Source organism: Brienomyrus brachyistius, unplaced genomic scaffold, assembly GCF_023856365.1.
Source record: "Brienomyrus brachyistius isolate T26 unplaced genomic scaffold, BBRACH_0.4 scaffold48, whole genome shotgun sequence".
Taxonomy (NCBI): Eukaryota; Metazoa; Chordata; class Actinopteri; order Osteoglossiformes; family Mormyridae; genus Brienomyrus; species Brienomyrus brachyistius.
In genome coordinates, this window is record NW_026042323.1 from 2,121,075 (window position 1) to 2,265,253 (window position 144,179).

General features: G+C 45.5%; 1 protein-coding gene and 1 long non-coding RNA gene across 23 annotated transcripts; one reads left to right on the forward strand and one right to left on the reverse strand.

The window, feature by feature from the left end:
- Window positions 1–933: 933 nt before the first annotated feature.
- Window positions 934–70,106, reverse strand: LOC125723381 (NACHT, LRR and PYD domains-containing protein 12-like). Of its 21 annotated transcripts, none has more exons than XM_048999915.1 (16): window positions 69,872–70,105; window positions 55,680–55,781; window positions 54,752–54,865; window positions 52,915–53,028; window positions 51,078–51,191; window positions 48,056–48,169; window positions 33,027–33,090; window positions 32,615–32,843; window positions 30,267–31,986; window positions 22,715–22,888; window positions 22,165–22,338; window positions 21,615–21,788; window positions 20,735–20,908; window positions 3,512–3,685; window positions 3,351–3,397; window positions 934–1,719 (listed from the first exon to the last, which is right to left on the reverse strand). In XM_048999915.1, the coding sequence occupies exons 2-16, from the start codon at window positions 55,739–55,741 to the stop codon at window positions 1,202–1,204; spliced, it is 3,966 nt and encodes a 1,321-aa protein (XP_048855872.1). In that variant the 5' UTR covers window positions 55,742–55,781; window positions 69,872–70,105; the 3' UTR covers window positions 934–1,201. The 21 variants fall into 21 exon arrangements, with proteins under 21 accessions (XP_048855872.1, XP_048855873.1, XP_048855880.1 ...); XM_048999916.1 differs by lacking the exon at window positions 48,056–48,169 and adding an exon at window positions 49,680–49,793; XM_048999923.1 differs by lacking the exon at window positions 20,735–20,908 and having other exon boundaries at window positions 69,872–70,106.
- A 31,648-nt stretch (window positions 70,107–101,754) lies between these two features.
- Window positions 101,755–103,105, forward strand: LOC125723444 (uncharacterized). Of its 2 annotated transcripts, none has more exons than XR_007386899.1 (3): window positions 101,755–101,818; window positions 102,688–102,973; window positions 103,072–103,105. It is a non-coding gene; the product is annotated as an uncharacterized LOC125723444 (long non-coding RNA). The 2 variants fall into 2 exon arrangements; XR_007386900.1 differs by lacking the exon at window positions 101,755–101,818 and adding an exon at window positions 102,065–102,128.
- Window positions 103,106–144,179: the final 41,074 nt, after the last annotated feature.

Here is a 144,179-nt window from a genome sequence, read left to right on the forward strand (position 1 = left end):
GACCTTTTATAGTGGGGTGGGGGTGGCAAGGCTGCCTGGGCACCCGCCTGTTCTGTCCAATGGGGGAGCAACCAGATCTATTACTGGGGGGTGGGGTGGCAAGGGTGTTAATTATTTAATAAATCAAATTTCTTTATTTATTTAAATATATGAATAATTATTTTATTTACTTTAATCCACTGAACCAGGACATAATTATATTTTCCAGTTTTTTTCAGTCTGTTATGTCTCTAGTTAAATGATTATTATACACATTGATTGACAGTCATTATGTCAGTTATGTTCAGCTGCAGTAATACAGTGAATTTAACTTAATCCAGCAGACTGTGGTTTCATTATGTTACTCAGTTATGCTTTGGGTGACGCTGAAGCAGGACATTAATAGGACAGAACAGAAAGCCTTTATTGTCACTGTACAGGGAGGAAATACTGTAAATGGACATAAATATATAATATATAAAATGTACATATACAGGAGAAGGGGATAGCCCCCCCCCAATCAGGATTACATTTAATTACATTTTAGTTAGATAAACTATTAAACTATATTTTTCATGTTATTCAGCTGACTGAAGACAGGCATTTATTTTTTGTCAAACACACAGTACTGTGCAAAAGTCTTAGGCCGTCCAAAGAAATGTTTAAAACTGTTTATCTGGGTAGCAAGTGTACTTTGGCTTAGAACAAAAAACACAATTTAATATTAGAACGTGTACAAATTAAGAGTAACACAATAAAAACTAGTAATAATTTCTTCTGTTTTCTAAAAAGTTACTGATATCTAGTTGGATGGCTAGATGAACACCGCTTCAGGTCCCAAACTTCTCCTCAGGGGCACCTCAGCCGTTCCATGATTTTGTTAAATTTCACCAACAGCCCAATTAAATAATTAAATATATTGGTTTAAAAAGTCAGTGAGAGATTGACTGAGGTGTGTTAGTGGCCAAGTCAAAAAATACATGGCTGCACTGGACAGTCGCTGCAAATACTGGGATGATTTTAGCAGAGGTTCTGAAATGGCGAAGCTGACACACTTTGACAGGCATCATATCATAGTTTTACACCAACACGAGGATAATCTAAACGTCATTTTCTTTGTCTGCCTCAGACTTTTGCACAGTTCTGTACATTTCAGAGTAAAAAGGATAATAAAGGTTAAAAAGCAGAGATTTTACCTTTTTGCAGGAGAACCAGCAACACGTCACAGTGACACTGAGCAGTTTACATTAACATAAAACCCTGGATAGAGGGACTCAGTGAATGAGGAGGTGAATCTGTGCAGGGGGGTCAGTCCATCAGAGGAGACTCTGTAGAAGGACAGAGCACCAGCCCCCCAGTCCAGATACACTCCTACTCTGCGGGGGCCTGAGGGCTCTATGGGTATGAGAGTCCGTTTATTATTGTGATAGACAGAGTAACTGTCAGTTTCACAGTACAGACTCCATGACTTGTTATTGTCTCCAAGCCCACAGTCACTCCCTCCTTTCCTCCCGATTCCTTTATAAGTCACTCCTATCAGGACTACATCTCCATCCCACTCAGCCTCCCAGTAACAGCGGCCAGTCAGACTCTCTCTGCACAGAACTTGTTCCCAGCTGTCAAATCTCTCTGGATGATCAGGATATGGCTGCTCTGCCCCCCATGTCACCTTCCTGTTCCCCCCCGACAGAGACAGGAGTCTGTTTGCTGTGTTCGGGTCCAGCGTCAGCTGGCAGGAGTCTGTAGGCAGGAGGAAGAGCCATTAATCCCATCAGGCCGCCTGTACTTTATGTTTCTGTACGATATAAAAACAGCACAGCTTCCCCTAACGAAGCGGGAACTGAAGCTTATGAAACATAAGGAGGGCGCGCGACGGCGGCGGAAAGAGCCGCCAAAATGGGCACGAGTTAAACTAATAGCTTAATTAATTTAATTAAAAAATGACAAAGCAGCAACATTCATCAGACATATTCATCACAAGCATATTTACCACAAAACGGCACCAGAGATCAATACTAAAGTCAGTGTCTTTCCTTCAAACCGCTAATTCCGGCGCATCCGGCTCGAAAATGGCCATCAATAACAGAATATTTAAGTAATATTATTACACGTTTAAAGTGATATTTAATAAACATTTGGATCTGGATTCTGATATAAACGATGATTCCGGCACAGATCGTGCGCGCATCATAAAAAACAGGAAGGTTTTCATTAATTCAGAAAAATATTGCTCTGAAAAACGGGATTATTATCTCATTAATTCGGAAAAACAGAATTAATTTCCCCCAGATGAATGCAATACGCTTCCATAGAGAACCGCTTACCGCGCGCGTGACTGTAGATGCTGCGCCGCTGCCGCGAGGCGTGAGCCCCGCATCTCGCGCACGCACGCGGCCGCTGTAATCTGTTAACATGGGCGCCGAAATGAAATTTGATATTTTCCGCCGCACATCCAGTGTGTCCCGGGCGCTAATTTCTTTTAGCACCGTGGATCAGGAGAACTTTTTAATATTCATGAGTGAAGCCCTACACGATTGGCTGGCTGATTAATATTTATGAGAGGGGCACTACCTCATTGGCCAGTTAACATCGACTTGTGCTGCCTGTTTCTTCTACCTAAAGCAGGGGTGTCCAAATACAGTCCTGCGGGGCCGGTGCCCTGTGTAGCAAAGTTCTTTCCCTGTTCCACCATAAATAATTCAGCTCAAGAGCTGTGTGGTTATTAGCACAAGGAGATGAATCAGGTGTGTTAAATGAGGGGAAACGCAAAAATGTGCAGGACTCTGGCCCTCCAGGACTGGATCTGGGCTCCCCTGGTTTAAGGGATTCAGTGACCAATCAGTAATATTCTCTCATGAATTTTAAGGAATGTTCCAGAACCACCTTGTAAAAATGCAAATTCACATTTTGCACTTGAGGAGAGAGTCCGGTCTCACTGCCTACAGGTGCCTCCTTAGGACAATACTAACGAATCTCACACAGAAAACACATACACTCACGGCATCCGCAAAAAGAACAAATGCAAAGGATTCTTTTTTTGTGAAATTAAATATGTATAACTAATTCAGAATATATTTAACTATCCTACACTCCCACACAAACACGAAGATAATACAAGCAGCTATAAAGCATTTGCAAAAAATATTTTAAAAACCGATTAAATTAATTGATAGTGTTTTGGTGATGATTTTGATTTTTTGTTTCGCGTTTGGATGTTTGTCTAAAATGACATGAAACTCACCTAAACACAAACATGGAAATCCATCTACACACAGTGCAAAAAGCCACTCATCACAACAATTGTGTGAATACAACCATAACATACAGTAGTATTCATGGTATTATTAATAAAAACATGCAAAGACACTTACATTTCTGTAAGCCTGCTCTGGTCCTGCACTCTCCACCGTAATCCACACTACAGGAGAAGCAGAATGACATAGTACTGCTGTATCCATTTATTTATTGGTGCCTCTTCTTCACATACATGCATAAGTATCTGTAGCGTGTCAGACACACACTCTGTACTCACTGCAGCTTCTCCAGTTTACAGCTGGGATCCTCCAGTACAGCAGAAAGCAGCTTCACTCCTGAGTCTCCTGGGTGATTGTAGCTCAGGTCCAGCTCTCTCAGGTGTGAGGGGTTTGACCTCAGAGCTGAAGCCAGGGAAGAACAGCCTTCTTCTGTGACTCTACAGCCTGACAGTCTGCAAAAACATGGAAAAAAAAATCCACAATAAATAAGATCACCTGACCATTACAAGCATTACTTTTAAGCAAAAGTGACTCCTCTAATAAATATTTCAATAATCACACAAAATTAACATCTTTTGAACATTTTATAAGAACCTATACTTCTCAGAACCAGATCCAGTTGATATAGAATCATTTTAAAATAATCTAGACTTACCCATATTAACCAATGAAACAGCAGATGCCCTTGATGCCAGAGGTGGAGATTTCAGGTCCAGAGAGTACAAATCCAGACCAAGATTTTGTTTCAACCAACCAGATGAATATAAAGAGTCACAATCACAGAGACTCAACTGGTTTGTTGAAACAAAATCTTGGTCTGGATTTGTACTCCCTGGACCTGAAATCTCCACCTCTGCTTGATGCACCATTAACATCAGAAGAACTCCATAAGGTCCTCAACCAAATGCGTAACAACCAATCGCCAGACCGGATGGTTACCCTGCAGAAATCTATAGGCCATTACAGTGTTATTGAAACCTGATAAAGACCAAACACAGCCCTCCAGTTACCGGCCATTACAGTGTTATTGAGACCTGATAAAGACCCAACACAACCCTCCAGTTACCCGCCACTCTCATTAATGAATAACTTGAAAATCATTACAAAAGCTCTCACCACTCAGTTACAGTCAGTCATTCCTACTATAATCCATCCTGATCAGACAGATTTCATCAAGACAAGACATGCCTCGGACAACATCTATAGATTATTTAATTTAGTCTAGACTGCTCAGCATACCCATACTAAAACCATGATTACATCATTAGATGCAGAAACGGCATCTGACAGTCAGTTGGACATTCCTCTTTAATACATTGCATAGATTTGGCTTCGGAGAATCGTTCACCCACTGGGTTAAAATACTGTACACCTCAGTCAAAGCTACAGTGTCACAGATGGGATGACATCACCTGCATTCACACTCCGACGGGGAAGACGGCCTGCATGCCCACTCTCTCCTTCACTGTTTGCCATCTTCATAGAAACAATTGTGGCAGCAATATGACAGAACAGTGCACTGTATTAGTATGAATGGAATTCATACTAATAACAACACAAAATTAATCTCTATGCAGATGATATCTTGCTGTTTTTATGAAACCCTCAAAATATGAAATTTTAATTTTATTAATACCTTTTCAAATCTATCAAACTACACAATAAACTGGAAAAAAAAACCCATAATATTCTCACTGTCTGAAGATGCCTGGGATTTAGCCGATCAGGATGGTCCATTTCACACTGGAAATATCCGGTACTTGGGTATCTACATCTCCCACAGGCTGTCAGACTTGGTTACCCTCAACTACACCCCCTTATTCAAAACAATAGATGAGTCTCCCACTTAAATCAATAAAAATAAAATTACTCGTCCAGAATAATTTCAGAAAAATTCTTTCAAACTCATTAATGTCACATTTTTGCTGGAAAAACAAAAACACAAAATCAAACATTCCACATTACAGAAAAGTAAATCTCAAGGTGGATTACAAGCTCATTTTTCTTAATTATTACTTAGCAAATCAACTGCAAGACTTAACTAAATGGTCACACTACAGCAGCTCATGGATACAGAAGGAGCAGCTGTACTGTAAAAATCTCAGACATGCAGACTTACTCAAAATGTCATTAAAGAAACAAAACTGCTTTAACAACACAGTGCTGCCATTTCCAGAGCACTGACAGCCCAGTGGAAAGCCATTAAAATCACTAACTGTACTCTCATACCCTGTAAATACATGCCAATCTGGAATAATCTGGACTTCCTACTTCACAATATCACCATTCACTATCACTCACGGGAACAGAAAGGGATTACACATCTCCACCTCCTACAGAGTAACAGTCATTTCATGACATTCGAAGACTTAATCCATAAATACGAGTTGAGAATATGCAATTTTTCTAATATTTACTAACTGAATCCAGCATCAAAACCAAAATGAACCTCACATATAATACACCGAATCCTCCTCAGATGAGACAACATTCTGCAACTTAAAAATAAAAAGAAACCTCTAGAATATATAATCCTCCATCTGCGACAGACACATTGATATTTGTACCAAAAATTAATTGGAATAAGGAACTTATCTTTTCCCCCAGCACTGATTTCTGGATGGACGTTAAGGTCAGTACAAAGTAATTCACATAAAACATGTGACTCAATATAAAAAGTAGTCAGTACTGATACCTGCTCACAGTGTACAAGGGGTGTCACAGATAATTATCTGCATACTCTGTGGGCCTGTATACCTGCTCACAGTGTACAATGGGTGTCACAGATAATTATCTGCATGCTCTGTTGGCCTGTATACCTGTTCACAGTGCACTATGGGTGTCACAGATAATTATCTGCATGCTCTGTGGGACTGTATACCTGCTCACAGTGCACCATGGGTGTCACAGATAATTATCTGCATGCTCTGTTGGCCTGTATACCTGCTCACAGTGTACAATGGGTGTCACAGATAATTATCTGCATGCTCTGTTGGCCTGTATACCTGCTCACAGTGCACCATGGGTGTCACAGATAATTATCTGCATGCTCTGTTGGCCTGTATACCTGCTCACAGTGTACAATGGGTGTCACAGATAATTATCTGCATGCTCTGTTGGCCTGTATACCTGCTCACAGTGCACCATGGGTGTCACAGATAATTATCTGCATGCTCTGTTGGCCTGTATACCTGCTCACAGTGTACAATGGGTGTCACAGATAATTATCTGCATGCTCTGTTGGCCTGTATACCTGCTCACAGTGCACCATGGGTGTCACAGATAATTATCTGCATGCTCTGTGGGCCTGTATACCTGCTCACAGTGCACCATGCTTGTCACAGATAATTATCTGCATGCTCTGTGGGCCTGTATACCTGCTCACAGTGCACCATGGGTGTCACAGGTAATTACTGTATGTTCTCTATAGGTGAAAGATCTGGACTGCAGACAGGCCAATTCTGCACCCGGGCTCTTCTCCGACGAAGCCATATGCTTGTAATAGCTGCAGTATGTGGTTTTGCATTGTCCTGCTGAAATACACAAAGCCTTCCCTGAAACAGACGTCCTCTGGAGGGGAGCATGTGTTGCTCTAAAACCTTTATATACCTTTAGCATTCATAGTTCCTTCCAAAACATGCAAGCTGCCCATACCGTATGCACTCATGCACCCTCATACCATTAGAGATGCTGGCTTTTGAACTGAATGCTGATAACACACTGGATGGTCTCCCTCCTCTTTAGCCCGGAGGACACCCCGCCCTTCATTACCAACAAGAATGTCACATTTGGACTCGTCTGACCACAGAACACTTTCCCACTTTGAAACAGTCCATTTCAAATGAGTCTTGGCCCACAGGACACGACGGCGCTTCTGGACCATGTTCAGATATGGCTTCCTTTTTGCATGATAGAGCTTTAGCTGGCATCTGCAGATGGCACGGCGGATTGTGTTTACCGACTGTGCTTTCTGGAAGTATTCCTGGGCCCATTTAGTAATGTCACTGACACAATCATGCCGATGCGTGATGCAGAGTCGTCTGAGGGCCCGAAGACCACGGGCATCCAATACAGGTCTTCGGCCTTTGAACATTTGTAATATCATCCATGTTCTGTTGTGAATAAAATATAGGCTCATGTGATTTGAAAGTGTTTTATTTGTTATTTCATTCAAATATAAAGAACTTTTCTAGAATTCTGGTTGTTTGTATGGTTGCTGGGGGAAGACATGGTGGTACAGTGGTTAGCACTGTTGCCTCACACCTCTGGGACCCGGGTTCAAGTCTCCACCTGGGTCACATGTGTGTGGAGTTTGCATGTTCTCCCCATGTCGTCGTGGGATTTTCCCCAGGTACTCCGGTTTCCCCCACAGTCCAAAAACATGCTGAGGCTAATTGGAGTTGCTAAATTGCCCGACTGGTATGTGAATGTGCCCTGCGATGGGTTGGGCCCTCATCCTGGGTTGTTCCCTAGCCTATTGCTTCCGGGATAGGCTCCGGACCCCCAGCGACCCAGTAGGATAAGCGGTTTGGAAAATGGATGGTTGGATGTATGTTTGCAGCAAACTATTTTGTGAATAAAAGCTACCTCAACGCCCACCGCCCCCTTACTTTTTTGCTGTTATTTTTATTAATTATTATTATTACTGTTTGATTCATGTATTGTATGTTTCAATCATTACAGATATGTATGAAAGTGTGTCTGTGTATGTATGGACATTCATATCTATGTATTAATATACACTGCTCAAAAAAATTGAAGGAACACTTTTTAATCAGAGTATAGCATCAAGTCTATTAAACTTCTGGGATATTGATCAGGTCAGTTAAGTAGCGGAGGGGGTTGTTAATCAGTTTCAGCCGCTTTAGTGTTAATGAAATTATCAACAGGTGAACTACAGGGGCAACAATGAGACGACCCCCAAACCAGGAATGGTTTAACAGGTGGGGGCCACTGGCATTTTTCCCTCCTCATCTTTTCTGACAGTTTTTTCACTAGTTTTGCATTTGGTGACGGTTAGTGTCACTACTGGTAGCATGAGGCGATACCTGGACCCTACAGAGGTTGCACAGGTAGTCCAACTCCTCCAGGATGGCGCATCAATACGTGCCATTGGCAGAAGGTTTGCTGTGTCTCCCAGCACAATCTCAAGGGCATGGAGGAGATTCCAGGAGACAGGCAGATACTCAAGGAGAGCTGACAGGGCGGTAGAAGGTCCTTAACCCATCAGCAGGACCGGTATCTGCTCCTTTGTGCAAGGAGGAAGAGGATGAACACTGCTGGAGCCCTACAAAATGACCTCCATCAGGCCACTGGTGTGAATGTCTCTCACCAAACAATCAGAAACAGACATCATAAGGGTGCCCTGAGGACCCAACGTCCTCTAGTGGGCCCTGTGCTCACTGCCCAGCACCATGGAGCTCGATTGGCATTTGCCATAGAATACCAGAATTTGCAGGTCGGCCACTGGCATCCTGTGCGTTTCACTGATGAGAGCAGGTTCACCCTGAGCACATGTGACAGATGTGAAAGGGTCTGGAGAAGCCATGGAGAACGTTATGCTGCCTGCAGCATTGTTCAGCATGACTGGTTTGGTGGTGGGTCAGTGATGGTCTGGGGAGGCATATCCATGGAGGGACGCACAGTCCCCTACAGGCTAGACAACGGCACCTTGACTGCCATTAGGTATCAGGATGACATCCTTGAACCCACTGTCAGACCCTACGCTGGTGCAGTGGGTCCTGGGTTCCTCCTGGTGCACGACAATGCCCGGCCTCATGTGGCAAGAGCATGTAGGCAGTTCCTGGAGGATGAAGGAATTGATACCATTGACTGCCCCCCACGCTCGCCTGACCTAAATCCAATAGAGCACCTCTGGGACATTATGTTTCGTCCATTCGATGCCACCAGGTTGCACCTCAGACTGTCCAGAAGCTCAGTGATACCCTGGTCCAGATCTGAGAGGAGATCCCCCAGGACACCATCCGTGGTCTCATTAGGACCAAGCCCCGACATTGTCAAGCATACATACAACCACATGGGGGCCATACAAACTACTGAGTATGATACTGTTACTGTAATGAAATTTCAGCAAAATGGACTAACCTGCCGCATCATTTTTCACTTTGATTTTCGGGGGTGTCTCTGAATTCAGCCCTCTGTAGGTTTTCATGGAAATTTCATTTCCATTAAACGATGTGGCATCCTTTCATTCCTAACACATTATCCAGTCTACTTCAGTATATATATATATATATATATATATATATTTTCCCCATTGATATCTGATGTGTTTTCAGTGTTCCTTTAATTTTCTTGAGGAATGTATATGTGTGATAATTTTTTATTCACAAATTTTTTTTTGACAATTACGGCTCCAATCATCCACAACCATCATATATAAATACAATCCTGTCTTTGTTTTTTTTCCTTCTTTGCATTTTTCTCCTTTTCTTTTCCTCTCCCCTCTACAACTCCTCACATTAAATACTGACTTCACTCGCCCCCCAGTCCTGCCACTTCCAATAGCCCATATTTTGGGGGAGTGGTTCTTTTCCCCTGTGCCTCTGGGTGGGGCAGGTCACCTAATGCACTGGGGGTGGGGTGTCACAGACACTCTCACACACACATACCCTGCCCCAGACACTCTCACACACGCGTACCCAGCCTCAGACACTCTCATACACACGTACCCTGCCACAGACACTATCATACACAAGTACCCTGTCGCAGACACTCTCACACACACGTACCCTGCCCCAGACACTCTCACACACGCGTACCCAGCCTCAGACACTCTCATACACACGTACCCTGTCGCAGACACTCTCACACACGCGTACCCTGTCACAGACACTCTCACACACGCGTACCCTGCCCCAGACACTCTCACACATGCGTACCATGTCGCAGACACTCTCACACACGCGTACCCTGTCACAGACACTCTCACACATGCATACCCTGCCTCAGACACTCTCATACACACCTACCCTGTCGCAGACACTCTCACACACGCGTACCCTGTCACAGACACTCTCACACATGCGTACCCTGCCTCAGACACTCTCATACACACGTACCCTGACACAGACACTCTCACACACACGTACCCTGACACAGACACTCTCACATACACGTACCCTGCCGAAGACACTCTCACACATGCGTACCCTGCCTCAGACACTCTCATACACACGTACCCTGACACAGACACTCTCACATACACGTACCCTGCCGAAGACACTCTCACACATGCGTACCTTGCCTCAGACACTCTCATACACACGTACCCTGACACAGACACTCTCACACACACGTACCCTGCCGAAGACACTCTCACACATGCGTACCCTGCCTCAGACACTCTCATACACACGTACCCTGACACAGACACTCTCACACACACGTACCCTGCCACAGACACTCTCACACATGCGTACCTTGCCTCAGACACTCTCATACACACGTACCCTGACACAGACACTCTCACACACACGTACCCTGCCGAAGACACTCTCACACATGCGTACCCTGCCTCAGACACTCTCATACACACGTACCCTGTCGCAGACACTCTCACACACACGTACCCTGCCCCAGACACTCTCACACACGCGTACCCTGCCTCAGACACTCTCACACACGCGTACCCTGCCTCAGACACTCTCACACACGCGTACCCTGCCGCAGACACTCTCAAACACGCGTACCCTGCCGCAGACACTCACACACGCGTACCCTGCCACAGACACTCTCACACACGCGTACCCTGCCTCAGACACTGTCACACACGCGTACCCTGCCGCAGACACTCTCACACACGCGTACCCTGCCGCAGACACTCTCACACACGCGTACCCTGCCTCAGACACTGTCACACACGCGTACCCTGCCGCAGACACTCTCACACACGCGTACCCTGCCTCAGACACTGTCACACACGCGTACCCTGCCGCCGACACTGTCACACACGCGTACCCTGCCGCAGACACTCTCACACACGCGTACCCTGCCGCAGACACTCTCACACACGCGTACCCTACCTCAGACACTCTCACACACGCGTACCCTGCCGCAGACACTCTCACACACGCGTACCCTGCCGCAGACACTCTCACACACGCGTACCCTGCCGCAGACACTCTCACACACGCGTACCCTGCCGCAGACACTCTCACACACGCGTACCCTGCCTCAGACACTGTCACACACGCGTACCCTGCCGTAGACACTCTCACACACGCGTACCCTGCCTCAGACACTGTCACACACGCGTACCCTGCCGCAGACACTCTCACACACGCGTACCCTGCCTCAGACACTCTCACACACGCGTACCCTGCCGCAGACACTCTCACACACGCGTACCCTGCCTCAGACACTCTCACACACGCGTACCCTGCCACAGACACTCTCACACACGCGTACCCTGCCTCAGACACTGTCACACACGCGTACCCTGCCGCAGACACTCTCACACACGCGTACCCTGCCGCAGACACTCTCACACACGCGTACCCTGCCTCAGACACTGTCACACACGCGTACCCTGCGGCAGACACTCTCACACACGCGTACCCTGCCGCAGACACTCTCACACACGCGTACCCTGCCGCAGACACTCTCCCACACGCGTACCCTGCCCCAGGCACTGTCACACACGCGTACCCTGCCCCAGACACTCTCACACACGCGTACCCTGCCGCAGACACTCTCACACACGCGTACCCTGCCGCAGACACTCTCACACACGCGTGCCCTGCCGCAGACACTCTCACACACGCGTACCCTGCGGCAGACACTCTCACACACGCGTACCCTGCCGCAGACACTCTCACACACGCGTACCCTGCCCCAGACACTCTCACACACGCGTATCCTGCCGCAGACACTCTCACACACGCGTACCCTGCGGCAGACACTCTCACACACGCGTACCCTGCCGCAGACACTCTCACACACGCGTACCCTGCCTCAGACACTCTCACACACGCGTACCCTGCCGCAGACACTCTCAAACACGCGTACCCTGCCTCAGACACTCTCACATACGCGTACCCTGCCACAGACACTCTCACACACGCGTACCCTGCCTCAGACACTGTCACACACGCGTACCCTGCCGCAGACACTCTCACACACGCGTACCCTGCCGCAGACACTCTCAAACACGCGTACCCTGCCTCAGACACTGTCACACACGCGTACCCTGCCGCAGACACTCTCACACACGCGTACCCTGCCTCAGACACTGTCACACACGCGTACCCTGCCGCCGACACTGTCACACACGCGTACCCTGCCGCAGACACTCTCACACACGCGTACCCTGCCGCAGACACTCTCACACACGCGTACCCTGCCTCAGACACTCTCACACACGCGTACCCTGCCGCAGACACTCTCACACACGGGTACCCTGCCGCAGACACTCTCACACACGGGTACCCTGCCTCAGACACTGTCACACACGCGTACCCTGCCGCAGACACTCTCACACACGCGTACCCTGCCTCAGACACTCTCACACACGCGTACCCTGCCGCAGACACTCTCACACACGCGTACCCTGCCTCAGACACTCTCACACACGCGTACCCTGCCACAGACACTCTCACACACGCGTACCCTGCCTCAGACACTGTCACACACGCGTACCCTGCCTCAGACACTCTCACACACGCGTACCCTGCCGCAGACACTCTCACACACGCGTACCCTGCCCCAGACACTCTCACACACGCGTACCCTGCCTCAGACACTCTCACACACGCGTACCCTGCCTCAGACACTCTCACACACGCGTACCCTGCCGCCGACACTCTCAAACACGCGTACCCTGCCGCAGACACTCACACACGCGTACCCTGCCTCAGACACTGTCACACACGCGTACCCTGCCGCAGACACTCTCACACACGCGTGCCCTGCCGCAGACACTCTCACACACGCGTGCCCTGCCTCAGACACTCTCACACACGCGTACCCTGCCTCAGACACTCTCACACACGCGTACCCTGCCACAGACACTCTCACACACGCGTACCCTGCCTCAGACACTGTCACACACGCGTACCCTGCCGCAGACACTCTCACACACGCGTACCCTGCCGCAGACACTCTCACACACGCGTACCCTGCCTCAGACACTGTCACACACGCGTACCCTGCCGCAGACACTCTCACACACGCGTACCCTGCCTCAGACACTGTCACACACGCGTACCCTGCCGCCGACACTGTCACACACGCGTACCCTGCCGCAGACACTCTCACACACGCGTACCCTGCCGCAGACACTCTCACACACGCGTACCCTGCCTCAGACACTCTCACACACGCGTACCCTGCCGCAGACACTCTCACACACGGGTACCCTGCCGCAGACACTCTCACACACGCGTACCCTGCCTCAGACACTGTCACACACGCGTACCCTGCCGCAGACACTCTCACACACGCGTACCCTGCCTCAGACACTCTCACACACGCGTACCCTGCCGCAGACACTCTCACACACGCGTACCCTGCCTCAGACACTCTCACACACGCGTACCCTGCCACAGACACTCTCACACACGCGTACCCTGCCTCAGACACTCTCACACACGCGTACCCTGCCGCAGACACTCTCACACACGCGTACCCTGCCCCAGACACTCTCACACACGCGTACCCTGCCTCAGACACTCTCACACACGCGTACCCTGCCTCAGACACTCTCACACACGCGTACCCTGCCGCCGACACTCTCAAACACGCGTACCCTGCCGCAGACACTCACACACGCGTACCCTGCCTCAGACACTCTCACACACGCGTACCCTGCCGCAGACACTCTCACACACGCGTACCCTGCCGCAGACACTCTCACACACGCGTACCCTGCCTCAGACACTGTCACACACGCGTACCCTGCCGCAGACACTCTCACACACGCGTACCCTGCCTCAGACACTGTCACACACGCGTACCCTGCCGCCGACACTGTCACACACGCGTACCCTGCCGCAGACACTCTCACACACGCGTACCCTGCCGCAGACACTCTCACACACGCGTACCCTGCCTCAGACACTCTCACACACGCGTACCCTGCCGCAGACACTCTCACACACGCGTACCCTGCCTCAGACACTGTCACACACGCGTACCCTGCCGCAGACACTCTCACACACGCCTACCCTGCCTCAGACACTCTCACACACGCGTACCCTGCCGCAGACACTCTCACACACGCGTACCCTGCCTCAGACACTCTCACACACGCGTACCCTGCCACAGACACTCTCACACACGCGTACCCTGCCGCCGACACTGTCACACACGCGTACCCTGCCGCAGACACTCTCACACACGCGTACCCTGCCGCAGACACTCTCACACACGCGTACCCTGCCTCAGACACTCTCACACACGCGTACCCTGCCGCAGACACTCTCACACACGGGTACCCTGCCGCAGACACTCTCACACACGCGTACCCTGCCTCAGACACTGTCACACACGCGTACCCTGCCGCAGACACTCTCACACATGCGTACCCTGCCTCAGACACTCTCACACAAGCGTACCCTGCCGCAGACACTCTCACACACGCGTACCCTGCCTCAGACACTCTCACACACGCGTACCCTGCCACAGACACTCTCACACACGCGTACCCTGCCTCAGACACTGTCACACACGCGTACCCTGCCTCAGACACTCTCACACACGCGTACCCTGCCGCAGACACTCTCACACACGCGGACCCTGCCCCAGACACTCTCACACACGCGTACCCTGCCTCAGACACTCTCACACACGCGTACCCTGCCTCAGACACTCTCACACACGCGTACCCTGCCGCAGACACTCTCCCACACGCGTACCCTGCCTCAGACACTCTCATACACGCGTACCCTACCTCAGACACTGTCACACACGCGTACCGTGCGGCAGACACTCTCACACACGCGTACCCTGCCGCAGACACTCTCACACACGCGTACCCTGCCTCAGACACTCTCACACACGCGTACCCTGCCGCAGACACTCTCAAACACGCGTACCCTGCCTCAGACACTCTCACACACGCGTACCCTGCCACAGACACTCTCACACACGCGTACCCTGCCTCAGACACTGTCACACACGCGTACCCTGCCGCAGACACTCTCACACACGCGTACCCTGCCGCAGACACTCTCACACACGCGTACCCTGCCTCAGACACTCTCACACACGCGTACCCTGCCGCAGACACTCTCACACACGGGTACCCTGCCGCAGACACTCTCACACACGCGTACCCTGCCTCAGACACTGTCACACACGCGTACCCTGCCGCCGACACTGTCACACACGCGTACCCTGCCGCATACACTCTCACACACGCGTACCCTGCCGCAGACACTCTCACACACGCGTACCCTGCCTCAGACACTCTCACACACGCGTACCCTGCCGCAGACACTCTCACACACGGGTACCCTGCCGCAGACACTCTCACACACGCGTACCCTGCCTCAGACACTGTCACACACGCGTACCCTGCCGCAGACACTCTCACACACGCGTACCCTGCCTCAGACACTCTCACACACGCGTACCCTGCCGCAGACACTCTCACACACGCGTACCCTGCCTCAGACACTCTCACACACGCGTACCCTGCCGCAGACACTCTCACACACGCGTACCCTGCCGCAGACACTCTCACACACGCGTACCCTGCCCCAGACACTCTCACACACGCGTATCCTGCCTCAGACACTCTCACACACGCGTACCCTGCCTCAGACACTCTCACACACGCGTACCCTGCCGCCGACACTCTCAAACACGCGTACCCTGCCGCAGACACTCACACACGCGTACCCTGCCTCAGACACTGTCACACACGCGTACCCTGCCGCAGACACTCTCACACACGCGTACCCTGCCGCAGACACTCTCACACACGCGTACCCTGCCTCAGACACTGTCACACACGCGTACCCTGCCGCAGACACTCTCACACACGCGTACCCTGCCTCAGACACTGTCACACACGCGTACCCTGCCGCCGACACTGTCACACACGCGTACCCTGCCGCAGACACTCTCACACACGCGTACCCTGCCGCAGACACTCTCACACACGCGTACCCTGCCTCAGACACTCTCACACACGCGTACCCTGCCGCAGACACTCTCACACACGCGTACCCTGCCTCAGACACTGTCACACACGCGTACCCTGCCGCAGACACTCTCACACACGCGTACCCTGCCTCAGACACTCTCACACACGCGTACCCTGCCGCAGACACTCTCACACACGCGTACCCTGCCTCAGACACTCTCACACACGCGTACCCTGCCACAGACACTCTCACACACGCGTACCCTGCCTCAGACACTGTCACACACGCGTACCCTGCCGCAGACACTCTCACACACGCGTACCCTGCCGCAGACACTCTCACACACGCGTACCCTGCCTCAGACACTGTCACACACGCGTACCCTGCCGCAGACACTCTCACACACGCGTACCCTGCCCCAGACACTGTCACACACGCGTACCCTGCCCCAGACACTCTCACACACGCGTACCCTGCCGCAGACACTCTCACACACGCGTACCCTGCCTCAGGCACTGTCACACACGCGTACCCTGCCCCAGACACTCTCACACACGCGTACCCTGCCGCAGACACTCTCACACACGCGTACCCTGCCGCAGACACTCTCACACACGCGTGCCCTGCCGCAGACACTCTCACACACGCGTGCCCTGCCGCAGACACTCTCACACACGCGTGCCCTGCCCCAGACACTCTCACACACGCGTACCCTGCCCCAGACACTCTCACACACGCGTACCCTGCGGCAGGCACTGTTACACACGCGTACCCTGTCGCAGACACTCTCACACACGCGTGCCCTGCCGCAGACACTCTCACACACGCGTACCCTGCGGCAGACACTCTCCCACACGCGTACCCTGCCTCAGACACTCTCACACACGCGTACCCTGCGGCAGACACTCTCACACACGCGTACCCTGCGGCAGACACTCTCCCACACGCGTACCCTGCCTCAGACACTCTCACACACGCGTACCCTGCGGCAGACACTCTCACACACGCGTACCCTGCCGCAGACACTCTCACACACGCGTACCCTGCCTCAGACACTCTCACACACGCGTACCCTGCCGCAGACACTCTCACACACGCGTACCCTGCCGCAGACACTCTCACACACGCGTACCCTGCCGCAGACACTCTCGCACACGCGTACCCTGCCGCAGACACTCTCGCACACGCGTACCCTGCCGCAGACACTGTCGCACACGCGTACCCTGCCGCAGACACTCTCCCACACGCGTACCCTGCCTCAGACACTCTCATACACGCGTACCCTGCCTCAGACACTGTCACACACGCGTACCCTGCGGCAGACACTCTCACACACGCGTACCCTGCCGCAGACACTCTCACACACGCGTACCCTGCCTCAGACACTCTCACACACGCGTACCCTGCCGCAGACACTCTCAAACACGCGTACCCTGCCTCAGACACTCTCACACACGCGTACCCTGCCACAGACACTCTCACACACGCGTACCCTGCCTCAGACACTGTCACACACGCGTACCCTGCCGCAGACACTCTCACACACGCGTACCCTGCCGCAGACACTCTCACACACGCGTACCCTGCCTCAGACACTGCCACACACGCGTACCCTGCCGCAGACACTCTCACACACGCGTATCCTGCCTCAGACACTGTCACACACGCGTACCCTGCCGCCGACACTGTCACACACGCGTACCCTGCCGCAGACACTCTCACACACGCGTACCCTGCCGCAGACACTCTCACACACGCGTACCCTGCCTCAGACACTCTCACACACGCGTACCCTGCCGCAGACACTCTCACTCACGCGTACCCTGCCGCAGACACTCTCACACACGCGTACCCTGCCTCAGACACTGTCACACACGCGTACCCTGCCGCAGACACTCTCACACACGCGTACCCTGCCTCAGACACTCTCACACACGCGTACCCTGCCGCAGACACTCTCACACACGCGTACCCTGCCTCAGACACTCTCACACACGCGTACCCTGCCACAGACACTCTCACACACGCGTACCCTGCCTCAGACACTGTCACACACGCGTACCCTGCTGCAGACACTCTCACACACGCGTACCCTGCCGCAGACACTCTCACACACGCGTACCCTGCCTCAGACACTGTCACACACGCGTACCCTGCCGCAGACACTCTCACACATGCGTACCCTGCCCCAGACACTGTCACACACGCGTACCCTGCCCCAGACACTCTCACACACGCGTACCCTGCCGCAGACACTCTCACACACGCGTACCCTGCCGCAGACACTCTCACACACGCGTACCCTGCCCCAGACACTGTCACACACGCGTACCCTGCCCCAGACACTCTCACACACACGTATCCTGCCACAGACACTCTCACACACGCGTACCCTGCCGCAGACACTCTCACACACGCGTACCCTGCCTCAGACACTCTCACACACGCGTACCCTGCCCCAGACACTCTCACACACGCGTACCCTGCGGCAGACACTCTTACACACGCCTACCCTGCCGCAGACACTCTCACACACGCATACCCTGCGGCAGACACTCTCACACACGCGTACCCTGCGGCAGACACTCTCCCACACGCGTACCCTGCCTCAGACACTCTCACACACGCGTACCCTGCGGCAGACACTCTCACACACGCGTACCCTGCCGCAGACACTCTCACACACGCGTACCCTGCCTCAGACACTCTCATACACACGTACCCTGCCGCAGACATTCTCACACACACGTACCCTGCCTCAGACACTCTCATACACACGTACCCTGCCGCAGACACTCTCACACACGCGTACCCTGTCGCAGACACTCTCACACACGCATGCCCTGCCACAGACACTCTCACACACGCATGCCTTGCCACAGACACTCTCACACACACTCCATTATATGCGAGTCCGCTATATCCGATGCTTTTTCTGCAAGTAATTAAAGGTGCACAACCGGCAGTCCTCGTCTGTTATAGACGATATTCCATTATAAGCGAGTCCATTATAACAGGATTATACTGCACCTTCGACTCCACCTAGCAGACATACTTATGAGGGGATTGAGGTATGGACATTTTGAAAGGTATGACAGAAAGAAGCTTTTTCTGTCACTTACTTAAAATGTTAGTGTGAGTTTTCAAAACATTATACAACTTTGACTGGAATCAAATTCAACTATCTGATGAAACAAAAATGCTTTTTGGCAATAAACATTCATGGTGGGTTTAGCGTAAAAAGAAGGATGGCTATAATGAAATGAACCTCATCCCAACTGTAAGATATGGTGGAGGTTCTGTGATGTTGTGGAGCTGATTTTCCTCTAAAAACCCTGGAAACCTCGTTAGGGTACATGGCACTATGGGGTCCATGAAATACCAGGACATTTTATATCAAAATTTGGCTGCTGCTGCCAGGAAACAAAAACTGGGCCTTCATTGGATCTTCCAGCAGGACGGTGATCCTAAGCACATGTCCATATCAGCATTAAAATGGTCAGCTGACCGCAGAATCAAGCTTCTGCCATGGCCACCTCAGTCCCCTGACCTGAACCCCACTGAAAACCTGTGGGCTGAGCTGAAGAGGAGAGTGCACAAGAGAGGGCCGAGGACCCTGGGTGATCTGGAGAGATTCTGTAAAGAGGAATGGTCTCAGATGCCCTGCTCTGTATTCTCCAACCTTATAAAATGTCATAGGAGACTCAGTGCTGTTATACTGGCAAAGGGAGGTTGTACAGAGTATTAAAAGCAGGGCTGCCAATAATCGTGGCACATGTGTTTTTCTTGAAAATAATTATTTCTTGATGAAGGATTTGTTTTTCTTTGAATAAATTTATTTCAATGAAAGGTTGGATTTTTCTCATTGTTTCAGTGTGAGATGAAGCTGCTTCACCAAAAGGTGGATTTTTTTCTAATCCTTTTTACAAATCTTTACAAGGGGCCAATAATTGTGGAGGGACTGTATATTTGTTTATATACGACACTGTATTTGTTCAAAATGGTGGTAAGTTAATCATGTCCTCTACTGTGAACACCCGTGTAAAATAATCATTAAACTCATTTACTATATCAGTTTTCATTTTCAATTATAAGGCCCTTACTATCCTGCAGATTAGTGATTTCAGCTTTTAGAGCTCTTTTGGAGTTAAAATATTGGAAGAAACTTTTAATGTCATCCTTCAATGCAGTCTTACTTTCGACATTCCACTTACTGTAGCGAGTCTAATGTTATTTTTTAAGTCAACCCCTAGACTTAGATACTCCTGCTTTATTTTGAAATCATTAGTTATTTTCTACCTTAGTATTTCCACTGTACAGTGTGAAATACCCAGTAATACTCACCTCACTACCCCCAGTTTACAGTGTGGAATACCCAGTCAGACTGACCTCAGTATCTCCAGTTTACAGTGTATGTCCCCCAGTCCAGCAGAGAGCAGCTTCACTCCTGAGTCCTGCAGGTCATTGTCACTCAGGTCCAGCTCTCTCAGGGGTGAGGAGTTAGATCTGAGAGCTGATGCCAGTGCCTCACAGCATTTCACTGTGAGTTCACACCGGCCCACCCTTAAAAAGATTAAACACTTTCAAATCCAGTTTTTACACTGCAGCACTGTATTCAAATGAGGAGAATGAGGGTCATGACATAATGGATTTTCAGAAAACAATTAAATTAATAAAAATAATTTTAACAATCATTCCGATTCTGTTTGGTGTCCATTATTTTTTTGTCCATAACACGTTAAAGTCAGCATGTTTATCTGTAACAGTGCTGTTAACTTTGCTAACCAACACAAATGTTTTGCATGGATTATATGTGTCACGCCCAGCTTGTGTGATCCTCGTGTGCCACGCCCCCTCATTAACCACGTCTGCTGCCCTAATTGTGCCCAGTTGTTTCCTGTTATTTCGCTTGTCTTGTGTATTTCAGTCCGTGTTCAAGTCTGTTTCCCTAGATCTGTCATTGATGTTGTGAGCCGTGTTTCCTCGTCTGCCCTTAATAAACCCCGTTTGCTCGTCTTCATGGCTCCACTGCCCTGTCTGCCTGCTCCTCCGCTCAGCGGACGTCACAATATGGTAGAATGAATGTTTCCTGCTTCCCTGCTTAATTATTTCTAGCATGGATCGAGGGCTGATAAGTTTGTGGGATATAAGGAAGTAGGAGAAGAAAACAGAAGCTGTTTGTGTTTGTTTATTATGTAACTGCTGAAAGGCATCGTGGGTTTTCTTGCTGTCCAGTTACTTTTGTGTAAAATGCATATTCTGTACTCACTGCAGCTTCTCCAGTTTACAGCTGGGATCCTCCAGTAGAGCAGAGAGCAGCTTCACTCCTGAATCTCCTGGGTGATTGTAGCTCAGGTCCAGCTCTCTCAGGTGTGAGGGGTTTGACCTCAGAGCTGAAGCCAGGGAAGAACAGCCTTCTTCTGTGACTCTACAGCCTGACAGCCTGCAGAGAAAGACAGAAACCCCCCAGTAAATAATATCACCTCACCATTATAATTATTAAATATATGTGATGCTCTAATAAATAATTCCAGTATTACAGTTTAGTGTCTAAGACAAGGCAGGACCCCTCCTCCCTTTCCCTTAGCTAATTACTCACTATCTCCTCTTTATAGTGTGGAATACACAGTAATACTGACCTCAGTATCTAAAGCGCACAGTGTGGAATACCCAATATTACTGACCTCAGTATCTCCAGTTTGTGGTTTGGAATACCAAGCAATACTGGCCTCAGTATCCCCAGTTTACAGTGTGGAATATCCAGTAATACTGGCCTCAGTATCTCCAGTTTGCGGTGTGGAATACCCAGTAATACTGACCTCAGTATCTCCAGTTTACAGTGTAAATCCCCCAGTGCAGCAGAGAGCAGCTTCACTCCTGAATCCTTCAGGTTATTGTCACTCAGGTCCAGCTCTCTCAGGTGTGAGGGGTTTAACTTCAGAGCTGAAGCCAGGGAAGAACAGCCTTCTTCTGTGACTCTACAGCCTGATAGCCTGCAGAGAAAGACAGAAACTCCCCAATAAATAATATCACCTCACCATTATAATTATTAAAGAAATGTGATGCTCTAATAAATAATTCAAGAATTACAGTTTAGTGTCTAAGACAAGGCAGGACCCCTCCTCTCTTTCCCTTAGCTAATTGCTCACTATCTCCTCTTTATAGTGTGGAATACACAGTAATACTGACCTCAGTATCTCCAGTTTACAGTGTGGAATACCCAGTAATACTGACCTCACTATCCCCAGTTTACAGTGTGGAATACCCAGTAATACTGACCTCACTATCCCCAGTTTACAGTGTGGAATACCCAGTAATACTTACCTCACTATCCCCAGTTTACAGTGTGGAATACCCAGTAATACTGACCTCAGTATCTCCAGTTTACAGTGTAAATCCCCCAGTGCAGCAGAGAGCAGCTTCACTCCTGAATCCTTCAGGTTATTGTCACTCAGGTCCAGCTCTCTCAGGGGGGAAGAGTTTGATCTTAGAGCTGAAGACAGCACTTCACAGTGTTTATCTATGAGATCACAGCTGTTCAGCCTGAAACAGAAAACACTTTAAGACACAGACATACACACATCCTACACATTAGTAAAATACAAAGCATTACAATAAGCATTTGTTTTCAGTATAATTAGCAGCACAGCTTACATTTCAAAATGAATTATAGTCTGCAGAGTGTTCTGTGCGTCCTGACAATCTGCTGCAGTCACATGATCATTAATTGTGAGTCAGTGCATCTTTGCTCAAAACTAGAGGTAAAAACATTAAGTACAAGCTATAGGAATACATAGGAACACATCAACAGCAAGATGGACGTGAACCTCCCATAACAGTCAGACCAGTGCTTCCAGTGCAGTCCTTAGCTATCTTTCTGCCAGGTGTCCCTACACTCGACACATATCACTGAAAGGAGGAGATGTGAACATTCCCAGCAGCTAATACAGCAGCAACAGGCACTTGGATTCCTGATCCCATGAGTAAAGTATCCCAGTGTCGTTATCTGACAGTGACTAACCGGCGATTATCGTCTTTGCTGAGGAAACGCGCTTAGGCTACATACAAAGCAAGATGTATGAAAAGATTCATGATTTGCTTTCAGTTCAGCTTTCTAGCCAAAGATTCTGAAGCAGTTAAAAAGAAACATTGCACAGAATTTCACAAGCATTGTCCCTTGCAGTAACCATGCGTTCGCCATTCTTGTAAGTTCAGTATTGTCACATCACCAACTTCTATCTCTGAGTCAGCAGCCAGAATGTCAGCCATTCAAGTTCAGCTTTCTGGTGGGAATTCTGAGCTTCCCAACTCAGTTTTTCGTATCTTAGTCTCAGGCACAACTTTAAGTGTGTCCCTGACCCCGCCAGGGCTGTGATTAGGATTGGTTGCTAACTGTTTAATAAAGGTGGTTAAAAGTAAACTCTCTCTCTCATCTATCTATCTGAATCAATCAATCATTATTTATATAGCGCATTTTAGCCACAGCGTTTATAAAGAATTTTGCAAACATTTAAAAAGAAGAAAAAGAAATTCAAATAAGCTCAGAATAAATAACAATAAGCGCAAAAGAAATAAAAATAGAGTAAAAATGTTTTAAAAAAATAAAATTAAAAACCATCATAAAGGACTTTAAATACCCATGTCCTCTTTAAGGGCCCCTCCTCAAAGGGGCCTCTAGCCCCTATGTCTTCTGGGGGAAGCGACCGCCCCCCCACAATTACTGATATTAATAAAAGCATAAAATAATAAAACTGATTATCATAGATTATTATATGCGGTGGTGAAAAGATGCGTTTTCAGCCTAGTTTTGTAAGTACTGAGACATTCAGTAGCTCTCAGGTTTTCTGGGAGAGAGTTCCAGAGTTTGGGCCCATAGTGACTAAAAGCTGCCCCCTCCCTCCCCAGCCGGGTTTTAGGAATAATCAGTAAATTACTGCCGGATGGTCTGACTGATCTGCCTGGGACATACCTTACAGTCATGTTACTGAGGCAGGACAGAGCTAAACAACGTAAATATTTACAAATTAGCAAATAAACTTTAAAATCAATCCTAGAAGCCAGAGGAAGCCAGTGCAGGGATGTGAGAGCAGGTGTGATGTGATCCCTGTGACCGGTGCGTGTTAACACTCCGCCAGCGGCATTCTGGGCCCGTTGTAGATGTGATCCCTGTGACTGGTGCGTGTTAACACTCCGCCAGCGGCACTCTGGGCCCGTTGTAGATGTGATCCCTGTGACTGGTGCGTGTTAACACTCCGCCGGCGGCATTCTGGGCCCGTTGTAGATGTGATCCCTGTGACTGGTGCGTGTTAACACTCCGCCGGCGGCATTCTGGGCCCGTTGTAGATGTGATCCCTGTGACCGGTGCGTGTTAACACTCCGTCAGCGGCATTCTGGGCCCGTTGTAGATGTGATCCCTGTGACTGGTGCGTGTTAACACTCCGGCAGCGGCATTTTGGGCCCGTTGTAGATGTGATCCCTGTGCCTGGTGCGTGTTAACACTCCGCCAGCGGCATCTTGGGGCCGTTGTAGATGTGATCCCTGTGACTGGTGCGTGTTAACACTCCGCCAGTGGCATTCTGGGCCCGTTGTAGATGTGATCCCTGTGACTGGTGCGTGTTAACACTCCGCCAGCGGCATTCTGGGCCGGTTGTAGATGTGATCCCTGTGACTGGTGCGTGTTAACACTCCGCCAGCGGCATTCTGGGCCGGTTGTAGATGTGATCCCTGTGACTGGTGCGTGTTAACACTCCGCCAGCGGCACACTGGGCCCGTTGTAGATGTGATCCCTGTGACTGGTGCGTGTTAACACTCCGCCAGCGGCATTATGGGCCCGTTGTAGATGTGATCCCTGTGACTGGTGCGTGTTAACACTCCGCCAGCGGCATTCTGGGCCCGTTGTAGATGTGATCCGTCTGACTGGTGCGTGTTAACACTCCGCCAGCGGCATTCTGGGCCCGTTGTAGATGTGATCCGTCTGACTGGTGCGTGTTAACACTCCGCCAGCGGCATTCTGGGCCCGTTGTAGATGTGGTCCCTGTGACTGGTGCGTGTTAACACTCCGCCAGCGGCATTCTGGGCCCGTTGTAGATGTGATCCCTGTGACCGGTGCGTGTTAACACTCCGCCAGCGGCATTCTGGGCCCGTTGTAGATGTGATCCCTGTGACCGGTGCGTGTTAACACTCCGCCAGCGGCATTCTGGGGGCGTTGTAGATGTGATCCCTGTGACTGGTGCGTGTTAACACTCCGCCAGCGGCATTCTGGGCCCGTTGTAGATGTGATCCCTGTGACCGGTGCGTGTTAACACTCCGCCAGCGGCATTCTGGGGGCGTTGTAGATGTGATCCCTGTGACTGGTGCGTGTTAACACTCCGCCAGCGGCATTCTGGGCCCGTTGTAGATGTGATCCCTGTGACCGGTGCGTGTTAACACTCCGCCAGCGGCATTCTGGGCCCGTTGTAGATGTGATCCCTGTGACTGGTGCGTGTTAACACTCCGCCAGCGGCATTCTAGGCCCATTGTAGATGTGAAACAGTAGATGTGAAACAGACAAGAGGGCATTAAAGTAATTTATTCTACTAGAAAGAAAAGTAGGTATTATTTAATACTGCCAAGACCCCCTCCACTCTGCAAACAAGTAAACCAACTTCCTTTCTTTTTAACAACCTAAGCAGTTCTGTTAGCCTGCTTTATGACTTTATGGTCGTGTTTCCACAAACTGTGCTTGCTTTGCAGAACAGTATTTCCCTTTTAAGGTTACCCATTTTAAATCTGGTGTAGGATCACACATGCACATATCACAAAGCTTAAATTCCAGATGGCCTGAGACAAGGCCTACCCTGGTACGAGAGGCACACATTGGCCTAGGCCTCAAAGAGGGGTTCGTGACCCCACACACACAGACACATTTAAACACACACAGATAACAAGGGGGGCAGCACTCCAACTTTTATTGCTCAAAGTTTTAACGACCTACAGACAGCAGAGTGGACCCCAAGGACAGGGGTCCCTCGACTTGGCACACAACCCCCTCCCCAGACATCCTGCCTTACATACCACTCACCCAACAGACCAACACCCTAAAGAAAGTTTCTTTTAAGTTTGGCTGTTGTATATCTGTATATTTATTTATCCATGACTACTAGTCTCAATATACAGATAAGTTATGTTTGTAATGTGTCCTAACTTTCAAAGATTCTTTTTCTTTGACTGACTAACCTTCCCCCCGTTTTGTTTTCCACATTCCTCAGCAGCCCTTATCTGATCTTTGTATTCTACCATGCCTACCTAAGGGTAAGATGTGCTGTTGAAATGAGAATATGTCATATAATGTCCGTATAAAGGGTAACCTCTGATTGAGGTGCAACCTAGACCACTTAGTCCAGGGACTGGTGTGAGTAATATAACATAATGACATAATATAAGTAATCATTAATTAATCATTACAGATGGTATTCGGTGTGAACCGCTAGGCTGGTATGGCATGTTTGGTATCAAACCGATGGAAAATCACTCCAGTTTTACACCACTTCAGCCTCTGTTCACTGAGTGCTCACAATAGTCCCTGCCTCTGTGCGATTTGGCTACTGAGCTCTAAAACCTCAAACTCGCCTGAAATATCGTGAGACTCCCTTTCATCGGCCGTAAGGGGAGCTTCGCTACGGATCGTTTACATTACCTGGTGATGCAGCTCGCTGGATGAGCCTTCTAACCCAGGTTACTAAGCGATACTGGTAACTAGTGAATCCCATTTAAGTCTCACATTAACCGGCTCACAGGGGTTCGCAATTGAGTTTGAAGCAACCAACCATTCGGCATAACAATTAGTTAGTAAACATCATTAAATAATAATGAATTAAAATGCAATTAATTTCAAAACATATTGGTGGAGATATTAAAATTTACATGAGTTAAATATTCCTACAATGGTGTCCCACAGGAACCAGTGCTGGGCCCACTACTGTACACTGTATATATTGCTCATATTATCAGAAATCATGGTGTTGGGTTTCATTGTTTTGCTGATGATACACAGTTATATATATCTGTTACGCCGGATGATGCATCACAGCTCTCGGTTAGAAGACTGTCGACTAGATATCCGGTGCTGGATGGCAAATAATTTATTTATGTTAAAGACAGAAAAACAGAAGTACTGTTAACTGGTCCGAAGGCGGCTCGAAATAAGTTTGACAACCTCAACCTTGGTGGTCTTCCTACCCAACCTAACACAGTGGTCAGAGATCTCGGTGTTCTGGTTGATTCAGATTTCTGTTTCGATGCTCATATAAAAAGCATCACTAAAGCTGTGTTCTATCATGTACGGAACCTAGCCAAGCTTCGGAAGATGCTCTCCTGTCATGAAGCGGAAACACTAACACCTTTATAACTTCCAGGCTGGATACTGTAATGCCTTCCTTTCTGGGTGCCCATCTGCATCCTTACATAAACTTCAGCTGGAACAAAATGCAGCAGCCAGACTTCTTACAAACACTAATAAATGTGATTATATTAGCCCTGTTCAATGCTCCCTTCATTGGCTTCCAGTTAAGTCTCAAATTAACTACAAAATACTGCTACTGACTTATAAATCACTGAATGGCCTTGCACCAGAATACCTTAGTAACCTGTTGGCCTTATACAACCCTCCTGGCTTTCTTACATTATAAAGAGCAGGATATCTGTTAGTACCCAGGGCAGAAAGAGCTACGGCAGGCTGCAGAGCTTTCTCTTATAGAGCTCTTCAGCTGTGGAATAGTCTTCCAGCGGATCTGCAGGATTCAGGCTGACTTTCAATATTCAAGTCTAGACTAAAAACACGCCTGTTTAGTTTAGCTTGTAGGGACTCTAGTTCTAGCTCTAGCTAACTGCTCACTCCCAGTCAGACCTATGTGTGAGGTGTAGAGCTGGGTGGGGATCGGTGCCATTGGCTTTGGATAAACTGAATTGTCAGTCTGTCACTTTAGCTTCACACCCCCTTGTGGAATTGGAGTGCTGACATTCAGGGACTCCCCATGCCTGCGTTCCCACCTGCCTCTCCCTCCTACTTATGCTGCCATTGCCATATCTGCTGGAGCTTACATACTGCACTCACCTAACTGTTTGCACTGCCTCTAGTCTCCCCTACTTTGGCTAACTGCACATTATATTTCCCCTACTCCCCCTGGGCTGTGCTGCCTGGAGACCCTACATTTTCAAGATATCCTGCCTACCCTGCTGCCTGCGACGTCTCCACTACCTGTGACGTCCTTCTGGCCTGCTGCTGCCCCCTGGAGGATGGGTTCCCCCTTTGAGTCTGGTTAGGGTTAGGGCTTCCCCTGCTGCCCCCTGGAGGATGGGCTCCCCCTCTGAGTCTGGTTAGGGTTAGGGCTTCCCCTGCTGCCCCCTGGAGGATGGGCTCCCCCTTTCAGTCTGGTTAGGGTTAGGGCTTCCTCTGCTGCCCCCTGGAGGATGGGCTCCCCCTTTCAGTCTGGTTAGGGTTAGGGCTTCCTCTGCTGCCCCCTGGAGGATGGGCTCCCCCTTTGAGTCTGGTTAGGGTTAGGGCTTCCTCTGCTGCCCCCTGTAGGATGGGCTCCTCCTCTGAGTCTGGTCCCTCCCAAGGATTCTTCTTTCTATGGAGCTTTTCCTTGCCACTGTCCCCTCTGACTTGCTCACTGGGGGCTTTGGGCAGGGATGCTGTAAAGTGCTTTGAGATTAAATAATGTTGTGAAAATACACTATACAAATAAATCTGAACTGAACTGAAATTGCATTCAGTGTTTGGTGGGGGGTAGACTCAAAATGATTGTTTATTGCGATATTTTTATACCAAAAGACACATACACATTTTTTAACTTATCACCCAGCCCTAACCAACTATTCACTAATCGGAGAGCTATCAGTCCTGTGAAATAGGCTTTTAGAAAAAATGTTTGTTTGAATGATTTATGAATAATGATACTTCATTCACCCCCATGGGGAAATTGTCTTTTCGCCCCTCCCATCTTGCTCTCCAAGAGACACGCCGACACATATACAGGTGAGAGGAAGTTTGGGGGTCGCAGCGCAGGATCAGCCAGCATCCAGCACCCCTGGAGCTCAAGGACCCAGCGATGACATCACTCTGCCGGCCAAGAGATCTGAACCAGCGACCTTCCGCTTATGAACACAAAGTCTGAACCCAGAGAGTCAGGCACCACACCCAGTATTTACAGAAATGCTTCCTACAGCATCCAGAACTGAAACGAATATGAGTGGTTTTCCCACTATTAATGAAAACTGGACCATTCTGTATGATGATGATCTTTGGTTATTTGTTACACAAAGGATGGTCGTGGAAATCTTATCTTTTTTGTTTTTACTACATCACTACCTTCAGTTAATATAAAGTAGATTAAAAAGGAACCTTGTTAAAAGAGGGGAAATAAATTATATATATACATATTCATTTTATATTTTAAACAATGTTTATCTATTTCTGCCGGACTATTTGTGTCGTCACATCCTAAGCCAGGTGCAGCTGAGGCCAGCAGAGGGCGCCAGTGAGCAGCCAGAGACAGCAGTCATACGGAAGCTCCCAGCTCTGGGCTCCATCACATGAACATGCCTGCTGACAATAACACTCACATACCACTTATACACCCTGTGGATAAAGAGCCCTCACTGTTTCTATAGCAGGTTAGGATGCTGTGCTGTGATCAGAAGGCAGACTGGATGGGAATGGAAACGTAGTAACAAACAAAAAGTGACATCACTACCTTCAGTCATTATAAAGTCTGTGGTCAAGATTAGCTACTGCTATACAAACAGCTATAGCTGTGATTATCAAAATAAAACCCACTTATTAATCCATGAGGAGAAATATATAATATATATTACACATTTCAAACAATATTCATGTATTACTGCCAGACCAGACATGATTTCCCATCCCCACGTCACTTACAGAGCCGTCCTGGAGTTCTTGACCACAGGCAGCAGCCTGCAGTGCTCTTCATCTGATCTGATGTATTTCTTCAGATCAAACACATCCAGCTCCTCATCTGACATCAGCATCACAAAGGCCAGAGCTGAGTACTGTGCAGGTGAGAGGTCATCTGCTGAAATGTTTCCTGAATTCAGGTATCTTTGTACTTCCTCTACTAGAGAATTGTCACCCAGTTCAGTCAGACAGTGGAACAGGTTGATGGTCCTTTCTGGAGATAAATTCTCCTGTATTTTCTCCTTGATGTATTGGGCTGTTTCCTTAATGGTTTGTGAGCAGGTTTCTGTTGGCCCCAGTAGCCTTTGTAACAGAGTCTTACTGGAGTCTGTTGAGAGGCCCAGGAGGAAGCGGAGGTAGAGGTCCAAGTGTCCATTCTTGCTCTCTAATGCCTGATCCACTGCAGTCTTCAGCAGGTCAGCTGATGAGTTTGACAGAAACACATATAAAGCAGCGAGATACTCCTGGATGGTGAGATGCACAAAGCAGTACACCTTCTCCTGGTACAACCCATACTCCTCTTTAAAGACTTCTGTGCACACTCCAGAGTAAACTGAAGTTTCAGTGACATCAATGCCATTCCCTGTCAGATCTTGCTCATAAAATATGAGATTGCCTTTCTCAAGGTTGTCAATAGCAAGTTTACCAAGTTTTAAAAGGAATTCCTTGCTGTATTCTTTAAGCTTAGTTTCTTGGTTTTTCATATACTTGTCATTTTTTAAACTTGTCTGAAAGATCAGGAAGTGTGTGTACATTTCAGTCAGAGTCCTTGGAATTTCTCCCCTGTCAGTCTCACTAAAAAACCTCTTAAGCACAGAGGCTGAAATCCAGCAGAACACAGGAATGTGGCACATGATGAAGAGGCTCCTTGATGATTTCACATGTGTGATAATCCTGTTGGCCAGGCTCTGATCATTAAATCTCTTCTTGAAATACTCCTCCTTCTGGGCATCACTGAACCCTCGTATCTCTGTCACCTGGTGGACACACTCAGGAGGTATCTGATTGGCTGCTGCTGGCCGGGAGGTTATCCAGAGGAGAGCGGATGGGAGCAGATTCCCCTTAATGAGGTTAGTCAACAGCACATCCAGTGACGTTTTCTTTGTTACATCAAACCAGCTCTCATTGTTCTGAAAATCGAGAGGAAGGCGACACTCATCCAGACCGTCAAAGATGAACAAGACTTTGTACCTAAACAGCTCAGTGGACTCAAATGACTTCAGTTCTGGGACAAAGTGGTGAAGCAGTTCAATCAGACTGTATTCACCCTTAATCAAATTCAGGTCCCGGAAAGGAAGAGCAAATATGAAGTGAACATCCTGGTTTGCTTTTCCTTCTGCCCAGTCGAGAATAAATTTCTGCACAGAGACTGTTTTCCCGATACCTGCCACCCCTTTAGTGAGTACAGTTCTGATAGGTGTCACACGCCCACATAAGGGTTTAAATATATCATTGCACTTGACTGTAGTATCTTTTGTTCGACTTTTCTTGGATGCTGTTTCAATCTGTCTCACTTCATGTTCATCATTGACTGCTCCAGTCCCACCTTCAGTTATGTAGAGTTCTGTGTAAATCTCACTGAGAAGTGTTGGCTGTCCTTCCTTAGCTTTCCCTTCAAATACACACTCAAATTGCTTCTTAAGTTTACATTTAATTTCCTGTTGATGTTGCAGCATGAGCAGTCCTGAAAAGAAATGAGAGGAAAATGCAGTAATTCTCACCGTGATCCTGACCAGTATGAGGAAGAATATTTTCCAAAAACAAACTTTTTCACACATACATATCCAGATATTTCCCTGTGACTGTGAATGTGAAACTGAAAGTTTTATCATGCGTATTTTACTGGAACACCGCATACAGGACCGTGAATAAGCCTTAGGCAGCCAAAGGAAATGTTTAAAGCCATTTATCTGGGTAGTAAGTGTATATCTGCTCAGAACCAAAAAAAACTACAAAACCCCTTTTCATTTCCAAAACCTCTCCTCAGGGGCACCACAGCCAGTCCATGTATTTGTTAAATTTCACCACCAGCTCACTTCTTTCATTAATTAAATAAGTTTAAAACTCAATGAGATATTGATCAGCCACATGAGGTGTGTTAGTGGTCAAGTAAAAAAATACAGGGATATACTGCACAATATCAGCAAATATTAAGGTGATGTTGGGAGAGGTTCTGAAATGGCAAACACACTTTGACATACATATTATAGTAGTTCTACACCAACATAAAGACCATTTAAACATCCTTTTCTTTGACTGCCTAAGACGTTTACACAATATTGTACATGTACATAATATTATAAAGTTCTTACTCTTGTCCAGCAGGTCAGCAAGATCATTATGTTTCATGATCCTCAGGATGTACACTGTGATCTTCAGAGCCTCCTCTCTAACACTGGTCTTCTGCATCTGACCATCACAGTCCAGGTCATTGTCCTCCTCCAGCTGAGGCTCAGAGCATTCTGGGTATTTCTGATCTAGGAGCCTCACAAACGTCTTCAGTTCCTCCTTTAGGAACTTCATGGCTTTTTCCTCTAGCGACTAAAATAAACAGTCAGAGTTAATTATTGCTACTTACACCAAACCTTTTCAGAGTTTCACTTGTGAATCATAGTTTAAAACATATTTTCTTTAAGATGATGAATTCATTATTATGCAGCTGTATAAAATATAAGCTAATTCACATAACAGCCAAGAAAATATATATCAGCAATAAATACAAACCTTCAATATGGATGATAAACCCGATTTATCATGTAGATCTGAACTGCAATCTTCCATTTGGTCTCTGTGAATTAGGCAGAAACATAAAGACCTCAATTCATCTACACAAATGTAACAGAAAGGCTGAAAAGTTCCCCATTAAAATTGCTGTTACTGCAGATAAAGAATAACACTGTGGTATATTACAACACCAATTCCAAAAAGTTGGACATTGTGCAAATTGTAAATAAAAACAGAATGTAATGATATGGAAATCTCATAAACCTGTATTATATTCATAACAAAGTATAAAAAACATATCAGATGTTTAAACTGAGACATTTTGCTATTTCATGAAAAATTTTGGCTGATTTTGAATTTCATGACAGCAACACGTCTCAAAAAAGTTGGGACAGGGGCAATAGGAGGCTGGAAAAGTTAGTGGTACAAAATCCCAATGTTAAGATCGCCGGTGAACGGGGAAGGCGCACGGACAGGCAGGCAGGCAAGGATCAGGCAGGCCGGTAGAATAAGGGGGAAACGGGGTTTAATCACAGGACTAAGGGCAGGAAACATCAGACGCCAACTAACATCAGTGACAGACCAGGAACCAGGGCAAGACATGGACTCAAATAGACAGGACTGATTGAAAATAATCGGACACAGATGGGTACGATCCGGGAAGCACACATGGATAATCAGGGGGGCGTGGCACACACGAGGATCGTACGAGCCGGGTATGACAGACCCCCCCCCCCCCTCAGAGGAGGCGACGGACGAGACGAGGGAAACGGGACCTGGAAAAGAAGAACAAAACCATTCAAGGGACACCGGAAACATGACCGAGACACAGAACAGGCACAGAGACAAGAAGTAGGACAAAACCTGATAAAGGACAGGGAGGGCAGACAGACTAGGAAAGGAGACACAGCGGGAACAGGCTGGACAAAAGGACCAGGAGTGAACGGAGGAGGAACAAAGGGACGAGGAATGGAGACAGGAGAGACAAAGCTGGGAGGAGGAACAAACGAAGGAGGGAGATAAGCAGAGGAGTAGGGAGAGAAGGACAGGGAACCAAGGGGAGTCCGAGGGAGCCCCAGCGGGCGACGGGTGGCCGTCAGAGGGGCCGCAGGCGGCCGGGAGGCCGGAACAGGAGGGGACCTCAGAGCAGCAGAGGAGGCAGGGCGAGGGACTGACGGAGGGGCCGAGGAGGGAGGTGGAGGGAGACCCAGGGAAGGGGACGAAGGAGCTGGAGGGGACCTAGGTGAGGGCAAGGAGAGGGGGGGAGCCGCAGCAGGCGGCGACGTCCTCCGACGTGCTGGAGCGGAGGGAACCGCAGGCAACTGAGGAGCTGCAGCAGGGGAGTCCGCAGGCGACTGACCGGGCACCAGAGTGGGGAGCAAGACAGGGCGACGAGGCTGCGGAGGGGGACCCGCAGGCAACAGCCAACCCGGAGGGCGAGGACCCGCAGGCGCCGACCAAGCCCCAGCGCAGGCAAGGGAGGGACTCGTGGGTGAGCAGGGAGCGTCAGACGGGGGGGGGGGGGGAGGGGGGGGGCGCCTATCAGCTTGTTTACCACATCCCTGCCCCCCCGCTTCTGTACCAGCTGGTCCCCGGGTCCCCACTAGCTGGGGCGATACTGCTGCCTAAATATGACGAAACATTAAACATGTCATCATCCTGCACCTGTTCTCCATCCCAGTAGACATAATGTGCATGATGTCATCAGCGTGCGCCACTCCCTCTGGAATGTCCTACTTTATTACAGAATACTAACCGCTTCAGGGATCACAGCAGTGAAGGAAGTTACGCATGCAGTCTCCGCCTGGGTCACATGTGTGTGGAGTTTGCATGTTCTCCCCATGTCGTCGTGGGGTTTCCTCCGGGTACTCCAGTTTCCCCCCACAGTCCAAAAACATGCTGAGGCTAATTAGACTTGCTAAATTGCCTGTAGGTGTGCGTGTGAGAGTCAATGGTGTGTGAGCGTGCCCTGCGATGGGGTGGCCCCCCATCCTGGGTTGTTCCCTGCCTCGTGCCCATTGTTTCCGGGACAGGCTCCGGACCCCCCACCACCCAGTAGGATAAGCGGTTTGGAAAATGGATGGATGGATGGATGGATGGCCAGACCTTTAAGTTTGACTACAAAGCACCTATGACAGACATCAGCCTTCACATGATGTCACAACACCATCCCTCACTGATGTGTCTTACCTGGCTCAAGCTATTCAGAACAGCAAAGCCATTAACAGGCTCCCAATGCCAGAGCCTGCTGTGTTTAACGGGGATCCAATTCATTTTATTGAATGAAAGGCATTCTTTATGTACTCATTCAGAGAACAGGTATCTCTTCAGCAGATAAGCTGTATTACCTTAAGAAATATATCAGTGGTCCTGCTCATAAATGTCTTGAGGGCACGTTCTACCGAAGTGATGATGAAGCATGCAAAGATGCTTGGAATGAGCTTGGTCAGCGATACGGTCAGTGATACGGTCAGCGATATGGTCAGTGATACGGTCAGTGATATGGTCAGCGATATGGTCAGTGATACGGTCAGCCAAACGGTCAGTGATACGATCAGCGATACGGTCAGTGATACGGTCAGTGATAAGGTCAGCGATACGGTCAGCCATACGGTCAGTGATACGGTCAGCGATACGATCAGTGATACGATCAGTGATACGGTCAGCGATATGGTCAGTGATACAGTCAGCCATACGGTCAGCGATATGGTCAGTGATACGGTCAGCGATACGATCAGTGATACGGTCAGTGATACGGTCAGCGATATGGTCAGTGATACAGTCAGCCATACGGTCAGCGATACAGTCAGCCATACGGTCAGCCATACGGTCAGCGATATGGTCAGTGATACGGTCAGCGATACGATCAGTGATACGGTCAGTGATACGGTCAGCGATATGGTCAGTGATACGGTCAGCGATACGATCAGTGATACGGTCAGCCATACGGTCAGCCATACGGTCAGCGATACGGTCAGCGATACGGTCAGCCATACGGTCAGTGATACGGTCAGCCATACGGTCAGGAATACGGTAAGTGATATGGTCAGCGATACGGTCAGCCATGCAGTCAGCCATACGGTCATCCATACGGTCAGTGATACGGTCAGCCATACGGTCAGTGATACGGTCAGCCATACGGTCAGGAATACGGTAAGTGATATGGTCAGCGATACGGTCAGCCATGCGGTCAGCCATATGGTCATCCATACGGTCAGTGATACGGTCAGCCATACGGTCAGTGATACGGTCAGTGATACGGTCAGCCATACGGTCATCCATACGGTCAGTGATACGGTCAGCCATACGGTCAGTGATACGGTCAGTGATATGGTCAGCCATACGGTAAGTGATACGGTCAGCAATACGGTCAGCCATGCGGTCAGCCATACGGTCAGTGATACGGTCAGCCATACGGTCATCCATACGGCCAGTGATACGGTCAGCCATACGGTCAGTGATACGGTCAGTGATATGGTCAGCCATACGGTAAGTGATACGGTCAGCAATACAGTCAGCCATGCGGTCAGCGATACGGTCAGCCATGCGGTCAGCCATACGGTCAGCCATACGGTCAGTGATACGGTCAGCCATACGGTCAGGAATACGGTAAGTGATATGGTCAGCGATACGGTCAGCCATGCGGTCAGCCATACGGTCATCCATACGGTCAGTGATACGGTCAGCCATACGGTCAGTGATACGGTCAGCCATACGATCATCCATACGGTCAGTGATACGGTCAGCCATACGGTCAGTGATACGGTCAGTGATATGGTCAGCCATACGGTAAGTGATACGGTCAGCAATACGGTCAGCCATGCGGTCAGCCATACGGTCAGTGATACGGTCAGCCATACGGTCATCCATACGGCCAGTGATACGGTCAGCCATACGGTCAGTGATACGGTCAGTGATATGGTCAGCCATACGGTAAGTGATACGGTCAGCAATACGGTCAGCCATGCGGTCAGCGATACGGTCAGCCATGCGGTCAGCCATACGGTCAGCCATACGGTCAGCGATACGGTCAGCCATACGGTCAGGAATACGGTAAGTGATATGGTCAGCGATACGGTCAGCCATGCGGTCAGCCATACGGTCATCCATACGGTCAGTGATACGGTCAGCCATACGGTCAGTGATACGGTCAGTGATATGGTCAGCCATACGGTAAGTGATACGGTCAGCAATACGGTCAGCCATGCGGTCAGCGATACGGTCAGCCATACGGTCAGCCATACGGTCAGCGATACGGTCAGTGATATGGTCAGCCATACGGTAAGTGATACGGTCAGCCATACGGTCATCCATACGGTCAGTGATACGGTCAGCCATACGGTCAGTGATACGGTCAGCCATACGGTCAGTGATATGGTCAGCCATATGGTCAGCCATGCGGTCAGCCATACAGTCAGCCATACGGTCAGCGTTACGGTCAGCCATACGGTCAGCCATACGGTCAGCGATACGGTCAGCCATGCGGTCAGCCATACAGTCAGCCATACGGTAGGCGTTACGGTCAGCCATACGGTCAGCCATACGGTCAGGGATACGGTCAACGATACGGTCAACGATACGGTCAGTGATATAGTCAGCCATACGGTCAGCCATACGGTCAGCCATACGGTCAGCGATACGGTCAGTGATACGGTCAGTGATACGGTCAGCCATACGGTCAGAGATACGGTCAGCGATACGGTCAGCCATACGGTCAGCGATACGGTCAGTGATGCGGTCAGCAATACGGTCAGCCATGCGGTCAGCCATACGGTCAGTGATACGGTCAGCCATACGGTCATCCATACGGCCAGTGATACGGTCAGCCATACGGTCAGTGATACGGTCAGTGATATGGTCAGCCATACGGTAAGTGATACGGTCAGCAATACGGTCAGCCATGCGGTCAGCGATACGGTCAGCGATACGGTCAGCCATGCGGTCAGCCATACGGTCAGCCATACGGTCAGCGATACGGTCAGCCATACGGTCAGGAATACGGTAAGTGATATGGTCAGCGATACAGTCAGCCATGCGGTCAGCCATACGGTCATCCATACGGTCAGTGATACGGTCAGCCATACGGTCAGTGATACGGTCAGTGATATGGTCAGCCATACGGTAAGTGATACGGTCAGCAATACGGTCAGCCATGCGGTCAGCGATACGGTCAGCGATACGGTCAGCCATACGGTCAGCGATACGGTCAGTGATACGGTCAGCCATACGGTCATCCATACGGTCAGTGATACGGTCAGCCATACGGTCAGTGATACGGTCAGCCATACGGTCAGCCATGCGGTCAGCCATACAGTCAGCCATACGGTCAGCCATACGGTCAGCCATACGGTCAGCCATGCGGTCAGCCATACAGTCAGCCATACGGTAGGCGTTACGGTCAGCCATACGGTCAGCCATACGGTCAGGGATACGGTCAACGATACGGTCAGTGATATAGTCAGCGATACAGTCAGCCATACGGTCAGCCATACGGTCAGCGATACGGTCAGTGATACGGTCAGCCATACGGTCAGCCATACGGTCAGCGATACGGTCAGCCATACGGTCATCCATACGGTCAGTGATACGGTCAGCCATATGGTCAGTGATACAGTCAGTGATATGGTCAGCCATACGGTCAGCGATACGGTCAGCGATACGGTCAGTGATACAGTCAGCGATACGGTCAGCCATACAGTCAGCCATACGGTCAGCAATACGGTCAGCGATACGGTCAGCCATACGGTCAGCCATACGGTCAGCGATACGGTCAGTGATACGGTCAGCCATACGGTCAGCGATACGGTCAGCGATACAGTCAGCGATACTGTCAGCGATACAGTCAGCCATACGGTCAGCCATATGGTCAGCGATACGGTCAGCCATACGGTCAGCGATACGGTCAGCGATACGGTCAGTGATACGGTCAGCCATACGGTCAGTGATACGGTCAGTGATATGGTCAGCCATACGGTCAGCGATACGGTCAGCGTTACGGTCAGCCATACGGTCAGCCATACGGTCAGTGATACGGTCAGCCATACGGTCAGTGATACGGTCAGTGATATGGTCAGCCATACGGTCAGCGATACGGTCAGCCATACGGTCATCCATACGGTCAGTGATACGGTCAGCCATACGGTCAGTGATACGGTCAGTGATATGGTCAGCCATACGGTCAGCCATACGGTCATCCATACGGTCAGTGATACGGTCAGCCATACGGTCAGTGATATGGTCAGTGATATGGTCAGCCATACGGTAAGTGATATGGTCAGCAATACGGTCAGCCATGCGGTCAGCCATATGGTCAGCCATATGGTCAGCGAGATGGTCAGCGATGCGGTCAGCCATACGGTCAGCGATACGGTCAGCGATACAGTCAGCCATAGGGTCAGCCATACAGTCAGCCATACGGTCAGCCATACAGTCAGCCATACGGTCAGCAATACGGTCAGCGATACAGTCAGCCATACGGTCAGCGATACGATCAGTGATACGGTCAGCCATACGGTCAGCCATACGGTCAGCGATATGGTCAGTGATACGGTCAGCCATACGGTCAGTGATACGGTCAGTGATACGGTCAGCAATACGGTCAGCCATACGGTCAGTGATACGGTCAGCCATACGGTCAGCGATACGGTCAGTCATACGGTCAGTGATACGGTCAGTGATATGGTCAGCCATACGGTCAGCGATACGGTCAGCCATACGGTCATCCATACGGTCAGTGATACGGTCAGCCATACGGTCAGTGATACGGTCAGCCATACGGTCAGCCATACGGTCAGCGATACGGTCAGTGATACGGTCAGTGATATGGTCAGCCATACGGTCAGCGATACGGTCAGCCATACGGTCATCCATACGGTCAGTGATACGGTCAGCCATATGGTCAGTGATACAGTCAGTGATATGGTCAGCCATACGGTCAGCGATACGGTCAGCGATCCGGTCAGTGATACAGTCAGCGATACGGTCAGCCATACAGTCAGCCATACGGTCAGCGATACGGTCAGCGATACGGTCAGCCATACGGTCAGCCATACGGTCAGCGATACGGTCAGTGATACGGTCAGCCATACGGTCAGCGATACGGTCAGCGATACAGTCAGCGATACTGTCAGCGATACGGTCAGCCATACGGTCAGCCATATGGTCAGCGATACGGTCAGCCATACGGTCAGCGATACGGTCAGCGATACGGTCAGTGATACGGTCAGCCATACGGTCAGTGATACGGTCAGTGATATGGTCAGCCATACGGTCAGCGATACGGTCAGCGTTACGGTCAGCCATACGGTCAGCCATACGGTCAGTGATACGGTCAGCCATACGGTCAGTGATACGGTCAGTGATATGGTCAGCCATACGGTCAGCGATACGGTCAGCCATACGGTCATCCATACGGTCAGTGATACGGTCAGCCATACGGTCAGTGATACGGTCAGTGATATGGTCAGCCATACGGTCAGCGATACGGTCAGCCATACGGTCATCCATACGGTCAGTGATACGGTCAGCCATACGGTCAGTGATACGGTCAGTGATATGGTCAGCCATACGGTAAGTGATACGGTCAGCAATACGGTCAGCCATGCGGTCAGCCATATGGTCAGCCATATGGTCAGCGAGATGGTCAGCGATGCGGTCAGCCATACGGTCAGCGATACGGTCAGCGATACAGTCAGCCATAGGGTCAGCCATACAGTCAGCCATACGGTCAGCCATACAGTCAGCCATACGGTCAGCAATACGGTCAGCGATACAGTCAGCCATACGGTCAGCGATACGATCAGTGATACGGTCAGCCATACGGTCAGCGATATGGTCAGTGATACGGTCAGCCATACGGTCAGTGATACGGTCAGTGATACGGTCAGCAATACGGTCAGCCATACGGTCAGTGATACGGTCAGCCATACGGTCAGCGATACGGTCAGCCATACGGTCAGTGATACGGTCAGTGATATGGTCAGCCATACGGTCAGCGATACGGTCAGCCATACGGTCATCCATACGGTCAGTGATACGGTCAGCCATACGGTCAGTGATACGGTCAGTGATATGGTCAGCCATACGGTAAGTGATACGGTCAGCCATACGGTCATCCATACAGTCAGTGATACGGTCAGCCATACGGTCAGTGATACGGTCAGTGATATGGTCAGCCATACGGTCAGCGATACGGTCAGCCATACGGTCATCCATACGGTCAGTGATACGGTCAGCCATATGGTCAGCCATACGGTCAGCGATACGGTCAGCCATACGGTCAGTGATACGGTCAGCCATACGGTCAGTGATACGGTCAGTGATATGGTCAGCCATACGGTAAGTGATACGGTCAGCAATACGGTCAGCCATGCGGTCAGCCATATGGTCATCCATACGGTCAGTGATATGGTCAGCCATACGGTCAGTGATACGGTCAGCGATACAGTCAGCCATATGGTCAGCCACACGGTCAGCCATTCATCATCCAAAGTGCATTTCCGGAGAGGCTCTCAAAATGGCCACAAATACGGTCCAAAGATGCCGAAGGGTTACAGACATTTTCTGATTTTTAAATGCCTGTTTGCAAACTATGCCTCATGCAAAGAGTCTAGACATACTGAGTGACTGTGAGGAAAATCAAACATTAATTCAGAAGCTACCTGACTAGTTAGCATTGCGCTGGAATCGTCGGGTTACTGTAGCCCTCATGGAAGGTGGCGAATTCCCATCTTTCCAAGACTTTGCCAAATTCATATCAATTGAGGCAGAAATTGCATGCAATCCTGTCACCTGCCTACATGCACTTCACTCAGTGGATTCACACCAGGATAAAATAATTACAAGGGAACCTAAAAGAAACAGGGCTAATGTTCTCAGCACTCAAGCCACTGTTGGCAGGGATAAAGAGACATCAACTAACGACAGAGTATGGGCTCCATGCATCTGATGCCAGTGTAACAAGCATCAACTCCACAGATGTCCTGATCTTATGAAAACGTCTCCTGAGAACCGAAGTTCATATGTAAAGGACAATAAGCTGAGCTATGCTTGTTTAAAACCAGGTCACTGTGCAAAGGAATGCCGTCGTCGCCATAGCTGTGAGGTATGCAGGAGAAGGCACCCCACTAGTCTTCATGATTACAGCTATGAGAAGAATGGAAGTAGAGACCAACCTGTGCCTGATATAAGCACAGCTACAAGCAATGTAAGGAAACTACAGCTGCTATGTCACTTAATGCCACCAGTCAAGAACAGTCACATAGCACCTCCATGATTGTACCTGTGTGGGTATCCTGTATCAAAGATCCAGCAAAGGAACAACTTGCACATGCTTTATCAGACACGCACAGTGACAGCACTTTCACTGATAAAGAGGTGAGCAATGAATTACAAATGGACACTTACCCAGTGCAGCTGAAACTCACCACCATGTTGGGAGAGAATATGGTGATGAAGAGTGAGAGAGTATCAGGACTCTGTGTAAGGGGTTACAACTCATCGGTGCGCAATGCTCTCCCTCCTGCATACACCAAAGACTGCATACCTCTCAATCGTGATCACATTCCAATGCACGAAACTGCTAAACGCTGGACTCACCTTGCTGCAATAACTGATAAGATACCCCCCCTCCTCAGCTGTGATGTTTGACTCTTAATTGGGTACAACTGTTCAGGATCACTGGCGCATAGACAGGTGATACTAGGTGGAGACAATGAACCATATGCTGTGCTAACAGACTTAGGATGGAGTATCGTTGGCTGCCCAACACCTTAGCTTGATACAACAGCAGAATTCGCCTTAGTCACCGAGCTGCGGTACAGGAGCTGCGTCTAATAACACCAACAGATATACTTCAAGTCCTGGAGTTGGATTTCAAGGATGTCAGAGGAGAGTTTAAGGCAAACTCTCAAGAGGATCTAATTATCCTGGACAGGCTCAAGGAAGGTATAAAGAAAAACTACCAAGGACGTTATGAAATGCCACTTCCTTTTATACAACGGCCACATTTACCTGATAACAGGCAGCTTGCTGAAGTCAGGCTCAGACATTTAGGGCGTAAATTCTGAAAGGATGAGAAATATAAACAAGATTACACTGCAAACATGAAGGATATCATTGAGAGAGGTGATGCTGAAGAGGTCCATGATTTTGGCACTCATGGTGAATGATGGTTCATTCCCCACCCTGGTGTCTACCATCCAAAAAAGCCAGATAAGTTGTGTGTTGTGTTCGACTGCTCTGCAAAGGACAATGGTACCAGCCTAAACGAACATCTACTTCCAGGTTCAGACATGATTAATAATCTAACTGGCGTTCTCATAAGGTTCCGGCAGCATCACATTGCTCTGACATGTGACATAGAGAAAATGTTTCATCAGTTCCATGTCAAGGAGAACGACCGCAACTATCTGCGCTTCCTGTGGTGGAAAGATGGAGACATGAGTCCACAGCCAAAAGAATACCGAATAAAGCAACATCTTTTTGGATCAGTATCGTCTCCTGGCTGTGCAAACTATGGACTTAAACGTTTAGCTAATGAGAGCAGACACTCATCCATTAGGGTCCCACTTTATTGATAGAGACTTCTGCGTGGATGATGGAGTCACAAGCATGGAAACTGTGGAGAAGCCATTCAGTTAGCACAGGAGGCAAGAGAGGTATGTGCAAAGGCTGGCCTTCGTCTTCACAAGTTTGTGTGAAACACCCATGGTGTTTCACAGAGCACACCCTCATCAGAGCGTGCTACAGATGGTAAGGCAAAGGAAATCACTTTCAATGACAGCCCCCTGGAACGAGCGCTGGGGATTCAGTGGAAGACAGAAAGTGATTGCTTTAAGTTTAAGATCACTCTAAAGGAACCACCAATGACACGGCGGGAAGTACTGTCTACCATTGCTTCTATATTCGATCCTCTTGGGTTCCTTGTTCCATATTTCCTTAAAGGGAAAAGGATCCTCCAGGAAATGTGTCACCAAGGTACTGGCTGGGACGACCCACTGCCAGAGGAGCTGGAGAGCTGGCAAAGGGACCTTGTCAAGTTAAAGACTATGAACATAGATAGATACTGCTTACCTCTCAATTTTGGAAGGGTTATGAGGAGAGGTTTACACCACTTCTCTGATGCAAGCACCTTAGGGTATGGTCAGTGCTCCTATCCGAGAGTCAAGTATGAGAAAGGAAAGGTCCATTGTGGTCTCATCAAAGGAAAGTCCCGTGTAGCTCCCACAAAGGTGACCACCATACCAAGGCTAGAATTATCAGCGGCAGTAGTCTCAATTACAGTCAGCAATATGCTTAGAGAAGAGCTTAGCTATTTGAATGTGGAGGAGTTCTTCTGGACTGACTCCAAAGTAGTTCTGGGCTACATAGATAATGATGCATGATGCTTTCACATGTTCGCAGCCAATAGGGTTCAGACATTTCGCCACAATACAAATCCTCAACAATGGCTTTATGTGCCACGCCCAGTTCATCCGATCCTCGTGTGTTGCCACACCCCCTCATCATCCACGTGTGCTTCCCCGATCGTACCCAGCTGTTTCCTGTTATTTTCGGCTTGTCTTGTGTATTTAGTCCGCGTCTGAGTCCTTCTTCCCCAAACTTGTCATTAATGTTAGTTAATGTTAGTTACTCTGAGTTTGTTGCCATCTGCCCTGTCTCTCCCATTCCCTAATAAACCCTGAATTCCCTGCCTGCCTCGTCTTTCCCCGCTTCCTGCTCGCCTGTCCAACTGCGCAACTTGACCTCATATCTCAACGGAAAAGAATCTAGAGGGAAAACCATAAATGAGTTGTTTTCCTCAAATTGATTTAGTGCTTCTGTGTTCCTCTGGAAACAGGAAATACCGATAACAACAGATGTAGTATTGGAACCTCTAATAGGTGATCCAGAGGTGAGAAGAACTGGAACACTGCATACAGCGGTGTAGTGCTGCTGACCGCTTGTCCGAGTTCTCATCATGGTTGCAGGCTACTAAGGCCATTTCATGCCTTTTGCGAGGAGTTAAAGGAAAAATAAATGGCCCCGCTAATGTAAGTGCATTGGAAAGTGCAGGGCGTGTCATGGTCAAACACCTCCGAAAGCAGGTATACAAGCAAGAAATACAGTTACTGAAGAAGGGAGGTCGGCTGCCAGATCATCCCAAGGTGCAGCACCTACAGTAGATGCCTTTTTAGATGCAGATGGCAGAATCAGGGTGGGAGGAAGGCTCAGTCGATCATCCTTCTCCAACTTACTCAGACACCCAGTGATCTTATCAAAAAACCATCATCTGACTAAGCTGATAATTAGTCATTATCATGAAAGAGTAAAACATCAAGGCGAGGGCTTTACCATCAATGAAGTCAGATCCAATGGCTATTGGACTCCTGGAATAAGCAGAGCAGTTGCATCTTTTATCCGGCAGTGTGTCACTTGCCAGAGACTCAGAGGACCTCCAGAAGGTCAAAGGATGAGTGACCTTCCAAAGGAAGGTGTAGAGCCCTCCGCACCTTTCTCATAGTGTGGCATGGACTGTTTGGTCCCTTTACCACTAGAGAGGGAAGAAAGCAGCATAAAAGATATGGTTTGCTTTTCACTTGCTTCTGCTCACGAGCGATCCATAGTGAAATGTTAGAGGTTATGTCCACTGGTGCCTTTATAAATGGTCTGAGATATTTCATTGCAATTCGTGGTGCTGTTAGACAAATCCAATGTGATCAAGGCACCAACTTTGTGGGGGCAAAGAACGAATTGAACAAAGCTTTACAAGAACTTGACACTCCCAGACTCACCACCTTTCTATCCGAAAACCATGGTGATTTTGTTCTCAACGCACCTCACTCCTGTCACGCCGGAGGTGTGTGGGAGTGCCAGATAAGGACCATAAGGAGTGTGTTGGACTCCACATTATCATTGGCCTCTTGCAGACTCAACAGTACTTCTCTGCGAACGTTGTTTTATGAAGTCATGGTTATAGTCAACAGTCTCCCACTTACTGTGGACAACCTGTGCAACCCTGATAGTATGGAACCACTCACAGCCAATCATCTACTTACAATGAAGTCCAACATGGCTCTACCTCCACCAGGGAAGTTTGTTAGGGAGGACCTTTATGGACAAAGGAGATGGTGCAGAGTACAGTAACTGGCGGAACAATTTTGGAGTCACTGGAAAGGGAGCATCTCCACATTCTTATTGCAAGACAGCGTTGGCACACGCCGAAGAGAAATGTACAAGCGGGAGATACAGTGATCCTTTTGGATGACTTGTTACCCAGCTGTGAATGGAAACTGGGACGGATTTTAGAGACTGTCACTGATGAAGATGGACTGGTAAGAAAGGGTAAAATATGTATAGGAGATAGGAGACTTAAGGAGAAAGGGGAACGCCTTGGTAAGCTGTCAGTGCTAGAACGTCCAGTGCAGAGGTTAGTCTTGTTATGAGAAGCTACTTAAGTACATTTCACTGATGTTTATGCTTTATTTTCCAAATGATACAGATTTGAAAATTATTTGTGTTTGTGGGTATTGCTTGGAACACACGTAATTTTGGTGGGAGTGTAAATAACCCCAAGGTTTGACACGAGACTAATTAATGTTACAAAACATATTGAGTTGCGTATTGCATATTTTTTAATATACGTTTGTATTCTGTATTCATTTGTATACATTCATTTATGCTTATGTAGTTTTATTTAGTGGGACCCCTTTTTTTGAGGGACTTCCGTTTTTTTCGGTTACCAGAACATCGTTAAGCTAAGCTAAGCGGAGAACGTGTTTGTCTTTGCTTTATGATATTTTGTAAATGGTTTAAGCACCCCCCCCCCTGGTAAAGGCACAAGCTCTTACGTTGGCTACGTAACCATCGTGAACCATCAGTCAAGTCTTTCGGCCATCAATCCGAGGGGAATGCTACAGAGGAGTATGATGAATTCAAAGATTTAGTATCTACTAAAGGAAACACATCAAAAGCGACCCAAACCAGAAAAGACGGCTGGCAAAAAGTGTCCGACAAATTAAATGTGTAAGTAGTTTTTAGTTATTGTATTTATCACTTGAATGTATTATTACGGTTCCAGTGTTTCATCATTCTTTTATTGTCATTATTACAGATAAAATACAATCAAGTTAAAGTACAAACATGACATTTCATTCATATATATATATATATATATATATATATATATATATATATATATATATTTGTATTTATGAGTTTGTGTATGTATGTATGTGTTTGTTGATTTTACGTATATAAATGGTGAGGCCATGATTGAACCCATTTCCATGCACGGACACTATTAAGTCTGTGAGCTAATCCTAGTTTACGCAGAACAAACCTGCTCTGAGCAGGTTTGAGGATTTGGATGTGCTGCTACGACAACACATCCAGCAAGAGTTTCGAAAAACCGTGCCAAGTGTGCCAGGTAGCTAGCATGTGCCAAGCGCCCTATGGTCTGACTATAGACCCAGAGAGACATGCATGCTAGTGGGCTGTAACACTGTTACCTCTCAGGGCTCTTTCTGTTACTCTTTCTCTTTTTTTGTCTGATGATAGTAGTTTATTGTTTAAGCCACACAGTTTGACTAAACATGTTAAACTAAAGCCTTCGTCTGAGTATGATCTAATGAATTCATGAGAGTGAAATTATTTCTTATCAAAACAGAAACATCCGTCTCACAAGACGACAATCTATTGTCGAGTCATTCTTTAATGGACATGCAGGGGGGAAACAGGCAAACCAGTTGTTTTCCAGCTCTGTGCTGAGGACTGAAATTTAAAATCTACTTTGCGATTAAATAACTTCCAATTCCAGCTCACAGAAAGTCAGGTTTTACAGTAATCCTCATCCATTTACCTCAGATGTTATTTATATAGAATACAGACAAAACTTTTGTTTCAATTCTCAAGGTGATGGAATCTGTTAAAGGTAAAAATTGGTGCATTCATTATAAATATGTTTTTTCCTCATAGCTTGTATGTGTCTCTGTGCCATTTGACTGAGAGTCTGAATGTCATTAACAGTGTTTGTTTAAATGCACATTTACCTTTGATCTGTAGGAAAAGGTCCCTCTCTGAAGTTGAGTCGCTTTTCTATTGACGCGTCACTCTTCAGGGAAACACAGCTGGGTACAGGGGAGTCTGCTCTCTTCATCAGGACACTGTGGGCAGCGAGAGGAAACAAACCCTCGTGGTATAAATATAATTCATACATTGGGGACGGCATCACACTGCTGTTTAGCCTTCTGCTCTGCCTTCATGTACTTTGATATGCTGTGAAGCTCTTGATGTAAACAGACTTATTTACAGTCGGCTGTTAAGGAAATTGTCTCATCTAAAATTTAGATATCATATGAAACTTTTAGCATCACTGTTAAAAACCTCCACAACTAGACTTGGCTGATGTTCCTTTTTACCTGTTTATATATGCTTTTGTTTGTTTGTTTAGTTTTGTTATGGGGCCATTTTGTATAGGAGGGATGGTCTGTTACTCGCCTCTAGTATAAAAGAACTGGCTGATTGTGGAAGAAGACGGCGAAGACAGAAGATGGCGAGGTCTTTTTATTAAGCTACACATATTAAAGTGCTGCCCACTGACCAGCCTCAGCTAGGAGTCCAGTTTACTTTTATGTTATGGCCTGACTATAGACCCAGAGAGACATGCATGCTAGTGGGCTGTAGCACTGTTACCTCTCAGGGCTCTTTCTGTTACACCCCACAGGGGGGCGCATTTCATGGCTTGAACTATAAATGTTGTGACTCACAGCTTCTAATGTCCTGAGGCCCCAGGGCACTGGCCCCACTGGCCCGGTCCATAACCCAGCCGAGGCTCCAGGGGGCGCTATCTTGGGGCACCTTCAGCCACCAGCTCATTCCCCCACCGTGAGCTAAGAAGCGCTACTGGGGATCTTTCCTGCCTGCTGCCGTTAGACACCACAATGCCTGCTGTCGATGTGCAGCCCCCACAGCCAGCCTTAACGTCCCATATTTAATGTGGTAAAAGCTGCTCTCTGTTTTTAATCATATAAATAACATGCATTTCTATTTATATATTGAACAATATTGTATTTTCAGGATTTTTTCATTATGCACTGTGTACTTCTTAAACTTGTTAACTTACAGAAATTTTGTTTACTTCTATAAATGTTTACTTACTTGCACTATATCTACTGTCTTTGCACGTTGTCTTTGTTTTACATTGTATGTTTGTATCTGTGCACTTTGATGCTGAACGCAAGAGAATTTAACCCTGGAATCAACAAATCATCTTATTTTATACTCAGGGGTTGAGAACCACTGCAGTGTCACATTAATTATGATCTGAATCAGCAAGTATTTAAACGTCACCTTTGGCAAAGAAACCAATAGTCTTTCTCTTAGTTTGTCTGATGATAGTAGTTTATTGTTTAAGCCACACAGTTCGATTAAACATGTTAAACTGAAGCCTTCGTCTGACTATGATCTAATGAATTCATGAGAGTGAAATTATTTGTTATCAAAACAGAAACATCTGTCTCACAAGACGACAATCTATTGTCGAGTCATTCTTTAATGGACATGCAGGGGGGAAACAGGCAAACCAGTTTTTTCCTCATAGCTTGTATGTGTCTCTGTGCCATTTGACTGAGAGTCTGAATGTCATTAACAGTGTTTGTTTAAATGCACATTTACCTTTGGTCTGTAGGAAAAGGTCCCTCTCTGAAGGCGGGTGGGGGCTCCATTGACCTGTCACTCTTCAGGGAAACACAGCTGGGTACAGGGGAGTCTGCTCTCTTCATCAGGACACTGTGGGCAGCGAGAGGAAACAAACCCTCCTTCATACTATAGACCCAGAGAGACATGCATGCTAGTGGGCTGTAACACTGTTACCTCTCAGGGCTCTTTCTGTTACACCCCACAGGGGGGCGCATTTCATGGCTTGCACTATAAATGTTGTGACTCACAGCCTCTAATGTCCTGAGGCCCCAGGGCACTGGCCCCACTGGCCCGGTCCATAACCCAGCCGAGGCTCCAGGGGGCGCTATCTTGGGGCACCTTCAGCCACCGGCTCATTCCCCCACCGTGAGCTAAGAAGCGCTACTGGGGATCGTTCCTGCCTGCTGCCGTTAGACACCACAATGCCTGCTGTCGATGTGCAGCCCCCACAGCCAGCCTTAACGTCCCATTTTTAATGTGGTAAAACCTGCTCTCTGTTTTTAATCATATAAATAACATATATTTCTATTTATATTTATTTATTGAACAATATTGTATTTTCAGGATTTTTTCATTATGCACTGTGTACTTCTTAAACTTGTTAACTTACAGAAATTTTGTTTACTTCTATAAATGTTTACTCACTTGCACTATATCTGCTGTCTTTGCACGTCGTCTTTGTTTTACATTGTATGTTTGTATCTGTGCACTTTGTTGCTGAACGCAAGAGAATTTAACCCTGGAATCAACAAATCATCTTATTTTATACTCAGGGGATGAGAACCACTACAGTGTCACATTAATTATGATCTGAATCAGCAAGTATTTAAATGTCACCTTTGGCAAAGAAACCAATAGTCTTTCTCTTTTTTTGTCTGATGATAGTAGTTTATTGTTCAAGCCACACAGTTCGATTAAACATGTTAAACTAAAGCCTTCATCTGAGTATAATCTAATGAATTCATGAGAGTGAAATTATTTATTATCAAAACAGAAACATCCGTCTCACGAGACGACAATCTATTGTTGAGTTATTCTTTAATGGACATGCAGGAGGAAAGAGGTAAACCAGTTTATTTCCAGCTCTGTGCTGAGGACTGAAATTTAAAATCTACTTTGCGATTAAATAACTTCCAATTCCAGCTCTCAGAAAGTCAGGTTTTACAGTAATCCTCATCCATTTACCTCAGATGTTATTTATATAGAATACAGACAAAACTTTTGTTTAAATTCTCAAGGTGATGGAATCTGTTAAAGGTAAAAATTGGTGCATTCATTATAAATATGTTTTTCCTCATAGCTTGTATGTGTCTCTGTGCCATTTGACTGAGAGTCTGAATGTCATTAACAGTGTTTGTTTAAATGCACATTTACCTTTGATCTGTAGGAAGAGATCCCTCAAAGATTCTGATTCGTTGCTTCACTGACCAGTCACTCTTCAGAGAAACACAGCTGGGTACAGGGGAGTCTGCTCTCTTCATCAGGACACTGTGGGCAGCGAGAGGAAACAAACCCTCGTGGTATAAATATAATTCATACATTGGGGACGGCATCACACTGCTGTTTAGCCTTCTGCTCTGCCTTCATGTACTTTGATATGCTGTGAAGCTCTTGATGTAAACAGACTTATTTACAGTCGGCTGTTAAGGAAATTGTCTCATCTAAAATTTAGATATCATATGAAACTTTTAGCATCACTGTTAAAAACCTCCACAACTAGACTTGGCTGATGTTCCTTTTTACCTGTTTATATATGCTTTTGTTTGTTTGTTTAGTTTTGTTATGGGGTCATTTTGTATAGGAGGGATGGTCTGTTACTCGCCTCTAGTATAAAAGAACTGGCTGATTGTGGAAGAAGACGGTGAAGACAGAAGATGGCGAGGTCTTTTTATGAAGCTACACATATTAAAGTGCTGCCCACTGACCAGCCCTAGCTAGGAGTCCAGTTTACTTTTATGTTATGGCCTGACTATAGACCCAGAGAGACATGCATGCTAGTGGGCTGTAGCACTGTTACCTCTCAGGGCTCTTTCTGTTACACCCCACAGGGGGGCGCATTTCATGGCTTCCACTATAAATGTTGTGACTCACAGCTTCTAATGTCCTGAGGCCCCAGGGCACCGGTCCCACTGGCCCGGTCCATAACCCAGCCGAGGCTCCAGGGGGCGCTATCTTGGGGCACCTTCAGCCACCGGCTCATTCCCCCACCGTGAGCTAAGAAGCGCTACTGGGGATCTTTCCTGCCTGCTGCCGTTAGACACCACAATGCCTGCTGTCGATGTGCAGCCCCCACAGCCAGCCTTAACGTCCCATATTTAATGTGGTAAAAGCTGCTCTCTGTTTTTAACCATATAAATAACATGCATTTCTATTTATATATTGAACAATAATGTATTTTCAGGACTTTTTCATAATGCACTGTGTACTTCTTAAACTTGTTAACTTACAGAAATTTTGTTTACTTCTATAAATGTTTACTTACTTGCACTATATCTACTGTCTTTGCACGTTGTCTTTGTTTTACATTGTATGTTTGTATCTGTGCACTTTGATGCTGAACGCAAGAGAATTTAACCCTGGAATCAACAAATCATCTTATTTTATACTCAGGGGTTGAGAACCACTGCAGTGTCACATTAATTATGATCTGAATCAGCAAGTATTTAAACGTCACCTTTGGCAAAGAAACCAATAGTCTTTCTCTTAGTTTGTTTGATGATAGTAGTTTATTGTTCAAGCCACACAGTTCGATTAAACATGTTAAACTAAAGCCTTCATCTGAGTATAATCTAATGAATTCATGAGAGTGAAATTATTTATTATCAAAACAGAAACATCCGTCTCACGAGACGACAATCTATTGTTGAGTTATTCTTTAATGGACATGCAGGAGGAAAGAGGCAAACCAGTTTATTTCCAGCTCTGTGCTGAGGACTGAAATTTAAAATCTACTTTGCGATTAAATAACTTCCAATTCCAGCTCTCAGAAAGTCAGGTTTTACAGTAATCCTCATCCATTTACCTCAGATGTTATTTATATAGAATACAGACAAAACTTTTGTTTAAATTCTCAAGGTGATGGAATCTGTTAAAGGTAAAAATTGGTGCATTCATTATAAATATGTTTTTCCTCATAGCTTGTATGTGTCTCTGTGCCATTTGACTGAGAGTCTGAATGTCATTAACAGTGTTTGTTTAAATGCACATTTACCTTTGATCTGTAGGAAGAGATCCCTCAAAGATTCTGATTCGTTGCTTCACTGACCAGTCACTCTTCAGAGAAACACAGCTGGGTACAGGGGAGTCTGCTCTCTTCATCAGGACACTGTGGGCAGCGAGAGGAAACAAACCCTCGTGGTATAAATATAATTCATACATTGGGGACGGCATCACACTGCTGTTTAGCCTTCTGCTCTGCCTTCATGTACTTTGATATGCTGTGAAGCTCTTGATGTAAACAGACTTATTTACAGTCGGCTGTTAAGGAAATTGTCTCATCTAAAATTTAGATATCATATGAAACTTTTAGCATCACTGTTAAAAACCTCCACAACTAGACTTGGCTGATGTTCCTTTTTACCTGTTTATATATGCTTTTGTTTGTTTGTTTAGTTTTGTTATGGGGTCATTTTGTATAGGAGGGATGGTCTGTTACTCGCCTCTAGTATAAAAGAACTGGCTGATTGTGGAAGAAGACGGTGAAGACAGAAGATGGCGAGGTCTTTTTATGAAGCTACACATATTAAAGTGCTGCCCACTGACCAGCCCTAGCTAGGAGTCCAGTTTACTTTTATGTTATGGCCTGACTATAGACCCAGAGAGACATGCATGCTAGTGGGCTGTAGCACTGTTACCTCTCAGGGCTCTTTCTGTTACACCCCACAGGGGGGCGCATTTCATGGCTTCCACTATAAATGTTGTGACTCACAGCTTCTAATGTCCTGAGGCCCCAGGGCACCGGTCCCACTGGCCCGGTCCATAACCCAGCCGAGGCTCCAGGGGGCGCTATCTTGGGGCACCTTCAGCCACCGGCTCATTCCCCCACCGTGAGCTAAGAAGCGCTACTGGGGATCTTTCCTGCCTGCTGCCGTTAGACACCACAATGCCTGCTGTCGATGTGCAGCCCCCACAGCCAGCCTTAACGTCCCATATTTAATGTGGTAAAAGCTGCTCTCTGTTTTTAACCATATAAATAACATGCATTTCTATTTATATATTGAACAATAATGTATTTTCAGGACTTTTTCATAATGCACTGTGTACTTCTTAAACTTGTTAACTTACAGAAATTTTGTTTACTTCTATAAATGTTTACTTACTTGCACTATATCTACTGTCTTTGCACGTTGTCTTTGTTTTACATTGTATGTTTGTATCTGTGCACTTTGATGCTGAACGCAAGAGAATTTAACCCTGGAATCAACAAATCATCTTATTTTATACTCAGGGGTTGAGAACCACTGCAGTGTCACATTAATTATGATCTGAATCAGCAAGTATTTAAACGTCACCTTTGGCAAAGAAACCAATAGTCTTTCTCTTAGTTTGTTTGATGATAGTAGTTTATTGTTCAAGCCACACAGTTCGATTAAACATGTTAAACTAAAGCCTTCATCTGAGTATAATCTAATGAATTCATGAGAGTGAAATTATTTATTATCAAAACAGAAACATCCGTCTCACGAGACGACAATCTATTGTTGAGTTATTCTTTAATGGACATGCAGGAGGAAAGAGGCAAACCAGTTTATTTCCAGCTCTGTGCTGAGGACTGAAATTTAAAATCTACTTTGCGATTAAATAACTTCCAATTCCAGCTCTCAGAAAGTCAGGTTTTACAGTAATCCTCATCCATTTACCTCAGATGTTATTTATATAGAATACAGACAAAACTTTTGTTTAAATTCTCAAGGTGATGGAATCTGTTAAAGGTAAAAATTGGTGCATTCATTATAAATATGTTTTTCCTCATAGCTTGTATGTGTCTCTGTGCCATTTGACTGAGAGTCTGAATGTCATTAACAGTGTTTGTTTAAATGCACATTTACCTTTGATCTGTAGGAAGAGATCCCTCAAAGATTCTGATTCGTTGCTTCACTGACCAGTCACTCTTCAGAGAAACACAGCTGGGTACAGGGGAGTCTGCTCTCTTCATCAGGACACTGTGGGCAGCGAGAGGAAACAAACCCTCGTGGTATAAATATAATTCATACATTGGGGACGGCATCACACTGCTGTTTAGCCTTCTGCTCTGCCTTCATGTACTTTGATATGCTGTGAAGCTCTTGATGTAAACAGACTTATTTACAGTCGGCTGTTAAGGAAATTGTCTCATCTAAAATTTAGATATCATATGAAACTTTTAGCAATCACTGTTAAAAACCTCCACAACTAGACTTGGCTGATGTTCCTTTTTACCTGTTTATATATGTTTTTGTTTGTTTGTTTAGTTTTGTTATGTGGCCATTTTGTATAGGAGGGATGGTCTGTTACTCGCCTCTAGTATAAAAGAACTGGCTGATTGTGGAAGAAGACGGTGAAGACAGAAGATGGCGAGGTCTTTTTATTAAGCTACACATATTAAAGTGCTGCCCACTGACCAGCCCTAGCTAGGAGCCCAGTTTACTTTTATGTTATGGCCTGACTATAGACCCAGAGAGACATGCATGCTAGTGGGCTGTAACACTGTTACCTCTCAGGGCTCTTTCTGTTACACCCCACAGGGGGGCGCATTTCATGGCTTGGACTATAAATGCTGCCACTCACAGCCACTAATGTCCTGAGGCCCCAGGGCACTGGCCCCACTGGCCCGGTCCATAACCCAGCCGAGGCTCCAGGGGGCGCTATCTTGGAGCACCTTCAGCCACCGGCTCATTCCCCCACCGTGAGCTAAGAAGCGCTACTGGGGATCTTTCCTGCCTGCTGACGTTAAACACCACAATGCGCTACTGGTTACACTGTGACTCAGACTGTTACCTCTCAGGGCTCTTTCTGTTACACCCCACAGGGGGGCGCATTTCAGAAGCAGATCCATCCATTTCTATGCTGATCTAGACCAGATGATTCCTGCTGGGGCCTCTGTGAACATGAAGGGTAAGTAGATACATAGATAAATACACAATATCGAGTACTCAGCATTTTTACATCAAACTGATGAACTGGACTCATGTAACTATAATTACACATAGTAAAGAGCTTTAGTGCAAAATTTCAATGCCACATTTTTTTATAAATATATGTATAAACCTCCTCTCCTGGAGCCGACACCTTATCGTGGTGGAGGGGTTTGCGTGTTCCAGTGATCCCAGGAGCTAAGCTGCCCGGGGCTTTATGCCCCTGGTAGGGTCACCCAAGGCAAACAGGTCCTGGGTGAGGAACCAGACGAACTGCGGCTCATTAGACCCCTTATGATGAGTAAAAACATGGATTCACGTTCTCCTTCCCCTGGACGCGGGTCACTAGACTTTTATGGATGGAATTTCTATGCACAGCCGGGGCGTTGAGGGTGTCTGGTTTGGTGACCTCAGGATTAGGTCTCTGCTTTTTGCAGATGATGTGGTTCTGTTGGGCTCATCAGACCGTGACTTTCGGCTCTCACTGGAGCAGTTCGCAGCCAAGTGTGAGGCGGCTGGGATGAGAATCAGCACCTCCAAATCCGAGACCATGGTCCTCAGCCGGAAAAGGGTGGAGTGCTCTCTCCGGGTCGGGGAGGGGGTCTTTCCCCAAGTGGAGGAGTTTAAATATCTCAAGGTCTTGTTCACGAGTGAGGGAAGGATGGAGCGGGAGGTCGGCAGGCGGATCGGTGACTGCAGTGGGTGCATGTATACAGCAGTGATATTCCAGCAGACCAGGGGAGGGTAGATGTACTTAAACAAAGTACATCTACACAGTACAGTACAAAAACAATGACCTCCATCACACCTATCACCCCCCCCCCCCCCCGGAACTCAGAATACACAAAGCGGATGTGAGCCGGCTGTTCCAGAAACAGAAATCCAAGAAGCCCCCAGACCAGACGTTGTCTCCCCCTCCTGCCTCAGAACCTGTGCTCATCAGCTGGCTCCCATCTTCACCCGCATCTTCAATAGATCCCTGGAGCTGTGTGAAGTTCCCTCCTGCTTCAAACGCTCCACCATTATCCCATCCCCAATAAACCCACCATCACAGGACTGAATGACTACAGACCTGTCGCCTTGACGTCTGTGGTCATGAAACACCTGGTTTTAGCCCATCTGAAGGACATTACAGGACACCAGCTGGACCCCCTGCAGTTTGCCTACCGGGAAAACAGGTCAGTGGATGATGCAGTGAATATGGGGCTGCATTATATACTGCAACATCTCGACTGTCCAGGAACTTTTGCCAGGATCCTGTTTGTGGACTTTAGTTCGGCTTTCAACACCATTGTGCCTAATCTCCGCTCCTCCAAACTCCGAACAGAGACCATCTGCCTCCTAAACAGCTGATCTGTCACACTGCTAAACACCTACAGCACTGCAACTGCACTCTATGTACAGTCTGTGGGATATATTTCTGTAATCTTTGTATTTTCTGTATACAAGATTTATGTTGCTTACTATATCGTATTGTTCATTTACACACTTTATGTGCATATATGTACATATGTGTGTATATATATCCATAAATATATTTACATTTATAAATAGTATAAACATATTATATGTACAAATAACACTTTTATACATTTTTTTAACATTTACCTTTATATTTATAAATATAAATCCATATTACATATTCAGATTGTTGTTGTTTTTACACTGTTGTGCTTGAGAGACCATCGACTGGAATCTAATTCCTTGTATGTGTTTGCTCACATACTTGGCCAATAACCACGATTCTGATTACGATTCTAATTCTGATTCTGACAAAGGCTGATTTCCAAGGGACCTAAAAGTATGACAAGTTCGGGGATAGAATTTAATACTTTATTTCCAGTAGGTTATGTATGGTTGTAACATTACAAAGTGTTTTTATAAAAATAAATGTTATTATAATTTGAAAATGTTGGAATACAGTTTGTATTTAGTGCAACAACTACGTATCTATGTACATAGTATTGTTAATAGAGTTTAAATGTATACCGGGTCGTATGTAGATGGCGATGTTAATTGTAGGGAAGGTTAAGTGCGGTGAAAAATACTCTCTTGCTGTAATTAAAAGAGGAAAACTTGAATAAGAACTAAAAGGACTGTGTGCGTTTTATTTCTGTATGGTTTTATGAAGCTTTTTCCAATAGGTTATGGGCCCATGCAAAAATCTGATACAGTAAATAAGTGCATAATACAGCGACAGATGCAGACTACGGCAGAAAGACGATCAAATGGCTAATAACGCAGCTTCAACAAAATTCGCAATAGCTAACCTGACCAACCAGAATTACCAGTCTTGGAAATTCAAGATGAAGATGCTGCTAATGAGAGAAGGTACGTGGAAATGTATAAATGTAGACAGACCCCCACAACCCACGAATGAGTGGATAGAAAATGATCAGAAAGGGCAAAGCACGATGTCCCTTTGCATTGACGATGATCAAATTGTGAACATTTCCCAACTGTAAAACTGCTAAAGAAATGTGGGATGAACTGCAAATAGTACATGAAAGAGCTAACCTGTGCAACAAACTGTACTTGATTAGAAAGCTATACCAGACAAAGCTAATGAAAGGCCAGGATATGCAGGGTTATATAAGGCATACCTTAGAAATGGCTGAACGGCTGAGAGGTATAGGCGAGGAAAAGGACTTTCATGTTGCTGCACTGTTACTTAGTGGTCTGCCTGAAAGTTATGAAGCGCTAGTCACGGCGCTTGATGCGCGTCCGGATGATGAACTGACGCTGGAATACTGTACGTTAAAGGCAAACTGGTGGACGAGTACAAGCACAAAACAGAAAGCAGAAACAGTGAACGTGCTTCCAGTGCAGAGTCTGCTTTAAAAACGAAAAATAGAAATTAAATTAGCAATGTTCAGCTAGAGACACGTGAATGTTTTGTATGCAAGAAACCAGGTCACTTAAAGGCAGATTGCAGAATCTGGAAAGCTAGAATGCAAAAGCAAGGTAAACCACACCATTGTTAAAGAAGAATCAGATGTCACTTCTGATACTGAGTACGCTTTTTGGGTGAACGGTGGCGCCTCATCTTAGCAGGCATGGTGTGTTGATTCAGGAGCTACAAGTCACATGACCAATGACAGAAGCTTCTTTACTCAGCTTGATGAAAGCAAATCGGAGAACATCACGACAGCTAATGGGCAGTTAATGACATCACAAGGAATAGGAGATGGATTTCCTTACTGTCCTATCTCCCAGAATGTCACCAGAAAGATACCTGTGAAAACTGTGCTGTATGTGCCTAGTCTTGAAAGTAATCTTTTGTCAGTGAAGAAGCTCACTAAACAAGGTAATGCAGTGACATTCCAAGGCGACAGTTGTGTCATCACAAAAGGGGACTGCCTACTTGCAAAGGCTAAAATCACAGATGACCTGTATCAACTGAACAGCAGTGAAGCAGTGAATACGGCCAAGGAAGAGAAACATTTAAACTGCATCCACACTTGGCACAGACGTCTTGGGCACAGAAGTCCTGACACGATAAAGAAGATGGTTGAAGATAAACATGCAGGTGGTATAAAAATCAATTTGTGTGATCAAACAATGAAATGTATCAGTTATATTAAGGGAAAAATGACAAGGAAAACTTTTCCAAAGGAGAGCAGCAGCAGAGCTCGAAAAACTCTTGACTTAATTCATTCAGATCTTTGTGGTCCAATGAAAACCTTGACTCCAGGAAAGAAGAGGTATTTCCTCACCTTCATCGATGATTGCTCCAGGTATACTACACTGTACAGGGGGTTCACTTGAAGCCGGCACCCGGCGATATTTCGCCGCCTGTGGGTAAGTACATCGCCGGCTACTTTCAGTTGCTGAAAAAAAAACTGCCTCTGTTCCCAGAATCAAACGATCAGCACTCGGTGCCACAATAAAAGATTTATTTTGCAGAAATTTCCGTGTTCTGTCTAGGCGCAGCCATCTTCGTCTTAGCTTGGCTTTCTTAATTCTTATCTTCGTTTTGATTGGCTATTTTTGGCAAGCTTTTATTCTGCCCTTTCTGATTGGCTGATTGAGGCAAGTGGACAAAATAGCGTCTAGAAAGCGAAGCAGCCTTCTTGACCAGTGGCTGCAACCGAGCGCGAAATTGCCCAGGACTGAAGGAACTGAAGGTGAGTTTAATACTTAATGAAGTGAGACCAGCATGGCGTAACACTATACTATTTCATCCCGGTGTCGTCGCTTCGGTTGCCGCATGCATTGCATTGACATACGACTCGACTTGTCGACTTATTCACACAGTACAGATGCACATGGATCAGACCAGCAGCAGACGATCGATATCTTCGTTCGTTCGAGCCAACATCGGCGTAAAATTGGTGAAAAATATGGGGAGATATTGCATGACACTGATTTTGTTTGAAAGCTAAGGCCGACACCTTATTTCCAAAGTGAAATATTCTGACAAAAAAACGACAAACCGCTGGAGCATCTGAACTCGCTGATCTAGTTGTGTGTGTAGGCTACTAACCCTAACCCTAACCCTACTCATATAATGTACAGCGATGACGTCCCGATCAGCCGAGCCTGTTTACAAAATTAACACTTGTTCCAAGTTAACCCATTCTGACAGTTTTTATACCATGCGTGAAAATTCAGTCTTTCTTAGTAAATTCAGTCTTTCTTATTTGACACAAAATGCTTCTGTCTAAAAACTTTGAGATATCACTATTTCATAGTGTCTAAGGATTGGGAACCACTGTTTATGAACCTACATCAGTTTGGCTCAGAGGCATTGTATTTTGAAAGAGACTTTTAGTTGGTAACTTGGAGTGGTTGTTTTTTTCATGAGTACTAGTATTTCATGGGCATGACGTGAGTGTACCTGGTAGGATTATGGAATTATTTTGATTTAGGAGACCACTGAATTTACTAAATGAAGAAGCTACATTCAGACAGTTGTAGGTTCCTTTAACATGTCTAATAGGGTGTGAAATAAATAAATGAAGTCATAGACATAATTTCCTTTATGTTAACCAATCATTTAAAAAAATATAATTAATGGTTAAAAGTCTTATTTCAGACACTGGTAAGCTGACCTCTTGCTGATGAAACCATTACTTGTTTTGCAAAGCCTAGCTAAGCTCAAAATAAATAAATCACAGGGCCCTGATGGCATCTTACCTATAGTGTTAAAAGAGATGAGGGATATTATTTGCCGACCCTTAACTTTACTGTTTCAAAAATCCTTATCTGAAGGTGTGGTACCTTCTGATTGGAAGCACGCCTTCATAACGCCTATTTTCAAAAAAGGGGATAGAAGTAATTTGTCTAACTATAGGCCAATCAGTCTAACTTGTATAACTGGTAAAGTTATGGAGGCTATAATCAAAGAGAAAATGGTAGATTACCTGGACTCCAATAACATTTTGCGGGATAGCCAGCATGGATTTAGGAGAGGTAGATCCTGTTTAACAAATCTGTTGGAGTTTTTTGAGGAAGCTACTCAGGAAGTTCATGATAAGAAGGCCTATGATGTCATCTACTTAGATTTCCAAAAGGCTTTTGATGTTGTCCCCCACAAGAGGCTCCTACTTAAACTCAAAGCGACAGGTATTTTAGGTACCGTAGCGACCTGGATTGATAACTGGTTAACAGATAGGAAACAGCGAGTAGTTATAAGAGGCACAATGTCACAGTGGGCTTGCGTTCATAGTGGGGTACCGCAGGGTTCGATTTTAGGACCACTATTGTTCCTAATTTACATAAATGATATGGATACCAATATATACAGTAAACTGGTGAAATTTGCAGATGACACCAAGGTGGGTGGTGTAGCAGATACTGAATTAGTGGCTCAGCAGCTACAGCGGGATCTTGATTTAATTAGTGACTGGGCCGATACCTGGCAGATGAAATTTAACGTCGATAAATGTAAGGTACTCCATCTAGGGAGCAGAAATATAAAGTACAGGTATTTCATGGGTGTCACTGAAATAAAGGTAGCTGATCATGAGAAAGACCTTGGTGTGTATGTTGATGCTTCCATGTCCCATTCTCGCCAGTGTGGGGAAGCAATAAAAAAGGCCAATAGGATGTTGGGGTATATCTCCAGGTGTGTGGAGTTTAAGTCAAGGGAGGTAATGCTAAGATTATACAATTCCTTGGTGAGACCTCACCTAGAATATTGTGTGCAGGTTTGGTCACCATATCTTAAAAAGGACATTGTGGCCTTAGAAAAGGTGCAGCGTAGGGCCACAAAAATGATTCCTGGTCTTAGAGGAATGTCATACGAGGAACGGTTACTTGAGCTAAATCTGTTCAGTCTCAAGCAAAGGAGACTGAGGGGGGACATGATCCAGGTATATAAGATTCTAACAGGTTTGGATGCTGTTCAACCAAATAGTTACTTCAGCATTAGTTCAAATACACGAACTCGTGGCCATAGGTGGAAATTAGCGGGAGAACATTTCAAGCTGGATTTAAGGAAGCACTTCTTTACACAGCGTGTAGTCAGAGTATGGAATAGCCTTCCTGATAATGTAGTGCAAGCTGAATCCTTGGGTTCCTTTAAATCAGAGCTAGATAAGATTTTAACGACTCTGAGCTATTAGTTTAGTTCTCCCCAAGCGAGCTTGATGGGCCGAATGGCCTCCTCTCGTTTGTATAGTTCTTATGTTCTTATGTTCTTGATAATTGAGCACTGCAACTGACCAGTACATCAATCATTAATCAACATAATCTGAGAATGAGATACATTTGGTGTCCTCAGTAACAGACTGCTACTACTACTTAGTACTACTACTGTATGATGAAAAATAACCCAGAGTTTGTGTCAGTAATATTTGGTGGAATGAGGCCTCTAAGATGCCTGAAAAAGGGACTATTAAAGGGTCTACATTTCAAAATTTCCTCAGAAGGACCCCTACAACCCCCTGAAATTGGTTTATGTCTCATGTCTCGGAGTTTGCGTGTCGAGTTTCCCTGAACAATGGTAGCCACCTACTTACAAGGTGGTAGCCTCCTTCTCTTGAAACTAATGAACCCCCTGCAATAGTGTATTTTCTGCCTCATTTCTGCTACAGAATTGTCTGAAACGTTATGTGTACATGTGGCAGGTCTAGTAGAATAAGACAAAGATGAAATGGGAGACATATTATGCATTATCTGTGATGGGCTGCCCCCCCATCCTGGGTTGTTCCCTGCTTCGTGCCCATTGCTTCCAGGATAGGCTCCGGACCCCCCCCCCCCCGCGACCCAGTAGGATAAGCGGTTTGGAAAATGGATGGATGGATTGATTATGCATTATTATACAGATATTGGCTCAGTGGTATGTACAGGTAGTTAATTATCATGCACAAAATATAGGTTTTATTGACTATAACCACGTCTTTCCACCATGGAACTGAATGCAACTTTGTGTGGCTACTTGCAGGGGAGTTTCTAGCTACTGAAAAGATCAGGGGCTAAGTCAAGTTTACCTGGGGCTTGAGTGTTTTTGTTTTTGAAGGAATATCGACATTGAGGCTAAAATACTCTGTGTTCAGCTTAAAATACTATTAAATACTATAGGCCAGAGTGATTGGACCTAACAACGCCCACGGCACATTGTCAGATATGGAAGAACGTTTTCAAGTTTGAATATAACATATATTATGCTTTATTACAGGTTATATAGAGATTTGAGCAAATAAATTTATTACTGCAAAACCCTAGTATTCACACACATGCAAACTCATTCCGACAGCATCTTACGGAGCCCTGTGCCACAGACCCTGCACCACAGACCCTGTACCACAGACGGTCACAGACAGGGTTTGTTTTTCATGCACACGATGTACTACATCATACACTCAATTTAATTTATCATGCCCAGGAAATACTAAATCATGCTCAGGAAATCCCTAAAACGTGTGCATGGTTTACTTTTCCTCACTGTTCATGGCCCCTACAGGCTCTGTAACATCTAGTTATCTGAACTGCTACTATGTAAATGACTGATTAAATACAGAGCCCAGCCTGGGATTTAAAACGGCGATCTTTCGGTCACAGGTACTGACCTGCTACTCCGTAAATGACTGATTAAATACAGAGCCCAACCTGGGATTTAAAACGGCGATCTTTCGGTCACAGGTACTGACCTGCTACTCCGTAAATGACTGATTAAATACAGAGCCCACCCTGGGATTTAAAATGGCGATCTTTCGGTCACAGGTACTGACCTGCTACTCCGTAAATGACTGATTAAATACAGAGACCAGCCTGGGATTTAAAACGGCGATCTTTCGGTCACAGGTACTGACCTGCTACTACCTAAATGACTGATTAAATACAGAGACCCGCCTGGGATTTAAAACGGCGATCTTACGGTCACAGGTACTGACCTGCTACTACGTAAATGACTGATTAAATACAGAGCCCAGCCTGGGATTTAAAACGGCGATCTTTCGGTCACAGGTACTGACCTGCTACTACGTAAATGACTGATTAAATACAGAGCCCAGCCTGGGATTTAAAACGGCGATCTTACGGTCACAGGTACTGACCTGTTGAGTCACACATCACACACAAACCAGCTACACTAAAGATCTCCAGCTCCAGTCGCAGAGAGCTACTATCCGATAGGTTTCTGTCTTACTTGGCTTCTGGTGAGCCAAGTTCTCAGGTACATTCCAGGAACAGGTATTTCAGGTATAACAAGTTTGGTGGAATTTACCTGAGAACAGTGACAGCAAGGCATTACATGGTCATGTCATGTACTGAACGTAATAAAATAACCAGGGGAACGGTGTTATTTGCAACAGTGGGGAATGTTGTGGGGGAGACACAGGATGTGAGGAAAGTAAAGAAGCGAGGAGTTAAAACGTGTCTACGTGTGATTGATTTAATTCAGACAGATTAAATTCGAACATAAAATATAACATTGGCGACGAGTATTGGGCGAATGCACGTGAGGAAAGTCACTACTATTAAGATGGATAAAGTCAGTATCCCGATGTTTGAGTGCTTCAAAGACCCAGTCAAGCTAGGACGGCGGTGGACGAGATGGCTAACGTCTTTCGAACTGTTTGCGGATGGAAAGGGACTCATAATCGGTGAGGATACACCTGCTACAACATTACGACGGAGGAGAGCATTACTTTTGCACCACGCAGGGCCAGATGTCCAAGATATATTCTCGACTTTGCCGGACACAGACGAACAGGCCGACTATGCAGGTGCAGTGCGGGCTCTGAATGACTATTTTGTGCCGAGGATAAATGTGACGTTCGCGCGGCAAGAATTTCATGCACTTTCGCAAAAAGAAGGGGAGACTGTACAACAGTTCGCGACGAGACTACGACAAGCGGCGAGGGATTGTTCATTTGCTGGGGACATGGCAAATCAAATCCGCGATGCAGTGATGGCAAGATGTTCATCAAGTTACGTGAGACGAAAACTCCTGGAGGAAGGACACGATCTCACTCTCACTCGTGCACTGGATATCGCAGCACTCTGTGAGAGGATCGAGGAACAGATGTCTCTCTCGCGGGAGGAGTCTGCATGTGCAAAGACAGAAAGTGTGAATCACATAAGCCAAAAGCACAGCAGAACAAAATATAAGAAAAAGCAAAATCTGCAAACAAGTAAGTCTGAGCAGCAACGTTGCTATAGATGTGGAAATAAAGATCACTTTGGCAAAGACCCAAGGTGTCCCGCTAAGGGACAGAAATGCCATAAATGTAATGGCAAAGACCATTTTTCAAAAATGTGCAAAACTAAAAGCGCTAAAAAACAGACTGTCAACAATATTGAAGAACAAGCTGAATATGCATTTGTGATAAAGGACAGTTCAGTACAGAACAGACTGAATGTGTGCCTAGGAGGAGTAAATTTGAACATGCTCATAGACTCTGGTGCTACATGTAACATAGTTGACGAGAACACCTGGGAAAAACTAAAAAAGCAAAATATAAAATGCCAGTCATATGTTGTGGGTGTAGAAAGAAAGTTGTATTCATACTCGTCTAACCAGCCACTACCTGTAAAAGGAGCATTCAAATGTGAGACAATAATTGGGAGTGCTAGTGAATACTCAGAGTTTATTGTCATCAAAGGACATGGGGAGCCACTACTAGGGAAAGATACAGCCATAAAACTGGGGGTTCTAAAAATTGGCACAGACATTGCAGCAATACAGGACCTGAGGCAGGCGATGATATCACAGTACCCAAATGTCTTTCAGGGTGTAGGAAAGTTAAAAACTAAACAAATAAGCCTTTATATAAATCCTGCCATTCAGCCAGTAGCTCAGCCTTTAAGGCGGATACCATTCAATTTAAGGGGACCTGTAGAGAGAAAGGTAAAAGAGCTGTTAGACATGGACATAATTGAAGCAGTCAGGGGACCTACTCCATGGGTTAACCCAGTAGTCATTGTGCCTAAAGCAAACTCTGAAATAAGGCTGTGCCTTGACATGCGTCAAGCAAACCGAGCCATAGTAAGAGAGAGATACCCCATTCCAACTGTGGACGAAATTCTGCAGAGCATGAACGGATCTAAAGTCTTCAGCAAACTGGATCTGAAGTGGGGCTATCACCAATTGGAATTGACCCCAGCATCACGTGAAATCACGACATTTGCCATACACAATGGAGTCTACAGATATAAGCGCCTGATCTTTGGAGTATCTTCAGCAAGTGAGCAGTACCAGCATGAAATTGCCTCTGCACTAGCTGGAATAGAGGGCGTCGAAAACATCTCAGATGACATTGTTGTTCATGCGGCGGACCCAGAGACACATCACCAGCGTCTGCAAGCCGTTATGGAGCGTTTACAACAGAGTGGACTCACTTTGAATCCTGACAAATGTGAGTTCAATATGGATCGCTTAGTGTTCATGGGAATACTGCTAACAGACAAAGGCATTGGACCTACATCAGAGAGGGTCAGAGCAATAGCAGAAGCCAGAGAGCCTGAAAATGCATCTGAAGTGAGAAGCTTTCTAGGTCTCGTGAGCTACAGCAGTCGATTCATTCCAGGATTTGCAACGGTGGCAGAACCGTTGAGACGTCTGATCAGAAATGGAACAAGGTTTGTGTTTAGCTCAGAGCAAAGAAAAGCTTTCAATAAGCTGAAAGAAGCCTTAGCGAAAGCTGGAACTCTAGCATACTTTGATAAAGAGGCACCAACAAGAGTGATTGTAGATGCAAGCCCAGTAGGCCTCGGCGCTGTGCTTGTTCAGCGTCAGCAGAGCGAGATGGTTCCTATATGCTACGTGAGTAGAAGCTTGAGTGACTGTGAGAGAAGATATTCTCAAACTGAGAAAGAGGCCTTAGCTCTTGTGTGGGCTTGTGAGCGACTACATCCTTATGTGTACGGCCGACAATTTGAACTGGTCACTGATCACAAACCCTTGGAGTCAATATATGGGCCGCGGTCAAAACCCTGTGCCCGGGTGGAGAGATGGGTGTTGCGACTACAGCCATACAACTTCAAAGTTATATATGTGCCTGGAAGTCAAAACATTGCTGACTCACTGTCAAGGCTGATGGGGGAGACAGCCATGAAAGAAAAACACACACAAGAATCGGAGGAATATGTGCGGTTTGTCACGGTGAATGCCATCCCCAGTGCTCTGACAGCTAGAGAGGTGGAAGAAGCCTCAAGAACTGACTCGGAACTGATAGAGGTGAGAGAGGCCATAAAGACAGGACATTTTGAAAAATGTATGTCATATGCACCTGTTGCAGGTGAACTTTGTGTAATGGGCTATATTGTGCTGAGAGGGACACGCATTGTGCTGCCAAGTGCTTTACGTGCAAGAGCACTTATGCTGGCACATGAAGGACATTTAGGGATTGTAGGCACGAAGCAACACCTCAGAAGCAAGGTTTGGTGGCCCGGAATCGACAAAGCTGCAGAGAAATACTGTAAAGCATGTCACGGGTGTCAGATTACATCACGTCCCGATGCACCCGAGCCACTAAGGCCAACGCCACTTCCAGAAGGTCCGTGGCAAGCGTTAGCCATTGATCTGTTAGGACCCCTGCCGTCGAAACACTCAATACTGGTTGTGGTGGATTATTACAGTAGATATTATGAGTATGATGTGCTCACTTCTACAAAACCTGAAACAGTGATTGACAGTCTTGAAAACATGTTTAGCAGACATGGACTTCCAGTGACACTGAAGTCTGACAATGGGCCACAGTTTAAGTCAAATGAGTTCAGAGACTATTGTGCAGAAAAAGGAATTGTGCACCTCAGAACGACACCAAAATGGGCTCAGGCAAATGGTGAAGTGGAACACCAAAATAGCTCGCTCATGAAACGAATCAGAATTGCGCAATCTGCCGGATTGGATTGGCAGAAAGAACTCAGGCGATATGTCACAGTGTACCGAGGGATTGCACACAACACAACAGGAAAAAGTCCTGCTGAACTTTTGTTCAACAGAAAGATGAGAGGCAAGCTGCCTGAGATCACACCAGATTTCATGGATTTAGAAGTGAGAGACAGGGATGGAGAACAAAAAGGGCTATATAAGCTCTATGCAGATGAACGGAGGAATGCAGAATACTCCAACGTGAATGTAGGAGACAAAGTGGTGCTGCGACAACAAAAGGTGGACAAGTTCACTACAACTTTCAACAAAAGACCACATACAGTAGTCAAAAAGAAAGGAAACCAAGTGACTGTGGAATCGCCTGATGGAGCTCAGTACAGTCGGAATACAACCTTTGTGAAGAGATACATCACAGACCAGCACGGGGCAGGAGAATTGGAAGATACCAAGGCTGCAATCTACCCAGAACAGCAACAGGCCATGAACTCTTCCAAATGTCTGGCAGGGCCAGCCGAGACAGACGAGCCTTCCACACCTACCTGTAGGCCTCAGAGGCAGAGAAAGCCTCCTGAGAGACTGAAAGACTTTGTCCTTAGCTAAGTTTTGGGTATTGTTTGATAAGGTTGATTGTTCTTGTCAACAGACGTGTTTACAGTATGTTGCTGAATGAGTTCAGACGAAAGTAATACAGTTAAGGATAAGATTGAGAAGTTACGTTTTTAAACCATTAGTTCAATGCAGTATTGGTTTACATAGGAACAATGATAAAAGGTTTAGGTGAAAATAAGGAGTTGCCATTTGAAGAAGGAAGGTCATTTGAGTTCATGTTAAATGGAGTGTTTAGACTACTTATGACAGGAAATATTGATTTGAATAGAAGTAAAGTTCTGGGTGACATCAAGTTCATGTCCAAGTGAAGGGGGGATGTCATGTACTGAACGTAATAAAATAACCAGGGGAACGGTGTTATTGGCAACAGTGGGGAATGTTGTGGATGAAACACAGGATGTGAGGAAAGTAAAGAAGCGAGGAGTTAAAACGTGTCTACGTGTGATTGATTTAATTCAGACAGATTAAATTCGAACATAAAATATAACAGGTCACGTCATTAAATAATGCTTTTGTGGCACAAAATGTATTTTGTTCATGAAAATGAGCGCTTGACACTTGGTGCCCCATAGAAGAGAGGCAAGAATTTAACTGCATGAACATTACATTCCAATGCGAAAATAAGACTCAATTAGATGAATTCTGCCCATTATATGGTGTCTGTGTGTATCTGAAGTCCTTACAGATGCATACAAATTTATAGTAAATGATCTTATTCCAGGAAGGTAAATAGGCGTAACTTGTGTGGGAAAAAGTCACCCTATGGGACTTTAGTGCTTCTTACCGTAAAGTTTCAAAATACTGTCTAGTTTATTCTCGTAGGGTCTCGCGCTCCATGTTCAGGCACCATTGTATTTAAGGCGAACTCATTTACTCCATGCAATCAGTTACAGTGTATCGAATTATAATAAACGTCTAATTCTGCTGTTAAATCCCAGTATGTGTGTTAAACAGGGGCGGATTTAAGGGGCCACCACCCCGCATCAAAATAATAAAAAACAGTATTTTATTTTCAAAGTGGAAGCAAAGAACAGACACGGTGAGGCGCAGCCGCCCCCATAAATATAACTGGCCCCTGATGGCCACCCAATCAAAATTTTCCGCAGACGCCGCAGGTTAAACATACTTATTTTATTAGTTGAATCTGATGATTATATTCTTACCTTGCAATGCAAATGCCTTTGTATTATTCCAGAATCTTATTCGTGCTTCTTGGTGAAACTGGCTTTAAATCCCTTTCACTTTCATTTACAGAAAAAGAATTATCAGCATCGTCCTGTGGTGGGGGGTGTGGAGAGTACCTGCCCTCCGGTAACTGACTAGCTGCACTTGGAGGGGGCGGGGGAATGTCTACTCAGTATCTCAGGGACGGGGTGCCGGACCGGCGCGCAGTAAGAAGTGCGGCTGTTTAACACAGCGACCCCTTTTTCACTGGCTGCCGATTGGGCGTAAGTGTGTAGGGAAGATGGGGCTCCGTGTTGTCGATTGTACTGGCAGCGGGGCGGGTCGAGCTTGGAAGCCGGGGCTTGTGGTCGGTGTGTCACAGCGGGGCGGATCCTCTCCCGGGGACGCTGGTGTTACTTCATTCCAGGGCAAGTTAAAGTTCCTTTAAAAAACCGAATTTCATGTGAATGTGTATGTGGCTGTGCGTTGATGAGGTTTTTAGGCTGCGGCAGTACGTGTGTTGAGGGCGAGGAAGGATAGTTACGGGGGGTAACTTTTTACGGAAGTCTGTAGAGGACATGCATAAACTTTTTTTTTCACGAGAAAAATAAGTGACCTCGAGATAACGAAAAGAAAAAAATATGTATGTCCTCTAAAAGACTTCCGTAACTTTTAGCAGTGTGCAGTGCCTATTTCCTTGACTAGAGTTTGCAGTGTTAAGAAGGTGATACCTTGTTAGGATTTTCCGGTCCACCTTAAATGCTGCGCAGCAGAATGCAATGACGTGATGGCGCCTGACTCATTTACCGAGACTTACCTTCAGAACTTCATTTGGCTGTCGATTAATAATAATTGAAATGGTCTGTTACCACTTTGAGGAAAGTACATATCTGGGCATTTTCAGTAATAGTTTGTGTGTACTTTATTAAAAGAGAGAGAGAGAGAGAGAGACAGAGAAACGCAAACTCTGAGAAACACAATTCTGAATTATCTGTCCGTCTCTGTAGCTTATAATTCTACTAATGAACAAAAATGTTTATCCTTAGACACAATATACCATTGTACTGAAATGTTTTATTATATACATTTTATGTTCATTTCTGTATTACATATAAAACTGCTGTGATTTCTTTTGATGCATGGCCCAAAATTCATGGAGCAAAGGCCTTAAATGCTGTAATGCAAACACTTGCAGGCAGAAGCCAGTATGAACAAAATACTGTGATTAAATGGAAATTTACTTAAGCATGATAAAAAATGACTTCTGAAAACAATAACGTCTATTTATTATTAACCATTAAAAGGTCTGATGTGTCTTTATATCTGTACTGGTTTTCATTACTTTACCATATTCAAGCAAAAGACCAAGAGCCTAAACATTTTCATGACAGAATATGGCATCTAAACAAAAATATCACTTCTTATAAGGTTAATATTATCCAATATTTTCCAAGTAGAATCTCTGGAGTTTAAAGGGTTTTTTGACACTAAAAACATCACTTCAGTATGATGTCTGAAAGTGTTTTTTTCTTGTAAACAGACAGGTCCAAAGTTGTTTTCACCATTACATCATTCTTCATGTTCACGTTTGGTGACATTTTTTGACAAATTACAGACAGGAACTAAAGGGATTTTCACCTTGATATCCAGCTGGATCATAGCTAACACAGACATTGGTTGTCATCATGCGATGATTCCCAGACAGGAGTTCAAGGGGTTAAATGCTTAGCATGTGCACTAACACAACACAAGTAGTACTTAGTTAAGTATTAGCAGATAACAAGCCAGCATTCATATTTATTGGCATTACTTTGTTTTATAGTATTCTTGGGACACTAACCTGTCTACATCTTCAAATTTATCATGACGGGAAATACCAGAGAGCTGTCTAATGGTATCAGAGACAAGATTGTTTACCTTCACAAAGGTGGAATGGGCTACATGACCATCAGCAAGCAGCTTGGGGAGAAAGTGACAAGTGTTGGTGCAATTATTTGCAAATGCAAGAAAGACAAAATAACTGTCAATCCCCCTCAGTCTGGGGCCCCAAGGAAGATTTCATCTTGAATAGCATCAATGATCTTAAGAACGGTGAAGGATAACCTCAGAGCAACACAGGAGGAACTCGTTAATTATCTCAAAGCAGCAGGGACCACAGTCACCAAGAAAACCATCAGTAACACATTATGCCGTTACGGTTTGAAATCCTGCAGTGCTCACAAGGTACCCCTGCTCAAGAGGGCCCATGTTCAGGCCCGTATGAAATATGCCAGTTGTTACGATCCTCAGTCTAGGGTTGAGGACCGTCAGAAAGGTAAAGGGAAAGGAGAGGGGAAAACGAGACAACCAGAGGTTGGGGAAAGGGAACACGGGACACAAAGGGATCTTTTTTTGTATATTTATTCACAAAGACTTTCACAAACAATAGGGTAACAGACTTCGGGAGTGACACAGCCAAAACAATAAACAAAACAGTGCTAACGGACGAATCCCAAACTAAGCTAATTCTAAACGAAAAGAAAAGACAAGAAAACGAAATGACACAGACTAAGCCTAACTCCCTAACCGAAACACACAGTAAGCCACACGTACGCAAAACAAAACAGCAGTCACTCCCTACGCGCTTAACAGAAACGAACATACAGGAAACACCAAAGCCGAAACACAGTATCTGAGGGCGAGGCACAGAGAGTAGTCAGGAGGAAGGCAAGAGATCCAAAACCAGGAGTCAATCAAACCGAAGGCAAAGGTACAGAAAGGGCAAAGCAAAAGTCGAAAACCAGGAAACCAAAAACTGTCATAATCAATCAATCAATCCAAAAGAACGCAAGCAAACCAAACACAGCAACAATGAGCAGAGCTGCCGCCACTTTCCCGCCACGGCTTTTTCAATCATAGAAGCGGAAGCGAAGCTCGGGGCGTGGCCAGGTCCGGGAGGCGGAGTCGAAGGGAGCTGGGCGGCGATCAGGATCGGCAGGGCAACCCCTCCCCTAAACCTTACGGCACGTAACACCCCCCCACACAAGAGGGAACCTGGCCGGTGTTCGCAATCCTCCGCAATTGAGGGCATACAAAGTAATAAGCGGAGATTCAAGAAAAACCGATAGTCATGAGGAACCGGGCGTCGGCTTCGGGAGAGGGAGTCAGCCACGAGGTTAGTGACCCCCTTTTTATGTACGATCTCTAAGTTAAATGACTGGATGATGAGAGCCCAACGCATTAACCGCTGGTTAGCGTTACACATCCGAACGAGGAAAACCAAAGGATTGTGGTCTGTATACACCACCACCGGACGAGCACTGTCCCCTACATATACCTCAAAATGCTAAAAGAAGGGCTAGGGCTTCCTTCTCGATCGCGTTATACGCTAACTGGTGTTTTAAAAACGTCTTGGAGAAATTGTATATAGGATGGTTCAACCCGTGACTGTCTTCCTGCAGGAGGACGGCACCAGCACCCAATCCACTGGCATCCACTTCTAACTTGAATGGTTTGGCGAAGTCGGGGGCAGCTAGGACGGGGGAACTACTCCTGAATAATTGCAGTGGGGCTTAGAAAAATGTGGTCAAATGAGACCAAAATCAAGCTTTTTGGCTTTAACTCTACTCACCGTGATTGGAGGGAAAAGAATGCTGACTATTACCCCAGGAACAGCATCCCTGCTGCCAAACATGGAGGTGGAAGCATTATGCTTCGGGGGTGTTTTTCTGCCACAGATACAGGATGGCTGTACCACATCGAAGGAAAGATGGACAGGGCCATGTACCATAAAATCTTGGATGAGTACATCCTTCCTTCAGCCAGGGCCTTGAAAATGCAGGAGGGTCTTCCAGCAAGACAATAACCCTAAACATACGGCTAAGATAACAAAGGAGCGGTTCAAGAAGAAGCACATTAAGGTCACGGAGTAGCCAGTCTCTGGACCTTAATCCCATAGAAACCAGAGAGCGGCAACCTAACATCCTTAAAGATTTCAGAGATCTGCAAAGAGCAGTGGATGAATATTCCTGCTGAGCTGTGTGCAAACCTGGTGACCAACTACAAGAGACTCTGACAGCTGTGCTTGCCGACAATAGTTACTCTGCCAAGTACTAAAGCCTGTGTTACAAGGGATCAAATACTTATTTCCCTAGATAAATGACAAATTGCTTTGTAACTCATACATGATGATTATCTTCTTGCTTGTTTTGTTGATTATTTATCTTTTGCTGTTAAAAACTACCCGTGAAATTACAGACTTCTCATTTCCTCATTCATGGGTCAACTTACTGTAAGAATTCAGCAGGGGGTAAAATAATTAGTTCCCTCACTGTACATAATTTTTTTATTCTGTGGAAGATGTAAGATCAATCTGCAGCCCAGATGAAATGATGAATTAACAGAGCCCTGAATGGGACAAGCAAATACAGAAAATGTATGACGGGGTTTAAAACTTGTTTTAACATCAGCCGGTAATATTAGCCTGACTGACATACCCGACCGATGCTGATATCTTGATTTGTAATGACTATCAGCCAATACTGATATGTTAACTGATATATACACTGATGACCAAAATTGTGGAAACACTTGCAATTTTTAAAGATTTTATGAACTGTTACACCAGTTATTTATTTAATTGTCTAATGTATAATATGTGTAACATTCTTTCATTGTTTTGAAACATTACTGCCAATATTTGTGTAATAATTTTTAAAACACAATGCCAGAAATGCTACATAATATCCACATTTTTGGCCACTAGTGTATATTGTCCATCTTTAACTATTCCATGATGTGCTAATAATCCATCTATCCATCCATCCATTTTCCAAACCGTTTATCCTACTGGGTCGCGGGGGGTCCAGAGCCTATCCCGGAAACAATGGGCACGAGGCAGGGAACAACCCAGGATGGGGGGCCAGCCTATCGCAGGGCACACTCACACACCATTCACTCACACATACACACCTATGGGCAATTTAGCAACTCCAATTAGCCTCAGCATGTTTTTGGACTGTGGGGGGGGAAACCGGAGTACCCAGAGGAAACCCCACGACGACATGGGGAGAACATGCAAACTCCACACACGTGACCCAGGCAGAGACTCAAACCCGGGTCCCAGAGGTGTGAGGCAACAATGCTAACCACTGCACCACCATGCTGCCCCCTGTGCTAATAATAATTATAATAATTATTCCCTGTGAGTAAATTCTGTTCACACCTCCCCCAACTTGCCCTATCTTATGGGGAAGATGATGGTGCAGGAGGTAGTGCTATCGTTTAGTAACCAGAGAGTTGCAGGTTCAAGGCCTGGTTCCTCCTGACCCCATCAAAGTGTCCTTGAGCAAGACACTGAACCCCAAATTGCTCCCGGCGTGCAGGTTGGCGCCTTGCATGGCAGCCTCTGCCTCCGGAGTATGAATGTGTTGTGTGTGGATGGGTGAATGTGAGCCACCTGTAGCAGCACCTAGGGAGCTGGGGGTGAATGGCCTTGCTGAAGAACCTGCAAACATAACTGAGCCCAGGCTTGAACCAGTGACCTTCTGGTCACAGGTTGAAAGGTTGAGCCCACGAAGCCACTTGCTCCCCCCTAAGGTTGCCGGCTTCTTGAGTTCATGTAGGAAGAAAAGTCTTTTCTGGACTTTGTTGGTGATGGAGGCATGTCCCACCATGATGGTGCTCGTGGTCCCCTGGAATTGGCATAACTCCACCACAGATATGGCCTGGCCAGTGCTTTCCTAAAGAAGGCAGGCGGGGTTGCTGATTTTAAATTTAGCCTGTTGGTGTTAATGCATTTATGTAGTGCTGCCCAGCATTTAATGTAATAGCAGAACTCACTGTAGCACAGTGCTTTCAGGTGACAGCTCAGTCACACTTCTTTTTAATGAATGAACTTAATGCATTAAGTAAGTATTAAACAAATTATCACATGGTCATGTAGGAGAGAGTTTGATATTGGGGGGGGGGGCACAACTTAATAGTATAAAGGCAAAGGCATATTTATATGAGGGGCGAATGTAGCCAAATTAAATATTGGGGGTACACTTCGGCAATAATCTGCTTGCTGTTCCTTTTGTTGAGGGCAGAGCTAATCAATTAAGTTAAGGGAGCTGGTTGTGAAATCTAACAAACACATGGAATGGCTGAGCTGAGGAGAGGTTTGAAAACCAAAGCCGTGTTCTTATAACCATCCAACAAGGTATCAGTAACTTTTTGGAAAACAGGAGAAATTCAAGTTGCTTTTTATTGGGTTACTGTTTCAGTTCTGACTTTTTTTGACTGCTAATACATGCTTTCTACTCAGACAAATAGCTGTAAACATTATCATTGGCTGCCTAAGACTTTTGCACAGCACTGTACTTGTGCCTCCAGGAATGGACACCAGGCTGAACACTGGATACACGCCATAGAAAATGTTATTATTGTTAGGTAGCATCATTATATTCATTTTATTGTTTCCTGTTATCATATTCACATAATTAATGGTATCAAAAGTGAATCCATTCATTGTCCTATTCAGGATTGCAGGGGGTCTGGAGTCTATTCCAGAGGCTATGGGTGCTAGTCAGGGAACAACCCAGTATGGGACGCTGGCCCATCGCAGGGCACCCTCATGCACTATTCACACACACATGCACACCTGTGGGCAGTTCGGTAACTCCAAGCCTCAGCATGTTTTTGGACTGTGGGGGGAAACCGGAGTACTCAGAGGAAACCCCACAGCGACATGGGGGGAAACCGGAGTACTCAGAGGAAACCCCACGACGACATGGGGGGAAACCGGAGTACTCAGAGGAAACCCCACGACGACATGGGGGGAAACCGGAGTACTCAGAGGAAACCCCACGACGACATGGGGGGAACGTGCAAACTCCGCACACATGGAGCCATGAAGACTGTGAGGCAGCAGTGATAACCACAGCACCACCATGCAGGCCCTCAAAAGTGAATCGCTTCAGGAAATGTTTAAACAGACTCTCTAACAGCAGTCATACACATGAGGTCGCACCGCTGACAGGTGGTCAGGGGAGGAAGCATAATGCCTCAGCATGCAGTGCAGGGGGGCTGCAGAGCAGCTACATAAATAAATCATCCATTCTTATAATTGTTAAAAACAATCCACTGCCAGTTCTGACAGTTAAAATGTGTCAAGGTTTCTAATGATTTGACTCCCTTAATAGAAATATTTTGTTACCCACCTCCATATAATAGTAATAGAATTTCTCTGATGTAGTTCGTAGTGTATTGCTAGAAGACACTGCAAATAATTTAATCTCAAACTTTTTTCTTTTTTATTCCCTCATATTAACTGGGGAGTCAGAGTGCAGAAATACTAGCATTCAGATCTTTGGAATGGTTCCTGTAACATTCCTTTTATTTCATAAAACTGTTCAATTCATCAGACTTTATGAAAACTGCTATAGACAGACACGTTTGTAGTATTCTTTGAACATATATATTTAACCCCAACAGGATAACCATTCCTCAGACACAGCTGGACCTCTTATTTCACGTCTGCCTTGGGGGGTGAGTTTCAGTTTGCCGAGATAATCACACAGAGACACATTCTGCAGGTAAGTAGTGTTTTAAGAAGCGTTTAAATAAAAATTGTACCAAGCTGATACATAGTTAAAGGTTTTGCAAAAATTGTGGTGGTCGTGATAAGGATCGGCAACTATTACACTGCAAAAAAGACCCATTTTACAGTAACTGTAAATGTAATGTTTTTAAGATAGATGTTTTTATTTACAAATAAATCTTCAGTTGTTTTTATATCTCCTACACACAGACACCTGCTGTACTTTGTCCCAACAAAAGTCAAGGGGGAATAAAATTTATACTATTGCATAAACACCTTTTTAAGAGCAAATTTTTGATCTTCCATTTAATGTCATTGGAGTGCAATAATGTGCAAACTTGTTTATATATATATATCAACATTTAGAAAAGCACAAATGCCTTAGTATTAACTATTTGTACTGAATTGTGCGGGAGTGTATTGGGTGGGACTGAGCTTTTTTTAAAGCGTATATTTTCAAGTTTTTGGTGAAATATAAAGTTATGTGGAGCCATGTGCACACACAGTTTTATAAATATGGACTTGTTTTCTTAAGTGCAGTTTCATTCAGCCTTTAGAATCACTTATTTAAAGGCCTCAGGTGAGCTGTGATGTATAAAGCTTTGCTTTGAATAAATATGTCTATATACCTAAATTTGTTCTACACACCATGAAACAAGCAGCAGCTGTAGCAGCCGAAGTGCAGACAGGGGCAGCAGCCCAAATGGCCTTTGACTGACTGCATAGATGTGACTGATTCAGTCAGACAACGGCTTTCATGTTTTCATTCATTTGTAAATGTGTGGTGTAAAACTGATTACAGTAACCAGAAAAGGCTTCATTTATTTCAAATTGGGAGAAGGTAGGGGCGGCATGGTGGTGCAGTGGTTAGCATTGTTGCCTCACACCTCTGGGATGCGGGTTCGAGTCTCCGCCTGCATTACATGTGTGTGGAGTTTGCATGTTCTCCCCGTGTCGTCGTGGGGTTTCCCCCCACAGTCCAAAAACATGCTGAGGCTAACTGGAGTTACTAAATTGCCCGTAGGTGTGCGTGTGAACGTGAATGGTGTGTGAGTGTGCCCTGCTATGGGCTGGCCCCCCATCCTGGGTTGTTCCCTGCCTCGTGCCCATTGCTTCCGGGATAGGCTCCGGACCCCCGTGACCCAGAAGGATAAGCAGTTTGGAAAATGGATGGATTTTCTACAGATATACCTTAAGCCTTTGTGAGGGTGTAGAGCAGCTTTGATGTGTTAGTACAGGAAGATACTTGGTACTCAGCCCTTAATGGTTCCACATCAGCTACATGGAAAGGCACAAAAACAAAGGTCTTGGAGCAGTTCTGTACAGAAACGTCTGCTTTAAGTCAAACTATAGTGAACTGCCACCAACACAAAAAACAGGCAATTTTGGCTTCTCATTCACATGCCCATGATCTAGATTGCTACATTCTCTGTTACACATATTTTACTTTTAATTACATACTTACTTCATCAATTAGTTAATAATGATGTGCCCCATCAAGTAAAGTCATGAAATTATCATTAATTAACAAACTATCAATTATTATTGGTACGGGTCATTAAGTAACTGGAAATAGGCAAACTTTTATTAAGCATACTTAGTTCACTCAAGGATAAATTCATAATAAAATGTCTTACCAAAAAATTAAATGACGCAAACATACATGCATGTCATTAACCAACATGTAGAGATCACATTCCCTTACCACTGTACATTGTACATTTTACACGTCAATAAAAACTTTCACAAAGATTTTTTTTCTTTATTGGAGGGTAGAAATTACATTAACGTTTTGCTGAAAACAAACAAGCAAAATGAATGAAATTGTCCATATTACACTCTAGAAATTACCTTAAGTTTTCTGCTGCAAAGAACCAGCAAAAAAAAGACAGGGATCAAACAAAGAACATCAAGTGTCTTGAAAAAGCATTTTTTTTTCTTAAAATAGACTCAAAATGAGAAGAGACACTTTTTGGTTAAAGTCAGGGCGGCCCGTGGCAAAGGCAATATAGGCAAATGCTAAGGGCGACATCCATCCAGGGGGCGCCACAAACGGAAGAAAAAAAGTGTAACATTCCACTATTCTTAAAACTAGTTGGTATTAATGTCTTAACATGAAAAGAACAAGTCCACATGAATTTACCTGCTTAGCAAAGCCTATTATATAGTAGTAGTAATAATAATAATAATAATAATGATGATGATGGGGCGGCATGGTGGTGAGGTGGTTAGCACTGTTGCCTCACACCTCTGGGACCTGGGTTCGAGTCTCCACCTGGGTCACATGTCTGTGGAGTTTGCATGTTCTCCCCATGTCATCGTGGGGTTTCCGCCGGGTACTCCGGTTTCCTCCCACCCCCCAAATTTGATGATGATTTTATCAACAGCCTAGGTTTCTAAAAAAGTTTTTTTTATGGCTTTAAACACACCAAAGATATTACAAAATATAATACTATATAAGATATAAGATATTACAAAACCTCATGAATAATACACTGACATTAGGTCTATATATTTGTGTGTTTTTTTCCCATTAGCCTAGCCTACTTTTTGTCTCTGGGGAAAAGGATACGAATGAACTCGCATGTACGCTAAACATGACTTTATACACAAACACGGAATGTAGTGTCCAGTGTTCAAACTCATTGATTTCAGGTCATTTTCACCTGTTGAAATGATTGAAGACAACAAAAAGATCATTTAAAGCATAAATGCATTTATTGTCTAATTAGATGTCAGCAACACATTAAACATTTGTATGTAGTAATTGCAAGAAAACAAAAAGAAAACAAAATGTACCATTTTAAGTTTCTGGTACTGTGACATAACACTGATATCAGCGCATTTAACAACGTTACACATGACAGGCTAAACTATTCCTTCTAAGCTAGGTATCCTAAACTCAGTACGTCCAAACAAAAGCAAAAACATAAATACTGTCACAGGTCCAGGGCGGATTGAGAGCGACAGCGTGTCATGGAGCAAGCAGAAACAGAGAGTGGACGACTCACTCAGGGATTCAAAGGAGGAAAGGGGATAAACACTAGAGACACTAATAAAAACAAAAGCAGACCACGAGGGGTCAAAAACAAGACAAGGAACAACAGTAATCAAATAAGAAATCGGTCGGTGGGTCACAAGCTTTTTTTTTTTTTTTTCCCTCCACCACCCCCCCTCTGCGGAGGACCACTTTATTGTGCCCGAGATGTTATTTCAGGTGGAGTCTAGGACCCAACCTGACACGTGTGTATAGACAAACAGGCACACACATATACAAGCATACGTTCCCACCCTCATGCAGACATAAACAAATATTTACACATTCACCCAACATTTAGACACACAGAAATGAACGCTGTACACATACTCTCACTCCCCATGTATACTCTATGTGGACCCCTATTTTTCCTCTGGCGAGGAGACCAGAAGATCACCCCGGACCCCGCAGTAGCCGAGAAGCCCACCAGCCCAGACCCCAACCAGCTGTTCCTCTCAGCCCCAAATGGCGAACAGGGAACGGGGGTGTGAAAAGACCCCATGCCCCCCTTCGCCCGCTCAGATGTGGTGTTGGTGTGTGTTGTTCTAAAGTGCTTTTAAAACAGGTGAAGGGCATGGCACTAACCACCCCCTGCCGACCAACAGCTGGTGTTAGCTCGGCCTCTCCCCAGAGCCCTCAATGTCTATGTGTGATTAAAATTGAGATGTGGGCCCTGGCACCAGAGGTAAGGCTGAATGAACAGACCGCCCTCTGGATGCCATTCTGTGTGCCCATCCCCAACGCCCTAAATGTATGTGTCATGAGAGAGTAAGTAATGAGAGTGTCTACGTTGTAGTGTATGAATGAGGTACAGGTGGTCGCGAGGGGACAGAGGAGGAATACCTACCCTGCATCCCAGCAACGCACCTACACCTCAAAGCCCTACATGTGTGGTGGTGTGATGGAGCGGGAGGAGGGAAGCATTTAGGGATGGGGAGGAAAGGAATGGGGGGGGCAAACAACCTCCCCCCCCGGAGCCAGCTCCCCCGCTGACCCCCATAGGCACTCCCCGTTCCCCGAAATCCATCCAGGGAGGGGGGCCCAGGCCCATCCAGACCGGGGCCCAAGGCAGCAGCACCACCGGGCCCCACAGAGCCCAAGGCGCCCCACCGGACCCCACTACAAAGGAAAAGCTACCCCCGCCCCAGCATTCAGTCAACTCCCAGACTGCACAAGACAAAAGACATCCAAAGACATTGTACCTCTCTGAAAGGTAGAAACGTTTCACCGCTCGTCCAAGCAGCTTTGCATGTGCAAATGCACAACCCCTCACTCAACAGAGGTAGAGGCATTAGGCACAACCTGTCTCCAATTTAACCTGCGGCCCTCTCATCATTTGCCAAAACAAAAATAATTCCCAGGAAAAAAACAGACCCAATTCACACCTCCACCAGGTGGACCACCCTTAACGACCCACTCTACTGGAGTAGGAGGGACTGGTTACATCTACCCACAACTCCCCCCCCCCCCACTTTGTTTCACTCAACGAGCCCCCTTATACTACTTACCCAGGAGGATAAATATGTGGACACTTACTACCTCCCTCAGGCTGAAGAAGCTGCTTGGATGAGCTGCGAAACATTTCTAACTTTCAGAGACAAGTCCAGTTGCCACGAGTCAACCACCAGAGAGTATGGTCTAAGGTTGCCTGGTCCTTCTGTTCCTCTGTGGTGAAGGGTACCTTAAGGGTACCTTCACCACATTGCCATTTGATACTGACACCTTCACATTGCCTGCTTCTAAATCGCCAACGATCAGTTCTTCCAATAATAATTTGTCCACCTTAGTTTCAACAATATCCAAATTTATAGCATTCAGCTGGAATTCACTGTTTACAACTTCTACTGCCACATCCACAATTTCCAGTTCAAATGCTTTTTCAAAAGACTTTTCTCTAGTCTCCTCCACTTCAACTTCTCCAATTTGTATTTGTACAATTTCGAAATTAAATTTACTTTGATCTAAATATTCGAGATCAAACTGGCAGAGGTCTACCAGCACAGCTCCTATCTCCAGACTGTCTCGATGGTTGTCTACAGGCTTTATGGAGATTGTCCTGTTATTCATCACAAAAGCCTCCAACCCATGTACATCTATCCCCTTATCCCTCCCAAGCTGGCTAGTGGGTGGAGTTACTTGGGAGCACTCCTCTTCATCACCCCAGCAGATGATCTCTTCCCACTTGTCCCAGGCTGCCCAATAAGCATCATCCGTCCAGCTAACTGCCTTGGCAATTCGCCTTCGGGAATGTGACTCAGTGGAACTGTCAGCCTGGTCAGAAGGTGATTCTGCTGGGGAGCACAGCTCTTTCTCATCTCCCCAGTCAATCACCTCTCCCCACTTGTCCCAAGTTGCCCAGTATCTGTCGTCGCTCCAGCAAACAGCTTTCTCCATTCGTCTGATTCTGAATGAGGAAAAACAACATACAGGCAATGCAATGGAGCTGTCAGTCACTCCTGACATGTGGACTACACTTCTGCACTGACCCACACCTTCCCAATCAACAACCGCATTACTGCACAGGCAGAGCTGCTATCTTTGGTCAGCTGGCTGGCGTGAGATTCTCAATTCCAGACAAGTCTGCACATTCATCTCCATATGTGTAACAGTCTTACTACCTTGTAAATAGTCTGGAGGGTTTGCAGACTACCCCAACACTTTTGATGGAGCTAATTTTAGGTTTATAATGGAATAAAACAGATTGACTACAAGACATCTTGAGTGAGGGTTGGCAACCCTGCATGTGACACTAACTAACCTGCACATAAAATTTAAATATTGTAGCATTTTCTGGGTTTTCGCCACCAGGGAGTAATGGAGACAGTCGAGGAACTTTGCTTAACAGGAGAGAAGTCTCCGAGCTTTATTCCATCAGCAAAGAACAGAACAAAAGCACAGCCAAGGCAAGCAAAGGGCCATAAGCTTACTTGCTCGCACTCCTCTTACACACAAAAACCCTGCCCAGATACACAGTACTACCGAGGATCCCGTCCACGGTAGCCTGTGTGCGTTTACACAAAAACCACCCAAACACATTTCCAAACATGCCAGAACCCAATTACATTAACAAATACTAACAACTTCCCCCCCCAAACAACACAAACAACAACAACAGGAATCACAGGTAAACAGATTCTCCCCCTCGGTGGGAGCAATGCATTATGGGTGCCGCCGCCCCCTACAGTCCAACTCCGTTACACTGCCCCCACCTCAGCTGCGGATGTCCCCATACGCAAAGTCCGTAACAAAGTCTGCAAGGCGCCGGGGCCGGCGGCGACGCCTCCGCGGCCGGTCCCCAGCACCACGCTCAAAAGGAGTTGGAGAGACAGGGGACGGGGGCTCGTCCTCAACCTGCCCCACCCCTTGAGTCTCTACCGGCGGAACCGATGGTTGGTAGGGAGCGAGACGGTCCCGGTGGAGGACAACCACCCGCGGCCTTCTCTTCAAACGGACCCGATAGGTTACGTCAGACAGCCTCTCCAACACAACGCACGGGCCCTCCCAATGGGACATGAGCTTGGGTGACAGCCCCCTCTTCCTCATCGGGCTATATACCCAAACTCTTTCCCCGGCAACGAAGTCGCGGCCGCGGGAGCGCACATCGTACGCCCGCCGTTGCTTGGAGCCAGCGTCTGCCAAGGCCCGTCGGGTCAACCCATGGACCACCCTCAATCGCTCCCTTAACTCATAAAAATAGTCCAGCCCTGGCCTACCTGGAAGTTCCGGTTCGGGCGGAGGGCCGAACACCAAATCCACCGGCGTCCTAAGCTCCCTACCAAACAGTAGCGCCGCGGGGGTAGACTGCGTAGACTCCTGCACCGCGGTGCGGTACGACCACAGGACCAGCGGCAGGTGCACGTCCCAGTCTCTCTGGTGCTCGCTCGTGAGGATGGCGAGCTGTGTGGCCAGGGTCCGGTTGAACCGCTCAACCAGACCATCGCTCTGTGGGTGGAGGGGAGTGGTGCGGGTTTTCCTCACCCCCAACCGCGAACAAACCTCGCTGAAAACCTCAGCCTCAAAGTTGCGGCCCTGGTCACTGTGGAGCTCCTCCGGCACCCCGAAACGGGAGAACATCTCGTCCACAAGGACGGCCGCTGTAGTCGCCGCGCTCTGGTCGGGGACCGCATAGGCCTCCGGCCACTTTGTGAAATAGTCCATGGCCACGAGCACGTAGCGGTTCCCCCGGTCTGTCACAGGGAACGGGCCCAGCACGTCCACGGCGACCCCTTCCATAGGAGCCCCCACCCGATAATCCTGCAAGGGGGCCCGGGAGCGCTGTGACGGCCCCTTCTGGGCGGTACAAGTGTCACACTTGTGGACATACAGGGCCACGTCCACGTGACAGCCCGGCCAGTAAAACCGCGCGCGCAGACGGTTTAAAGTTTTGGCCGTCCCGTAATGGCCCGCTCCCACCGCTCCATGGACTAGGGGAAGGACCACAGACCGCAGGGACCTGGGGACGATGAGCTGGAGCACTGCCCTCGCGCCATCTGCCTGTGTCCAGCGGCGGTAGATCAAGCCGTCCCTCTCGACCAAGCTGCCCCACTGCGACACGAATGCCTTAAGTTCCAGGTCCCCGTCCGAGACCTCAGCCCACTGCGGATGATGACCGGTCCGTAGCCACTCTGCGACCCGGCCCAAGGTGCTGTCACGGCTCTGCTCCACCCGCAACCGCTGCTCGTCCACCTCCTCAAGGACCTGAGGGCGCGCCGTGCACACCGCGGCCAGCTGCTCCCCCGCGCTGTCCTTCACCTCCGTCCGCTCGCAGAAACGGCACTCCCCCTCTGAGCACGGCCGCCGGGACAGGGCATCAGCGTTGCCGTGCAGGCGGCCCGCTCGGTGCTGAATCTCGAAATCGAAGGTCTGTAAGACCTCCAACCAACGCGCCAGCTGACCCTCCGGTTCCTTGAAACTCAGTAGCCAGGTGAGTGACGCATGATCCGTCCGGAGCTGGAACCTCTGCCCATACAGGTACGGGCGGAAGTGCTTGAGGGCCGCCACCACAGCCAACAGCTCCCGTCGCGTGACACAGTAATTCCGCTCTGCCCGAGAAAGCGCACGGCTAAAGTATCCAACAACGTGCCCCCCCTCCTGAGACAACACGGCCCCCAGCCCCACATCGCTGGCATCGGTGTCCAGCACAAATGTCCCTTTGGGATCCGGGTAATCCAGCACAGGGGCGGAAATCAGTGCGGCTCTCAAAGTCAAGAAAGCACGCTCACAATCACTGTCCCACACGAAAGCTTGCCCCTTTTGTGTGAGACGATGTAAGGGGCTTGCAATCGTGGCAAAGTCCCGCACGAACCGCCTGTAGTAGGAGGCCAAACCCAGGAAGCTCCGGAGCTGGCGGATGTTAGCCGGCACAGGCCAGTCCTTGACAGCGGTAATTTTGGCCGGGTCTGTAGCCACCCCCTTTTCACTGATCACATGCCCCAAGAACGCAGTTTCTCGGCGGAACAAATGACACTTGCGCGGGTGCAGGCGCAGGTTGGCGTGCCGTATGGCGGTGAACACCCCCCGTAGGTTCCCCAGTGCCGTTTCGAAGTCCTTAGCGTGCACTAAAAGATCGTCCAGATAAACCACACAGCACGAATGTGGAATGCCCCTTAAAACCCTGTCCATGAGTCGCTCGAATGTGGCCGGAGCGTTGCATAACCCGAACGGCATCACTCTAAACTGCATTAGTCCGTGCCCAGTGGTGAACGCCGTCTTTGCCCGCGCCTCCGGAGCTAGTTCCACCTGCCAGTAACCGTTCCGCAGATCCAGTGAACTGAACCAGGTAGAGCCGGCAATCCAGTCTAGGGCCTCGTCAATGCGGGGGAGTGGATATGAGTCTTTGTGTGTCACCGCGTTTAGTCTCCGGTAATCCACACAAAATCGCCACGAACCGTCCTTTTTCCTCACCATCACCACCGGTGCTGACCAGGGACTGGAAGACGGCTCGATCACCCCCACCTCCAACATCTCCTGCACCTTTTGCTCGGCAGGGCCACGCTTGGCCAGCGGTAGTCGGCGCGGCCGAAGGCGGATTGGCTGCGCGTCACCAGTGTCGATGTGGTGCTGGACTAGATTGGTGTGGGTGCAGTCCTTCTCGTCAACTGCGAAAATGTCCATGAAACTGTCCAACAGCCGGCGCAGCTCGAGCTTCTGGGCTGGATTCAGTCCCTCGCAACTGTGTTTAAACAGCTGATCCACTGCTTGCCGATCTGGCGACAGTCCCGTACGCGTGGCACCCTCGGCCGACTCCGAGGGCCGTTCGCAAGTCCGCACCGGCAGAAGAGCCCCGGAAGTATTCCACCCTGGCTTGCGTAAGGGTATTCCCCCAGTTTGTTTCCCGAGCCGTACAACCCCCCGAGCAGTGTCCACCACCGCGCCCATCCGTCGCAACAAGTCCAACCCCAAAATGCACTGGTCCTGAATTCCCCCGATAAGGAACGAGTGTCCAAGAGTGAGTGGGCCCACCATGACCTGCACTGTCCTCCTGACTGGCATAGTCACTCTCTGTCCCGTAACCGTAGTGATTCCCCACCCATCTGTCCCCTCGTCCGCAACAGAGTCAGTATCCGCTAAAAGTCCGGTACGGATCAGCGACACGGTGGAACCGGTGTCCACCAAGGCACGACATGGCACGCCGTTCAGTTTACAGTCCACATAGAATCCGTCCTGACCAGTACGCGCACTAAATCCACAGAGCGGGGAAAAGGGAGCTGAGGCGGGTGGCGGCTCCCCCTCGACGCCACCCCGTCTTAGTTTAACTGCTGCTGGGGCACGTGGTCCAAAGGCGTAGGAGCAGGGCAATAGCGAGCGATGTGCCCCAGCTCTCCGCAGCGGAAACACCGACGTCCTGACCCCGGCGTGACGTTCGGAACTCCAGTCCGCTTGGGCGGCTCCGTTGCTCTGCAGACCCTTGCATTGTCGCCGCTCGCCTCGTAGGACACCTGCCGGACCCGTTCCGCCGTGGTGGATGCTGTGCGCTTGTCCGCCAGGATGTGCTCGGCCCGCTCAGCCACGTCCACGGCCTGCTCTAGGGTGCAGGGTGCGGAGAGCCGCACATATTCCCGCAGCCGCTCCGGCCGAAGACCGCGTAGGAAGGCCTGTAACGCTAGCTCTTCCTGGATGGCCACCGGGAAGTCTGGATGGCCCCGCTGTGCCAGCTGTCGAAGGTCGGAGGAGAAGGCGCCTAGTGTCTCACCGTCGCGGCGTTGCTTGGCAACTAGCTGGGCACGGGCGTCCTCCAGGCAAACCCGCTGGCCAAACCGGCGCTGTAGGGCACTCTTGATGGCGGGCCACGAGCTCTGTTCGTGCGGCAGGAGATCGTCCAGGACCCGCAGCGCCTTCCCCTCCAGGGTTAACGCGACCCGGACCGCTGTCTCTGCCGAAGTCCAGCCGTTGAACTCCGACGCCAGCCGCACTTGGGTCAGGAAGGAGTCCGGCGGCTCATCACCCTTGTACGGCGGAAGTTTCACCGTCGAGCCGCCGGGCTGTCGGGGCCGCTCAGTGGCGTCATCTTCTGCCGGCCCTCGGCGCGCGCTCAGCTGCCGGAAGGCTGGGCCAGCCGCGCTAGACCCCACCGGAGGACCCTCAGCTGTCCTTTGATGCTCTGTGCCCCTTGGAGTCTTCTTCTTTGGTCTGGCTCCTTCTAGCCGCCGGATGAGCTCTTCGATTTCCTCGAGCGTCGAAATCTCCATGATCCCACTTCTGACACCAATGTAGCGTTTTCTGGGTTTTCGCCACCAGGGAGTAATGGAGACAGTCGAGGAACTTTGCTTAACAGGAGAGAAGTCTCCGAGCTTTATTCCATCAGCAAAGAACAGAACAAAAGCACAGCCAAGGCAAGCAAAGGGCCATAAGCTTACTTGCTCGCACTCCTCTTACACACAAAAACCCTGCCCAGATACACAGTACTACCGAGGATCCCGTCCACGGTAGCCTGTGTGCGTTTACACAAAAACCACCCAAACACATTTCCAAACATGCCAGAACCCAATTACATTAACAAATACTAACAACTTCCCCCCCCCAAACAACACAAACAACAACAACAGGAATCACAGGTAAACAGATTCTCCCCCTCGGTGGGAGCAATGCATTATGGGTGCCGCCGCCCCCTACAGTCCAACTCCGTTACAATATAATCCAAACAATATACTGAATTTTACACAAACATATTTCAATATACAGTCATACCTCGGCTCACGAACTTAGTTCCTGACCTGAAAAGTGCGTGACCTCAATCAATTTTCCCATTTCAAATAATGTAAATACGTATTATGTTCAATATGTTTAAACTTCAGAAACGCATTTTCTTCAATTTTTTATATTTTTCTGTGACCAAGAATCCATCCATCCATTCATTTTCCAAACCGCTTATCCTACTGGGTTGCCTATCCCGGAAGCAATGGGCACGAGGCAGGGAAAAATCGAGGATGGGGGGGCCAGCCCATTGCAGGGCACACTCACACACCATTCACTCACACATGCACTCCTACGGGCAATTTAACAAGTACCCGGAGGAAAGCCCACGACGACATGGGGAGAACGCGACCAAGAATATAGACTTAAATTAAAATAACCTTACTTGTAACAAATAATGCTGTTGGCACGTCAAACTGTCGGTGCAGCGGTAAGAAAATCGGGAGAAGACTAACAATAATAGAGGATTTATAAATGGAAAAATAAGTTCACACAACACGTTATTCACCATGAACTATGACATATCGCCGTCTTTCTCTTTAGGTCACTCTATACATACATATAAACACTTCGAGCACGCGCAGTACAACTCAACACCCCCTACCGTACAATCAAATTATGACAGACTGTGCACATATAACTGAGAGCATACATTTACATTTACATGCTAACAAATGCTAAATTAAATAAAACATTAAAACTGAGCATACGCTGGTCGCTTGAAAGACGCCAAAACACGGAAAAGAACCACAAAACATCCCCCCAAAAAACTAAACAATCAACATTAAAAGACTGAATAACAGTCAAATGCAGTAATTTCGAAAATATTATTGTTTTTTTATTATACTGGACATTTCTTCGCGTTTCGGGTGGTTCTTTGGGGAGCTTTCATCGGACCCTTTTGGGGACGTTTGTTTGTTCGCGGCCCGAAACACGGTTCGACAACCGGTACAAAACAAAACACGATTTATTCGTGAACAGGACTGTTCGTGGGTCGAGGTACCACTGTACATACAAAGACAGATACTAAATAATAATATAAGTTATACGATAAAATGGGAGCAGAAATGCAACGTACCTTGCCATCTTGGTGCAGAAAAGCAAGTGAAGCCGCGTCTTTCAAACCGGTAGCTTCCCACGTGCGGAGGCATCAAATGTAACCAAGCAACAACATAACTAAATAATAACATCATAATACGTATAGTTCTTATATAATAATGACAGTTTTATAAGTTTTTTATTTACTTGTAGAAGTAAATAAGAAAAAAAAATGTGTAAGAACTGCAAAGCAAGAATATAGTAGTAAGCATGAATCACACATTCAGCTCTGGATAATATCAGACAATGACTTAAAGACACGTGAAATGAACTGCACTCTTGGAGTCTGTCTCTCCCCAAAGCACTATGCAAGGTAACTTGTTTAATATGGGAATTATAAAATGACACTTTGGTAACATTTCAAACTGTTGTATCGCGAAACGTAGCGATCAGTATGTCGAACTGTCACGCCCAGCTCGTACGATCCTCATGTGTGCCATGCCCCCCTGATTATCCACGTGTGTTTCCCCGATTGTACCCAGCTGTGTCCGATTATTTTCACCCAGTCCTGTCTATTTAAGTCCATGTCTTGCTTTCGTTCCTGGTCCGTCATTGATGTTAGTTAGTCGATGTTCGTGCTTCGTCCCGTTTTAGTGCTAATAAATCCCAGTTTCCCCGTGTTCTGCCTGCCTGTTTCCTGCCCGTGCGATAGCGCTCGCAACCAGCCCAAAACCTGACATGAACAAGGTTATATATCACACAAGCTTCCCACAAGAACCTGTAATTAGACTAAGCGCGTACCACACTGGGCCCGGCTGCCTTATACGGCAACCGAGCACGATCGCATCCCGCCCCCCTCCCCAGTTCTGCCCCCCTGTTGCACTTACTGGTCCGGACGCGAGCACGTTTTGTCATAAACCTGCAACTTTTTGTGTGGAAGAAACATAAGAAGAAAAGCTGTGTACCACAGTATGGTAGGATTCATGGTTAATTTCGTGGCTTATTTGGGGCGGTTTTGAGTATGATGACGCACACAGATTTCTCAAGTACACAAAGCAGAGATTTTTATTTATTCGTGCTGCACGTATAGGAAGATCCACACTTTATGAAATTTCTCAGGCAGACTGATGCTGCGCGGGATACCGGTGCCAAAAAGGTATTGCGGTACCGCATTTTTGAAAGCTGTTCGGTATTACATTACATTACTTTTCGTTAGAACTTGTACTAATTACACTATTTTCGCTTCCGCTAACTATGGGATCATGACGATGGACTCTATATATCAAAACCATTGCCGAAACTAAGTTATACACTAAGTTAGACCTGCACCCATCATGCTATATAAAATACTAAAACGTCAGCTAGTTAAGTATGATGTCCATAGCTTCACGTCAGTGATTTATGTCAGGGATATACATTGACGTCATCAAAGTTTGATGTTTGAATAATAAATAGATAATAAAGCATAATGTGCTGCGTGAGAAGTGTTTTATATATGCATACCTGTCAAGTTTTGGATTTGAAAATAAGGGAAATTTTCCGGCGCCCGCCGCGAGCAGTCCCACCACCCCAACCAAGCTCCAGTATCCCTTACATTTTAAAGCAGGTGACAAGAAAGCTAATCACCACTTGTCAACCGCTTATAAACTACAATTGGCTTTATGCACAGCTGCACTACTTCCTGAACTTCAGGCAGCTCCTTTGTTTCCTGTCTGCCATTATTGGACAAACTAATTAATCCAGGTGATCAGTTTGTCCAATAATGGCAGACAGGAAACAAAGGAGCTGCCTGAAGTTCACGAAGTAGTGCAGCTGTGCATTAAGCCAATGATAGGCCTACCTTTGCTGACACTGACATGCTGTGAACATTCATAGCCTAAATGAAAACACAAAAGGGTATATATGAAGAGCATTTATTTAAAGGCTTATTTGCATATTTTCTGTTCATTTAACATTGCTTGTCTTTACATTTACATTTCATTTTCATTCCACATTCTTTTCACATTCACACACTCATTCATTTCATATTGCTTTTTTGTAGTTTTTCTTTTCATTTCACATAACTTTTCTTTACTCTTTTAGTGACTTATTGTACTCATTTGTTGCTGACTTTGCATTCTTTAAGACTGTTTTGGAAGGAGTGTATTTGTGGGCTGAGCCAGAGTGGTTAATTTTACATGAGAGTAGAGCGCAAACAGTTCTGTTGTCTAACGACATCCTATTCTCTGTAACAATTTTTCGTACCATGCTAAACACCCTTTCTGAACTTGCATTGCTATGGGGAATGCATAGTAAAGACTTCATAAGTTTTGGCAGCTCACTGAACCTCATGTCCTTTCCTACCAGGCCCCAAAATTTGTCAATTCTGTCTTCTTGGGGGAGTTGCTTGCTATCTGTCACCTGATAGTCTGTGAATTCCTCCCTCATCTTATCCTCTTTCAGCCTCAACTGGGGGAACAGGGCCCCTAGCCTTTCCACTGTAAAGTAAAACAAGTGTTTGACTGAACATTGCAAATCTAAACAAGTATCAAGTATACTGTGCCAATTATTTCTTTGGTTATTAATGGGGAACTGTCCCCAGAGGATGTTATGATGCGATGTAAAGCCCTTGAGACAAATTGTTTGTAAAAATGGGCTGTACAAAGAAAATTGCCTTGCCTTGCCTAACATCAATAGGCTTTATGCCCAGCTCCACCACTTCCTGAACTTAAGCCAGATCCTTTATTTCCTGTCAATTTCTGCACTACAATGGTACTGTTACCACACTGCACATAGCTGTACATACTGTACATATCTGTTTATATGGTTCATACTAAATATCCATATTTTTTCAGTTTTTCTGTAATATATTCTGTTAATACACTGCATATATTGTTCTTACTACTACTATAATGATACTGCCACTACATTGCACATACATGTACCTATTGTTCATACATTGTTCATATTACATAGCCATATTTATTCTGCTCTTATAAGGTTACTGCTAATACACTACACATCCAGGTGTGTCTGACCATTGCTAGGGTGGTTGCTAGGGTAAGTAGTGGAGCTGGGCATAAAGCCTATTGGAAACTCTTTCTATTATCTACCTGTCCCTGGAGTTATGTTAAGGCAAGCTGCAGGGTCCAGCACTTTCAGGTCCCTCAGGAGTGGATGGTCGAGGGGAAAGGTGGAGAACATCTTCTTAAGCACTGCCTCATAGAAGCTTCTCACAGTTCTACAACAGCATAAGAGTGAAAAAAATGCATTAGTGGTAATATTTTTAGGCACACTACAGCCCATACTCTCATACTGTCAAAAGATGATATCATAATATAACTACTGGGTAATACACTCACTGAAAGATTTTCTTCTCGGCTGACACAGGGAGCTCAGCGCTTCTCATGAATGCCTTTGTGTCTGCTCCGATAAAGAGATCTTCATCAGCCAACTGATGTCCATCTCCATACTCCACCTCCCTGAGAGGTACACCCACGATTGCCCTGGCTGGTATGAGGTAGCCCAGGATCCTCTTTATCAGCCTGCACATCTCCTCTTCAAGTCCGTGAATTTGTACTCCCTCTGACTGCAAATAATATCAATGGTCACAACAAAATAACAGTGAAATAAGAATGCTACAATAAACACAAACATTTAATTATATATTATTATTCACTAATTCATTCAATATCATTGACACCCACCTGGAAGGCAATGTTAAATTCAGATAAAGGCTGAATTTAGCACTCAGGAACAGGAAATAGGTCTTCATGATTGGATCACGCAGATGGCTTGCCAGATCACGCACTTTAACACTCCTCTCTACTTCCTCATGACTGTTAAAGTAGACCTAAAGTACATAGAGATACAGCGTATAGTAAACTGCATAGTAAACTGTGTAGATATCTGCTGAGTGGAGTTACCATCCTACCTGTAGTGCATCCCACTGGTTCAGCACCCTCTGGATGCAGGTTAACAGACTTAGCCATCTTGTGCTGCAGTACCTGAGGAGCTTCAGGTGGTCTGAATCAGTGAAGTCTACAAACTCTTTGTAGACTTAACATCTTTTTGCACTGAGAGATAGAAAATTACTCTGTTAGTGGTTGGAATTGTGAGTGAGTGAGTGAGTGAGTGAGTGAGTGAGTGACTGAGTGAGTGTGTGTAAAGAATATGAACTGCAGGTCTACTAGGCTACCTTGTTCATGAGCTAGCCACATGCAATGTTGTTACATTGTAACACACACATTAGGCGAGATAAATATCAGGCCTATATGTATGCATTTACCTTTTATCAAAGTGGGTGTATATCCCCACCAGGATGTCTTCCACCGGTACCTGGGCTGCTCTGATGCCACAGCCAGTGGCCAGCTGTACCAGGTGGCAGATGCAGCCAAGGTCCTGGATGTGGGGCTGGCTGGTCTTCAGTCTGCTGATGACCGAGATATGTTGGCCTTTCATAACACTTGCATTATCAGAGTTAAAGGCAATCAGGTTTTCCCATGGGATGCCTCTTTTTCTATTGGAAACAGGAAGCAATGCCACAAAACGTCTCAGACAAAATGTAAGGTTGTAATTAAATCCAAACTACTAAACATGTCAACAACACAGTGCAGTTCCCCTTACCTTAATGCCTCACTCAGCTTTCCATACAGATTTTCTGCATTTCCTACATTGTATGTAGGCATCTCCAGGAATCTTGTAGCGACCTGCAGAGTGGCCTCATCGTAGAGTCTAGTCAGGATGATGAATTCTTTGTCTGTTGTTGGATTCGTCACACATCAGTGAAAAGGGCTGAGATCGGCATGTTTTGGCCAACTCATCCTGTAGTTCTGCTGCTATGGCACCTGTTGAGTGTCCAGTAATTAGCTAGTAGCCTACAACATGCATGCCATGGGTTGATGCTCAAATGTTAGAATATTCAAACACATTTCAAACCCATTTTATACCGTTTCAGCAAACGTACAGTAGCCCAGCAGTAAGATAGGTAGCTAACGTTATATAGCTAACTTACCTTTGATGAGTTGAGTAGCCTTCGTTTTTCCCGTTGAGTATTTTCGTGCAATAGCAGAGTCCGGGAACATGTCAGCTACACACTTGTTGAAGTCATCATGGAAGGAGAAAGGAATGTTGTTTTTGGCACACAGCATTGCTATTTTTACCTCTGCACTTGTGACCTGGTCTGCCTCAGTGGCATTTCTCGTCACGAATGCTGACATCGCCTGGGCATGTTTTTGTGCCATTAGCCCGCGCTTGTGCTTGGCGGATTTGTCATGCTGGCAACATCATTCCTTCCCCGTGTGCGATGCTAAAGTCGCAGTTACAAATTTTACAAAACGCCTGACTGTCCCCCACCCTGCTCTTCTTCAGAGAAATAAATTTGTTGTCCCATTGATCGCGGTATTTACACGAGGGTTTTGGTTTTTTGGCAGGAGTGCCTTCCTTCTCTGTCCTGGCGTCCATCATCTGTCTGTTTTTTTCTTCTTTTTTTCCTGTGTTTTTTTCCCCCGTGTAGTAGGCTACTGCAGGTGGTAGTTATCGCGAAGCTAGTGACAGAGCTCAGATTTTTTTTGGGGGGACATTTTTTTTTAATAACGCAGGTTAAAATACGGGAGATTTACAGGAAAATACTAATACGGGAGGACGGCGGGAAAGAAGGGTAAATTACGGGACTTTCCCGGCCAAAACGGGATACTTGACAGGTATGTTAGGTGGATGGCAGCTTACTTCTGTGATCAGGGCATTTGGGTGGATGTGAGCTTACCTGAGGGGCCTGCGTGTTTGGGTAGACCGCAGCTTGCCTCTGGGATCAGGATATTTGTGTGAATGTCAGCTTACCCCAAAGAACAAGACAGTTAGATGGAAGGTAGTTTACCTCTGGGATCAGCATGGTTGGGTGAATGACAGATTGCTTCTAGGAACAATGTGTTTGCGTGGATGGCAGCCTACATCTGGGATCAGGGTGTTTGGGCGGACAGTGGTTTGCCTCTGTGATCAGGGTGCTTGGATGGACAGCAGCTTACCTCTGTGGTTGGGCCGGTTGCATGTTTGGGAGCTTATCTCTAGGGCCAGGGTGTTTCGGTGGATGACAGTTTACGTCTGGGATCAAGGAGTCAGAGTGGATGAAAATGTACCTCTTTTATCAGTGTTTGGGTTTATGTCATCTTAACTCTGGGGTCAAGGCGCTTGGTTGGATGCAGTTGGTTGGATAAGAGCTTTACCTTTGGAATTAGGGCATCTGAGTAGATGACAGCATAACTTTGCGATCAGGGTGTTTGGGTACATGTCAGCTTAGCTCTGGGGTCACGGTCTTCGGTTGGATGTGAGCCTTCCTGTGGAGTCAGGGCGTTTGGGTGAACAGCAGCTCACCTCTGGGGTCACAGCGTTTGTGTGTAGGGCAGCTTACTACAGCTAACTCTCAATTAGTTTAACTGAATTCATCCAAAAAAAATTATATTTCTCTCTATACCTGACACACAAAATACTGTGACTTATATATAATGTGGCATGTTGTAAATGCACCAGTAATCAGAAGACAGTGTGACATGTGCTGCACACCAGGGCAATTTCAGAATCCCAAATCAGATCTGTAGTTAACACCAAGCTATGGTAAACCAAGTGGCAACTATATACATGTATGGAAATCACACAACCCGAAAAACATATTAATACACAGGTATGTCTGACTCACTATCAAAAACGATGTAAACTTCCCTGTAGTAGTTAATAGATTAACAGACACAAAAAACCCAGAGGTACACCAACGAAAACACAGTGCAATGCTAGTACCAACTAGCAAGAACTAGCTAACCAGCTAAAAAGTCGCAATTAACTTCTAAATTATCGAAACCCAGCTACCCCCAGCTATTACCACGAAACATACATGTATTAGTTTAATAAAGTTTAAGCAGTAATTATCAAAATAAATCCGGCTTTGTTTGCCGGAGCTCGAACGTCGGACATCTCTTAGTCAAAGGGCGCGAACTTCGGCCGGTTTGTGGCAAAGTAACCATGACAACCACCTGCGGCTGGCGCCACACGACGTCATTGACCGCAGTCAGACTCTCGCGTGTTTATGTCTGACTGACGTGCGCCGCCATAATGAGATTTAGCAGTACTAACGTTAAAAAAGCTCTTACCAACCTCATTTCACTATATCCTATGCACGGCGATTTATCTAGCTTTCTTAGAATGGCCAAATAATTTTTGTGCTCGTGCTCTGAGTCCATGAATTATGTCCTGCATATAAATGTATAGTGGCAGTACATTTAAACAACTGGATCGCATTGTAATCATATGTAGACATCACACCTCTCCGGGAAGTTCCGTGAGTCTCCTGCAAATGGACCACAGCTCCCTCACATCCCCCGAATGATGTACAGCATCCCGGAAATCTTCTCTCGTCAACGCACTGAATTACGACGGCCAATATTATGTATTATTTTGACAATAATATAAGTAGATTATTCTTTTACTATATGTAAATTCCTTAATTATATTCCATTGCTACTTTACAAAAGCCTTCAGGGAGTTTGGTCTTTTCATGACAACTAAACAAGTGTTTAACCAGTGTTTACCTGATTTTCTGATACAGAAAATGAAATGACACTTGTTAAACTCACCTGAACGTACTTTTTACAGCCGTTTAAACCGCCATGAGCAATGCTAAAATCACTGTTGCAAATAGTTCAGCGCGTAACATTGTCATTATTTTCAACCATATTAAACAAGGATACGCTTTTGTGTAGTCTGAGGTGAAATGCATTTTATATTTTCGCTTTTTGGGACACTCTCCCTCTGTCATGACGCTCCACGGAACAGATCCCTTCGGTTCTCTAGGAGTTAAATAAAAGCCCGCCCGCACTGAAATCTGATTGGCTTATTTTGCTAAGTAAACCAATCAGGATGCTGTCTCTCTAGCATGGGCTTACATGAACAGTCACACACTCAGGGATCCACACGTGCCTACGTTCTCTCTTTCTCTCTATCTCTCTCTCTCTCTCTCTCTCTCTCTCTCTCTCTCTCTCTCTCTCTCTCTCGCTCATTCCGTCGTGCGCGCTACTGTCTCACGTGCATGCTCTTGTTTGCTTGCGCTAGTTTCCGGGATATTTCATTCAATATAGGGGCATCAGGGAGCCACTGTCAATATGCGGGAGACTTGGGACGTCTTATTTGTACTATAATGATAACTGATAATTTTCAGGGAGCTGTGATGATATTCTAAATTGTGCAGGGTTATATAAGTACTGTGAAGCTGTCGTTATCTAGTTAAATGTTTACAAATATTTATTATTTTATAATATTTCATGTATATTTTCAAGTTATTCACACCTTATTGTACCATCCGTCCATGCATACTTTACTGTAAAATCAGAAAGATAAACCTTTAGAAAAATAATCGATTCTACAACTTAACTTGCCGCTGTCCAATTACACATCCATATTTTATTGCTGCAGATAACTGAGGTAGGTGTGGTATATAACGCTGAAGGTTAGATGTAAACATATGTACAACATGTGGTCATTTCAGTCAGACAAACGTTTAAAATGGAAAACGAGCTTTATATTTTTATATTTATATTTAATTTCCATAGCACGTCTTAGTCGAAGTACTACACTGCCATCTATTGGACAAGTCGGGTTACTGAATCGTGAAATTTGTCTTAAATCATGTTTTTTTAGGACCACTAAAAGAGGATTATCAGTATGAAGGTTTATCAATAAAAATAATGTATTAAAATAAATATTACAGGACTCTCCCTGAAAATAAGATGTTCTTAGCTTCCAAAGCCAATGACACATTCTAGTGATTTTCCAGGAGACTGGACCTAACTAACCTGAGGCCTTATGAAAAACAATCAATCAGCTCATGTTGAAGCTCACAAGGTGTGGAGAACAAGAAAGACAAGTAAGGGAGAAAGGCAAGGTGCAGAGCATACACAAGCAGTGTAGCGGCACATCAGTTATAGTGTATGATTAAAAATACATCATTTCTCACAGTATCAATAGTGGCCCATTACTCCTACTGTAGCCTCACACCTCCAGGGTTGTGGGTTCAATCTGCACCCCTGCTGTAATAAACAGTGAAATTATCACAGTAACACTGTTTATCAGTAAAATAGTACAATACTGTAGAAAATAGGGCAATATTTATGAGAACCTTGCCGATAAAATGCAGCAATGCACTGTAATTCAGTACGTAAACTGCAAATAAATAAACTGTAGAATTAGCTCAAATTAAATGATGTAACAATTTGCACTCGCTTTTTTGGGTTGAATTTAAACCCTTCTTAAGTAAAGTATACGCCTATTCTAGGAAACATTTTAAATAAATCAAGTTAAAGTCTGGGGCGGCATGGTGATGCAGTGGTAGGCACTGTTGCCTCACACCTCTGGGACCCGGGTTCGAGTCTCCGCCTGGGTCACATGTGTGCGGAGTTTGCATGTTCTCCCCATGTCATCGTGGGGTTTCCTCCGGGTACTCCGGTTTCCCCCCACAGTCCATAAACATGCTGAGGCTAATTGGAGTTGCTAAATTGCCCGTAGGAGTGCATGTTTGAGTGAATGCTGTGTGAGTGTGCCCTGCGATGGGCTGGCCCCCCATCCAGGGTTGTTCCCTGCCTCGTGCCCATTGCTTCTGGGATAGGCCCCGGACCCCCCGCAACCCAGTAGGATAAGTGGTTTGGAAAATGGATGGATGGAAGTTAAAGTCTACCTACTGTCACAGTACCATCCTATGATATTTACTCAAATCAGTTAAGGCAGCATATTTATACTCACTCGTTTGGGTAAATTGGGTTATTATTTTTTATGAGTAAAGTAAACCCAAGTTTAGCAAATAACACGCCTAATGTATTTAAAGGGCCCTCTTCAGCATCCAACACAAAGTGGTACCAGGTTTGATGCAAGGGTCTTTGCCAGCATGGCCTGATACAGTTTTCTGTCCCTTTGGGAGTAAAGGTCTTAGCTCAGGAGCTCATTAACATGTGGCTATTCTGCCAAGGCTGGGCTGCTCTGCAGCTGTGGTATATTTCACCCACCGTTATGAAGGAAATTCTGCCAAATACTGACCTTGCAAGATGTTCTCTGTTGAGATTTTAAAAATAAAACAACTGTGTTGCTCATGTAATGCTTTTCTGGGGTGATGTCTTTGTTAATGTAAGGCCATTTTGATTACCTGCACTTGGCCTTCTAGCCTTGTATTTGCAGAAATGAGCTAAGGCAGTGATATTCTTTGCTATGTGGATTCTGGAACTGCCCACTATCCTGTAGACCAATAGTGCTGGATTTATATTTGCATAGCATAGATTTTTAATTCACTTTCATGATGTTGAATAGGACAAGTGCATAAAACCTAATTAAAATTGAAATATTAAAAGAGCAAAACGATTTGATTTGCCACTAGGGGAGCTCTCACCTTCTCTCAGCCCTGCTAAATTTTGTTGCGTAGTCAAACAAGCTTTATAATCTGTGTCAATGAGCACTGCCTTACCGGAAATGCTTTCCCTGGAAATTATTCTAAATTTGTATTACGTATTTCAGGCGAAATACTTGAAAGTGAATTAGATTTATTAACTCCTAGATTTATGACTCCTGAGATTAGGCATTTTAAATGAACTGAGCTTATTGAGTATTAATTAAATTAATTCAGGGACATTGCAGTTCATTTCCTATGAAAAGTTACTTAAGCTAAATCCACTTACATCGTTTAGAGTGTTTAATAACATATTCAAGTTCAAGCAACTTGAAAAACTGAGCTTTTCAACTTAAATCATTTGAGGCAAGCAATTTCCTCTGATTTGAGTAAACTCGACCTAGCAAGGTTTACAGCGTGAGTGAGCTTCAGCTTCATTTATTCAAAATATTTAATTTCCTAAATTTGGGTATACTTTTCTTTAAAAAAAAATCTGTTTAAATATACCCCAAAATAAATGAGTGCAAAAATGCTGCCTTATTTAATTAGTGCAAATCCCACAAGTCTTTCTAGTGTTATTATAATAGTAACATACTGTAAAATTAATAGTAAAATAATATCTCTCCTGCCTGTAGTTTGCTGTAAATTTACATGACAATTTTTTGCTTTTATTTTAAGGGGCCAGGCTTGTAGCTGAGTAGCTCCATGTCTTTGGGCTCTTGAGCAAATCCCTTGATTCCCAACGGGGCAGAAGATGTGCATCAGGCTTGTGTGAGCAAAGACACTTGCATGGTACTGCTTTGTATCAGACACTGATTATGGACCTTTAATTGGCATTGGGGAAATTACTTGTTAAACTTGGGTTTATTATACTGGTAAAAAAGATGCACCCAAATTTCCCAAAATAAGTGAGTGTCATTGAAAGAATTAAAAGAAGAATTAAAAGTGGAAATAAACTATTATTTAAGAAATATTCCTTGGAACAACAAACTGCAGAAAACTGTGAATTTACAATGTTTTTGGAAGGAAGAGTCTGTTAACGGAAAATGTGCCGGTAATTTTCTTCCAGTACATTTTCCATTTTTTGACAGATTCTTTTTTTTTTTTTACAGTGCAGGTGATAAAATCCTTTCAGAACCTTTCAGATGCCTTAGTTTAAGATATATATACTTTTTTCAGTAATTTAATTTGACATTATTTTATTTATTTTGGCATTTAAAAGTCTTTTCTTCAAAAAAAAAAATATATGTACATAAATGCACTAAAGGGTTTTGTCAGTAGTTGTATGTGTGATGCCTGGTTACGACAGAAGAGACAGACCCCGTAATGCAGTGTCCAACTGGTTTAATGATCAAACCAGAAACAAGCAGGGTCAAAGGGAGAATGCAAAGTCGTGGTCGTGGGGCAGGTAAGAGGTCGGTGTCCAGGAAGGTCAGTCCTACTTGGAGTGACGGGACAAGACGACGATGGGAAGGGGGACACGAAGCAGATGGAGGAGCAGGGCAGGATGGAGCAGGCAGGTAGGGCAGGCAGGCGGATGGAACAGGCGAGACAGACAGGGCAGGCGGAACAGCAGGGCAGGATGGAGCAGGCAAGTAGGGCAGGCAGGGGAAGGCAGGCGGATGGAACAGGCGAGACAGGCAGGGCAGGTGGAACAACAGGGCAGGATGGAGCAGGCAGGTAGGGCAGGCAGGCGGATGGAACAGGCGAGACAGACAGGGCAGGTGGAACAACAGGGCAGGATGGAGCAGGCAGGTAGGGCAGGCAGGCGGATGGAACAGGCGAGACAGACAGGGCAGGCGGAACAGCAGGGGAGGATGGAGCAGGCAGGTAGGGCAGGCAGGCGGATGGAACAGGCGAGACAGACAGGGCAGGCGGAACAGCAGGGCAGGATGGAGCAGGCAAGTAGGGCAGGCAGGGGAAGGCAGGCGGATGGAACAGGCGAGACAGGCAGGGCAGGTGGAACAACAGGGCAGGATGGAGCAGGCAGGTAGGGCAGGCAGGCGGATGGAACAGGCGAGACAGACAGGGCAGGTGGAACAACAGGGCAGGATGGAGCAGGCAGGTAGGGCAGGCAGGCGGATGGAACAGGCGAGACAGACAGGGCAGGCGGAACAGCAGGGCAGGATGGAGCAGGCAAGTAGGGCAGGCAGGGGAAGGCAGGTGGATGGAACAGGCGAGACAGGCAGGGCAGGCGGAACAGCAGGGCAGGATGGAGCAGGCAGGGGAAGGCAGGCGGATGGAACAGGCGAGACAGACAGGGCAGGCGGAACAGCAGGGCAGGATGGAGCAGGCAGGGGAAGGCAGGCGGATGGAACAGGCGAGACAGACAGGGCAGGCGGAACAGCAGGGCAGGATGGAGCAGGCAAGTAGGGCAGGCAGGGGAAGGCAGGCGGATGGAACAGGCGAGACAGACAGGGCAGGCGGAACAGCAGGGCAGGATGGAGCAGGCAAGTAGGGCAGGCAGGGGAAGGCAGGCGGATGGAACAGGCGAGACAGACAGGGCAGGCGGAACAGCAGGGCAGGATGGAGCAGGCAAGTAGGGCAGGCAGGGGAAGGCAGGCGGATGGAACAGGCGAGACAGACAGGACAGGCGGAACAGCAGGGCAGGATGGAGCAGGCAGGTAGGGCAGGCAGGGGAAGGCAGGCGGATGGAACAGGCGAGACAGACAGGGCAGGCGGAACAGCAGGGCAGGATGGAGCAGGCAAGTAGGGCAGGCAGGGGAAGGCAGGCGGATGGAACAGGCGAGACAGACAGGGCAGGCGGAACAGCAGGGCAGGATGGAGCAGGCAAGTAGGGCAGGCAGGGGAAGGCAGGCGGATGGAACAGGCGAGACAGACAGGGCAGGCGGAACAGCAGGGCAGGATGGAGCAGGCAGGTAGAGCAGGCAGGGGAAGGCAGGCGGATGGAACAGGCGAGACAGACAGGGCAGGCGGAACAGCAGGGCAGGATGGAGCAGGCAAGTAGGGCAGGCAGGGGAAGGCAGGCGGATGGAACAGGCGAGACAGACAGGACAGGCGGAATAGCAGGGAGGGACACAGCAGGCAGGGCGATCAGAGAAAACAAGAGACAGAGAATTGCTCGCTATGGCACATTAGAAGCATGGCAACAATACGTCACAATGAGCCTAGAACTTCAACAGCTTTATGACCCAGAGCGATTAGCTGACGATTGTCTGCCGGTGCTCGGTCCTGCCCTTGTGGGCGTGACAGTATGAAGTTCAATCATTAAAAATGTTCCTAAAAAGGAAACCTATGAGTTTTAAGAGACCTGTCTATGTTTTCTGTTTTGAATAGTTACTATTGCTCTTTAATAAGACAAAAGTATTTCTTATCCGATTACTCGATCAATCGATAGAATAATCGATAGATTACTCGATTACTAAAATAATCGATAGCTGCAGCCCTATCAAGTTAAATTAACCCTGTCAGCAGAATTATGACGACCTGGACACACTTTCTGTACCACCTTCTTGGTTTTATCCGTCTGTGGCTACCAAAAGAAGCCATATAAGCTCAATTACCACCAGAGTTTTCTCCATATGCAAACACACAGGTGGTGCTGCACTGTACAGAAATCTTTTGTCAAACACCATCATTGGTTCTATGAGCAACAGGGACATTTTCAAAAGGTCAGGTATTACATACCTCACAGCTGACATGGGGTTTCTTGTGGACACTCTTGTACCCTGCAAGGTTCTCTGGCCTGCTTTCCTGTCAAAGAAAACTCAGACGAGTAAACAGGATGTTGAACAAACACAGTCCATCGCCTGTTTGCGGATTAATGTTGAAAGGCTTTCACTACCTGAGGGTGGTAAGGAGTGGTTCTGATTCTCTTGATTCCCAACAGCTGATTAGAGAGAGAGCTGATTAAAACCTGTTTAAGTATTCTACCCATAAAGTTAACACTCCGTTAACACTTCTCGGGGAAGACCTACCCTAGAAAAATGTTGCAATAAGGCTGTAGCAACTTGTTTAGCTGTAACATATGGGGCGCTGTTTGTAAAGGTACTAATCATTTTTGTACTTGCCACTTTTTCAACATTTAGTGCAATTTTCTGACATTTAGCTAGAAGTCAATGGTGTTGTGGATCATCAGGTTTTTTTGCTGTGTAGATTATGTTCAAAATTGTTTATGTTATGTAAATATAAATAGTATGTCTATATATAAATATTAAATGTAAATGTTAAATATAAATGTTAAATGTAAAACTTAAATCTAAATGTAAATATAAATGTCAAATCCATCCATCCATTTTCCAAACTGCTTATCCTACTGGGTCACGGGGAGTCCAGAGCCTATCCCGGAAGCAATGGGCACGAGGCATGGAACAACCCAGGATGGGGGGGCAGCCCATCGCAGGGTACACTCACACACCAGTCACTCACACATGTACACCTATGGGCAATTTAGCAAGTCCAATTAGCCTCTGCATGTTTTTGGACTGTGGGGGAAAACCGGAGTACCTGGAGGAAACCCCACGATGACATGGTGGAGAACATGCAAACTCCACACACATGTAACCCAGGCGGAGACTCGAACTCGGGTACCAGAAGTGTGAAGCAACAGTGCTAACCACTGCACCACCATGCCGCCAGTTAAATATAAATGCTAAATGTTAAATATAAATGTTAAATGTAGACTCTAAATGTTGAGAACATATGCAAATTAGCCACGCCCATCTGCGTAGAAATGGGCGGTACCAATGAGAGTGCTAAGTGGTTGCAGGTTAGGGCTGATAGAGAACAATATGGCGAATTCCGCTGTATTGGAGGCTATTGAACGTGCCATTTTGGCAGGTGTTCGCGTTACATTACATGGTATTGCTACAGAACTGGGAGCAACATCATCTCTGTCTTCTACAGTGACATCGGTAGGTTATGAATGTATTTTGGGGCAGGAGGTGGATTAGTAGTATCGTATAAATTTGCCTTAAATATTTCCCACCAAGTTTTCGTTGGTGGCGGCAGTTCGTAAGATGCTGCCGCTGAACGTTTTGTTCGGAAATGGCAAGAAAAATCGCTTGCAAAACGGCAGGTCCAATCACAGGAACTATGTGGACCATAATCAATTGCGGTTATCGGTCACTGCTACGCGTCGCTCGTTCGCAAATTGGTCAATACTGACACGCGAACGTGCGATTTTTCATGTAATGTGTTTAGTGATTTTCATTTGACAAAAAAAAAGGAAGCAAGCAGCAAGGACATATACTGTTTTTTGTTCTACCCATTCAGTTAATAACCCAACAGGCTATACTACTACATGCATTACAATAGTATAACATGCGCAGTAGATTACTAAATAGATTACTAAAACTCAAGGTACAATACTATCTCTTTTTGTCTCTTATTGTATATTTACACCGTTTCCAAATTTTACTCTATAATTGTAGGATGGCAGCCTAAACCAGATTTCCAAAGAGGACATTGAGAATTTGCTGTCACAAAGTTTGACATTAACTGAGGTAGCATCAGTCATAGGGATTTCCAGACCCACATTATACAAATATATGCAAGAGTACAACATTCCACAATCCAAGTTTTGCAATATTCCAGATGAGGAATAGGATGCTATGATTAACCAAATAAAGTCAGAACATCCACATGTTGGAGAAGTAATGCTGAATGGACATCTACGTTCCAGAGGCATCATTGTGCAGAGAAGGCATCTACGAGAGTCAGTGAAAAGGGTTGACGGTGCTGGTCACAAATCAAGAAGAACAGCAGTTCATCAACGTGTTTATGCTGTACCCTGTCCAAATTATATCTGGCACGTGGATGGAAACAATAAATTGATTAGGTGGAAACTGGTTGTACATGGTGCAATGGATAGATACAGTCGGATGTTGGTGTTTCTTAGGTGTTCCAACAACAATCGAGCTGAAACTGTCAAGGACCTTTTCAGGACAGCTGTCAGTGAATTTGGCAGGCCTCTCCATGTTAGAACTGACCACGGAGGGGAAAATGTCCAGATTTGGCAGGACATGAGACTACACCACAGTGAAACATCTGTACTAACTGGAAACTCAGTACATAACCAAAGAATAGAACGGTTCAATCGGGATTTAAACAGGAACTGCAGTCATGTTTACGCTCCCAGTTTTTATGAGCTGGAGTCAATGGAGGCTTTGAATGTAGAAAATGAAACTGATTTATTTTCTCTGCATTTTGTATATATTCCAAGGTTAAATCGTACACTGGATGAGTTTAAAGATGCATTTAACAATCATTCAATCTCGTCTGAAGGGAACAGAACACCAGTTCAGCTTTATACAGTGGATAGACATCTTTTGTTTCTTAACAATCCAGATATTGCTAGTGAAGAAAGAACAGTAAACTCCACATCCACCATGAACCCAACATCAACACCTTTGCATATGAACTATTCATTTTCAATAACCAGATTTAAAAGGAGTAACCTAAAAAGGGAAAAACTGTTCTGCAAAGCAAGCAGTTTGTGGAAATATGAACCTAAAGGAATATAGCAGGTGAATAGGACAGTTTAGGTTATTAGAAATGAAAGGAAGTTGGTTTACTTGGATGCAGGAAAGAGGGAGGTCTTTGCAGTTGGTTGTGGATGATGAGCTGATGGGTGATGGCTCTCAGGGAGGCGCGGTGTTTGCAGCGGTTGTTGGAGTGGAGCCCCTCTGATTCTCTCTCCTGGTGAAGCTTGGGCTGAGTTTCAGTTCTTTGTCCAGCTGGGTCTTCACTGATAGGCTTCAGGAGGGCTGCTTGTGGGCTTCTCTTCTCCTGGGCTGATGGTCTTTGTTTCCTCTCTTCCGCTCTCCTCTGCTCCTGCCCTCCTCCGCTCTGCTGATGTTCTACACCTTTCTCTCTCCTGGCTTTGTTCTGAGGTGCCAGGTTTTATAGTGTAAGGTTCGTGATTAGGAGTGACCAGGAATTCGAGTCCTGGACCAATGGCTGACCATCCATTTGACGGGCTTCGGAAGGGGGTCGGTATCAGTCTTTTTGGGATTTATGACCAGACTGACTTCTCTGGTAATGGTGATTTTCATTAGGCTGGTGTAACTTTTGATACGTCCACTTTTGTGGTAACCACTGACCAGATTTGGAAACTGGAGTGATTTTCCTTCGGTTTGATACCAAACATGCCGTACCAGCCTAGCGGTTCACACCAAATACCATCCGTGATGATTAATTAATGATTACTTATATTATGCTATTATGTTATGTTCTATTACTCACACCAGTATATGGTATATATGGTAGACAGTATAGGTTACACCTCAACAGATGTATACCCTTTATACAGACATTATATGACATATTCTCTTGTCATAAGCACATCTTACCCTTAGATAGACATGGTAGAATACAAAGATCAGATAAGGGCTGCTGAGGAATGTGGGAAAGAAAAGGGGGGGAAGGTTTGTCAGACAAAGAAAAAGAATCTTTAAAAGTTAAGACACACTAAGATCCCTGGTTAGACTATTCAATTTCCAAGATTATTCTGGTATAACATATATGCAGTGGTAGCTATACCTATTTATTTATTCAAATTTATACAAGTGTTTAGGTGTGAGGGGTAAAATAATAGACACGCTGTGAACATGGTTATAAGGGTGGCACACAAGACTAAGACTGTCTAAGGACACACACACAAACATGACTTGCATATTGAGACATAAGCAACATACTACACAGGTATACAAAACCAAACTTAAAAGAAACTTTCTGTGGGGTGCTGGGTGAGTGGTATGTAAGGCAGGATGTCTGGGGAGGGGGTTGTGTGCCAAGTCGAGGGACCCCTGTCCCTGGGGATCCACTCTGCTGTCTGTAGGTCGTTAAAACTTTGAGCAATAAAGTTGGAGTGCTGCCTCCCTTGATATCTGTGTGTGTGGGGTCACAAACCCCCCTTTGAGGCCTAGGCCGATGTGTACCTTCTCGTACCAGGCTAGGCCTTGTCTCAGTGATATGTGCATGTGTGATCCTACACAACTCTCTCTCTGTGAACTTTCACAATTCCTGTAATTTCTTCTCTGCTCAAAGTTATTCTGGCAAAACAAACACACAGAGTTAACATTACAATTATTACCAAACAGTATACACACATATGGCAAAATAGTTAATAATTACATACAGTAACAATTAGATTAACAGATAATGTATATTCTACCTGCATGAAATATTAACACACTATTACAGTCTACTGTGACAAGCAAATATGAATCATACCTTGAGTCATATAAGGGCTGCACCGCCTCCTCTAAAAGACTGAGTCTTATGGCCTCTTCAACAGCTTCATCTTCTTCGAGATTAACAGGGCTACAATTAAGGTAAATGGTAATGAGCTGAAATCTACATTTCTGTTGACCGATTATGCAGATCAACATACAATATAATCTGAAATGTAATGAAAATGCAGTTGTTTGGAGACATTCAGTTTTAATGGCTTAAAAATGTCTAAAAACACATTTTTGCTATTGACGGTATTCACACATACAGTAATATCTTCACAAAATCTGCAAAGTGAACATTTGCTCGCAGCAAATTCAACCCTTCATCTGCTGGAGCATTTGCTGCTACACCTTCATGCCTCTCAGAGGCTTCCCTCTGTGATGGAGATTGTGGGGCTTCTTGCTGAATCACTAAACAGACATATTCAGCTCAACATTTCTGTATAATAATGACCATATCATCCATGACATACATTTATACATATATAACCAGTAGTAGTTTACTCACCTCTCCTTCTCTGTAGTGTTGGACTCTCAAAATTACAATCATCAGACAGTTCTACTGCTGCAAAAAATATTTTAAATGTTAATTCCTAATCAAACCTGAAAGGACAAATATTTAGTCATGATGGGATAACACTCAAATTACATTTAACCCCAGCACAATGTTGTTATGCTTACCTGTACTGGAATGTGCATTAATGCCATTATGTAAAGACATGTGATAGAGCAGATGGAGGCCACTTCCTTACCACCCCATGGGAAATTGTCAGTCAGGACATTTGGCTTCATTAGTTTTTTGCATCCTTTGATGGTGCTCAAATACTGAAAGGGCAGTGTTTGGTTCTCTGACAATCCAAATGTGGATCTGAAGATGGAGGATATTTCATCTCTCAGTTGGTCTTCAGGCCACTCACTGGAAAATGAAATTTTTCCAACAAGACCATCCTGAGCCAATTTGACTCGATTGTCTCCTCTGGGTATAACTAATGTTGTTGCCTCAGATGAGAAAGGCAAACATATAATGTCCTTTGTATAGGTTTTGCTAGATCTTCATTTGAAATGTGACCGAGCCCCATTACGTCGAGGTAAGCATGGCAGAGTTGCCTAATAATAGAATGAAGGGAAACATTAATACAACAGTCTTCATGTGCAAATGGAGGGTCACATTATGAGGGAAGGTATCCCCTGAGGTCAGTGACACATGCTGTTTAACACAGTGGGGGGGGAACGCACCACCTGTACTGCGCAGAGGGTGGGCGGGAGCGCACGTCAGGAAAGTGTTTCGGGCGCGAGCCGCACGTTCCCCGTCCGCTGATTATCGATGGTCGTCACGTGAGGAACCATAGATCTCGGAGCGCGAGGCAGCTTCTAAGCGCTCACGGTGCTTTAATGTCACCGTTACCCGCGTGCTCTGCTCGAGAGCAAAAGGAACACAGCTCTTTTTGTGTGACCCTCCAGCACAAAACTGTACATTTGGGTCAAAAATTAGATATTAGGATTATGGTATCAAATGAAAGAGCACAAAAAATCCTCAAGAAATATCTAAAAATTCGCAACTTCCGTATGCAACTTCCTTACAGTTTTGTGCTGGAGGATCACATATTTGTAGATTGTTTTTTAAAGGACAAACAGGGCTTTTATGGCCCTGAGTACCACAGTTAAAACAGATTAAAGGGGCTTTATGCTCGAACTTCCTCCCCATATCACGTTTGCTTGCATTATACTGGCTATAGCTGTTTTCAGAGCCCACTCCTTTACCCAAACCCTCAGACTTACCCCTTATGGACTTGTTCAGTACTCCAGCAAAACGGGCCAACTTCAGACCTTTGTGCGCAGTCAGATAGATGTCCACCAATTCAGCTGCTTCTGCTGCAGTTGCTGGGCTCCGTTCTTTTACCCATGTTCTCACCTCCGGGTAAAGGACACGCAGGTACTGCTCCAGAACCATAGCCTCCATGATATCTTCTTTGGAGCTTTCATCAAACTTTACCCACTTCCAATAGAGCTCTTTCCGGCGCACATACAACTCTATGGGTGTTTCCTCCATGCTTGTCTCCTTAGATCTAGATTGCTGTCTGTACGTCTCTGGGCTTATTTCATATTTCATAAGAGTTCTGCTTCTTTTAGCACATCATAGTTAAAGGTGCTCTCTGGAACCATAGCCACAAAAGCAGACCTGGTGTCACGCCCAGCTCGTACGATCCTCGTGTGTGTCACGCCCCCCTGATTATCCACGTGTGCTTCCCTGATCGTACCCAGCTGTGTCTAGTTATTTTGCTCCGTCTTGTGTATTTCAGTCCATGTCTTGTCCTGGTTCCTTGTCTATCATTGATGTTAGTCTGCGTATGATGTTTCCTGCTCCCCTGCTTCCTGCCCGACTTTGCCTGCCTCCTGCCTGCTTACCTGCTCGTTCACCTTACCTGTGTTCAACGGATCGTAACACCTGGCCTTACCAGTTAAAAGTGGAATTAACCGGACAGACCATTCCTGCTTGGGCCATTTGTAGACTTTTTCCATTCTTTCAAATGTTGTTAAATAATGTTCAATATCATCGGATTCTTCCAGCTTGGCCATCTTGGATTCACCATTCATAATGGTGTTCCTGCAGAGGACTACTACGCTGATTTTGGTTTGATGCTGCTGCTCGATCCTGGGTCTGTTCCACGTCCAGCTGTAGTTGATGGACTTGGTGTGTGAGAACTTCAAACTGTTGCGCTTGCTTAGCAGACTCCTTCTCCACCCGGTCATCTCTTACCTTCTGGAAGTCCATAAAACTCTCAAACATTTTTGCAAGCTGAACAATTGCAGCTTCCCCTGCAGCCTGGGATCTAATCTGCTCTGGAACATCCTCCGGTTGGCCTCCCTCTTCTCGACCTCGCTTCTCTCTTCCTCTGGTTTCCATAATTACTCAGCTGGTTATATCTGACACCATTCGTTAGGAATGGCTGTGATGCCAGAGGCTTCAGGAACCAGAGCAGGCCATGAAGTTCCAAAAGGTGCAAAACTTTATTGTCCTCTCTCACAGGAGTGCACAAATATAAATTTAGTAACAACTGTTGCCATTGGTGAGCTGTATAATGTCTGCACCCAATGAAAAAATGACTCTACAAAATTAAATTTGTGTAGTGTTGCAAATAAAATATTCCAGTTTACTTTAACAAATGCCCTTTCCACATCCATTAATAATATTACTGTTTCTTTTTGGATTTTCTAGATACATTAATTAGGTTAAATAATTGCATGTTATTTGCAGAATGCCTTCCTTTGATAAATCCGGTTGGAGTGATGGAGTTACGGTTTTTAACCGGGAGGCTAGTGCTTTGCTGATGATTTTCAGATCTGTATTAAGTAGTGATATGGGACGATAACTAGAGCAGAGAGATGGGTCATTATTGGGTTTCAGCAGTACGAAGATGAGAGCAGTATTCCTGTGTAAAGCAACTGTTGAAGTGTATTTAATGTGTTCCACCATTCTGAGAAACAGTGGTGAGATTATGTTCCAAAAATGTTTGAAGAATTCAACAGGGAAGCCATCAGGTGCGGGAGCTTGATTGTTGGTCATGTTATTAAGGGCTGTATTAAATTCATCTAATGTTAATGGAATGTCCAACTGAGCTGTTTGTTTTTTGTTGAGTTTGGGTAATTCTATATTATCGAAAAAGGAGTTAATGTCTGTTAAATTCAGTTCATTATCTGGGGTATACAATATCTTGTAAAAGTGTTTTAAAATGTCATTTATTTTTTTCAGGAGATTGAATGATTTTACCAGTTGCATTTTTAATGGCTGGAATAATGATTTTTCTTTATTCCGTTTAAGTTGATTTACCAGATAATTCCCAGCTTTGTTATTATATTAAAAAGTCTCTCAATCATAAATTGAGTTTGTCTGTTTATTATACTGTTAAGTTGTAGGTGAGTTTTGGACAGTTCCCATTGAAGTTGCTCAGTGGGTTCTCTTATAAGTGCATCGTTTAGCTCTTTGATTTTCAGTTCGAGTTTTTTTTCCGAGTTCCTTTTTCTTTTTTTTTCTAGGGTGAGTTTGGTATAATTTTACCTCTTATTACTGCTTTGGCTGTTTCCCATAGTATTATAGAAGAAGATTCTGAAGAATCATTTATTTCCATGAAGGATCCCCACTCTTTGGTGAAAAATATGTTAAAGTCAGGATCTTGCAGCAAAGAAGTGTTGAGTCTAGCTGTGGGTTGTTTAAAGTGTTTAATGCTTAAATCGAGTGTCATTGATGTGCGCATTCGTCAACTGCCATCCAGCCTGTTCAGTTGCTCCTGCCCTTTTCCCAAATCTTTATACTTTTAAACTTTTTCATCTTTTACTTATTTACTTTGTTTGCTTAAACAGTGTTTTTCTCAAATGTGTGCTTTTTTTTAACATAATTTTTTCAGGGATCAGTAAAGTATTCTGAATGGTCACTGATTATGATGGGATGGATGGGAGAAAAGTGTGAGTATTCTCTGTTTACTTCACAGTATTTTAGTTCTTTAGGTGCCAGTGGTCGGTAAGACCAAATTCATCCATATATCGTTTCAATGTTTCAGTGGAGTGACAATTTCTGGAATTACCGGCAGTAGATGGTCTATCGAAAGTGGGATTAATGACTGTGTTAAAGTCGCCTCAAATAATAATTTTAGAGTCTGATAAGTCTGATAATACGTGGAAAAATGTACGGAAAAAGACAGAGTTGTCAGTATTATCCATATATATTTGCAATAGTTAAGTTAGTATTCTTAATGGTTATGTTAATAATGACATATCGTCCCTCAGGGTCTGTGATAGGTGTATTATGCATGAACTGAATTTTTTGTTTTATTAAAATGGAGACACCTCTTTTTTTGGAGTTATATGTTGATTTGTATACTTGATTAAATTGTGGGTTTTTTTATTCTGACTTGTGGCTTCTGTCACGTGAGTTTCTTGTAGCAGGTATATGTTAGTCAAGTGATTGAGAATTTTGATACACTTTGCCTCTGTAACATGGAACATTCGCGAAGCAAGTACAAACTTAAGAGTACTTATTGTGAAGTGTATGTGTATGAATTTAGATATGGTATGAATATGGTGATGGTATGGATGATATGACAGGACACACAAGAGCATAGCAGCAATAATGATAATAATAACTTTAAATCTATATGTATATATATACTCTTGTGAGGCAGCTTCACCATCATTATTCCCATTATAACATACAAATTTCCCTTAGCAGAGTTTGACAGATACACATAGATGAAAAAGGAGTTAAAACAAAAAACACCGAAAATAAAAAGAGGTGTTCGCAATAAGGTGGAGTACCTCTCCCAGACTTGATGTGGAGGGTGATCCGGTAATGATCAAAGCTGAGATCGGGATCTGTGAAAAAGGTAATATAAGCACTGAAGTGCACTGAAAAAAAGGAAATCTGGGCTCTGTGAATATAAATTAATCAGGTTTATTTTACATGTTTAGAAAGAATAATGCTGGTGCTAGATTTCATTACGTTCACTGAAATGGAAAAACTGAATGCAATGTAATTGAGTTTGTTCACCACCAGAAGTTGAATGTTTGTAAAAATGCCAGACTACTTGGTTAGCGACCGGTGGCAATGAGGCAGTGGTGGACCTAGACCTGTCTGCGCCATTCAAAAACACAAATGAAGAAGAAATATTGCGCCTTTTTGGAGTTAAAAGCCACCAAAATCTTGGGACGTTCAGTTACGAAAAAGTTCTTTGAGGCTGTTTTACGAAACAAGTAAACCAAACTAATCTCTTGTTTGCTAGGTCATTGATATGTTTAGCATTAAGCTGTTCTGCACATTTATTTTACATTTTCAACATTTTATTCATGTGCCGTGTCGAGCTAGCTAGTGAGAACCCTGTCTGAAAACCGTTAAAAAGAGTTTTTTGTATTTTTCTAAGAGAACATAACAGATATTTTGAAAGTTTTAATGAAGTTTTATTTGTGAATAACATATTTGGAGACGAGGTGCTGGCTTTTCACACGAGCTGGTTGGGAGTGACGAGAGAGAGAGACGAGGAAATACTTAGACTGGCGCCCCTCCTGCTATTGCTTCTCATGAATGGTAGAGTGTAATGAGCCAGTTGAGATGGATAGCTTACCCTTTAGATGATCTAGCTAAGTTTTCCAAACATTCATATCAGGGCTGCATGATATTGGAAAATAATCACATCGTGATATTTATTCTTTCTGCAATATGTATTGGGATATTAAAATGATTTATAAAAAAAAATCTAATTACTTGAATAGCTGTATTTGAATAATTAATCGTTCTAGAAAGATTGAGCTGATTTTGCTCCAAATTAATGGTAAATACAAACCTGCAGGAAATCACAATGCAGCCTTTGGTTGTGAAAAAGGCCAAGAGAGAAGAGGTGAATTTTTGTCCTGCATACCTATTGGCAGAAAGTGTGGAGAGTCTGGAGGCCATGCAAAAAGCTCTTCTCTTGGATGTTAAGAAGAAGAATAACTGAGAGGTTGTGAAAGTCAAGATGGAAAAGACATTCGCTCAGAGAAGACACGAAGTTGTTCGAGATGCACCAATGGTGGGAGATTTCATGGAAAGGTGGCCTGCTCTGTTTGAAGTCAGTCAGGTCAGATTAATGTCATACCTATCAATTTATGTTTTTCAGCATGTTTTGACAAATTAAGATTTTAAATACAGTTTTATAACTGCATGCTTTTAAATAAACTTCAAACTTCACTTGTTTCCCACATATTCTATTCAATTTAAATGATGTGTACTTATTTTTTTTTCAGGTCAATGTAGAATTCAGGCAAATTACTACACTGTAAAAAAATGACTTCCTTTTATTTCTGATAACTTACTGTTATAATAACTATGACACATGGAAATTGTTCTTATAACTAGTTTTTTTTGTTTTTTGAGGTATGAAAAGTTAATTAGACCTCAAAACAGTATTTGACTGAAATTCAGAATGACAGTCAAAACAATATCCAGATGAACGGTCTTGTGATTGGCTGGTTCTTCATGCGTAGGCATTTTGAACTGCAACAGCGAAGTAGGCTAGTTGCACCTGTTTTCTCTCGTTCACTACACGGCGATCCGAAAAGCTTCTTTACATTTACATTTACATTTACAGGATTTGGCAGACGCCCTTAGCCAGAGCGACTTACATAAGTGCTTTGAGACTCTGCAATGAATTTCCGATGCTAGCTCAATAAGGACCCAAGCTATGAATACTATCTCTGAGAACTCCATTGAGTAGTGCAGAATTATTATTATTATTATTTTATTTTTTTTTAAACACACACCAGAAGAAGAGTCGAGTAAGAATATAGAAGTTCTACGTCAGATATTTCTGAAAAAGAAAAGTTTTGAGTCGTCGCTTGAAGACATTCAAGGATTCAGCTGTTCGGACATCTAGGGGGAGTTCATTCCACCAATTAGGTGCCAGGACAGAGAAGAGCCGAGATGCGTGTCTTCCTTGTGCATTGAGAGGTGGGACCAGTCGAGCAGTGCTGGAGGATCGAAGAGATCGTGGTGCAGAGCGGGGTGTGATGAGGTCTTTTAGGTAGGATGGTGCCAGAGAATTTTTGGCTTTGTATGCGAGCATCAGTGTTTTGAATCTGATGCGTGCAGCTACAGGAAGCCAGTGGAGGGAGCGCAGCAAAGGAGTGGTGTGGGAGAACTTGGGAAGGTTGAAAACAAGACGAGCAGCTGCATTCTGAATCAGTTGGAGGGGACGGATGGCGCTCAGTGGTAAACCCGCTAGAAGCGAGTTGCAGTAGTCAAGGCGTGAGATGACGAGGGACTGGACGAGTATCTGGGTAGCCTGAGTGGAAAGAAATGGACGTATCCTCTTGATGTTAAAGAGGAGAAACCGACAAGAGCGAGAAAGACTGGCGATATGTGAGGAAAATGACAACCGATCATCTATGGTAACTCCAAGGTTTCTAGCAGAAACCGAAGGACGGATCAGGGAGTTGTCGAAAGAGATCGCAAGGTCCAGGAGGGGGGATGAGTCAGCCGGGATGTAAAGCAGCTCAGTTTTACTAGTGTTGAGTTTTAGCTGGTGAGTGGTCATCCAAGATGAGATGTCTGCCAAGCATGCAGAGATCTTAGTGGAGACATGAGTGTCTGAGGGAGGGAAGGAGAGGATGAGTTGAGTGTCATCGGCATAGCAGTGGTAGGAGAAGCCATGTGAGGATATAACTTCGCCAAGAGATTTAGTGTAGAGGGAGAATAGGAGAGGGCCAAGAACCGAGCCCTGAGGGACACCGGTGGAAAGACAACGTGGAGTAGATGTGGACCCATTCCATGTCACTTGGTATGTTCGGCCTTCTAGGTAGGAAGCCAGCCAGTGCCAGGCCAGGCCACCAATGCCAAGACTCCTAAGGATGGATAGGAGAGTTTTGTGGTTGACTGTGTCAAATGCTGCTGATAGGTCAAGAAGGATGAGGACAGATGACAGTTTGGCTGATCTGGCAGCATGTAGCTTCTCAGTGACTGCTAAGAGGGCAGTCTCTGTAGAGTGAGCTGCTTTAAAGCAAGACTGATTAGGATCTTGGAGGTTGTTCTGAGAGAGATACAGAGAAAGCTGGTTGTAGACTGTGCGTTCGAGGATTTTTGAAAGGAAGGAAAGAAGCGATACTGGTCGGTAGCTGCAAGTGTCTGAGGGATTTAGAGTGGGTTTTTTTAGGATGGGAATGACCCTGGCTATTTTGAATGCTGTTGGTACATGACCGGAGGTTATGGAGCCATTAATGATAGTCGTGATGAAGGGGAGAAGGTCTAGAGAGATTGTCTCTCTTCGGTTGGTACGTAATGCAGCTGAAAGCCAAGGAGTAGGCCGAGTTTTCCTTGGTTTGGAAGACAGCGGGCAGAGGTTGTCCAAGGATGTGTAAAGTGAGGAGATGAGAGTATCAGTTGCAGACTCCAGTGCCAAGGAGGAAAAGGAGTCAGGGTCAGGAAGGTAAGACAGGGTGCAGGAAGCAACAGAAGAAGCGGAGACAGAGTGGAGGTTTGGTCGAGTGGGGAGGAAACGTTGAAAACTGGGATTGGGCAAGACGGGTAGGGCAATGGTAAAGGATACAAAGTGGTGATCAGAAATGTGTAGAGGAGTAGAAGAGATGTCAGTAGCCGGAGAGGGGCGGCTGAAAACCAGGTCGAGGACGTTACCTCCTTTGTGTGTAGGAGAGGAGCTGTTGGATGTTAGAGAGAAGGAATCGAGAAAAGGGAGGAGACCAGAAGAAGGGAGCTTGTCATGGGGGAGGTTGAAGTCACCAAGGAGAATGAGAGAGGAGCTGTCAGTGGGGAAGAGACTGAGGAGAGTATCTAACTCCTCTAGAAAGCAGCCTAGGGGGGCAGGAGGGCGGTAGACAACAATGATCCGAGTTTCGAGTGGAGAGGTAACAGCAACTCCATGGAATTCAAAGGATGAAATGTTGAGATGGGGCAGAGAGAGGGGCGTGTAGCACCAGTTCCGAGTTACCAATAGACCTGTGTCACCGCCCCTGCCAGTCTGGCGAGGAGAGTGAGAGAAAGCATAAGCAGAGGAGAGAGCTGCCGGGGTAGCCGAGTTCTCAGGCGATATCCAGGTCTCCGTCAGAGCCAGAAAGTCAAGAGAGTGGTGTGAAGCAAGGGCAGAAATGAAATCAGCCTTCTTTACAGCAGACTGGCAATTCCAGTGACCACCCAACACCCTTCGCTGGGACTGGGGTGTTATGGGAGGGTAGACAAGATTACTGGGTGTGCGGCACCTGGATGTTGGATGAGATCTTCTAGGTCTCAAAGATAAGTGTACTGGTATACGTCTAAGGCACATGTCTGTAGTGATGGTGTGAGAGATTGCGAAGTAGAGGATAGGATAGAGTAGAAGAGAAAGGATTAGAAGCAGTAGTAACAACTAGACCGTTTGCCTTTATCCGCCACAGACACCTGTGCCATCCAAATTCGCTTGATTGCCAGAAACTACACACAACAACATTTTCAACAGACAGTAAACAGAAAGCAAACAGAGTCCTACCTTACTAGCAGAGAAGTAATCCACAAACAGAGCTTGAAGCACACTGAGTATTGAGCTGGAGTCACCTTCAATTTAAACTCAGTAAGCCCTGCCCCCTAATTAACACCTTCAGGGAGACCGAAACTACACACAACAACAGTTCTTTACCGCGCTGCAGAAACTTCAAGTCTAATAAAGTAAGTAACAGCTTAAACTAAAACACTTATTAGTTTGGTCTATTAAAGCAACTAGCTGAAATGCCGTTAGCAGCTAAATTGCACAACATACGTATATATAAAATCATATTAGTGCCCTTTATCCCAATACGGCTCTGTTTTAAAAAAGGCTAGTTAATGGAGGTCAGAGTGAAATGTTAATAAGATTCAAAATTACAGTGTTAAGATATGGCTTGTTTAAAACGTGTATTGGTTGAATATGAATAGAAATTAACACCAGAGACGACGTGCAAAACGAAGGAGTGGACCTCAATGTAACTTTTATAACCGTCTAGAAACATGGTAGATTGAGTCATGAAAAAGAACAGAGGGAGTGCTATGGCTAGCTAGTAGACATTTTGTTTTATTTCATGTTTGTGTGGTAGCTACGTTTTAAACGTCTTTCGTATTTCTATGAAGGGGGTTGTTTTAGCGACCAAATCGTGGAAGTTACCAACGTATTGGCACAATGCATGTGACCACTTATCTCAGGCTATGTGGATGTCACAGCATTTGTATAATGGTTAGCTGCCCCAAAAGGCGCGTTACCGAGTCAAAGTTTTCAGACGTGTATTTTATAGCTGCTACATGGCCCAAAAGTTGAGGCTTTCCCACAGTGGTTGCATGATTTAATAGTTTTTCTAACTGGACATTTCATGTAGCCTACAATCCAGCGAGGTAGCCACAGACTTTGCTACTCATGTTTTAACTCTCAATGGAGCGCCTCGTACCACATGAAAATTGGAGAGGGAGACAGTCTGACCAAACCAATTTGACACCAACATTCAAGTCAATGATATACTGTTGATATTTTATGTTTAATCAAGGTACATTTTACACATATAACACTTAACCTAAATCTATAAAAATGTTTTTGAAATATTCAATAAAGTTACTTGACAAGTCTGAGCTGAGAGAAATGGGAACTGGTCGTTGTATTGTGATGACTCTTATGTTTACAAGAGATATTGGAAACCATTGTACTAATATTTGTTTTTTTTTTTTTTTTTTCTTTTTAGGTCCTGCTCGGTACCATTGTTTCTTCACGAATGAGATGGATATGTAAGTTTTGTACGTATGCCACTACAAATCGCCGTGGAATTCTTGAACATTATCAATCCAGTCATGGTCACTATGGAAGAAGATTAGCTCTCCCCTGCATTTACAGTAATTGTACATGCTACTTCCAGTCACACAAGTCTCTCCGAAAGCATGTGAAGCAACATGGATTCAGCAGCAGTGAACCAGTGACTTTTAGAATCCGATGCCATTTATGTGACTTTGAAGAACCTGCAGACACTAAAATATATTTTCGTCATCTTGGCACACATTTGAAAAACAGAGAAACTGTCCTTTGCCCATTTAGCATTTGTAATTTTAAAACAAGTATAAGTTCTAGTTTCACAGCACACAAAAGTCGATACCATAACTCCAACTCATTTCAAGATTTTAAAACTGAGCTGCTTCTTGGCCCACATTTAGAAAAGGAGGTTATAAATACTACAGCAGAAACAGTTTATGCTAATACACAGTCAGGGAGTGAAGAATATGGCCACATCCAGTCAGATGCTGACAAAGATACTGTCATTGAACGGAGCCAGAGCCATCTCGTCATCCTTCACGCATAAAAGAAAGAACTCACATGCACATCAGTTTCCTCGTAAATAACATTCATTAGCTGGGACATGTAGCCACCCTCAGCGCCAGGTTCCATTACGGCCACAGGGTTGTTTTGTCCCATAGCTATGACTTCTGCAGGTTTCGGTGGGTGGTTTTGTTGTTGAACCCACATACCTGTGTTTTCACGCTCTTTACTTTTTTCCAGAACCATCACTACTGCTCATAGCTCAGCCCATTGGCTACTTTTTCCGTCTCCTGTCATTTCCAACATCTGCTGCGTACATGGGTTACATGCCGCAGCTTTCCACTTTCGCTTACCACCTACATACTTAGCTGCCCCCTCCATAAACCACGCACACTCTTTCTGTTCCTCACTCCCCACAATATAGAGGACTCCTCCAACACCATCAATATCACAATCTCTTCCCCTTTCTCTAGAACATCCTTCACTTGCTCATAGCCCTGTGAGCTACATACCATTTCCATTTTAAAACCCATGCTTCTTGCGTTCCACCAATCCGGTGCTGCTTCAATCTCACTGTCTTGTTTGCGAGAGGTATGGGGAAAGGTTACATCTTCACCTCCCCCACCCATACCGGTCGCACCCTCACTGTACTTTTGAATTTAAATTGTCCTCCCCCCTCCTGGGTTCCACGTGTAATCACTATCATCAGAGTACAAAGTTTGTTCCCTGGGCTGCCTATCAACATCAGCCCGGTCAGGTTTATCCCACTCCTCGAGATCTCCCAGTTCTCTCAGCCTGAACGCCGCCTCTCCTATTCTTTCTCCTACCATACTCAACAACAACGACATCACTGCTGCTTTGTACTGACCGGGTGCTGTTTTAATGAGAGCATTCCGGGTTAGTATTGTCAATGATAAATCATCCAGCGCATCCACATGCCTGGCATACACACCTGCCCTCATAGTTAATTCTCGCATTCTAGCGATCATTTCCGACAAAGTTTGCCACTGGCCTGATTTTTCCGGCCAGCTGCTTTCATCGGGGTATCGCTGGTTCACCCCGTTGCCCATAAGGCTCAGGAGGGTAGTGTCACTGCCTCTCCTGTCCAGGGGCGCCGCTAGCAATTTTGGGCCCTATGACAAAATATGAGGTTGGGCCCCCCTACCACACCCATTCAGATCTCTGGGGGCCCCTAAAGGGCGTGGGCCCTTAGAATTGTCCCAACTTTCCCCCCCTTAGCGGCGCCCCTGCTCCTGTCTATCAGTGGATGCCTGTGCTCACGACATTGAGACCGCACTACAGCATCAACACTTAAGTCACAAAAATGGTGACAATCCATGTGATCTATGGATATTTGTGCTGCACCCTGATCATATAGCCTGACCAACCATTTATCCAATGGTTCTCCTGGTCGCTTCTTCATCCTTTCCCGTATATCGCTGATCTCCTTCTGTGTGAAATCCTCTATAAAGATTTCAGACTGCCGTGGTCTCTGACCAGCAGGATCTTGCACCTCCCTTCTCCGCGAAATAGGGAGTGCAGAAGTCGTTAACGGAGGGCGATCAGTAACAGATCCCCAATCAGGATCCCCGACTTTATCTGGGCTCCAGACGTCAATATCATCATCAACGTCCGAGTCCCAGATATTGCCATCCCACCGACGTACAGAGTATCTCCTCCTGGATGTTGGGAGGTGGAGCCGGGATAAAACCTTTTAAACCGGTATTCCGAATTTCCTGCAGACTGTATGTTGCATGACCCTGTCGTAACTGCAAACCGTGGCTCACTGTGACTAAAAGTGAACTAAAATTCACAAAATAAATAAAAAAGTGGCATCTACACGGGGAGCTCCGGGCCGCTGCATCTGCAAACGCCGCCATGATAGTGTGTGTGTGTTTGTCCCCCCTTGAAGGTCAAGTAAGTTTTATTTAAATTTATTTTCTATATAGCGCCAGATTACAGCAGAAGTTATTTAAGGTTACCTTTCCTGTAGAACAGGTCTATACATTGTCCTTTTATTAAACAAACTAAATAGCCTTATGTTATTTATCTGATTTGCACAACATTTTTGTCTCTACACGGTCACGTTTACAATTCTCCTCTGCTCTTTGTATCACGCATGGCGGAGTTCCGCCCCGATGCACACACAGACACATGCGCGCACACACAGGTGAGCACACTCCCACCAGCTGACAGAGAGCACGCATCGGAAAATATGTCACATCAACCACTTGAAAAGCAGACAAAAATATATGTTTTTTTTTTATTATTATTAATTTGCAGCTCAAGACAAACATCCACAATAGGCTCCAAGGAGACCATCTTGCAGCCTGCATGCGGATCTCAGTAAATGGGCCAGACGTCTCTGACTTTGCATATCAAGAGGCTCTAGAAATGTTCTTCCAGAAGCCCAGAAAGATACACTGCAGTGACAAAAGCTGCACACTTTGTGGGTAACTGTCATAAAAAGAAATGTTGTGATGTTTAGTTCAGCCTCTTGTTATATTGACTGTTGTCATTGAAAGACTGTTGTCATTAAAAGAACACCATGAATTCTGTTGGTGTCCATCTGCCCCCCCTCCCCCCCCCCCAAACTCTGTATGTTATTTTAGTTTGACTTGTAGAGATGAGGAGGCAGACATTCTTTCTGTGACGCAAAAAAGTGTGACAAAACACAACAATGTAACTATCTTTCAATGAAAGTGAAACTGAAACTACAGCAAAACTTGATTTATTGGTCTGAACTTCATGACCTCATTCTCACTCATTCTGTTTAGAATATAACTCAGTGTTTTTATAATGAAACATCATTAAAACTAAACTTAATGTTAATATCTGAATTAACATGGACTGTAATCAAATTTAGTTTTCTGTCCAGTAATAAAATTGATACAAACTTGTTGCTTGTACAGAAAACATCTGTTTATTAACGCACAAGTAAATGTACCGGTTTACTTCCTTTCCCTGCCCTTCTGACAAAGTAATGCTGTTTAGCCTGCTGCACTGTATCAATAAGCAGGCAGCAGTCTGCTTTACTGCAGACATGGAAGCCTCTCAAACCTGCTGGGATACAGTATGTTTATGTATGTTAATACCTATGAAAACAATAATAATAAAATGAATCAGCAGTCCTCCTGACCTTTTCAGCTAGTTTTTTATACATACTCTGTATGTAGCAGTAGACATTCCTCCTCCCCCACTAACATGTCAGGACCAGTTCGTACCAACCCTGATGTCACCACCCATTCAAGATTCCACGGCTGTTACGCACTGAGTACTACTTCAGTACAAAAGACAAATAGCCAATTGGTACAAACCAGTTAGCTCACATAATAACATAAGAAAGTATGTATTAACATTTTTACCTCATGGAAACTGTGCAAGTAAAATATGTAAATGACAAAGTAAGTGTGTCCATGTAAATATTCAATCATTTATTTAAGGCTAATGCAGAAGTCTTGTGGAGCCCATACCTTGATGAGTCACACCTGCTTGGGAGGCACAATATTACACAATTTTAGCCAAAAGGTTTTAACCCTTTGAAGCCTGTCCATTTTGAGTGTTTTTTATCCCTTTGATTTCAGGCATATTACATGGCATGTATATGAGTTACCCACATATGCTGTATATGTTTATTTTCTGGACATTCTGGGTTGCTCAGATCTCTCAGTTTATTAAGGCACAAGTAAACTTACTGGTTTGCACAGGGAAGCTTGGCCATATTTGTAGATGACTTTTGCGCATTTTTTGAATCCCGTTTGGAGCATGACATAAGGAGAGGTAGGAGGACACACATCATGTACCATGGTACCACCCTAAGAGCTGCATTACATATTCCAAAGCACAGAATTCGGCCGTCCAGAGATGGCTTGCTTGGACCTGGAGTCTATGTCAGTCAGAACTTTCAGAAGACCAAAGCCTACGCAATATATCTACCCTCCAATGAGCGGAAAGCTGTACTCAAGCTGAGGGTAAAGTAAAGAAGGTAAAGAAGATTCACTACCAGGGACACCCCCTCCAAAATACATCCCTACTTAAAATATAATGTCCCCCCTCTCTTTTATTATTAGTAAGAGAAGATTATAAAGAACTACACAAAAATTATCCCTCATCCTCAAACACTGACCTTACAGGATGTTCTCTGTTTGTAACCAACATGGAACAGTTGTGGTTGTTCAAGAAGTTCTTCCCTGTGGGTGGTGTGTTTATTGATGTCAGGCTGTTTTGCTTGCCAGGTTGACATCCCATTCTAAATCATTAGGCATCAATATTGACCCCCCCCTTTGAAGAGATAACTGCTGCCACTCATCAAGGAAGGCTTTTCAAAAGATTTTGGAGGGTGTCTGTGCAAATAAGCCCATTAATCTGTAAGAGAATTTATGAGGTTCGGCACTGATGTTGGATATGAAGGCCTGACTCGTAATCCCCATTCTAGTTCATCCCAAAGGAGTGTGATGGGGTTGACGTCAGAGCTCCGTCTGGGCCAGTCTATTTGTTCCACACCAAACTCACTCAGTCATGTTTTTATGTCATGCTGGAACAGAAAAGGACATTCCCCAACATAGGCCTGTCAAAAACATATGGTGAAGCATTAAGAGTTCCCTTCACTGGAACTAAGGGGTCTATGCCAACCCCTGATAAACACCCCCATACCATTATATCTCCTCCACCAAACGGTACAGCTGGCACAATTCAGTCAGGCAGGTAACATTCTCCTGCCATCTGCCTAATCCAGATGCATCCATAAAATTGCCATACAGAGAAGCATGAATTGTCACTCCACAGAATGCTTCCACTGCTCCAGAGTCCATTGGCAGAGTGCTGTACCCCACTCCCTCCAAAGCTTGGTACTGAGCCTGGTGATGCATTGGCAGATTTTGGTATGGGTGACATGAGCAGCCACCCTGGGCAGCATCTTGATTGGGACAGCACAGGGTGCCCACCTAACCCTCTCTATGTGAAACAGGCATGGCATGAAGTGGCAGTGAGTGTGTCCTTATTTTCTAGCCTTACCAGATCATCCACACAGTACCAAAAGCAGTATAATGATGTCAGGAGGCGAGGAAAACAGAAGCTAGCTGCTAAATGAGAGCAGCAGCTGGCAATGTGGACTTAATTATGCTTGGTGTTTTTAATTTTGGGTCTGCAGCTTGTAAAATGTAAATAAAAGTGCAATCTTTGTTCAAACAAAGCACAACCTACAGTTTTTATGGTGTTTTAAATTCTACCAATAAAAGACAATAGGGCTGTTATTTTTCTACATCTCACAATTTAGATTCCTTACGAAGCTACAGATGATTCAGCTCTTCTGCCAGCTGACCCTCCTTGCCCGTGCTGCTACCAGTGTCCACTCCATTGTTGCCATCAGTGCATGCAGTTCAGCATCATGCCTCCTAAAGTCCTCTAATGTGTCCTCATCAATGTCCAACAGGAATCCGTCACACATGGCAATGTTATGCAACATACAACATGCCACAAATAATGCCACGACCTTCTGCTGGCTGTATTGTAATGGTCCACCTCACTTAACTAAATATGTGAAAAGCATATTCAGCAATCCAAATGTCCTTTCAATTACAGTATGTGCTTAATTGTAGTAATGATTGATTTTTTTATTATATGGTTTGTTTCTGTCACGATCAGCGATCGTTGGGTAGCGGTTGCGGTGATCGTGCGGGAAGCAGGCAAGGCAGGCCAAATACGGGGAGAAAATAGGTTCATTGGCGCAACGAGGGTTCCAGAACATCTGACAGGGACGTTAGACCACTAATCCACACCATGACCACAAACACAGACAGGGGAAACAGGTAAGACCAGGACTTAAATGTAACCCAAGTGTTAAAAATGTTTGGGTTTTTGTATTTCTTCATTATGTTCATGTATTAAATGTTGAACTTTTGAGGTAAAGAAGAAAAAGGGAAATTCTTATGTTTGTATATGTGCTGTGTTGATATTTTGTATTATTGTAAAGCGGGCATGTTATAATTTATTCATGTATTCATTTGGGTGAGGTGTGGTCCAATGAGCGCTGAGGGTCAAGGTTGAGCGGGGCGCGGGAAGAGAGCGGAGAAGAGGAAGGTGGTGTAATGGCGGGGAGCTGTGGTTGAAATGTGTAGCTCACGCATTTCATAAAAATAGCGATATCATCGACCAGATGATGTATTAAGCTTATAGTAAGGAGTCTTGTGAAAGCAAACTTTCACACGAAGTTCGGGAAAGCTGATAGCTAGACTCCGAAAGTGACTTTGCCAGCCCGTGGGTAGAAGCCCACGAATCCACCGAAAGCTCCTGGATCGTACGCTCAGGGGAGAGACCGAGCGCAGAAAAGTGCACCTAACTGGCAGATCCACTCTGCACGGGACGACACCCAGGGATATTGTGAGTGTGGTTTATTTTATTTTACATTGCGCTTATAGCTCACAAGCGTGAAGCAGCCTTTTTTTCATTTTGTTTGGCTACAACGTGCCCGAGCTTCACAACAGGCCTGCACCGTGGTGGAGAGGAGTTTCTTCACTTGAATCTGCCGGCCATCGTTTATTTTATTTTGGAACCTTTAGGATTTTGGGACTTTTCCGTTTCGGGTTAAAAGGATGAAAATGTATCTTTGTTCTTGAGTGAAAGGTCTTTTATAAACAGTCATAAATGAGTAAATATTATCATTTACGTTTGTTGGTATCACTGGGTTGATTATGTTCTTTTGTGGTAAGTGATGCATGTATTTTTATTTGGAATTTAAAGAGAATGGATATGGGACCATAAATATCAAACGTATTAAGGGAAAAGAATTCAGGGTAGCTCCCGTGCTACTTTAATGCACAAAGGGGCGCTACATAAAATGGAGGCACCGCTGGGATTAGTGATTAGGGTCCTTTGCTAAATAGATATTGAGTTATTTCACAACCGGGAAAATAGTTTACTGGTGAACATGACGCATGCAGCTGAGTTAGTAGCAAAGCTGAAAGGTTGGTGTCGTGGTGAGGGTCTGTCTGAGGCTCATACGCTTATGGTGATCATCCCTGATGACGCGGACATCAGCGAGATTGAGGATACTCTCCAGACTGTGAAATGTTTGGGTCGCGTTCGTGTCCGAGGTAGGACTTTTGATGTGAAGCACAGTCAGCTGATGGCTTTGTGTGAATACAAGGAGAACCTCACGGAGGCGAATGTGCCAAAGGAAGTGCTGCCTATTGGTGGAGGAGAGCCCTGGCTTATTGTAGTAGTAGGTGAAACTCTGCCAGATGATACTGATGATTTTGGCCACAAGCTCGTAGGGTTCCTAAAGAAAGAGGGGAAGACCTTAGAGGAACTTGGTACTCTCTTCTCTGCTCCTGACCATTCCACTGATCCTACAGAAGCCATACTTCGTGCTGTTAGTGACCTGTTAGAAAAGGCCAGACCTTCCATTGAGCCTAGTGGCTATCGCCGCCTACGTCTTTTCTCTGGGTTGTTGCCCACCCCGGTAGGTGAGGAGCCATATGAGGTCTGGATGGAGCAGGCACGACTCATGGTGGAGGAGTGTGATTGCTCTGGAAAGGAGAAGAGACGGAGGCTAATGGAAAGCCTTAAGGGGCCGGCGCTAGAGATAATTAAAGCTGTGAGAGCGAGTAACCCCGATGTCCATGCAGGTGAATATTTGGATGCTTTGGAAGATGCATTTGGGTCAGTAGAGACTGGAGACGATCTGTATTTTGCCTTTCGCTTATTGCAGCAGCAATCAGGCGAGAAGCTGTCTGACTTCTTATGTCGCTTAGACCGGTCTTTGGAAAAGGTAGTTAAGAAGGGTGGTCTTCCAGTTGGCTCAGCTGATAGAGCGAGGGTAGAGCAACTGTTAAGGGGCGCTGTGGCTTCGGACCTAATGCTGATGCATCTCCGTTTAAGACAAAGAAAAACAGATCCACCCGCTTTTCTTCAGCTATTGAAGGAGATTCGGGAGGAAGAGGAATATGAGGCTTCAAGGAAGAACCTTAGCTCATCGATGCAAAGTGTACTAACTAAATCTAAGGTAGACTGAAAGTATGCTGAGATTCAGACCTTGAAATCGGAAATAAAGGAGCTTAAAACATTGATTGTGGGCACAGTGACCCGACCAGTTCCCGGTAACCCGGAGAGTACTGAGCAAGTACTGGTGAACGCAGCAGGTCATTGTGAGGTCCAACATAATTCGGACTTAGCTGCTGTAAAAAAACAATTGAAGCGGTTACAACAGAAGGTTAACAGAAAGAATACGGCGGCCGAAGCTTTAACCACAGTCACAAATGTGGAAGCGGCAAATTCGGTCCCTAACTCTTCTGGGAGGCAATTAAAAGGCTCCAAAGAGCAGTTCTGCTATCGTTGTGGAGAGGATGGGCACTTCGCTGTGAAGTGCCAGAACCCTGAAAACCAGGGTAAGGTGATTAAGAAGCTAATTCAGGCATTACGGGTCTCAAAGAACCCACGGCTCGCCAACAACAGGGCTGGTGAGCATAATTGTGAGGTCAAAAACAGTGCTGCTACCAAGCAGGGGACGGCATCTGTCCCGGAAGGCTTGGTGGGGCTGCGTAGCCTTGTACCGCTGAAAGTCAATGGACACTCATGCACTGCGTTACTTGATAGTGGTTCGCAGGTTACCATTATTTTTGAGTTCTGGTACCAGAAATATTTATCTGATGTTCCCATCCAGCCAGTGTCTGGGTTGGCTATCTGGGGTTTGAGCGAATCTACTGTCAGTTACCCCTACTTAGGTTATATTGTGGTAGATCTAGAATACCCAGCTGAGATTGTGGGTGCCAGTCCGTCTGTGACTATACTTGCCCTTATTTGTCCTAGTCCTAAGACGTCCGACCAGATACCAGTAATTGTGGGGACTAATGCTACCCATGTTAGACAGTTAGTGAGGCAGTGTAAAGAAAGTGGAGTGGATATTGCTCGGACACTGGGCATAAAGCATTGTGATGCTGATGACAGAGATGAGGTTGGCTGTGTGAGGTGGCAGGGTCCAGGCCCATTGATTTTGTCTCCGGGTGGAGAGAGGCAAGCTGTTTGCTTGGTTGAGTTAAAGCATGCAGTTGACCAGGGGATTCTGATGGTGGATGCCTCCCCAGTAGCTCCACTTCCTGCTGGTGTGTTACTCCAACCTATGGTGATGCCAAGACGGGCATTAGAAATGAATAGTCTCAGAGTCTTGGTGGAGAACAAGTCATGGAAGGAAACAGCCATACCTGAGGGGGCAGTTATTGGACATGTTCATCTTGTAGATTCTATCACTACTTTTCCTTCCAAGGATTCAGTGTCATCCAGGTTTGATGCCAATCTGATTAACTTTGGGGACTCTCCTGTCTCCAAAGAATGGAAAGATCGAATGCGTCAGAAACTGGCTAAAAGAGCTCATGTTTTTTCCATGCATGAATGGGATGTTGGGTTGGCGAAACGGGTGGAGCACAGAATCAGATTGTCTGACTCAAGACCCTTCCGCCAGCGCTCACGCCAGCTGTCACCTGCAGATATTGAAGATGTGAGGAAACATCTGCAGGAACTCCAGCAGGCTGGTATAATAAAAGAATCTCGTAGCCCCTATGCCTCCCCAATAGTTGTCGTGAGGAAGAAAAATGGGACCATAAGAATGTGTATAGATTACAGACTCCTGAACAGCCGGACCATCCCAGACCAATACACAACACCTTGCATAGATGATGCATTGAATGCCTTGTCAGGTTGCCGCTGGTTCTCTGTTCTTGACCTGAGAAGTGGCTATTACCAGATAGCCATGGATGAGGAAGACAAAGAAAAAACTGCTTTTATTTGTCCACTAGGCTTCTTTCAATTCGAACGGATGCCACAGGGGATATCAGGAGCTCCAGCCACCTTCCAAAGATTATTGGAAAAGGCTGTGGGTGATATGAACTTACTGGAGGTCCTGGTATATTTAGATGACTTGATTGTCTTTGGTAGGACTCTCGAGGAGCATGAAGAGAGATTGCTCAAAGTTCTTGACCGCCTTGGAGAAGTAGGGCTAAAAATCTCTGTAGATAAGTGCCAAATTTGCTTGACACAGGTGAAGTATTTGGGGCATATAGTATCTGCCAATGGTGTCTCTCCTGACCCAGATAAAATTGAGGCAGTGACTAACTGGCTTCAGCCGACAAACTTGAAAACTTTGCAGTCATTCTTAGGATTCTGTGGTTATTATAGGCGGTTTATAGCAAATTATTCTGCCATCGTTCGTCCGCTGACAGAGCTCACCAAAGGGTATGCTCCGGTTCAGAAGGGCAAGAAACATGCCATAGATCCGTCTAAACAGTACATGAGAGAATCTGAACCCTTTGGTGAGAGATGGGATGACTCTTGTGTAGATGCTTTCCATCAGATTATTCATTGTCTCACACATGCTCCAGTATTGGCGTTTGCTGATCCCCGAAAGCCATACACTTTGCATGTTGATGCTAGTTTAAAAGGGCTGGGTGCCGTACTATATCAAGAGCATCCAGAGGGCTTGCGCCCAGTTGCTTTTGCAAGCAGAAAATTGAAACCATCTGAGAAGAATTATCCGATCCACCAATTGGAGTTCTTGTCTTTGAAGTGGGCTGTCGTTGATAAGTTCCACGAGTATTTGTATGGAGCTAAATTCACAGTACGTACAGATAACAATCCCCTCACCTACGTGCTCACGTCGGCAAAGCTTAATGCTGTCGGGCACAGGTGGTTAGCTGCATTGTCTGTGTATGAGTTTGATGTGCAGTACCGGCCAGGCCGTCACAATATCGATGCTGATTTACTGTTAGGTTGAAGAAACTGTTATTAATCATTTTGTTATCACTCCTGTATGATCAGCAATGAATGTAAATATGTATATATATTATTTTGTTTTCCCCTAGCCTCATACTTTAGATTATATTAATAATAGCATTCCCACCTTAGCAAAACCAGAACTTTCTCTCACCTCCCTATTCTGCATGACTCTTGCGCCTCCCACTGACTATAAATAAAGGAGTCAAGGGGAACCACCCTTTGTAACACATTCTGCTGTAGTTTGCATTGCAGAGAGTGTGGGTACCCTTGCAAGTAAAAACTATAAAGTGTGTTGTCTCAATAAAAGGTGGAGTTGGGGTGGAAACGCCGGGCGCTTTCCCCAACATAGAATTTGGTCCTTCGAGCCGGATCCGAGGAACCCCGAAGACGTCTCCAGTACGCCGAGAGAAGCGACACCGAAAACTGCCGGCAGTCACTCGAAGACGGGTGCAAGAAAGACCTGTGATGTGAATTCGTCATCAGGCCGGTGGTTAGAACTGCGCTCGACGTCTGGTGATGTCTGAAGGACCTCGGTGACGGAACAGAGAGCACACTACATAGGTGAGAAACACGGCACCTAAGTGAATAGGTGGCCAAGTGAGACATACGGCACCTAAGTGAGTAGGTGGCCAAGGCATGCATGTGGTTAAGCTTAGCCGAAATTAAGCGGGAGCGAAAGTAGGCGTTGTGGGAGAGAGTGTACGGCGTTCTATGTGGATGTGTCCTTACAGGTTTTAGACTAACCTACACGATCCACCCTAAAAGCAACAACATACTGGTGACTGAAGGATAAAGGACGGGTTTCATCCCTGAAAACTAACACCGCTGCTCTAATAGTGAGCAGTAGAAGGCCGTGTTGGTGTCCTCCTGAGGTCTCATGCCAGGGACTTGCTTTTAGGATTTTTTATGTTTTGTAGTGTATTCAATAAAAGGTAACAATGGGAAAAAATCTGAGTAAACAAATCAAATTAGAGGGAGATGAGAAGTTTATGGAAGGATATAAACCAGGATCAGGACAAATAAGTAGTCAGAGATGGAGGAAAAAAACATGGGTTTGAAGGAAAACTCCATACTCCAGACATATTAAAGTTACAGGGAAACTTAAAACTGGAGATGTTACAGACTACCAATAATAAAAAAGGCCAAGATAGAAAAAAGGAATACGTTTTCTCTGATGCATGGTTAGAACAGAGTAAACTAAGAGATAATAAGAGACAACAGAAAAAGAGAAATAAGGAGAAAAAACTGCAGGTGGCTTTAATCACACTAGACGAAGAAACGGCAGCAAGACCTTCTGCCCCTCCAGCTCCTCCACCGCCCCCACAAATTCCGGTGCCTGCACCGGCGCTGGTTCCAGCCACAGATAGACAAGAAGCAAGGGGGGGGGGGGGGGGTGGAACCATCTCGCATGTTAACTCGAGGGTCTGATCCCTCTCTATATCCTGTAAAAGATTTGGCCACAGCTAAAGTACAATGGCATCCAAAAAATAACACAGAACAAGAGGAGGTAGAATGGCAGTGTCCCCTCGTAGAAGTGGCAAACCCAAATCGAGGGCCAAATAATGCAGGACCCGAAACTATGTTAGTATATAGACCCTGGACCGCTGAGGATAGAACAGCGGCTTTAAAAGGAATACCCCCGGTTGAAGAAGGGGTACCCGAGTTTTGGACTGCCATCCTAGAATTACAAAGTAGTTTTCATTTGAACGGCAGGGAAATGTACCGATGCCTAAGACAGTTGTTTACCCATAAATGGGGACGTGTGGCAGGCGACTTCACTGGACACGGTGCCAATAATCAGCCCTTAGCACATAACTCGCAGGAACTCATACAAGCATTACAACACCTGCGAGAGAGGATAGACACAGTCTTCGTGAGACGTGCAGATTATGGGCGAATAGCGCAGTGCAAACAAAAACATGGAGAGGAACCAGAGGATTTTATGGATAGGATGCGAGTGGTGTTCAGGGGAAATTCAGGAATTCCTCACGACGAGGAAGACGGAGGAGTGTATCAGCAACAATTAAAACGAGCTTTTGTCGCAGGCCTAAAGCCTGAATTGCGAAAATATCTCGACAAACATTGGGTACATCAGAATACTGGCTCAGTCCAACAAGCCTTAGAATATGCCCAACACGCACAGAAAGCGCAGAAACAGCAAAAGACAGATACAATATTCAGCGCCTCTGACGTGGTAGCGCTAGTGCAAACGAACCCTCGGGGACGCGGGGGATTCAGAGGTAGAGGAAGAGGAAGATTTAGAGGCCGAGGAAGATTTAGAAATAAACAAACAGGAGGGTTTTCACAGGAAACAGAGTGTTGGACATGCGGGAAACCTGGACATTTAAGCAGGGACTGCAGGTCAGGGAAGCGACCATTTAATCCAAACTCCACCGAAAATGACCAATGACCCTCCTCGGAGACCCCTGTTGCCGACACTATCCGAGGTGAAACAGAGGTCATTTTAAGGGAAGAAACGGAGGTTACCTTACAAGACCTCCTGGATGAGGAAATAGATTTGCAAGCAGTATGTCAGCTATTAGCAGAAAGGCAGTGGGGAACTTTGCCAAGTCGGAAATTAATCATAAACGGCAAAGTATACGAATGCCTGTGTGATACTGGAGCCTGTAGGACTGTCCTAACCTCCAGTCCTCCTGAAGTCACATACTCCTCATCTGTCATAAATATAAAAACAGCAGGAGGCCAAACAGACAGTCATCAGCTAACAAACCCAGTTGCAGTAAAAGATAAGGAAACTGGGATTGAATGTCAAGCACAAGTGTTAATAAGCCCTTCTTGCCCTGTCAATCTGTTAGGCCGTGACCTTATGGTACAGATGGGCATTAGTGTAGTTGCCACAAACTCTGGCATGAAAGCAATCATAAATGAGGAAGCCTATGTTGTGCAAGGAACCGGAGCACCACAATATTACTGGTCACTGGACCTAGGGGGAACTGCACAGACACGAGAATTGTTGCGAAAAACTAGAGAAAAGCAGTCCCCTAAACAAACCCAGTTCATGCCTGACGATGCCTTACACGTCACTATGTGGTACAAAGGCACCCCAGGACCAGATTATGCCTATGACAAAACGTTTCATGCCCTTCAAGACACTTGTATTACCTTACAACATTTGTATGTTAACTCCACTACTGGCTTTTCTGCTGCCTCAGTCATCTTATCTAATAAACAACAGGCTGTGTTCAGAGGGGAAACACCTCACGTATCTCTATCAAAACCACCTCAGATGCAGTGGAGGGACGTAGAGATGTTCTTACGAGATTCCATGCAAGGTTACAATGACTACCAACCCGTACCTGGCTCCTGTTGGAGCTATGACAAAAAACACAATGTGTGGCGGTTCCCTTTGGGATGGAGAGTTCAAACCACTCTCACCACACACTTGCAGGACCCAACCTGACAAATTTTTTCTGTTCTGGAGGGGGGATCATGTCCAGATCTAGATTGCCTCCCGGAAGGGTTGTGGTCGTCCTCCCCCACTGATGTAGGACTGGTAAAAGGGTTCCCACCATACAAAGTAATTGTGAAATCAGAACACCGCCCGGTAGTTAGACAATACCCGTTAAAACCTGAGGCAGAGAAAGGTATAGCCCCTGTAGTGCAGGATATGTTGGCATCAGGAATATTGCGAGAGGCTCCTGAGGCCACTTGCAATACTCCTATCTTCCCTGTCCAGAAGGGACATACAGGGAAATGGCGCATGGTGCAGGATTTAAGACCAGTTAATAACATAGTGCAACACGCAGCACCAGACGTGCCCAACCCACACTTATTGCTCAACTCATTAACCCCTGATAAAAGTTACTTCTCAGTAGTTGATCTCAGTAATGCATTTTTCTCAGTATCATTGCACTCTGATTCTCAACATTTATTTGGTTTCACCTATAAGGGAAAAAAATACACATATACTAGACTCCCTCAAGGGTTTTCAGAAAGTCCACATGTATATACCATGGCCCTTAGATATTCAATGAGTTCCTGTAAAATACCATCCCATAGTCAAGTGCTACTGTATGTAGATGATATATTAATTACTTCAGATACAAAACAGCATTGTAAGGAAGCCACACTGTTGGTGTTACAGCATTTATATGATACAGGACATAAAGCATCAAAACAAAAATTACAATATTGCAGGGAGGAAGTTATATATCTTGGACATAAACTCTCCCAACAAGGTCGATCATTATTAGAAACTAGAAAACAGGCAATACAAGAGGCACCAAAGCCAAAGACTAAACAGCAAATGATGTCCTTCTTAGGACTTTGTAATTATTGCAGAGAATGGCTACCTGATTATGCTGCACTCGTTCAACCTCTGCAAACCTTAATTTATGGGAAAGACATGGCCTTAAAAGATAAAATTCAGTGGACAAAAGAAGGAGAATTGGCATTCACAAACTTAAAAATGATGCTACAAACAAATGTGATACTTGCCTTACCAGATTATCAACAACCATTTACCTTATGTGTTGATGCTAATCAAGGTTATATGAAAGCGGTATTAACACAGCCGTTCGGGACAAAGGAAAGACCACTAGCATTCTATTCTAAACGATTAGATGCAGTAGCAGCTGGTTTTCCACAATGTTTGCAAGCATGTGCAGCTGCTGCAGAAGCAGTAAAATTATCAGCAGAATTAGTGTTGTGTCACCCACTCACCCTGAAGGTGCCACATTCAGTTTCATTAGTTTTACTGCAGACGCCGCTTCTGTTCCTCACACATGCTAGACATCTGACCTTAGTCTCACTCCTGCTTTCACAGTCAAACATTACTATACAGCGATGTGGTCCTCTTAACCCTAGCACCCTTCTTCCGACAATGGAAGATGGAGAGCCACATTCGTGCAAAGCAGTTGTGGAAGAGCAAACAAAACCCAGAGCAGATATTTTACAGACCCCAATATCAGATTCAATGGTTGTTTATGTAGATGGATCAGCATCAAAAAATGATATGGGAAAAAATAAGGTCGGGTATGCTGTAGTTACGTCCACTGAAGTGTTAGAGGCCAATGCACTCCCACCTGCTTGTTCAGCACAAGCGGCTGAACTCTATGCTGTAATTAGGGCATGCGAGCTATTCAAAAATAAGTCACTTACTATATACACTGATAGTCAATATGTGTTTGGAGCTGTTCATCACCATGCAAGAGTGTGGAAAAATAGAGGTTTTAAAACATCGCAGGGAACGTCTCTAACTCACACAAACTTACTACTTAGATTATTAGATGTTGTACAATTACCGACTCGCCTTGCACTGTGCAAATGTAAAGCACACCAAACCGATGCTTCCACAATAGCTAAAGGAAACAACTTTGCAGATAAAACTGCCAAAGAAGCGGCCCTGAAACAGCCCACCTTATCAGTGGCAGACATTCTTTTCATAGATAGTGATGTGCTGTGTGATGCACAGATTCATGCTCCTAAAACAGAAATACAGAGTTGGATCAAGAGAGGAGCAATACAGCAAGGGAAAGTTTACTATATGAATGACAAGCCCATCCTACCAAAAAACTTATACAAAACAGCTGCCTTAGTGAGCCATGGAAATACTCATGTCTCAACAGGAGGGATGGTACATATTATCCAGCAATACTTTTATGCTATAAATTTTTCTGATTATGCAAAGCAATTTTGTAGAACATGCTTAATTTGCTGTAAACATAATGCACAGGGTAACATGAGACCAAAACGTGGCCAGTTCCCTGTAGCTGAGTACCCGTTTCAAGTTGTACATATGGATTTTATTGAATTATCTTGGTCACAAGGGAAGAAGTACTGTCTAGTCATTATAGACACCTTTTCTAAGTGGGTAGAAATATACCCTGTAAAGCACTGTGATGCAATGACTGTTGCAAAATGTTTGGTAGGCCATTATTTCGCTACTTATAGCATACCTCATATTATAAGATCAGACAATGGGACTCATTTTGTAAATCAGACCATGTCCCTTTGTTCACAAGCATTAGGTTTTACGCTTAAGAATCATTGTGCTTATCACCCTCAGAGTGCAGGCTTAGTGGAGAGAACTAACGGCACTATTAAAACAAGGCTCAGAAAAACAATGGAAGAGACAAAAAGGCCGTGGCCAGAATGTTTGTCTCTAGTAAAATTGTGGATGAGAATAACTCCCATTCCTGCAGGATTAACACCTTTTGAGATAGTGTACGGAAGGCCGTTTCCCCTAGCAACCGAAATGAGTGATATAGGGAAAGCGGACAGAGAAAATACATTGGCTAATTGGATGCGAAAGTTGCTATCATCACAACAAAAACATAGCCCCAGTAGTCTGCCAGTAAATTCTGTTTCTAACCAACAGGATAACTTGCAGCCAGGGGATTGGATCCTGGTCAAGGTCCTGTTGCGGAAGGAGTGGAGCACACCCCGGTGGGACGGTCCTTATCAAGTCCTCCTCACAACACCAACAGCTGTGAAAATAGCAGAACGACCTTCCTGGATACACAAAAGTCACTGTAAACCCATCAAGCCCTTATCAGAGGCCTCAGCGACAGAGTAGCAGTGGAAGTCCGCTACAAAGGCACAGTAACCAATAGGGTGCTGCTGTCTCAACCCGGTGAAGAAAACAACTGAACTGCACTCTATTAGGATGGCTCTGATAGGGTGGGGATATGGTAAGGTGACTCTAGGGGTCATTCTTGTTGTTGGACTTGTATGGTTGTCCTTGCTCCCACTAGCTCCATTGAAACACCTACGGCGATGGACCCATGACGACTTCCATCTGCGCCCATTGCCTGCTGACCACTCACACCCGTTCATGAAGAACTACTGGTATCGATATGTACATGACACTGTAACAGCAAAAAATGTGACGAATTGCTATGTTTGTTCTGTGATGCCTACTCATAGTGAAGGACCCACTGTATATGGAAAACCCATGAATATGTCCCAGGCCAAATGTGCTGCATCTTTTGCAGGTATAGGGTACCAAAGTATTGTTTCACTTATATTTTCCGTAGATGGAGACTATTTTAATATCACCACTAATGGGTCAGGTAATATTACCGTAAAAACTGTTGTGCAAGATGCCACAGGAATATACCCAGATGACCCTGGGTTCCAAAACGGCACATGTCTCCAAGACTTTTGGGTGGATTTCACCGTAACTAAAACCAATGTATCATTCCCCTTTTCTGTCCTAATATATCAAGACCCAACCACATATAATCATTCAGTCTGCTACAAACAGAATAATGGCACTAGGTGGATCGGAGGCAATACCACGAATTGTGACACGACCTTCGTTAGCAGCATGTACGGCTCTCCTGTCTCGTTCTTGGGGCCCAGTAATGGAACTTATTGGGTGGACGGAGTGGCTTGGTTATGCGGACCTCGTGCATACTTTGTCCTACCACCGAACTGGTTTGGAGTGTGCGCTCCTATTTTTGTTTCAGATCACACCTTCCTGATAGCACAGGGAAGTAAGGTTTCCATCAGAAGCAGGAGGAAGCGTTCGATATCAATACAACCCCATGACAGTTTGTGGGGAACAGACGTACCCCCTGAACATAAACTGTGGGGAACAGGCAGTAAAGTTGTGCTGTCCCTATTCCCCTGGGCAGGAGTCGGAAAGCTCATGCTGCGAGTAGAAACTCTAAATTATAGACTAGGTCTTTTCATAAATAGTTCGATACTAATTGATCAACAACAAAACGAACAATTGGACATAACCAGACAGATGGTTATCCAGAACCGTATGGCATTAGACCTACTGACAGCTGCACAAGGAGGAGTATGTGTCCTCCTGAATCAAACGTGCTGCACTTACATTCCTGACAACGTGCACTCACCTAATATGACAATTGCCCTTGACCGCCTCCGTGACTTACAAAAAGTGATGACCATGGACAGTCAACCGCAGTCCTCCTGGCTGGACTGGTTTGTTACAGGAACATGGTGGTCCATACTGATGAAAATGTGCCTACCTTTTGTTTTGTTTTTTATTTTGTTTTTCTGTTGTTTTATAACTGTTATACCATGTTTGAAAATGTTTATTAATCAAACTCTTAATGCTGCTTTTCGGACACACAGTACAATGTTTCTCTCCCTTACTCAGAATATGGAGGCCTTTTTCCAGCGATAGCGATGAAGAAGACATGTAATTCATAATGACGGCTGAGCCGAAAGCATCCGTGCAGGGCTCGGACCTGAAGTAACGGAATTAGATGTTTTTCTATGATAAACAGGAGGAACGACTCCTGATGGTTTTCTGTACTCCACAGTTAGGATGATGATGATGTGATCTAAATGACAGTTGTACTGGAAATGCTTTTGCAACTTGTACAATACTGATGTTTTGATCATACTGTCATGATAAACAGGAGGGACTGTTAGGTTGAAGAAACTGTTATTAATCATTTTGTTATCACTCCTGTATGATCAGCAATGAATGTAAATATGTATATATATTATTTTGTTTTCCCCTAGCCTCATACTTTAGATTATATTAATAATAGCATTCCCACCTTAGCAAAACCAGAACTTTCTCTCACCTCCCTATTCTGCATGACTCTTGCGCCTCCCACTGACTATAAATAAAGGAGTCAAGGGGAACCACCCTTTGTAACACATTCTGCTGTAGTTTGCATTGCAGAGAGTGTGGGTACCCTTGCAAGTAAAAACTATAAAGTGTGTTGTCTCAATAAAAGGTGGAGTTGGGGTGGAAACGCCGGGCGCTTTCCCCAACATTTACTATCTAGAAACATTCCAGAAGAAGACGCTACAGAGTGGGTGACCATACCTGGGTCTGGTGTGAAGTCTATCTGCCAACGTGTCTGTGCTCTTGAATCCTCTATTAGCCCACTGAGATATGTAGACCAGTTAGGAGCTTCACCTGACAGTGTTCCGGACATTTACGCGTTTCCGACTCACTTGGAGTTGAAATCCTTAAAGCAGATGTCCACACAGGATCTTAGAAGATCTCAGAAAGAGGATGCAACGATAGGGCCTGTTATACAGGTGGTTAAACATGGGAAATGGCCTAAGGATGACAATCTAGGTCTAGAGCAGTCTCCGATGAAAAGGGAAATGGGAAAATTAACTCTGAAAGGTGGTTTATTATACCGTTTGAGCAGGCGATCGTCGGGTGAAGTGGTCCATCAGCTTGTCCTGCCTAGAGAGTTCAGGGATGAGGTGCTGAGGGCTATGCATGATGATTTGGGACACCTGGGGGTGGAAAGAGCTAGTGACCTCTTGAGAAGCCGATTCTTTTGGCCAAAGATGGCGGTAGATATAGAAGAATACATTAGAAACTGTGGACAATGTGTCATTCGAAAGTCCCCTTGTCAGAGAGCTGCCCCGTTGCATCATATTGTGAGCCAAGGACCGATGGATCTCGTTTGCATGGATTTTCTTTGCATGGAACCGGATTCGAAGGGCATAGGTAATGTGCTTGTAGTGACGGACCATTTTACGCGGTATGCCCAGGCCTTCCCTACAAAAAACCAGAAAGCTCATGTTGTCGCTAAGACCTTAGTCGAGAAATATTTTGTACATTATGGACTGCCTGCAAGGATCCATTCCGATCAGGGCAGAGACTTCGAAAGCCATCTGATCAAAGAGCTCCTGAATCTGATGGGTATTAGAAAATCGCGGACAACCCCCTATCATCTGCAAGGAGATCCTCAGCCGGAGAGGTTCAACCGAACCTTACTTTCAATGCTTGGCACTCTGGGTCAGGAGAAGAAACGCCACTGGAGTCAGCATGTGGGATACCTGGTTCATGCTTATAACAGCACAAAGTGTGACGCCACTGGATACTCGCCATATTTTTTAATGTTCGGGCGAGAGGCAAGACTCCCAGTAGACCTGTGCTTTGGAACCTCTCCAGATGACATAGAACATGAGTGTCATTCTCGCTATGTAAGTAAGCTGAAGGAGGATTTGACAGAAGCCTATAAGCTTGCTTCCGAGGCTGCAGACAAGAGACACCAGCGAAATAAGAAACTCTATGACCGGAAAGTTGGATTTCGGAGGTTGGAGATTGGAGACAGGGTGTTGCTCCGGAATTTGGGGCTGAAAGGGAAGCACAAGCTGGAAAGTCGATGGAATCCTGCTCCCTATGTCGTAGTAGGAAGGATGCCCAACCTTCCAGTATTTCAGATCAGACGTGAGGATGGGAGGGGTAGTGACAAGATAATGCATCAGGATCATCTTTTGCCATTAGGGAAGTATGTGAGGGTTCCAACAGCCGATGGGAAGGAAGAATTACCTGTTCGGCTACAAACCAAAATCAATACTCGCCCGAAGCAAGCTAAGGACTTATCTGAGATGCCAGTCACTCATGTTGAATCACAGGAGTTTTCTGATGCATCCTCTGACCTTGAATATTCCACACCCATTACCACTTGTCGGCAAAAGATTCCTCCTCAGAGTGAGGGCCGTGCTAGGCATATAGGTAGTTTCCCAAAGAGAGATGATGTTCTTCAGCCGAGTGATGAGAGTGAGGGAGGTAATGTCACCCCGGTCGAAGATTCTGAAGCTGAGTCCCAGGGTTTGCATGAAAATGATTCAGAGCAGTATATAGATCCTGTTACCACTAGTGATGATGGGGAGGGACCAGCGAAAGAGTCTGAGACTGTTATGCTGCCCAAACAAAAAGTGAGGGTTAGGTCAGATACTCGTCCCAAAAGATTAATAAAACCAACCATTAAACTTACGTATGATAAACCAGGGAGGTCGAGAGATCAACCCTTAACTATAGTACATAGAGGTGTTATCATCAAGATAGGGAAACATTAGATTTAAGAGAATTCTAACATCCATGATACCCTTAGGTTTGATATGGGATAGTATGTCTGATGGGGACATGCAGACGTTCAGAAGGGGGAGGGTGTAACCCAAGTGTTAAAAATGTTTGGGTTTTTGTATTTCTTCATTATGTTCATGTATTAAATGTTGAACTTTTGAGGTAAAGAAGAAAAAAGGAAATTCTTATGTTTGTATATGTGCTGTGTTGATATCTTGTATTATTGTAAAGCGGGCATGTTATAATTTATTCATGTATTCATTTGGGTGAGGTGTGGTCCAATGAGCGCTGAGGGTCAAGGTTGAGCGGGGCGCGGGAAGAGAGCGGAGGAGAGGAAGGTGGTGTAATGGCGGGGAGCTGTGGTTGAAATGTGTAGCTCACGCATTTCATTAAGCTTATAATCAGGAGTCTTGTGACAGCGAACTTTCACACGAAGTTCGGGAAAGCTGATAGCTAGACTCCGAAAGTGACTTTGCCAGCCCGTGGGTAGAAGCCCACGAATCCACCGAAAGCTCCTGGATCGTACGCTCAGGCGAGAGACCGAGCGCAGAAAGGTGCACCTAACTGGCGGATCCACTCTGCACGGGACGACACCCAGGGATATTGTGAGTGTGGTTTATTTTATTTTACATTGCGCTTGTAGCTCAATGTAAAATAGAACATTTGGCTACAACGTGCCCGAGCTTCACAACAGGCCTGCCCCGTGGTGGAGAGGAGTTTCTTCACTTGAATCTGCCGGCCATCGTTTATTTTATTTTGGAACCTTTAGGATTTTGGGACTTTTCCGTTTCGGGTTAAAAGAATGAAAATGTATATTTGTTCCTGAGTGAAAGGTCTTTTATAAACAGTCATAAATGAGTAAATATTATCATTTACGTTTGTTGGTATCACTGGGTTGATTATGTTCTTTTGTGGAAAGTGATGCATGTATTTTTGTTTGGAATTTAAAGAGAATGGATATGGGACCCTAAATATCATACGTATCAAGGGAAAAGAATTCAGGGTAGCTCCCGTGCTACTTTAATACACAAAGGGGCGCTACATGTGCCTAAAAGAATACTTTATATATTAAAAAGTGTAAGTAATTTCCAGGAGGTTCGGAAGGACCAACACGCATTCATAGCCTTCGGCTGCGGCATTGGGCCAGTGGGCGGCTCCCTACAACCATTTCACCCGTCTGCCATTATCCAACCATCTTCTTTAGGCGCCGCTCTGATGTCAACGTAACGTCTCCCAAACTAAGACCCGCCCACCAAGGCTACTCATTGGCTATACATGACAACAAAATCCACTGAGCCCAAAGATTAATAACAGATTTTAATAAAGGACTACAGGTGTTTATACCCATACCCGTTTATACACATACTTAAAGAGTGTTAGCCTGTGAAATGTTCATTGTTGATTAGTTACTGATATTTCAGATGGTTGAGCTTTTACTCTTGCATTTCAATTCTTATTTTACTTGTGATACTGTTGAGTATAAAATGCTCTATTTGCTATTCCATGTACATTTCTAGTAACAAAGGATATGGTGCATACTACTGTTGATCTTTCGAGTGTATGCTAAAGTTATGCAGTATTTTTAATGATCGGTTCTATAGAACTGCTGTCCTGTTGTCCACCGCATTCTTATAATTGATGCTCTTATTATGTGAAGGGAAAATGTTGTGTTCTATTCATTAACAAGTAGGTAGCAAGAATGCATTAATGACAGGTATGCAGAAGAGTAGAAGAGGAGTACAAAGAGAGACATTTGAGACTGATATTGCTGTGCAGCAAAGAGCACAGCAGTGCTACAAAAAAAATCTAAAAATGCGGAAGCAGCAAAGTTTGCGTCATGACCTGCTGGTACGGTGCTCCTGTGTGCCACGCCCCTCAGCACCCTCCTGTGTGCCACGCCCCTCAGCACCCTCCTGTGTGCCACGCCCCTCAGCAACCTCCTGTGTGCCACGCCCCTCAGCACCCTCCTGTGTGCCACGCCCCTCAGCACCCTCCTGTGTGCCACGCCCCTCAGCACCCTCCTGTGTGCCACGCCCCTCAGCACCCTCGTGTGTGCCACGCCCCTCAGAACCCTCCTGTGTGCCACGCCCCTCAGAACCCTCCTGTGTGCCACGCCCCTCAGCACCCTCCTGTGTGCCACGCCCCTCAGCAACCTCCTGTGTGCCACGCCCCTCAGCACCCTCCTGTGTGCCACGCCCCTCAGCAACCTCAGCAACCTAAGCTTTGTGTATTTAGGCTGTGTGCTAGTCCGTTTCCCCAGATCAGTCATTAACATTTATCCTGTGCTGCTCCCCGCTTTTTCAACAAACCCCGCTTTTGTAATCCTCGTCTCCTGAATCTGCTTCCCCGCTTCCTGCTCGTGCAACTGGACACAACAGTTTGCAAAACACATCATTTGTGTCACTGCCAAAACTTTTGGCCATAACCGTTGGTCTGTGTATATGACGGCCAATTGATTTTTATTTTAAAGTGGAAAAACCAGAATCGGGAAACAACCTGTTTTTTGTTTTGATGATGTCACAATCCACGTGGATCGGCAGGTGAACGGGCAGTCGCA

What these genes read in the sequence shown, in the direction of transcription:
- LOC125723381 (XM_048999915.1), bottom strand. Translation starts at nt 55,741, where the DNA reads ATGGATGGATCTGCTTCTGAAATGCGCCCCCCTGTGGGGTGTAACAGA. An exon ending in CCTTTTCCTACAGATCAAAG is followed by an intron (nt 33,091 to 48,055) that starts GTAAATGTGCAT and finishes CCTAATTCACAG; the next exon opens with AGACCAAATGGAAGATTGCA. An exon ending in AAGAACTCCAGGACGGCTCT is followed by an intron (nt 22,889 to 30,266) that starts GTAAGTGACGTG and finishes TTTCTGTTTCAG; the next exon opens with GCTGAACAGCTGTGATCTCA.